The 118,729-nt window shown below is 29.1% G+C and overlaps 1 protein-coding gene across 1 annotated transcript; it reads left to right on the top strand.

Moving 5' to 3' along the window:
• The first annotated feature begins 11,408 nt into the window (after nucleotides 1-11,408).
• LOC111612447 lies at nucleotides 11,409-114,681 on the top strand. Its single transcript, XM_023353662.1, has 29 exons — nucleotides 11,409-11,717; nucleotides 15,581-15,891; nucleotides 17,122-17,216; nucleotides 20,081-20,254; nucleotides 21,120-21,293; nucleotides 24,418-24,497; nucleotides 26,093-26,196; nucleotides 26,303-26,418; nucleotides 29,490-29,593; nucleotides 33,239-33,358; nucleotides 37,164-37,224; nucleotides 39,040-39,168; nucleotides 39,277-39,402; nucleotides 44,362-44,462; nucleotides 46,633-46,650; nucleotides 49,099-49,183; nucleotides 49,423-49,580; nucleotides 56,968-57,108; nucleotides 57,190-57,312; nucleotides 66,379-66,565; nucleotides 67,829-68,044; nucleotides 68,421-68,667; nucleotides 74,719-74,853; nucleotides 76,741-76,813; nucleotides 77,703-77,919; nucleotides 85,182-85,263; nucleotides 86,998-87,136; nucleotides 98,191-98,362; nucleotides 114,508-114,681. The coding sequence occupies exons 2-29, from the start codon at nucleotides 15,651-15,653 to the stop codon at nucleotides 114,646-114,648; spliced, it is 3,759 nt and encodes a 1,252-aa protein (XP_023209430.1). The 5' UTR covers nucleotides 11,409-11,717; nucleotides 15,581-15,650; the 3' UTR covers nucleotides 114,649-114,681.
• Nucleotides 114,682-118,729: the final 4,048 nt, after the last annotated feature.

The following is a 118,729-nucleotide window of genomic DNA, read 5'->3' as shown; positions in this document are numbered from 1 at the left end:
TAGGATTACTTACCGAGCGTGCACCAAATGTCCCTCGTAATCAACTGCTCCAGCGTCAGTATGATCAAATATTTTTCTGCTGGCCGGTGACATTTTTTTCACGAACTGGCATCGGTCTATGAATCTGCGGTTGAAAAACACTGCTCTAAAGGGACCTGCTGTAAAGACCTTCTATTACTCTTTCAGGCGGATTTCTGTTGCACGTGACACAGAAAAACTATAAGAGCACGATACGAATATGCACGACGATTTACACAACTAAACAAAGTAAACGTATTTCTCAATGAAATGGAGATACAAAGATGCAACGAGAATATGAACGTGCCTCGTGCAGAACAACTCTAAGAAGAAACTGTGATAACAATTGGATCATTGAATACATTCCGTTTCGGCTGCGGTTATGAGAAACTATCAAAAACAGTCTTTATGGTGCTTGTTTACATTTTCCAAAGTAGTTGTACAAAAATTTTCTAGAAACTCGAGGAAAAAAGTTCCAATATGCCACGATTATTATGGATAATGTTCTATTCTATATCCATTCCATTCTATCCATTCATTATTGAGATACATAGTAAGTGTTCATTTCCATGTTCATTGCAATATAGAATTTTTATTGCCATATAGTCTAACTATACTCAATCCGATTGAAGAAATGTTTTCTGCATCTTTTTAGCGCTCCAGAAGTTGTAATAATAAAATAGAACATAGATGCATTAACTGTAGACAATTTAGAAATAACGTTTGACATGACTGAAACTATGTTTTTTAACCATATAAAGCTTTATAAAAAGCTTCATTATTAAGTGCAGTTTCCAGAATGCACTTTCCAGAATGTTCATGAGACTGTATTTCACTAAATTAATAAAATTTAAGAAGGACCATAAATTTTGCTTATATTCAAAACAGAAAATTTGTAATAATCTAATACCGTACTTAATTTTTTTGTAAAAAATTTTGCCTCCACTATTATTAACCTATTTGAAATTTATATTTACAGTCAGAAATGTCTATTTTTTTATATGAGAAGATATTCGCACAGGAAAATGTGTACATATTTTCTCATTACAAGTGTGAATAACTGTATTAATATTAATATTAACTATCAGATTTAACTATTTCATCAAATAATTCAAATATTTTTTGTTGTTATTGTTACGAAGAAATCAGTTCCCACTGTACTCAGCTGGAGACTGGGTCGGTTAAGCTTTTAAGTAATGTTCCAACTTTTTCGGCAGGGTTTTATTTTGTCCCTAATTCCCTAATCTCTTAATTATTTAACTACTTCTTAAGTAGAAATAAATCGAATCGGTTACTTTGTACTTGAATATTTGTAGCCTTGGGAAAAAGTGGAAAAAGAAATTTTTATGACAACGGATACATAAATCGTAAATTTAAGGAAAATAAATTCTCGAGGTTTTTCTGTACCCCGTGTATCTCTCTCATTCATTAAATTTAGTTGTAAATGATGCTACCAAAGTAACAGTTAATTTTTTAACATTGTACAAGAATGATACACGTTTTTTCTACATCCCCTTATAGATGGGACATCCGAAATCGTAATATCACTGGTTTAACATTGAAATCCGTAAGTAATATAAGATGGGAGAGCAGAATAAAAGCCAAAATAAATATATCAAATATTTTAATGGATTTTTTTAACTTTTGTCAACTATACAAAACTACCATAAAAACATACCAGTAAATTCTTATCGGTTGGGTTAAGTTATAAATCTACTCATGATTTACATAATCGGGCAAGGGCGGCCAAATATCTAGCAGGCAGGCGGCTAACAGCCCAGAACCGGTCCTGGATAGAATTGGAAGCGTTATGCGTGTGTAGCTTCCACCCAAGATCCTAGGCTTCTATCAGCTAAACCGGGTGAGGTTGGTGCTCTGTAAAGCGCATGCGCGAATCTGGCTGTTTGGAAGCTGACAATACAGCGGTTCCTCTCTGCTACTAATATTCGAATATACAATAACAATCTTTTCTTTTTTTTCACATGTAGTATAGAAATTTGTAATAAGTTACATAATGCGGTTATAATAAAATATTGTGCGATTATTTTCATATAATTAAAATTAATATGTATTTATTTTTTAGAAAATACAAGGGAAGCGGCGCTTCCACCGCTTCCAATGATGGCACGCCGCTGAAAATATATAAAACAAGATATATATAATAATTAAATTATTCATTTTTACATTAAGAATGTTAAGAACGTAAGAAAAGGAGAAATATACAGTCAAAATCACTATATGCCTATCAGTGACTGCATAGTTAATACCACTGAACACTGGTAGTTGATTAATTAAGAATTCATGCCACACCGAGGGGATAGCCACCTGGAATTTTCCGAGTATTATTCACGTATCTAACACCTAAATAGGAGACAGTTTTCCTTAAAAGTTCTCCCGGGAGGAACCTAATGTTTGGCAGAACACTCGTGTGTTGAGTTATCTTAAACCACGAATTCAATTCAACATCACCATATAGCGTCCTCATATAAAGCACCCATCAATAATGATGAACAGCTTTTCCCTGTAAATATTTAAAAAAGAATCCTTCAGTAGCTCTGAAATCCAGTATTAAATATAGGCCTATACGATTTTCACTGAATCGACAAATATCATCTGAATTTCAAACCTTCAAACTGAAACTAATGTGTAGACTCCATTAATACATTCAGTACATTTCTATTGTTTAAGGTTTTTATGTTTAGAACCATACTCGGTTTAGTGGCAATTTTCAGATGCAAGCAAATGGAAAAGCTGAATGGCTGTTTGACTATGTTTAAGGCAAATTATCTAATAAAGTCGGCTGTAATTAATTTGGATCGCACGTATCAATTCAATAATTCTAATAAAACACACAGAATTTAAACATATATTAAAATCTTTTACCAATCATAAAAAATTAATTTGCAAGTGATTAAGAATAAATTAGCGTAGAGACAATTTATTACAGTATATTACAAATGATTCTTAAAATTTGTTTGCAATATATTAACAGAAGAGAATTAATTGCTGTTAAATGATATTTTTATATCAGAATGTAAACATTTATAAACGAAATTGTTAAAAATTGCAAATCCCATAATGATTCCTACTAATTTTATTCGAGATGTTTGAATTCGGGGTTAAAAATTACACAGAATGCAATTTTAAATGTAATTAACAAACATATTTACACACGTTACGTTTGTAAATATTACGACAACTAGCTACAAGTACCCGCTTCGCTGGGTTTTTATTTGTTCGTACTGTACATTTATATGTAATATAGTTATATATATATATATAAGACTCTTTTTCTTCCTCTACATAATCTTTGTCTGATTCGATGTGTTTCCCGAGATACAAAGATGCAACGAGAATATGAACGTGCCTCGTGCAGAACAACTCCAAGAAGAAACTGTGATAACAATTGGATCATTGAATACATTCCGTTTCGGCTGCGGTTATGAGAAACTATCAAAAACAGTCTTTATGGTGCTTGTTTACATTTTCCAAAGTAGTTNTGTTTTTTTTATTTTTACTTTTCACACTTCATTATTCACTTTTCACTTTCTACTTTTTTCTGTTATTCGTACACTTTTACTTATGAAAAATCAACTGAAGCATGTTCGTCACATGTCTCTAAAAGCCATTCCCACTACTCACACATAACGGTCCTCGACTATTCCAAAACATTTTCGACTATTCGAAAATATTTAAGATTAAGATTAAAATTACATTATAGCCAATTTTACCCGTTTTCACAGAATGCAAGAATTAGGCCCCCCGTTTCCAGACTAATTAAAGAATTTTTACATAGGTCTAAAAATATGTTCGATTTCCCGCAAAACACAAAAAATGCATCTGCGCCTGTAAATCTTGCACGTCGCTTTCTCTCAACACTTTAATTGTTACTTAACCCCACTTCCATTGTTAACACGTCACCCGCGTAGGGAAGTATTAGCAACCTCTCCCCGCGGGGAGAATTTCGAAAAATCCCTTCTTAGTGTACGTTCTCATGACGCACCCTAATTATGTACCAAATTTTAACCTTCAACTCCTAACCGTTTGGCCTAGCGACCGGATGGCCGAGCGGTCAAGATCAAGCCTACCGCTCTGGGGTACCCGGGCTCGAATCCGAACAGGCCGAAAAATCCCCAGGAATTTTTCGGGGGTGGTCCGTTCGGATATGTCGGGTCCCGTCCCTCACCACCCGGCAGCCCTATTGTGGGCCTGGCCGAACTCATAATGTGCTTGCAAAAAGAGGCCCTCTTAGTGCCCACAGGGCGGAAAGAGTTTAAAAAATCCATTTGGGCTCTGCGCTTCTTATTGTTATTAGGAGTGGCTATTTCAAAGGGCAATTTTGGCAACTAAAAATAATATTGTCGACGATATCAACTTTAATATTGAAAAGAAAATTCCCGGTAATATCCAAAAAAAAATTCAGAACTGGCAAGAGCTCCTCCTCTTTTAAGTTTGGGCATTGTATAAAATATAAATCATATCAACTTTTTATTAACAAATACACTAAGTACACTTTACACTGTTTTTACACTTTATTTTCGATTTATACTCAGTCACTGTATCACTTTGACTACTCACACTTTACTGTTTGTTTTTATTCACTCACTGCACTACTTTGGAATTTTCACTTCTTTTTCGGTTCTTCCCTTCGTCACTGGTAAGAAACTGACGTTCGAACAAACGACGGATCTTGCTTTATATACCCCCACCAATGGATAGTCAGTCCCACCCATACAAAAAAGGCTTCGAATGGTCCACAACATTCGAGAATGTTCTGAAATGTTCCACAATGATCTGGGATGTTCCGGGATGTTCCCGAACGTTCCAGAACATCCCGGAACATTTTGGAATGTTGCGGAATACTCTCGAATTTTCTGGACTGTTCTAGAAATTTGTAAAGGGCGAAACTTCCAGCCCTTATATCTTCAACAGCACCCCCTTCAGGTAAAAGCGGGAACCTTCTTCATGGATGGGGGATAGAGGGCTACCACACCATATAACTCCCTTGATCGTACCGGGACTCGTTTTTGAGTTTTAGCGGCACGCACATTGTACACTTACCTTTATTATATATATTGATTACGTGTGTAAATAGCCCGAAAATTATTTTAAAATGAAAAGTATANTTATTACAATCTTACATATAATCGTATTTTATTAAAATTCTAATATTCTTAGTATATTCTTAGTACCCGATTCCGCATCAAAACAACTAGCTGAGCATGCCCGGCGTTGCTCAGGTTTTTGAGAGAGTGGGGGATTGGTGATATTCAGTTGAGAGAGAGTGATAAAAACATTGGTCTTAGTAAATAAAATGTATATTTATTGATCTGAGTAGGCCTATTTACAATAATGAAACTGCAAAACATAAAAAAATTTCTCGGGCTAAAAGTATTGGGGTGGAACCCGACATGTTTATTCCATAGACTTAACATTGTATCTTTGCCACATCGCCAAGCTTGAACCATTGCATCTTTCTCAAACCTCTCTTCAGCGGCATCATATACAGGATAAGAGCTTTAATTTGATACCTGAACCGCATTTTTAGTCCCAACCGTTTACTCAAACTAAGTCTGACAAACTGAAATCCTCTTTCAATTAATATATAGTTGCTATATGATCTTTTACCTGCCCATACCAGCGAAAGATTACCCATAGCTACGTAGGCTGTACAAACCTCTCTCTCACTGAGTTACTATTCAACAAATATGACTCATTTTTAATAAATATAAATACATTAGCAAATCCGCTAATATATTTTTTAATTAAATTAATTGGCGGTATTTTTAGAATAAATCATATTGTATTGTCTGCCATTGTCTAGTGCTAGAGATAGGCCCTATTATTCTTATTATAACTTTCAGCATGCCCAAAAATTTTGGTCAGGATTTGCCCCTGGTTTTTCTACTTAGATCATACCAATATAATCACGATTATTAAAATTGTACAGTACTGTACATGACCTAAAAAAATCTTAAATATTAAAATTGTACTGAAATATACTAAAACATGAATTCATTTTAGGAATTAGACATGTAAACGATACAATAGTTTCTGCTATAATATATGTTGCCATTGCTGATTATCATTTATTTTTAATTTATAAAGGTTTACTTAAACTTTCTATAGATTACAGAGAAAAATACTTTTATTTAATTTCTTTTTATATCATGTTTATGCCTAATTTACTAAACGTACTATTAAGTTTTCATTATTAAATTTATAAACTGGAGTTATTATATAAAGAAACTAAAGATGGTACAGTAATGTCATAAAAATTGAAGTGATACGAACAGTAATTATAATTATTGATCTAAATTACGAGAAATGATACGGGATTTACGAGAAATTACGAGAAGTGGAGTGTCCGTTTTATATTTTATTTAACAAATCTATTTTTACTTTTCCGACTATTATATATAACAGAGGAAAAGTGTGGCGATCGGTCAAAAAATGTTCTCCCAAAATTTTTACATTTTTGGAATCGGGAACCCTGAAACGTCAGTGTACAGTACAGTACATATATATGATGACACGATTTTGTTCACCCACTTTGAAGCCTAATAACTCCCGTGTTTTTTGTCAAAAATTTCTGGAATTTTGCAGGGAGATTTTTGTATTAACAGCATTTTTTTTCACCTACTTTCGTCCGGTGGGCACTAAGAGGACCTCTTTTAGCAAGTTCATTATGGGTTCGGCCAGACCCACAATGGGGTGTCTGGGTGGTAAGTCTCACATATCTGGAGAAATCACCCCCTGAAGATTTTTCGACCCGTCCGGATTCGATCCTGGGTCTCCCAGAACAGTAGGCTGCCATCTTGACCGCTCGGGAATTCGGTCGTCTTAAGCAGCGTTGATGCTATTAACTTTCGGTGGCTAAAGATCAAAGGATAGGGAGGCAGATGGGGTCATGTGTCATATCTCGAGTGGAGTCAGACTTAATGAAGATTTTACTCGTTGCATTAGCATTTCATTGAAAAAATAAAATAAAACTCATCTATTCCCTGAAAATTAAGCGCTTTATCATTTTATAATAATCAAAAATTTAAAAGGTTCAAAAATAAATAAATAAAATCTCTTAACAAAAAGCGCCATACAAAATTTTAACTCTTGTCCGAAATGCTACGCAACTCGTTGATTGTGCTTCATAAGCGAGACTTTTTCAAATTTTATGTTTAGAATTTTTTTAAACTCGTTTCTCAAAATAAAATAAAATATTATTTAAATTTACGGGTAGTACAATAAATCAGTAAAAAAGAATGGTGATTTTGATAAAGAAAATGATCAAAAAAAGTTTATTTTGTCGCCTAGGTGTCCGGCGCCCACTTGACCGTATCCTCTTTCAGTAGCAATACCAAGAGGAATCAGTTACTGAAGGAATACACTAAATGACGTGAAAGTAATTAACAAATGTTACAAATTGAATTATTAAACTACGAAGAAAGACCCATGGGCAATCCGCAGTCTTTCTTCTTGATTTTTTCTATGGCTCGAATACTGCAAAGTGTGTTATCAATGTATTTACTTCATAGGCAATTTATAGAAAGTTCAGGTATTCAGTAAACAAAATTCATATGGCTCTAAACGATAAATCTGATTAGTTATCCATAGTATTCCAATTTCCTTTACGCTTTTGTAGACTTGAAGATGTGTGTGAATTCTAATTAATGAGTTTAATTAATCGAGTTACATCAAAATTCCCACTAAAATTAAATAAGTACAAATATATATACAGTCGACCCCCTATAACACGGTAGATACGTTCCGGTTTTTATGAATCAATTTTCTACGAGTCCAGCCAATCACAGCCCGGTACGTACGCAGTTTACGGACTAAGCTGTTTGAAAGGTTTCTTCCATAAAATTAATCGATTCTAGACTAATTCGACTCAACATTTCCAAAATACGTATAATTTTTTTGGGAATAATCCATATAAACTATGCTATAAACAAAAAATTGTAGGATTACTTACCGAGCGTGCACCGTTCGACTACGCCATTGCTTAAGCTTGTTTTCGTCGTGGAGCTTGTCATCGAATGGCGTTCGCGTGCTTCCTGATAAATTATTATTATTATTTTTTTTTTGCAAAAAATTCGCTGAACTTTGGAGACATCATTAATATAAATACAATTTTTATGGACGTTAAATAATAAATGATTTTTAGTAGGTTCGCTGCTCGTTTAAACTCAACGGTTTGTACAATATCCGCTATTGGTCTAGATTCGACCAATCCTGTCGCGACACGAGTCGGCGATGACGTTTTACCGAATTATACGAGGTTTTTTAGCATGTTTGTACGAATACTGTCGCAATTTTTTCGCCGTGATATAGGAATACGAACTATAGGAACCCGTGTTATAGGGGGTCGACTGTATATATATTCATTTTTTCATCGGCTATTATAAATGATTGAAAATTATATTATATTATTTTATTACTTTTATTACAATCTTACATATAATCGTATTTTATTAAAATTCTAATATTCTTAGTATATTCTTAGTACCCGATTCCGCATCAAAACAACTAGCTGAGCATGCCCGGCGTTGCTCAGGTTTTTGAGAGAGTGGGGGATTGGTGATATTCAGTTGAGAGAGAGTGATAAAAACATTGGTCTTAGTAAATAAAATGTATATTTATTGATCTGAGTAGGCCTATTTACAATAATGAAACTGCAAAACATAAAAAAATTTCTCGGGCTAAAAGTATTGGGGTGGAACCCGACATGTTTATTCCATAGACTTAACATTGTATCTTTGCCACATCGCCAAGCTTGAACCATTGCATCTTTCTCAAACCTCTCTTCAGCGGCATCATATACAGGATAAGAGCTTTAATTTGATACCTGAACCGCATTTTTAGTCCCAACCGTTTACTCAAACTAAGTCTGACAAACTGAAATCCTCTTTCAATTAATATATAGTTGCTATATGATCTTTTACCTGCCCATACCAGCGAAAGATTACCCATAGCTACGTAGGCTGTACAAACCTCTCTCTCACTGAGTTACTATTCAACAAATATGACTCATTTTTAATAAATATAAATACATTAGCAAATCCGCTAATATATTTTTTAATTAAATTAATTGGCGGTATTTTTAGAATAAATCATATTGTATTGTCTGCCATTGTCTAGTGCTAGAGATAGGCCCTATTATTCTTATTATAACTTTCAGCATGCCCAAAAATTTTGGTCAGGATTTGCCCCTGGTTTTTCTACTTAGATCATACCAATATAATCACGATTATTAAAATTGTACAGTACTGTACATGACCTAAAAAAATCTTAAATATTAAAATTGTACTGAAATATACTAAAACATGAATTCATTTTAGGAATTAGACATGTAAACGATACAATAGTTTCTGCTATAATATATGTTGCCATTGCTGATTATCATTTATTTTTAATTTATAAAGGTTTACTTAAACTTTCTATAGATTACAGAGAAAAATACTTTTATTTAATTTCTTTTTATATCATGTTTATGCCTAATTTACTAAACGTACTATTAAGTTTTCATTATTAAATTTATAAACTGGAGTTATTATATAAAGAAACTAAAGATGGCACAGTAATGTCATAAAAATTGAAGTGATACGAACAGTAATTATAATTATTGATCTAAATTACGAGAAATGATACGGGATTTACGAGAAATTACGAGAAGTGGAGTGTCCGTTTTATATTTTATTTAACAAATCTATTTTTACTTTTCCGACTATTATATATAACAGAGGAAAAGTGTGGCGATCGGTCAAAAAATGTTCTCCCAAAATTTTTACATTTTTGGAATCGGGAACCCTGAAACGTCAGTGTACAGTACAGTACATATATATGATGACACGATTTTGTTCACCCACTTTGAAGCCTAATAACTCCCGTGTTTTTTGTCAAAAATTTCTGGAATTTTGCAGGGAGATTTTTGTATTAACAGCATTTTTTTTCACCTACTTTCGTCCGGTGGGCACTAAGAGGACCTCTTTTAGCAAGTTCATTATGGGTTCGGCCAGACCCACAATGGGGTGTCTGGGTGGTAAGTCTCACATATCTGGAGAAATCACCCCCTGAAGATTTTTCGACCCGTCCGGATTCGATCCTGGGTCTCCCAGAACAGTAGGCTGCCATCTTGACCGCTCGGGAATTCGGTCGTCTTAAGCAGCGTTGATGCTATTAACTTTCGGTGGCTAAAGATCAAAGGATAGGGAGGCAGATGGGGTCATGTGTCATATCTCGAGTGGAGTCAGACTTAATGAAGATTTTACTCGTTGCATTAGCATTTCATTGAAAAAATAAAATAAAACTCATCTATTCCCTGAAAATTAAGCGCTTTATCATTTTATAATAATCAAAAATTTAAAAGGTTCAAAAATAAATAAATAAAATCTCTTAACAAAAAGCGCCATACAAAATTTTAACTCTTGTCCGAAATGCTACGCAACTCGTTGATGGATTTTTGATTTTAATACGTCAATTTCAATAAACTTACTTTCCAGCAATGCTTATAGTAAATTTAAGGATTGTGTTTAAAAATATTAAAAAATTAGATATTTTAAAAAATGCCAAACTCTTCATCGTCTATTTTGAATAATATTTAATCTGTATAAACGGATGTGATAACATTATTTTAAATACAGTATGTTAGTTTCCTACAGTATTTCACTAAAACTTTCAAAAATTTCGACTAATGCTTCTGTTTGAAAAAATAATGCGTTTTTTGGATTCCATTATTCATATCGTTGTCTTGAAGTCACTAATCTTCGAATCTACTCTTTTGCTTTCGAAACACCGGAACTTAATTAAATCATGTGACAAACGAAACTGAATGTACTTCGCCACCTATTGAATCTTTACGAATTCGAAATAATTCGTTCACATAGTTGCGAAAATATTTTTATTATAACAAAATTTTTAACTTATATAAATAATATNTTGCGTGCAGCGTGCACATTGAGTTCGAACCACCATTCGCCTTTTTCTTTGCTTTTTCTCTCAAACGCTCCTTATGAGTTGCAGCAATGCAGTCCTGGGTTCGCGTGTCCACTCGCCTGTTCTTTTTTTTTTCCTGTTTAAAATATCATTCATCTCGGCAGTTACGTCCACACACAGCTAATTTAGATAATTTCGAACATCGCATTCTAAAATAACTATTGGGTTTCTGTAAATCAATTGATTTATATTCAAACCGTAATGCCCGTTTTAATGTAGCGCCATCTATTGGCAGGAAATTTAACGAACCGATAAAAATAAATATAATTTTTAGAAATTTTACACGGTACCAGAGTCGGTAGATTAACCGACTCTGACGGTACTAAAATCCTAAAACTTGTCTGGAGCGACTAGTGATTTTCAACGCCATCTGGTGAAGAAGTTTCACGCTAAAACTGCTTTAGCTCATCTTTGAGATTTTTTAAAATCAGCTGGATGTTTATCTTCAAATTTCTTGAATTTTGATTTTATAATTATTGTAGACATTAAATGATATTTTATTTTGAAATCAAAATTAATATTCCGAAACGAAATGATACGATAAATACTAGTAGGTGGCAGATAGTGCCGTAACCATAGTGACAGATATGTTATTGTTATTTCGTAATTTGTAAATATGTGTGTAAATATACCAAAATTTTACCAAAAATAATTGTTAATAAAAATAAATAATATGTTTTTAACCATTAAAATTAATGAATTATTTGGTATGTATATGTATACATTTATCCATATAATTTTTTTTCATAAATTTATAATATTTTAGTACACTTTTAACTTAATTATGTAATTGAGATGGTTTAATCTTTTCAAGTCCAAGAGAGAAAACAAAAAGGGAAAACAAATCTTTTTCAAAATTTTAAAACAAAATATCTTGCCAAGTATCAATGTAATAAATGGAATGAGTTCTATAGTTTTTTAGGATGTAGGGAAGGAGAAAACAGCAAGTAGGGTCTAGAAAATCAGTTAACAAGAAAAAGCTTAGCTGTTTTCCATTGTTTTGTTGCAATGAAATCATACCTACCCATATTTATTAGTGTATGATGTAGGAAGGTTTGCAAGTAGAAGTTACTTTTATTCTTTACTTTACCACTGGGTGCATAGGTAGACACTGAGCATCTTTAACTTCACTCTTTATTCAAGAATATCTTACACACTGATACACATTTCGGGCATATGTCCATTTTCTGTCACATGCCCAAAATGTGTATTGGTTTGCAAGATATTCCTGAATAAAGAGTGAAGTTAAATATGCTCAGTGTCTACCTATGCACCCAGTTGTGAAGTAAAGAATAATTAAAAAAAGACATGGTTTTGGAATAAGTCAAAAGTTACTTTTAGTTAATTTGTATATCTTGCATATATACAAATGAACTAAAAGTAACTTCTACCTTCCTATATAAAAAATTTTTGACTAATTTAAAGTGCATGTGTACTATGACTACTACTACTGGTGCTAATATATACTGTACATGTTTAATGTGTACACACACACACACACACACACAAAGTACTTAAATAACTCCTACCATTATGCATATACATATTAGTACTGGTGGTAGTAAACGTGCTTTAAAATTAGTAAAAAATTTTTTTTATACAACGCACTGTGTTTATACTAACTTTACTAAAGCTCTTTGTGTACTTTTATTACAAAATAAATTGTTTTTATTTTAAAGATTAAAAAATTAAATGAAAAAGACAGTTAATTTAAAAATTTAATCAAATATTTATTAAATAATGATTTTAAAAAATAATGTTACATAGAAATTAATATCATTAATTTTGTGAAAATAAATTGCAAACATTAATNTTTATTAACTTTTTTATATTGTTTTAATATATAATTTATTATATTATACATCATAAAATGATCTTTATGAATCATAACGTTCGTTATGAGGAACTTTATGAAGCTGTAAAAATTTAGTATTATTTCTTAGAAAATATTTTTCAAGTTATTTATCAGATTTTTTCTAGTGTTCTGTTGAACACAAACTAATCAGTGTTTTGTAACTAGCTTTTCATCTGTTCTGTGCATGGTTTTATTTTTGGACTCCTTAATTGTTTTTGAGGAGAATTAATAATAATAATAATAATATAATAAAACAATTGTTCATAAATAATTTTTGTGTACATAAGAAATATACAAGATCATTCACATGTTAAAATGAAAATATTATAATATATTTGACAATTTTATTTGAGTTTCATTTCAAGGGTTCTTAATTCCAACCCTGTCCACTTGTACCTGTTGCACCTGCCTAGTTATGGCACTGAACTTAATGTTTTTTGAATCTATCTTAAATGTTCTGTATTGAGTTCTGGAAATATGTGGTATTAACATATATATCAAAATTTTAATTATAAGTTTATGTGAAATTTAATATAAAGAAATGAAGTTTTAAACTTTCTTATATGAATTTTATTGCATTTTAATATGATTTTGTGTCAAAAATATTATTTATCAGTTTATCTCTATTTTTCATATTAACTGTTGGAATTAGAGTAGCCCTCTCCAAATTTCCAAAAAGATAGTCATTGCAACATATATCCACATATACAGTAATACAAGCATATTTCATTAATATGGTGAATTAGATTCCAGACCAATTGTCACTGTATTGCCTTAAAGTGAAACATTCTTTTTTTATTTGTCAGTACATATAAAGGCCTAAAAAAGCATTTATACTATCATTTATTAAGTGTACAATATCACTAAATCTAAAAACTTGTAAAAATCATAAATAAAAAACTTTGAAAACATTTTAAGACAAGGAAGTACCAAAAATAATAAACATGAATTGCAATTGAAAAGCACAATATTAGCAAAGTACATTAAAGTGAGGTTTGCCTATATCAAGAGTCATCAAACTATGGCCCACAAGGTCAGTTCATCTGGTCCACTGTTGCACTGTGCCACATAATAAGCTAAAATATAATTATTTATATGGAAATATCATAGATTGTAGATAAACTTACTATGTAGAAAAAGTTAAAATAATTGTAAGTAAAAATGCCAAAATTGGTCCATTCTGATTTTTGCATCTGATAGTAATATAATATTTAGGAAAATCGGTGAAATAAAAAATTCTGTGACTTTTTGCAAGTTGGATATCAGAGCTCTTTTTGTGTAAGTATCTGCAATGAAGTTTCTAAGAAAAGTTTGCTGCAGTGATCCTGTTTGTGTATTGGTAAATAAATATATTGGTTGTCTTTATTTTTTGTGTATTTAGTATACTGTATTGAACAAAATAGTTATGTGGCCCACACTCATCATTTTCTCAGTTATGTGGTCTGCTGTGAGAAAGTTTGGTGACCCCTGGCCTACATAAACAGTCCATATAAAATTTTTTAAAAATCTCTCTTATTCATCAGATTGAGATGTTGAGAATTTAGGCATGAATTGTCAATCACTGTTATAAATATAAAAACTTTTCCATTACTAAACACAATATTCTCCCAATAATTTTTGACATAAATGCCAAGATGTAAAAGCTTGGTACTATGTCAAGTAATGCCTTAATTATGTTTCTCATGTGGATGAATACAAAGCAGATATTTTGGCAGGAGATCTTGCCCTAAAACCATTGTTCTTAAGAGTTCTTGAAAAACTCAAATTCAATTATAATTTTTATTAATTTTATAAGACTACTAAAATTTTTTTTTTGTTTTGAGATACTGTAAAATGATTTTAGGCAGACCTAAAAAGGAGGGCAAGTTAACATCCAGCTCAGTTTGCCACAGACAAAAGACAATGCTGAAAAGCTGAACTCTCCAATTTGCATCGAAATTCCAAAGCTGATCATTTTGTCTTTATTAATAAAAAATAGATGAAACTGTCTTAGAATTGTTAGATTTGTGACTTTTTACAAATTGATGAATTTATTTTTTATTTTGATATCAGAAATTTCTCTCCATTAACAAATTATTTTTAAATTACATACTTATTTTAATAAGAATTTAAAAACTGTGAAATAGATCTAAAACAAAAACAAAATGCTTTGCTGGTTCATCTTTATATACAAATTACTCTATAGCAGTTTTCAACAACCAAGTTCTTCATCAGAAGATGTAGAAATGAATTAGTCTAGTAGCTGTCCCCAAAAGTGCTAGAGAGTAATTTTTAAATAAGAATGAACTCCAGCAAAGCAGTTTATTGTTTGTTATTTTTTTAAAGAACTTAGAGTTGTTTTCATATTAACCAAATAGATCTATTTATAAAAGATAAACTTGTCATTTCTATTTAAAAATTTTGTTGAAAAATATTCTAAAGTATTGTAAAATTCTATTGGAAAATATTCTTAAAATTGATTTAAGAAACTAAGATGTTTGAAATGAAAAAAATTAAATTATTTTTAATATTTCCTAAAAACAAATGAATGTATGGATTTACTCTAAATAAAAATTTAATACTTTACACATTATGTAATTACAATTAAATCTTTTTGGAATTATAAAATATTTGAAAACTATTTCAGTTCAGATTATAAAAATAGATAAAAAATATATATAATGTATAATTTAAAGAATAAGAATTATTAAAATTACATTAATATTTCTTTTGCAGATATATTTAAAATTTGTCAAATGAATTCTTTTAAAGTAGTTTCAATAATGAGATACTAAAATTGAATGAAATGTCACAAAAATTATCTGATAATGCTGAAGATAATCAATATTCACCTTTTAAAATGAAAAGAGAAGGAACATTTGTTGTCCCATCATTGAATAAAAACAGTGATACTTATAAAACATCAACTCGCTTATTAGTTGCTTCTAACCGAGCAAAATATTCTGCACAGATTGAAAAAATTAAAAAACCAGATGTGGAAATAGTAGTATATCAGTATGAAGGTAGTACTCTTGATCTCATAAAAGGTAAAATAAATTTTGATATATAAATGTATTTTTTTAAAAATATGTTTATCATTAATTTATACATGTTCTTAATGATAATCTTAATTATAATTGTTTTTTAAACTTTGTGACTGTGATAACATTTAATTAATAAAATAAATAAATAAGAATTATTCTTATACAGTAAAACTTGTCTAAAACAGAACTTGAATGAAATAGAAACCTGAACCATGTTCAGTATCACAGAATTCTTGCTAAATCTAGTTATACAGTGATGCTGAACTTGTTTCTAACCACTACTTGACTCCTCCCACTTCTAGAATTCTAACTAGTTCAGCTTGTTTTATCTATACTAACTTCTACTTGTGATATCATTGCTTTTGTCTTGTCATAGGATTTATAAGATGGCTACTTGTCATAGGATTTATAAGATGGATTAAATATAATTCAAGTTACTTAACATAGTCATAATTACAGAGATTGAAGTAAATGATTAATTATAGTATTAAAATATTTTGACAAGCCAGATCAAAGAATAACTTGGTCTCTGTATTACTGTAAGGCATTTAGAGTTTCAAATAGCAGTGTGAAATCTAGTTCTTGATACTCAAAATGGCTTATTTCAGCTCATAAGGATTGCACCCAAGATGTATTCAAATACCTAGCACAAGATCATTGGAAAAATTTTTTTTACAATTTATTCGATTGTAAGAATTTGTAATAGTTTTCAATTCTTGCAATTTAATATGCCCATCTTTAGTTGGAATAACTTTGGATTAAGCCTAGTAATAAAATTTTTTACATATGTAAAATTGATTTTACTATGAAAAAAATTGAAGGCCAATGACTGAATGATGTCAACCTTCACTCTGAGAACCAGGAAATGAATTCAGACAGATCAAAAACCCCAGGAATTTTTCAGAGATTTATATGTCAGACCCATCTCTTGTCATCTAGTTGCTATATTATAGACCTAGTTGAATCCATGATGGGCTTGATAAGAAAGTTCTCTTAGTTCCCACAGGATGGAAAGAGTAAAAAAAAAACTATTAAAAAACAAACATAACTATGTAATATTTATCTGATATAGTTTAAAGATTAAAAAAGTACTAAAATTGTTCAGAATAGAAACCTGCCAAAATGGAAAAAATAATTTCATTTGATTCTGGTTTATACTTATTTTACTGTATAATAAATTATTTGTGAAGTTAGATTACTTCATTTAATGTTTATAAATCTTTATTTATAAAGATGAAATTTCAACACTTCTTAAAGAAAATAAAGCTGAATGCATTGGATTTCTTTTTCATGGGACAGAGAAAGAATTATTTGTTGCTAATGGAAAGGTAAAAACAAATATGATATATTGAAATATATTTAAATTGATCTTAGTAATAATTTCTTTATAATTTTTGACTCAGCAAAATTTATTTCTAAACAAAGAAAAATTATCATTAGGCTATATTATTATCTTCTTAATAATAAGATTTTTATTTTGAGACTAAAGAAATCTTAACTTCTCATGTCAAAACATTTCAAAATTTTTCTTAGAACTATTTATTGGAACAAAAATATAAGCAAGCATAATATCCTAATTATTTCAAGTACATATGTTCATTTTTAGGAGTATAAATGTCAAATAAATAAATAAATAGTTTTGGCATAAGTACTTTAAATAAACTAAAATAAATACAACCAACCTGATAATTATTTCAAATATCAAATGAACAGCAGATTCCTCTACTGAGCTCTGTTTATTTATAATTATTAAATTTAACAACAGATGTTGAACAAACTGCTTTCCTTTGTCAAATTACTTAGTAATTATTTAGCCTTAGTTGCCCAATAAAGGAATCTGGCTGTTTGTTTGATAATCAACTACAAATAGTTCGTTACTTACTCTTGTTTTAACCGATTTGATTCCTATAGGTTTTCAATTAAACTTTTTAAAAATTTTATTGAAAGCATTTCATTTTTTCCTTCAATAAAATGGTTTTACAAAAGATTTTAAATGGTTTATTTATAGATGTTATTGTAATCACTACCATTATATGTGAATTAGTGATTTAATTTTAGTAGTAATTTCAATTAAATAGTATTTAGTATTTTCTCTAAAATGTTTTTTTTTTAGATATTTGTATTTCTTTATGCATTTACATTGCTTTACAATATTTTTATTAGAATCAATCTCATTCTCAAGTTGGAAGGATTTCTCAAATGGAATTCTCATATTGGAAGGAATCAATGAGATTGATATCTATCAGAATTTATTCTGTATTATGAAGACAATTTTTTGTATAATAGTATTGAAAAGTAAATTGAAATGTAAATGAAATGCAGTATGTTTATTAGAGATGATGTGTTTTCAATATCTCTGTAATGATTTATCTAAAATGTTGAGTAACAAACATGAATGATAATTGTTTTTATGGATAATAGAATGATTACCAATGAAATAGCAGAATATGAAGAATAACTTAGGAGGTAATCTGCTGATAACAGTGAGAAATTTAAGATAATATATAATATAATCCATTTTTAAGTGTAAATTTTAATTTAACATCTAGGAAATGAATTATATTTTATGTTGTTAATAATACATGTTATACATAGAATTACTCATCATTTTGATGGAATATATGACAGTTTTGAGTACATGAAAAGGGAAAGTGATATATCCACTTTTGAGTACATGAAAAGGGAAAGTGATAAGAACTGTGAGGAAATTTATTTAACATTCAAAAATCTTATTCCTACATATTTTAGACATTTCTCATTCATATTCCTTAGTAACACAATATTAGTCGTAACTTCTTTTTCTACTTTGTTCTCTCCACAATTGTTACTTCATAAAAGCATCTTCTTTCACAATTGTTACTTCATAAAAGCATCTTTAAATAGCATCTTCTGCTATTTAAAGCTTTTAATAGTTGTTTTTAGCAGTTTTTTATTATGCTTAATTGCTATTATGATATTTTTAGTTATACTCTTTAATTAGTTTTTTGTCTTCATAATACATTTTCTAGTGTCTAATTCTCTACACTCTTTTGATATTTAAAACATTTTTGTTTAATGTAATACTATTATTGAACATAAATCTTAGTGGTATTGGGTTTTTTTCCTCAAAAAAATTGCAACTAATATGAAGATTGGCTTTTTTCATCAAACTTAATCTGATTATCTTAGTTACACTATTGATTAATTTTTGAAATTTCTGCTATGTTCTAGGCTCAATATTGCTTGTAAATAGAAATTTGCTGTAAAATCTAAATGAATTACGAGTAGTTATTTTATTGTGACATTGTCACAATGCCAACCTGCAATTTTTAATCATATTTTTTAATTAATTTAATTTAAAATATATGCTCTCCACCTTCAAATTACCAGTGTTTTGCCTCTGTACATCATACTTTCCCTTTAACAATAGAGTTGTGCTGGTTATCTATCCAACACCTTTCAGGGAAAAATTTTTGAATTGAAATAACATGACTTCCAATTTGCATTGGAAGTTTGTATATAGTTAATCAGGGCCTCCTGCCCCTAAGGTTTCCATATCTTTCATCTATCTAACTCTGTTCTCATGATTAAGGAACAACAGTGGGAATTTATAGGTCTACAATTTTTTCAAATTGCAGCCCAATTACTTTTTTGGCTTTCTTTCCTCATTGTTTTAGTGCTATATGTGTATAATAGGTATTTTATAAACATAATATTTAAATTAAATTAAAATAACGTTTATATACAAAGAAAAACTGCTTCATATAGATTATCATTTACAATTTGTGAATTCCTTCACAAATCAAGTTAACTTATTTCACTGCTTTAGTTTTTACTTACAAATATAAAATATTCAATATCTATATACATGCCAATATTTAAAAACTATGTCTGATTGGTGTAAAATCAATGGAATAAATTATTACAAATAAGAGAATAAATTAATATATATGAGGTGATTAGATGGCACATGATTTATAATGATTAAAGTTGGATACTTCAAAATAAATTTCAGATTTAGAAAAGTGATATTAAAATATATAAATTATCCACTTGGCACAATAGATACAAATTATAATTACTAATTGGCAGTTAATGCAGTAAATTTTAATAATCATTATATTGTTATTACATTATAATTCAGTTTGAAAAGTTTATTGAAGTAAATTTTTAAATAACTATAAAGTATGTTTAATTATTTTTTTGTTAATAGGTATTATCTGTAAAATCTATAACAGAAGATGAAAGTATACAACTATTTTTTCATAGTATTATTAAAAAGCATCTAGATAAGGAAAGTTTAAATTATCATGTTGATATTCTTGGCTGTACATTAGCAAATGAAAAAATAGATGCTATTTCAGAAGAAATGAAAAAATTATTAGAGGTAAGGCTTTAATACTAATTTTATATTTTTTTATATATTTTTGAAAAGAATACCAAAATTTTTCAATATTATGTTTCACTAATAACTTCTAAAACAGCAGTCGCTAACTGGTGGTCTGTGGTCATTGATGGTCTGCTAGAAAATTTAGACCTTAATCAACTCAAGATTATGCAAAGTATTATAAAAGGAATATGAAATGACTGATTACTTCTTTTCACTTTATTTGAGGTTTATTATTTGAATTTAAAACCAAACATGAAATGGCTGTTATAAATCAATAAAGAATCAACAATAAATAATGTGAGTGCAATTGTTGTCCTTGATAGAAAAGTGCCAAGAATCCATAAACTTATTTTAAACAAGCACATCAAAACTTTACACTAATTTGTTATAATTAAAGAAGTGAATTACATATTAATGAAGTAAAATGGAATTTTTATGATCATTATTCTATAGATGTTTGTATCCTTTAAAAAAATTTACGATAGTGATCCATGGAATTCAAAATTATCTGAGTTTATTTTATTATGGAATTAATATAAAAATATAAACACTATTTATTGGAACAAAAATATAAGCAAGCATAANATAAATTAATATATATGAGGTGATTAGATGGCACATGATTTATAATGATTAAAGTTGGATACTTCAAAATAAATTTCAGATTTAGAAAAGTGATATTAAAATATATAAATTATCCACTTGGCACAATAGATACAAATTATAATTACTAATTGGCAGTTAATGCAGTAAATTTTAATAATCATTATATTGTTATTACATTATAATTCAGTTTGAAAAGTTTATTGAAGTAAATTTTTAAATAACTATAAAGTATGTTTAATTATTTTTTTGTTAATAGGTATTATCTGTAAAATCTATAACAGAAGATGAAAGTATACAACTATTTTTTCATAGTATTATTAAAAAGCATCTAGATAAGGAAAGTTTAAATTATCATGTTGATATTCTTGGCTGTACATTAGCAAATGAAAAAATAGATGCTATTTCAGAAGAAATGAAAAAATTATTAGAGGTAAGGCTTTAATACTAATTTTATATTTTTTTATATATTTTTGAAAAGAATACCAAAATTTTTCAATATTATGTTTCACTAATAACTTCTAAAACAGCAGTCGCTAACTGGTGGTCTGTGGTCATTGATGGTCTGCTAGAAAATTTAGACCTTAATCAACTCAAGATTATGCAAAGTATTATAAAAGGAATATGAAATGACTGATTACTTCTTTTCACTTTATTTGAGGTTTATTATTTGAATTTAAAACCAAACATGAAATGGCTGTTATAAATCAATAAAGAATCAACAATAAATAATGTGAGTGCAATTGTTGTCCTTGATAGAAAAGTGCCAAGAATCCATAAACTTATTTTAAACAAGCACATCAAAACTTTACACTAATTTGTTATAATTAAAGAAGTGAATTACATATTAATGAAGTAAAATGGAATTTTTATGATCATTATTCTATAGATGTTTGTATCCTTTAAAAAAATTTACGATAGTGATCCATGGAATTCAAAATTATCTGAGTTTATTTTATTATGGAATTAATATAAAAATATAAACATTGAACATATAAATTTTAGATAAACAATTTTGAATGTAAATCCTTGCAATGTAGATTTATCTGTTGAAAATTTTAAGTGTTTTATGCAGGAAAGGAATTTTAATGAGATAAGTTACAATTTAATTTAAACAGATACAGTGAATTATGTTTCAAACTAATTTTTAATGTGAAAAATATAAGATATATTTAATCAAACACATTTTTATACTATAATCCTGTATAATTTTATATTTCTGATGGTCTGATATATGGCATATAGATGATATTATCTCAAAGAATAGAAAAATTTGAGATTAGTTATTTAAATCTTATATTTACTCACATTAAAAATCAGTTTGAATATAGAAGTTTCCTTTTAAAATATTTATTTATGTAAGACACTATTATAATATGCAAATAATCAAATATACTAAAAATAGAATAGTAGAATAATAATAGAAATCAAAATCTTAAAAAATTGCAAATAGTTAAATCAATTTTTAGATCAGTTTCTAACATGAAAATTATCCTACAGATTTTAAAGGAATTGAACGAATTAAAAGCTATATTAACTAAAACTAAGGAAATTTAGACACATACTTAAATAAATATATTAAAATACAGGTTGATTCAAAAAGGACTTCACAAACTTGAAAGCATATAGGATTTTAATCAGAAGATTTACAGAATTGATGTTGGTTTTAATTTTTAGCAAAACACATAAAGTTTTTACCTCAGACACTCATTTTGGTTAATGTGAATGCTATTAGTGATTGAACAGACATCTCACTTGAATTCAATTTCTTGCTAAACTCAAAGCAGTAAACTCAAAGTGTCTGTTGTCACTTCAGTAATTTTAATGATGATGGAGATTTGAGTTTTGAGCTCAATGAAATTTGCAGGAAAAAATTGAGTAAATACTAGATCTTATTGAAACCCCAAAAGAAAATATTGAGAGGTATCAAATCATTGGAATGAAGTGGTCATGAAATAGCTCTGCTTAATCAGTTCACCAACCTGGAAAATATTTATTGAGGAAATCCTAGACATCTATATGATACTGAGAGTGATGCATCATCTTGTTGAAAATGTATGTCTTTCTGTATTACAGTCATTTAACTGTGAAATGAGAAAATTTTTTAGCATATTCAGATACACAATACTGTTGATGGTTCCTCATGGAAAAAGAAGAAGCCATACACTTTGTCTTTGCTAAGAGTACAAAATATATTCATATTCATATATTTGGACTGTCATAAACATATTCCACAATTGTTTGTGTATTTTTGAAGCCCTAAATTCTGCAGTTGTAAGAGTTCACTTTACCACTAAGATGAAATGTCAGCTCATCACTGAAGATAATGTTGTCCAGAAATGTTTCATCTGTGTTAATTTGATGCAACATTTGTACACAATATGGACAAATTTGATGTGTTTTGCTATAAATTAATACCTGAACTGATTTTGTAAGGTTTTTGCTTTCAAAGTTGTAAAGTTCTTTTTGAATCCTATGTATTGAATTTAGTGTAAATTATTTCATTTAATGAATTTAAATGACTGATTTTTTAAAAGTTCTATAAAAAAATAAGTAAGATTAAAACTTCTTTTTAATAACAAATGTTTTTAACATATTTGTTTGGAATACAGGTAACCCCCGTATAATATGGTAGTTACGTTCCAAAAAAATGCCGTGTTATGCGAATCCGTGTTATACGAAACAAAGAACTAATACGAAAAGGAGGGTTAGGTTCCAAAAATTAAAAAACATGCTAGTATATTTTCATAATTAAGATAAATATCTTCATTAAAATTTTTTTAAGTGATACATATTAATATAAATTAAACAATGTTTTCTTCGTCATCACTAAAAACACTATTAATTAACCGAGAGCGTTTTCTTTTTGGCAAGTTATCCTTATCCTCTGAGCATTTTTCTGCATTATCTTCAGATCCATGCTTTACCTTTTGCAAAATGTATGTAATTTTAGATTGCTTGCTTCTAGTTAAAAGGTCTTTATAAATTTCCTTATATGGTGCTAAGCACTTATGAAGAATAAAGCAAGTATGGAATAAGGGAAAAACATTCGGCAACATCAGAAGCAGAAGCGTCGCGATCTGGCAACATTGAAACAAGTTTCGAGAAGGACCACGTGTATCGACAGAAGGCGAGAAGAGAAAATTTACATACTTAAGTACTAATAGTTCACGAAAATAATAATTTTCGTGAACTATTATTAGTTAAGTATGTAAAAATTTATTACATTTCCTGTTGTACGAGGGTTTTACCCAATTCTCGAACCGTGTCAGAGTGAATCCGTGCTATAAAAGTACCATGTTATACGGGGGATGGTACCAATTCTCGAACCGTGTTAGAGCGAATCCGTGCTATAGAAGTGCTGTGTTATACGGGGGTTACCTGTATTTATATTTAATCATCATTGAAAGCTATATCTGTTGGTAAAGTCAAATATTAGGGCTTATTATAAAGATTCCTAACATTTATTTATTGTATTATAATAGTTTGAATTTTTAAAATAAATGTTTATTATTTTTATTATCTGGAAATTAAAAATTATTGTTTTAATTATGTAGTGTCCTGTTTTAATATCAAGAGATCTCCATGGAAGTGATACAAGTGTTTCTTTATTAAAAGATAATGAAATTAAAGATGTGTAAGAAAATTTAAAAATTTAAAACATTTTATGTATTAAATATTATTTTAATCATGCCTCAATAGGTTATAAATACAGAGTTTTTGTATTGATAATTGAAACACAATTTATATAACATTGTCTATTTATACAGTTCAAACATTTTTGATATGTTAGTCATATTATCATCAGGAACAAATTCAAATTAGAACAATATATGTAAAAGAATACTTTTCAAATTATTTATAAAAAATTGTTTAAAAATAATTTGAAAAGTAAATATTCTGTTCTAATTTGAATTTATTTCTGATGATGATATGACTAACATTTCAAAAATGTTTGAACTTTATAAATATAATTGTTATATAAATTATGTTTTGTTTGTGTACTAACACTAAACAAACTGAATTTAGTGTATGCTACAAGAATTCTTGAATGAATTTCTATTATAGTCAAATATAAATAATGTAATAAAAACCAAAAGACCTCTGTTTATTTTAATATTTTTAGCATGCATTTTAAACAATTTTAGACAACTATAAAATAGAAATTTCTGTAGAGCATCATTAACTATGAAAAAAATTCATAAAAAACACTTAAAATATTATATATAGTATTCACATAAATATAAATACCACATATAGTGCATGATTGGTTAACGAACATAATCTGTTCCAAGACCATGCTTGCTATCCAAATTGTTTGTTAACTGATTATTGATTTACCATATATATTTGTGGGAATTTGATTAATTCATTCTGGAGACCCCACAAAATAAATAAAAAATTATATACTTCCTTATTATGTTTATTTACATGTAATAACAAACTAAAAGCAGTCTCTCCATTTTTTTTAATGGATGGCACATCTTTGTTTCTCAGATGCGATTTTTGTTACTCCTTTATCTGCTTGAGTCTTTTTGATTATATTTTTCTTAGCTAAGATTATATCTACTGTAGACCTGTTGAAGTCATCTGCCTACAATATCAGATATCTTCTGCCCACTCTCTACCTTGGCTATTATCTCTTGCTTAGTTTCTATAGTGAACACAGTTCTTGACACTCCACTCTTTTTAAGTCCCATAATATTATTAATTTTTAAATAAAAAGTTCAGAAAAGCACTTACAAAAATTCAGAGAATAGAAATTAACTAGTGCAAAAACTGTTATGTATACAACTGTGAAAGTCTCATTCTATAATCATATATATGCCATCAAAATTTAGTTTTACAAATCTTAAACGCAGCATCGCTTCTTGTGTTTGTTCTATCAGTTGTTCATTATTTGAACATGTGTTTGTTGTCTGAACATAAAAATCTTTCGTGAAAGTGTTCATTGACCAATTTGTTCACAGTCCAAACTGTTCGTTAACTGATCACCCACTGTAAATTAAAAATAAAAATAAAGATTTTTAAATACTTAATCATACACAATAAAATAATTTGTAGTTAATAGTTTCTCTCATAAAAATAACTTTAAAACATTAATTTAATAATTATAATTAAACTAATATAGTTTTCATTTAAATTTTATGTTTTTTTATAAATTTGTTTTATTTAAAGTTATTTGATTTTTGTTTTATTTCATCAATTTATTAGTATGACTATTATTTATAGATCTATTGGTGAAATATATTTTGATATAATTAAGTTAAAAGATATGTTGATAAATTCATCACAGAATTTGACTGGTTATGAAAAAATTCGAACAGTTGGAAAAGGTTAGATATTTTAAATAATTAGTTTAAAAACAAATAAACCGTTTAATGTTCATTAGTCATTGATTATCAACTTTACTTATATACAGATATTATAAATTTATTATAGGTGCTTTTGGAACAGCTGTACTATATAAAAAGAAGGATGATGACTCTTTAGTTATTTTGAAAGAAATTAACATGCATGATCTCACAGCAGCAGAAAGACAGTTGGCAATAAATGAGGTAATATAATATGAATATGTTATGAGATACTGATTATATAGTTCTATTTTCTGTTGTTTTAATTTTAATATTTGACATTTAAAAACAAATGAAAATAAATGGTTTTTTACTAAAATTACAAGCATTTTCTTTTGTTAAATATATATCTAGGTCAGCCATGTTCAAATTTCCAAAAAGGATGATATTGCATGTGTCAATAGGCATGTTGATTATGATTGTATATAGCTCCAAAAATAAAAATATTTTCATATGGGACTGTATGTATAGAGCTCCTTATGAAAATTTATTTCTAATTTTTCTTCTTTGTCAGGTTGAAGTAATTGGGATTTGGATGTTAATTGTCATATTACTTGTAAATAGTTGATATATCAAAATTTTGAGTTGTCTAGTGTCTGATGAGACTTGAAAGTTTTTGCAACATGAATTGTCAGCATCTTCAGTGTCTCACTTTTAAATTGTTTAAGTTGCTAGTCTCTTAAATTGTAATTTTGGTTATATTTTCAAAATGAGGTAATTAATTTGTGAGGGTTCTGGATCCTCACAAAACTGTTAACAATTTTATCTTTAATCTTTTCATGAGCAAAGTAAAGTTAATCTTATTGAAAGTCAATATTAATGTAAGCTTTAGACCTAGCATTGAATATTATCATTGGAAATTCTACTGGTTCATTAAAATTTATTTATTTTTTCTTACAACAAGTTAATGTCTCTTGGACAATAAATGCCTCCCACATGGAACAGTAAAATATAAAAAGCAAAGACTTATCAAAATAAATATTTTCAAAAAATAAAGTAAACTTTCTTCATTACTGTGGGATGCTCAATGGACCTTTTAAGTAGAGGTGTGTTTGGCCTCATCTGTACAATAAACAATAAACTTTAAATCCATCAAACTCAAATAAAAATTTTTTGTCAAATTCATATTTCCGATAAATATATATACAAGGTGTGATAATTAAATTCTAGGACTGGGGTAATAAAAGGACACAAAGAACATGTAATGAAAAACCCTTTTAATATGTTTCAAAGTAATCCCCCCTGGAGGGCAATGCACTTCTCACAACGCTTGTACAAGTTCTTGAAACACTTGGCAAAGTCACCTTCGTTGACAGCTCTCAATTCCTTGGTCACATTGCTCTGTATGTCCTCCAGGTCGTTGAATCTTCATCCCTTCAATGTGATTTTGATTTTCGGAAACAAAAAATAGTCACAAGGTGACAAATCTGGTGAGTATGGAGGGTGGTTCAACTCCACAATTCCACGTTTTGGCCAAAAACTCCTTGACAACAGTCGCAGTGTGCGGGCGGGCATTGTTGTGCGGCAGTACCCAGCTTCCTCTCACTGCAAACTGAGGTCTAATCCGACGAGTTGTCTCCAGATTGATACCAGTTGTCTCTGCTATTATCCGAATAGACATTTGACGGTCATATCGCAGCAAGTCTCTGATTTTTTTTATATCTTGTGGTGTTGGAACTGATTGAGGTCATCCAGGGCAAGCATCATCCTCAAGGTCTTCCTGACCATCCCTGAAACGCGCAAACCACTTGAAAATATGAGAGCAGGATGGAGCATCATTCCCATAAACTTGCTTGATGAAGGCATACGTCTCTGTTGCACTTTTACCCAACTTGTAACAAAACTTAATGTTTGCTTTTTGTTCCATGACAAAAACGTGACAGCACTTTCTCACAGCAATATGTGAATGGAGTACAGAAAGAATGAGTTACAAGAGACAAACAAATCTTTGCAGACAAGTAGCCAGATGGTTGAACTGTTATGACAAGCTTAGACAAGTTTCTGCACGCTGACACTGCAGCGCTACACGACCAGTCCTGGAATTAAATTGTCATACCTTGTATTATACTTTTAAGACAAACAAAGTAGATATAAAATTTTTATATATTCTTCATTTATCTATCATTTAAACTTTACTTAATATATCATAATATAACATATTCTCTAATACAGCAATTGCTAACCAGTGATCTGTGAGAACATTTTGGTGGTCTGCACAGAAATTTGGATATTGATCAACTGAAGGTAACATGAAAGTATTATGAAAGAAATGCAAAATGCTTGATGCTTTTTCTCACTCATTGAGGTTTATTATTTGCATTTTAAACCAAACACAAAATGACTGTTATCAATAAATAATAATGTCAATAAATCAATAAAGAATCAACAATAAATAATGTTGTGAGTGTAATTGTTGTCCTTCATAGAAAAGAGCTAAGAATCCATAAACTTATTTCAAACAAACACCAACAAATTTTACACTAATTTGTTATAATTAAAGAAGTGAATTTCATATTAATGAAGTAAAATGGAACTTTTATGATCATTATTCTATAGATGTTTGTATCATTTTAAAAAATTCCTTATTCCTGATTGATCCTGTCTGTGAGATTCAAAATTGTGTGTAGTCTGTGAGGTCAGAAAGGTTGGAAACTGCTGCTCTAATAATTATATCAATTTATTCTGATTGTATTCAATTTACTAATTAATGTACTACTATTAAAGAATGAATGGAAGTTGCTTACAATACAACTAGAAATTGTGTAATAAGATTCAATAAAATTCAAAATTATCATTTACTAGATTGTAAAATTCAAAATTATCATTTACTAGATTGTGTATTTTAATAAAAATTTGGGCTTCTTTGCATAATTATTTTGTTATGTTGTTTTATTTATTATTCTATTTTATATTTATGTTTAATTTTTGAAATTATGCTTTCTGTTTCAGTTTTAATTCTGAATTTCTGAAGACATTTTTAATCAGTAAAAGTTAAAGTACTTCAATTTTTTTATTTATGTTAATATACCTTGTTGAATTATGATATATATTATTACTTCTGATAACAACAGAAAATATAAGAATAAAATTATTTTATTTGATCGAAAATGTCTTTAATTGAAAATTTTATTTTAGTTTTTAATATTAACTTTACTTTGAAATGAGATTGCTATTTTAAGTAAATAAAATTTAAAATTAAATATGAGAAACTAATTTTAATCTTTCTTTACATAAAAATGAATCTGAATTATGATTTTATTCATATTTCTTTTTAGATAAATGTGTTATCTATGTTAGATCATCCTAATATTGTATGTTATTATGACAATTTTGAACAAGATGGCATCTTAATGATTGAACTAGAATATGCTGATGGAGGGTATGTTTAAATATAATAATTGTGAAATTATGTAATACAATAAAGCATTTTTTAAAATATGTATTTACTGATATTACAAAATTAAAGTTTCATATTTATTTTTATTTTTAAAAAAATCTTATTTTGTGAAGACCAGTTAAATTTCATATATATTAATACAAACCATTTGAAAACCATTTGAAGATACCATTTGAAAAATCATTTGAAAATACACAGAAAATTGATTTGCAATTGGTTCTTTTATTTCAAAGATTTTATATTTATAATACAGTAGAGCCTCGATTATCCGACCCCCGATTAATCGACACCTTGGTTAACCGACCGTCCTAGTCGGCAAATTTCAAATGTCCGCTAGTGATGTGGCGCTACAACGTTTGCCTATGTCTTGGCTACTTTAATATTATTTTTACTTGTTTTAGCTGGCAACACTCATTGGACCATGAAATGGAGCCAGTATTTAAAGGAGGCTTAATTTTCTAATTTTTAACATTACAATAGCGACGATTATTATTTTAAAAAATTTTTGTTAGGCTTAACATCGATGAAAATTCAACGCAAAGTGGGTTAATAGCGGTATACTAATATACTAATTACATGGGATATAATAATATACTACATTAATAATGGATTTTTTCATACTTTTCGGTTATCCGACTTTTCAATTATCCGACCAACCCCAGTCTCCAATTGGGTCGGAAAATCGAGGCTCTACTGTACATTCACTGACAAAAAAAATTATGCACTCCAATAAAATTGTCCAATTACTGCAAAATTTGACATACAGCTATGACTCAGACAACTTTGTAAATTATTGCAGTCATAGTCTGATTGCACACCAGGTAATTGTTGGATTGGTTATTTTTTGTACTTGTGAAAACCTAATGACCAGGCATCCAAACATGGTTTACCTAAAGATGGTTGTGAGATTCAAGAATGTTTTTGTTTCAGGGTCAGTCAAATGAGCAGAATGTGACTGGAGTCCAGTCTGGACCGGTTATAACCACCCAACTTCTATTTTATTGTAATAGATTAATGAGAATTACTCAATTAAAGATCTAAACACCTCCAAAGATCCTAACAGTAATGTTACTAAAGTGCCTTCAAATCACTACACATTATTTTCAAGGTTTTCAAATGACAGACATATCATCATGACACACTCAAAAACTGTTTGATATTGGCTTTAGGTTATAGGAAAATCAGAATGGTCTTAGCATATTATAATTGTGTTAATAATATAAATGTGATACTTGGTTGATATTGATGTGTTATGACAGACCAAAGTCAAGCATTATTATTACATGTTTACTTTCAAATCTAGCTGTTCTAAGGATTGATTTATAAAACTCTAAAGATATTTAACCTAAATTAACAAAAAAATAGAATATCATATTTAGTAAATGGAATGTGTGAATATTTAGATATTTACTGTATTTAATTGAGTTTGGAAAACACACAAATTAATTTAACTGTATTTAATTATTTAAATATTATATAAATAAATTATTGAATTTTATGTATTATTTAAATTTCACTGTACCTAAATAATATTGGGTTGTTTGGAAAGTAATTTTGTTTTTTCCAGTGGAAAAAAACGCAATATTTTTATAATAAATAAATATTTTGTTGAATTATTTATCAACCATTTTGTTGAAATATTTGTTGTCATCGTTTCTGGTAATAGCACGATTTCACATTCATAAAAGTTTTGATCGTTGCTTACAAAAAACTGATCCAAGTGATTTTTGACATTGTCATTTCAAGTAAATGTCTTACAGTTAAAAAAAATTTGTATAGACCGGAACAAGTAATAATCTGAGTGTGCTCAGTCTGGCGAATATAGTCAGTGTGATAGCAGGTCCCATCTAACAAGTAAGTTATAACAGTTTCTGACAAGTTACCAAACTTGTCTGAAATTTGACATTATTGTGGTAAAACACTACAGCTGTTTTTTTTATCAATTCCAGCCGGCTTTTTCTGCTTGATGATATTACGCAATTTGTTTACTCAAATGCAGTACACTTTCGAATCAATTGTTAAATTGTCTGGTAAAAGCTCCAAAAAAAAAATTTCCTTAATATCCCACCAAATAGAGCATTTCTCTTTAAGAACTCGTGGAATTCATATATCGAGCTTTGAAACGAAACCAATTTGTTTCAAGTAATCATAAACAGTTCAATTTGACAAATTTAATCTCTTAGTGATTTCACGTGTTGTTATTTGGCAGTTTGCTTCAATCGGTACCTTTTATTTTGTTTTCATTGGCTTCAATTGGCCATCCAATTGAAGCCAATGAAAACAATACTGAAATGCGAGAACAAAATTTTGTAAACCAGTTTTGGCACTGTCGTTCTGTCAACAGATCTCTACCATACATATCACATGATTTTTTCTCGCTTGAATGGTATTTTTATTTTTTTGGTAATAAAAAAGCAAAATATGTCGAAAATGCTGCTTTCGATCTTCCATATTTGATGAGACACAAAAATTGAACAGTTGCACAAAATCAAACAAAATTTTTTACAAATAAGCCTTAAAATGCTAGCTGTCAAAATATATAATGATAATACGGTTTATAATGAAAATGGCAGAAAAAATACGACTAATTCGTAAGTGGTAAAAAAAACGATATTACTTTCCGAACAACCCAATAGATATAANAAAAAACTGATCCAAGTGATTTTTGACATTGTCATTTCAAGTAAATGTCTTACAGTTAAAAAAAATTTGTATAGACCGGAACAAGTAATAATCTGAGTGTGCTCAGTCTGGCGAATATAGTCAGTGTGATAGCAGGTCCCATCTAACAAGTAAGTTATAACAGTTTCTGACAAGTTACCAAACTTGTCTGAAATTTGACATTATTGTGGTAAAACACTACAGCTGTTTTTTTTATCAATTCCAGCCGGCTTTTTCTGCTTGATGATATTACGCAATTTGTTTACTCAAATGCAGTACACTTTCGAATCAATTGTTAAATTGTCTGGTAAAAGCTCCAAAAAAAAAATTTCCTTAATATCCCACCAAATAGAGCATTTCTCTTTAAGAACTCGTGGAATTCATATATCGAGCTTTGAAACGAAACCAATTTGTTTCAAGTAATCATAAACAGTTCAATTTGACAAATTTAATCTCTTAGTGATTTCACGTGTTGTTATTTGGCAGTTTGCTTCAATCGGTACCTTTTATTTTGTTTTCATTGGCTTCAATTGGCCATCCAATTGAAGCCAATGAAAACAATACTGAAATGCGAGAACAAAATTTTGTAAACCAGTTTTGGCACTGTCGTTCTGTCAACAGATCTCTACCATACATATCACATGATTTTTTCTCGCTTGAATGGTATTTTTATTTTTTTGGTAATAAAAAAGCAAAATATGTCGAAAATGCTGCTTTCGATCTTCCATATTTGATGAGACACAAAAATTGAACAGTTGCACAAAATCAAACAAAATTTTTTACAAATAAGCCTTAAAATGCTAGCTGTCAAAATATATAATGATAATACGGTTTATAATGAAAATGGCAGAAAAAATACGACTAATTCGTAAGTGGTAAAAAAAACGATATTACTTTCCGAACAACCCAATAGATATAAATATTATATGTAGATATAAATTATTAACCTTATATTATATTTTTTAGAACACTTGCTCAATATTTAGGACAGTTAAAAAGGCCTTTGGGAGAACATGAAATTTTAATATTGTTTCAACAGATTGTTTCAGCCATTTGCCATATGCATGAACATAATATTTTACATAGGTATGATGTATATAAAAGAAAATAATATTTCCAAATAGAATTAATAATATATTATTGGAAACTGAAGTTTTCTGTCTTATGAAATCCTTTTAATTATACATATATTTAACAGATAAGTAATAATATATACATTTTTATAAATTTGAAATATCATATATCTTTTCCTATAACAACCTATAAATTTGAAATATCATATGTCTTTTCCTATAAAATACCATGGAATGTTTTTCAGTCATTATATTTATTTTATTAAAAATGTTAAGTATGCCAAGCATATTTTTGAGTTTTAGATTAAACTGACTAACATCTTCAAGAAAAACTGTATGTAAAAATTGTGACTTGAAATAGACATCATTATCAGTACAATTATTATTAATTGCAGATTTTAATTTAGAAAACTCTTCTTTTCCTGATTCTTCTAACTTGTTTAATCACTTAAATTATAAACAAGTGGTAACATCATCTGTTAATAATTAAATTATCATAATCTGTTGATAATTAAATAATTCACTAACCAGTGTATAACTAAATATAGTTTAGAAATCATTAAAGTAGGCTGTTAATACAAAAATTTTCAGCACATATCCAAATAAAATCATAATGTGAAAGAAATAACATATACAAACAATATATCATTTTTTATAAATTATTTTTAACTATGATTTTATTTGTAGTCAACAATTAAAATTTTATTTCAAAATTTACATTTATTTGCATTTTTTCTTTTGTTATGATATAAGTATTTTGAAAGAAATTTAATGAAAATTGTTGTTCTTTATTTTGACATATTTCTGATTTCTTTAGATAATCAATAAGAAGATGGATTAAAAAGTTTAGCTTTTATGAAAAAAAATAAATGTTTACAATGCTACTTCTTTCCAAGGTGTTCAGTTTGATAAAAATTTGATGCTAGAAATAGGTTCAGAAATTTTTAAATTTTATTTTNACATATTATCGTAATAATGACTTGGTAGTAAAGATTCTAATCATTTAGTTTTCTGAAATCATTTCAGAAAATTGTCATAAGTTATATAAACTTGCAACATTGTTTTTGCACTCCTGGCAGAAAATATAACTACTATGTCTGGTGGTATTTGTCTGTAATGGCATAGTACAAAAATTCAATATTAATCTGATTTGAGTTGTTCAATCTTTAAACATCCATAAATGAAGTAATTAAAATTATTATAATCTAGTTATTATATATGCCTTATCTCTACTAATGTAGCATCAGAAAGATTTCTTCTAAAACTTGCATCATTGTATCAACAAGAAGTTATTTCAAAAAAATAAAAGCTATAAACTTATTTTGTTATCAAGTGTTAACAGAGAATTTTGGAACTGATCTTTAAACAAAACATTTTGTTATTATACACTATTAAATTGTAATTATTGGTAAATCATTAAAATTGAAGAGAAAGATCAGTCAAGTATTGTTTTTAGTCACACTATTATATGAAGAAGAATCAAAAAGTTAGTTGCACTTACACAAAAAATAAAAGTACATACATGAAGTGAACACATGGGGCAAATTCTAATATTTGATGAGACTATGTCTCGCCTCTAAAATTGCACTGCTGTCAAAGCTGCACATCTTTCATATCTTAGAGATATGAATGTACAGTACATGTTAGGAGTTGCAATTTGGCACAGAGTATTTGGTGCCTAAATCATGCACACATACAATAAACCAGACTTGTAGGTAGTCAGGGGACCGAGAACTGGGTCAAAATAAAATACAAAATGCTGAGACTGTTTCTACAAACAGGCATGAGTGTGAGATTTATGCATGCATTACTTGCACTCTCCGAGACAGTCTCATCCCAAGAATGGCTTCATCATTTTACTTGTTTGAGTATAAAATGTGAGAGCTACTTTTCAACATAATCACCAAATTTAAACACTTAGCACAGTGTGGTATGAGTTTTGCTATTCCTTTTTTGAAAATTATTGCCCAATGTATGATAATGTGTAAACTTGGGTTAGTGCAAATTATTTAATTAGTAAAAACCTGATTTAATTTTATAATTTTTGTTTTGTCAAAAACCCATAAAGAAGAAAAGTTCCATGTCATAGATACAATTAAGGAACTTTATAAACTTTTCCCACAGATAGTACTTCCTCCATGAATAACACAGCTACTGAATAACTACTCATCGACAGAAATAGAGACAAAATCGCGATTGAAGTAATCAGCAACTTCACCAAAAATGGGCATTAGAATGGCCGGGGAGGACCCTGAATAAAAGGAAAGAAACAGATGATGACCAAGAGTTCGTCTGTCAAAGTTTGTGTGTGCTTATCCCCGCCATGCTTCACCACAGATCTTCTTGACCTCCAGCTGTTGACTGGACCTTAGCCACTCTGAACTAATGAACACTCGAATGAAACCCATTGTGAATATTACTATTATGATCTGTTGGATTCAAGACACACAATAACAAGTGGGATTTTCCCACTTGTTATTGTGTGTCTTGAATCCAACAGATCATAATAGTAATATTCACAATGGGTTTCATTCGAGTGTTCATTAGTTCAGAGTGGCTAAGGTCCAGTCAACAGCTGGAGGTCAAGAAGATCTGTGGTGAAGCATGGCGGGGATAAGCACACACAAACTTTGACAGACGAACTCTTGGTCATCATCTGTTTCTTTCCTTTTATTCAGGGTCCTCCCCGGCCATTCTAATGCCCATTTTTGGTGAAGTTGCTGATTACTTCAATCGCGATTTTGTCTCTATTTCTGTCGATGAGTAGTTATTCAGTAGCTGTGTTATTCATGGAGGAAGTACTATCTGTGGGAAAAGTTTATAAAGTTCCTTAATTGTATCTATGACATGGAACTTTTCTTCTTTATGGGTTTTTGACAAAACAAAAATTATAAAATTAAATCAGGTTTTTACTAATTAAATAATTTGCACTAACCCAAGTTTACACATTATCATACATTGGGCAATAATTTTCAAAAAAGGAATAGCAAAACTCATACCACACTGTGCTAAGTGTTTAAATTTGGTGATTATGTTGAAAAGTAGCTCTCACATTTTATACTCAAACAAGTAAAATGATGAAGCCATTCTTGGGATGAGACTGTCTCGGAGAGTGCAAGTAATGCATGCATAAATCTCACACTCATGCCTGTTTGTAGAAACAGTCTCAGCATTTTGTATTTTATTTTGACCCAGTTCTCGGTCCCCTGACTACCTACAAGTCTGGTTTATTGTATGTGTGCATGATTTAGGCACCAAATACTCTGTGCCAAATTGCAACTCCTAACATGTACTGTACATTCATATCTCTAAGATATGAAAGATGTGCAGCTTTGACAGCAGTGCAATTTTAGAGGCGAGACATAGTCTCATCAAATATTAGAATTTGCCCCATGTGTTCACTTCATGTATGTACTTTTATTTTTTGTGTAAGTGCAACTAACTTTTTGATTCTTCTTCATATAATAGTGTGACTAAAAACAATACTTGACTGATCTTTCTCTTCAATTTTAATGATTTACCAATAATTACAATTTAATAGTGTATAATAACAAAATGTTTTGTTTAAAGATCAGTTCCAAAATTCTCTGTTAACACTTGATAACAAAATAAGTTTATAGCTTTTATTTTTTTGAAATAACTTCTTGTTGATACAATGATGCAAGTTTTAGAAGAAATCTTTCTGATGCTACATTAGTAGAGATAAGGCATATATAATAACTAGATTATAATAATTTTAATTACTTCATTTATGGATGTTTAAAGATTGAACAACTCAAATCAGATTAATATTGAATTTTTGTACTATGCCATTACAGACAAATACCACCAGACATAGTAGTTATATTTTCTGCCAGGAGTGCAAAAACAATGTTGCAAGTTTATATAACTTATGACAATTTTCTGAAATGATTTCAGAAAACTAAATGATTAGAATCTTTACTACCAAGTCATTATTACGATAATATGTAAATTTAGGTTTATAATTATATATGCATAACAAATGGCTATTGCAACAGTTAACATGTTGTTAAATTGTCATGCACTCTTTATAGCTCAGTATGTAAAGAATTGGAAGCTATATTTAACATCTTATTTAAGTGAGTTTTGTTTTGCGTTTAGAAATACTCATTAACTCTACTAATTGCAACTGAATTTGCAGAAAAATTAGCAAAATTTTTAATCATGGGATCAGAACTTACTATTCTGATCCTATGTTTAAAAATTTAGTTTAAAAATAGTAAGTTTAGACTATATTGTATTTCCATGCATATTTTTTTGCAATTTTTTGTCATTTTTTACTAATCAAAAATTGAGATGCAAAAAATATGCAAATTATTTTTGAAGGTAAACTATATCAGTATTTATTCTTACAAGAAATCTTGATTAATTAACAGAAGTCAAAAATTTATAAGATAATTTTAATATTTTAAAAACTTTGCATATATATTCTGAATATTTTGAATTCTCACATTAAACAGTATGCAACCATGTTTGACAGGTGTGTAAAGATCAGTCCTCTTCATAAATTTGCTGACCCATCCTCAACTAGCCTTAAACTCAAGGGAAGAAATATTTTGTGTCTGAGCAATATTACAAACCTATGATTGTAACATATCACATGTTACAGCACTGTTGTTGTTGTGCATTTCTTGAACATACCATAACAGTTCTTCCTCAAGTTGGGGATACTTTCCAGTCTTAGGACTATGAAGTGCCCTCACATTCGACTTTGCATTGCTTAGAGCTTCTTTTTGTTTATGCCAGTAGTGAACACTGACAAGTGCCTCCTCACTGACAGCAAATTTTCATTTGGTCTCTCAATTTCCATTCTGTTCTGCAAAGCAGATGACTTTAATTTTATACTGTACAGTAAAACTGTTATTGTTTCTTGCCATTGCACAAAGTTGCAGTTAACTCCATTGAAATGACACTAAGGAGCTACTAAAGTGCTATAAAGCATCATAATTAACAACTGCCCTTATTCCTCACCCTCATAGCCTCCAGCAAGTACAAAGATACTATATTGTTAAACCTTTACAAAAAAATGAGGGTAAACAAAGTTTACCCTTCTTCCCTTTTATAGGTTTTATATACTATATACTGTAAAAATTTTTGTAGGCTGATGCATGTTCTATCTCATATAGTAAACAGTTCAGTATGAAAAGTCTTGCATTTTTCACATGAAAAATACTTGAATATTTTGTTTTCATGGAAAACATTTCTTAGAAATATGAGTGTGAAAAATATGAGGTGGCTAAAAATATGTGTGGAAATACAGTAAATGATACTTTTTGATGTTCTTAAAATAATGTTCAATATTTGAAAGCATCTGCATTTTGAATTTTTTCTAGCATTTGACTCATAACTGTTCTTAAGCAATTAACATATGATAAAAATTTTATTGTTAACTACATAAATTTCAACTGATACTCTTTGTTTGTAATATTTTAATAATTATCTTGTACATTTGGTTTGAATGTTGTAATAATTTGTTAAATTCAATCTAAGTAGTATTTTTTACCTGATAAAAATTTTATCTCAAAAGTAAATTAGTTTCCTATAAAAGATTTTAAATTATTTTTTATTTGGATTATTACAGAAGGAATATGAAGACAATATCTTTAATTTTTAACATTAGTTTAATTGGTATGATTTTTACAAGTATTTGATGTGTTTTTTTTTTTATTCTAGTGTGAAGGAAAACCCTATAATGAGAAATCTGATATATGGGCTCTTGGATGCATATTATATGAAATGGCTTGTTTACAGAAAACTTTTGAAGGATCTAATCTTCCTGCTTTAGTTAACAAAATTGTCAAGGTAACTCATTAAGATAATTTTCTTTTAAAAATATGAAATTTTTTGGATTCTTTGTGGTGTTCAAATTTAACTGCAAAATATAACTCATATGTATATATTTTTATATAGGGTCAGTTTGCTCCAGTTCGTGGAAATTATTCACTTGGATTTAAAAAATTAATTCAAGAGCTTCTACAAAGAGATCCTGAATATAGACCTACAGCTAAAGAACTACTAAATGCTAGAATACCAGAGGTATTTATCAGATTTACTGTTTTAAATATTGATTTATATAAATAATTTGTTTATATTTAATAAATTAATTTTTTATAAAGATATTTTGAAAAAAAAGGAAATTAGTGAATATTTATCAAATTATGTTTATGAAAAGCAAACTTCTTTTTTATTATTTTATATTTAATCATGCAATGTTTGTAATAATATTTTTCTTTTGAATAATGCTTAGAATGGTTTTGCATACAAAATTACCCTAACTAATAGAAATCTTAGAAGAGTCTGCACATTACCTTTATAATAGAAAGTATAATTATCATTTGTAATACTAAGTGAAATTTGTTTTAATAAAAGAACAAAACCAAAAATATACTAAAAAAAATACTTTTGTATAATTAAATATTGGCTTTTTCAGTTAGAATAATTGAACAAGAACTGTTTATAGAACAAAGTTTAAATTTACAAATTTCAACTTGTTCCAGATTATAACAACAAATTAATTTTATGCTGTTACTAATTCATTCTTTTTCATTTCATTCATTTTATTTGGGACAAAAATTTCACCTGGTTCTGCATAGCATTACTGGCCAATGGCTGATCCATTGAGGATGAGAGGTTACACAGGTTGTGTATGAACATATTATACATGCATTTCACATATATACAGAGATTATATTGGCAAACAACAGAGTTATTACAATTATCAAAGGATACTAGTGTCTAAATTAATATTATATCTTACAGAGCATGAAAGTTTTGCAGATGCATAATGGTGTAAACACAAAAACTAATCAATACAAAATTATTACAGCATTGTAGCCAATCTATAATATAATCGAGACGGGTTGATAATAATAATAATAATATGGAAGTTTGTAACAATGGAAGTTTTAAGTAACAATGGAAGTTTTATGTAACAATGGAAGTTTTAAGTAACAATGGAATTGTTAAGAGAAAGCGACGTGCAAGATTTACAGGCGCAGATGCAGTTTTTTCGTTTTTGCGGGAAATCGAACATATTTTTAGAACCATCTAAAAATTCTCTAATTAGTCTGGAAACAAGGGGACCCAATTCTTGCATTCTGTGAAAACGGGTAAGGTTGACTGTAACGTAATAATCTTTATCTTAGTTATCGTTACTTTTGCCCAAGCAACGCCAGGCCCACCTGCTAGTTTACAGATAAGGGAATGGGTTAATAATGTATAATAAAAGTGCATATTGTATAGTACAGAAAACAAAATACAATAAAATCAGTCATATGGATATAATATAAAGTAAGATGAGATGAAGTAATATAAATATATAAGATAACAAGTGTGTATACAGAAAATGTAATATACCAAACCGATGTATATTCACAATCAAGGAGTAGCTATTAATAATTCAATGATTTTATACTTTACATAATAAATACTTTATCCTGCAATAATTTTAAAAAATATTTCACTTTATAGAAATATTTAGATGGTGACCAAATTTATTTTAAAGTTTTTAGGAAAGTAATTAATACATTATTAAGGTTGAGAGTTGGCTGGTTGATAGTAATTGAATTTAATATAATTATAGTTTTAGTTTAGTTAAGGAAACAGCTTTACTGGATTCTTTATAACCTGTAGGAGTTCCACTGAATCCCAAGAAAATGTTATGAACTTTGGTCAGATAAAAGGCCATCAATTTGTTATAGATTTTCTGTGAAGTGCATCTGTTTTATGTTTCAAAATTCTCAACTTTAATGCTCTAGTTATGGCACAAGTGTAACAAAAAACTCTGTTGTTGCATATTAATGGAATCTTATATGATCCTTATACATCTGTTTTGTTCCAAGACCCTCTATCTATGATTCTTCTTAGAGATGGCAAGTTGGTTATTGTCAGATAAATTATGAGAAATATTGTTTTTAAGAATAATAGAGGGCAAGTTTTAGCTCTTACATATGTATATCGAAAGTTGGATCTAGAAAATATCTGTTTTTGATGGACTTAAGTGTGATATAGAAAAAAGCAAACTATGCACTTGGTTATATGTTTTGTAGAATATTCTCATCATATTCAGCTGCTAACACATTGTGTTTGATGTTATTCAACTCCAGTTGTAGAAAATGGTTAATAGAAGAGAAATGTTTTGATGTGCAGTCATATGGTTACTAACAGATAAGGCTTATGTCCTTTTTCCTGTAGATGGAACATAGTATTATTGGTCAGGTTTGAGTAGTCACAACTATTAGTAAAATCTCAGTGTTGTATAAATTTGGAATGGAGAGTGACAAATCTCATTTGCATTATACATATCAAACATAGATATCCCCGTATAACATAGATTCTGAAAAAGTGCTGTGTTATGCGAATCCATGCTATATGAAACAAAGGACTAGTACAAATCATAAGATTAGGTTTCAAATTAAAATTATTGCACATTAATATTAATTTTTTCTTCACTGCTAAACACTTAAATGAGGACATTTTCTTTTTGTCAAAATATTGTCTTTTGAGCTCTCCTATTGGTCTTAATCTGAAGTATCAGCAACATTTTGATTTTTCTCTACTTTTTCAAACAATTTGATATCTTCATTTGCTTGCATTTGCCTAAGAGATCGTTAAAAATTTAATCTTTTAATGTAGTAACTTTTAATTTAATGTATAAAAACAAAACACAGAAACAGCCTTTTGGGTTCATTTAAAGTGTTATCACCAATGACAGCAACATCTAGTTTATAGGAAAGCTAGAATAGGAAGCTAGAAGAAAGAAGAAAAATTGTACAATCAGTTTTCATTAAATAAAATTGGGCAACTCTTTTTCATTAAATAAAATTGTGTCACTCTTCTCCCCCTCTCCTTCTTGGGCTGCAATTTTTTCAAAACATGAATTTAAAATTTTTTCAAGACATGAAACAACATTGAAAATTTCAGTATTGTAAAATCCATGGGCAAATGTGAGATGACACACATACTTGCTTGAATAAAAAAATATGTAATCACAGTGTCTGCATTTAAAAATTGTGACTTTTGTACAGGGATGTCTCCAATTCTTGAACCATGTTAGAACAAAACCATGTTATAGGAATGCTGTGTTGTACAAAGGATAACTGTAGTTTATTAGAAACTAGATAAATTTTAACAAATATTATAAGTATAAATATATATAAACATATAAATGGTTATAAATGGTATAAATGGCTATGCCAATTAGTTCTAGATTAACATCTTGTAGTAGAAATCTCTTAGTGTCCAACATTGCATGTGTGCATATAAATGTTATCTCTTACCTGATTCAATAGTTATAGATCCAATGCTAAATAAGTGTAGTGATTTATTCAACTGTTTATCACTAAAAATGAGATGTGATGAAAACTACAGAAACATTTTTGATTTGATGACTAACTACCAAAAATTTTTCGGATTTTTTTCTTTTTTCTTGAATTCCCTTCTTATACCCATTTCCTCATTCAGTAAGGGAGGATTCTAATCCATCTTTCCAATTAAATTTTTACTCTTTATTTTCTTTGGAGGAAGAAGATAGCTGAAAAGTTGTTTTCTTGCAGGAACATCTTTCACTTAGGAATGGATATATAACAGTTGGATTTGGTTATTTTATTGTGCCTTAATGAACAAAATTGTTTGATAAATATTTTATTTTAAAAGGCATTAAAAAATTTTTGGATTTTTACACTTATATTGAAATTATGCTACTGCTAGAAAGATGAGTGGAACTGTAGGCAGTGATAAACACTAAAAAATAATCTTGGATGTCCTCTACTTATATATTGGTTTAGAAAATTTATGCTGTAAATCTTTTTCTGTACTAAAATTAATGTAGTATATTACTTTCCTAGCATAAATCAATAAGAATTTAGCTACTAAGAAAGCAGTAAATTACATTGTAATTTTCAAATGATATTTAAACTTTGAATCTTACTGCTAAATAGAATTTTTCCTGATTAAAATTTGTCGTCTTCATTTCACAGAAGCAGAAATCTGAGAGAAAAATCAAAATTTCCTAAAAGGAAATAACAAACAATTATTTATTGTTACATCGTCACAATTCCAGGCTGCAATTTTTAATTATATTTTTAAAATTTTTTAAATTTAAAATATGTGCTCTCTGCCTCAAATTAGTAATGTCTTGCCTCTGTACATTATACTTTTCCTGTTAGCAATTGAGTCGTGCTGGTCATCCATCTAACAGCTTTCAGGGGAAAATTTTTGAACTGAAATAACCTGACTTATGGTTTGTATTGGAAGGTTGTATATAGTTAATCAGGGCCTCCTGCCTCTAGTCTTTCCATATCTGGTCTTGGCTTTCATCTATCTAATTTTGTTCTTGAGATTAAGGAAGGACAGATGGACAACAGTGGAAATTTAAAGAATTTCATTTTGAAAAAATTGCAGCCCAAGAAGGAGAGGGGGAAAAAGAGTGACACAATGATAATCAGCATTTTACCTTTGTAATGTCCATTTATCAGACTGAAGGACTGTCTCTTAAGATTGTAGCATTACCCTAAATACACTTTGTTTTCCCACAGCTTTTTACATGGTATGGTATGTTAAAGACTGGGAAATGGAAATAGTTTGAATATCTTTTCACCTTTAGTTTCAAAACTAAAAATTTAATCTAAACTGTGTAGGTATCTGTTTAAAAATAAATTTTTTTATCATATAATAAAATATTTAAACAAAAATTTTGTCAGGAATATAACATCAAACTTTCTGGGCAATGCTGGGTATCTCTGCTAATTGTCTAATAAATGATAAATAAAAAATAATAAAATTATTAAGTGAATAGTTAAATTGTCAGTTTATGATTTTAGGCAAATTATTAAACAGCTGTTATTCATTAATTAAAATTTTAAAACTGTTAAAATAATTTTATTGTCTATTTATATATTTAATAATAAATAATGTAACAAGAATATAATATAGTTAAGATTAAATATGATGATTGATAATAAATAAAATAATTGTTTTTGTTCATTTTATATTTAGTTACTGAAACAGTTTGAAAAATTTTCACACAAATATGATGATGAGAATGAAGAATTATCAATAAGATCCAAATTTCCAATTAAATCCAGCAGCAATAAAAAGTATGAACAATTTTATTTCTTAATGAATTGTTTATAATTAAAATATTTAAAGATTAATTTAAACATTATGTAATTTAAGATTTTGAGACATACAGTATTTTCAAATTTGTTGATATTGCCAATGAAGATAATGTAATCTCTTAAACACTTATAGATCATTTATCTATGAAAATTACATTAATACATTAATTTTATATATTTTCATTTTAAAATTACATATTATAAAATATTTTATTTATATAAAAGAAAATTAGTTTATCAGCAAAATACATTATTTGAAAATGACTCAATTCTATAAATTTGGAAAGGCTTATTAATTAAAATACTGAAATATATTATTTAAATTAATAAACATCATGTGTACAGTTGAATTTAATTCCTTTTATGAAGTTTTATATACAGGTAATCCTTGTTTAACATGGTAGTTAGGTTCTATAAAATATTGTAATTCAAGAATGGGACTAATGGGACTAGTATGAAAAGGAAAATTATATTCAAAAGCAATAAAAATACATCATTTTATTTTTTATACCTATTGGAAAATTAACTTATATTAAAAATAATAATAATTGAACACATGTCTTACAAACTGTGATAATATATGTTCATTTAATTTTCTTTCTCTTTATTGCTGCTAAGCACAATTAAACAAGAATGATTTTTTATTGCAAAGTATTTTTATCTTCTGAACTTCATTTTACAGTATTTAGTGCATCTTCTGCTCTCTTTAAAAAAATCAGTAATTTAGATTTGTGTAGTTTTTCTTCATACATCTTTGTAAATATGGAATAAGTATATTTGGATTTTATTTTAAATTTTCCTTTCCTTTTCCTTTAAATCCTTTAAATTCCTTAAATCAAAAGATCTGCATTCAAAAAATAAGACACTAATTGCTTGATCAGATTCATGCCTTCTTGTATGCTTTTAGTATAAAATTTGGAACTTTGGAATTTTCATTTGCTGAATTGATTTGGTTTACCTCTGTTGTCATTTCCATCAAATTCACTTCATTATCTCCTTTTTCTATTAGTAATTTTTGAATGTTTTTAATAGTCACATCATCAAACCCTACTCCTCCTACAAACTTAGCAAATAGAATTTGCTAAGTTTGTAGGAGGAGAAGGGTTTTGCTATTATAACGCTGATTCTGGCCATATACTTTTTGTGACAAGTTTTTAATGTTAAATGCTTTTTTCTTTGAGAATAAACCTATGGTTTCAATTCAGTTCACAGTTGAAAAATATTTCATGCTCCATCACTTTAATAGATCCAGAATTAATTTTTTTTTAAATCTCTTATGACAGTTTCCTGATGTAATTATGAGGTCCATTCTCTTTTCTTATGCAGTAATTTCCAGTCCTAAGCAGTCAGCCTATGTGAACCGCATTTAATTATTTTAATATCTTTTTTGAAAGGGTGAACATTATATAAGTTCCAACAGAGTGGTTACACACACAATTTAGTCAATAATATATTTGTTTTCTTGGGCTTTTATCAGCAATTTCTGTTTGGTGCTTAGTCCAAATTTAGGAAGAGGTTTTGTTTTTCCCCAAAGAGATTCAAAATACTGAATAATCTATGTAATCAGAGTTGGGATGAGTTTATTGAAAATTTTAATGGAAATATATCAGTGTATGTTCTTGGTACCTTTCCTTTGGAATGGTTCTGGAATAATAAAAATCCAAACAAATTATTATTTTTTTTGATTTCTATTATTCAAATTTTATTTTATATAAAAAAAATTAATAAAGTTTGAATTTAAAGTCTACAATTTTATGATTTAGTGAATATTTTTGACTTCACATAATGAGGTAAAGATTTTAAAGGTAGATATAATGCCGTGATTAAAAAAAAAGCAAAAATATTGAAAAAAAATTACATTAAACAAAAAATATCAGTGAACTATCTACACAAAAATTCAAAAATAGTGTTATGTGAAGTTGCCTTAATTTTCTAAACATGTTTTATATAAGTATTGTCTTGTGTGAAAGTTGCCACATTTCTGTAATCATGATACAGTGAAAATGTTTTGTAGCAGTACCATGTTATATAAAGGTTATCTTTATTTTTATTTAAGTGTGGTTATATAATATAGATTCAATTATAGCTTATTTAAATTTAAATTTTTGTGGAATAACTAAAAAGTTTTATTAATATGTTTTGCTTACAGTATCTTGAAGCAGCCCCGGTAAGTTTTAAATTTAAAATATTTAAATTTATTCTNATTGGGGACTGGGGTTGGTCGGATAATTGAAAAGTCAGATAACCAAAAAGTATGAAAAAATCCATTATTAGTGTAGTATATTATTATATCCCATGTAAGTAGTATATTAATATATCGCTATTAACCTACTTCGCGTAACTTTTCTTAATTATAGACAGTAGACTGTAATGATTGGTTTAAAACTATGTGTGGAGAGCTAAAAATGTAATTTTTTTATAGTTAAATTATAAATATAAATATAAGTATGAGAAAGTATTTTTTGGACAGATCGATTTTTTTCACTTACTATGGAAAGTTATTTATTATATGTATACAGTAAAGTTCTACAAACTTGATTTAATATGGACTGAGAAATTGATGAATTATTGAAAGTAATGAGTTTTACGTTATAGTGATGATGCTACTCTAAATAATAGAATTTTCATAAACATATATGTGCAAATTCATATACATATTAACAATGTACCATTAGTGAGTATTTCTATTTGTAGTTAAATTTTAACTTAAAAAAAATAATGGTTATTTAGTAACTACCTTTAAGTTAATGACACTCACTTTGTGGCCTTTTGCTTTGACATCTTGGAAAAAGGGTTATATTCTTTGGGTACGTTCGTAAAGTCGAACGAGTTAAACGAGAATGACGTCATTGTTATTCTTATTTCGTTAGACTTTTTGAATGATTCGTTTAGAACTAAATGGCTATTTCTAAAATCGAAGATACAAATGCTGCTAGTACAGCCTTATCCGAAATATTTTTCTTAGATTGCTTCGGGTGGACAGTTACTCCAATCATTTCATCTTTTAATTCACAATTTAAACACTCGAGTAGATTTAGAAACATTGATATCGTTGGGCACCATTTTCTTAACGAAGTAAACTAACTCTTTCCTTCGTGAACTTTGTTAGAGTTTCGTTCGAAACGTCATCACCGCAGAGCATGCGCACTGAGCGAGACTACTAGTATTCGAACGATTCGTTATTAACGCATTTAACTCGTTTGACTTTACGAACGTACCCTTTGTTGACACAGAATTAATGCTAATATCAAGTGTTGCCAGAGAAGAATGACAGATCCTAGTGTTAAGTTAGAGGTAAAAATTAGATTGCATGTATTTTTTTGAATGACATGACAAGTTTTATGGAATGTCAAATTATTGAGAGTTGAGTTTCTGGGATTCCACTGTATATAAATAATTAACATTAAATAATAATTTATTTAAATTATTATATACAATTTATTGTAGGTGTATGTATGTATGTATGTATGTATGTAAAGGGTGATTCAAAAAGAACATAAACTTTGAAAGCATGTAAAATTTTAATTTGGACTTACAAAATCAGTTTCGATGTTAATTTGTAGCAAAACACATGAAGTTTGTCTTAGGTAGTGCAGAAATGTATGAGAAATCTTCAGTTATGAGTCAATATTTCATCTCAGTGGTAAAGCAGACACTCACAACTGCAGGATTTGGAACTTTCAATTCAAAAAACATTTGTGGAACATGTTTGTGACTGTCTAAAAGTGAATATGTTTTCTACTATTAGCAGAGGTAAAGTGTATGGTCCTTTATCCATGAGAGAACCATCAACAATATTGTTATATCTGAATATGCTAGAAATTTTTTATTTCACAGTTAAGTGACTATGAAAAAGAAGGAAGCATGCACTTTTAGCAAGACAGGTGCATCACTCCACTACCATACAGATGTCCAAAATTTCTTTAATAAATACTTCCTTGCTTGGCCAAGACGGCCATATTATTGGCCTGCTTGGCCAATAATATGGCCGTCTTGTTTCTGAGATTTGACACATTTCAATTTTTTTTTCTGGCGTTTCACTAAAGATTTAGTGTTTATTCCATCCTTGCCTGCAAATCTAGCTGATCACAATACTCAAATCACCATCACCATTGAAGTTACTGAAATGATAATAAATGTGCTGCTTTGAGTTTAGCAAGAAATTGAATTCAGGTGAGATGTCTATTGAATTAATGGTATTCACATAAAACAAAATGATTGTTTAAGGTAATATTTCATTTGTTTTGTTATAAATTAACACATCAACTGATTATGTAAATATTCTCATCAAAATCTTATATGCTTAATGAAAGTTTTTGTTTTTGAGCTTTCCACTTTGTGGGCACTAAGAGGTCCTGTTTAATCAATCCCATTATGGATTTGGCCAGGCCCACAATAGAGAGGCTGGGTGGTGTAGGACAGACCTGACAAATACACCATTCCCAAAAAATTCTACAAATTTTTTGATTTGTCCAGATTCAATCCTGGGTCACCCAGAGCAGTAGACTGTCACCCTAACCACTCACTCATCTGTCTGTCTATACTTTTAAAATTGTAAAGTCTATTTTGAATCATGCTGTAAATGTAAAAATTAACATATTTTAAATTTATTTAGAACAGTACTTTATCAAGTTAAAATGCATGAAATGGATATTTCTTTAACACCTATTTTATTACCTCCACAAAGCAGAATTAAAGAGGTCTGTATTCATTTGTATCTGTTATACTTAATTTTCATATATATTTAAAAAATATAAATTCATAATTTAGTAGACATAAAACATTATCTTAAATTAAAATCATTATTAAATCAATGGCAGTTATTTCAGTAATTAATGAGTTGCAAATAAAAATAAGCATTTAATGAATAAATATCATAATTTATTGATTTTTGCATGTAATGAAATTTGAAATTAATAAGTTTTAATTTTTCTTCCAGGTAGCTTTGAGTACTACCCATACAATAGCTTTAACATATGATCTTTTGGCTTATACATGGGGTGATGGTAGGAAAGGTCAACTTGGACATGGTATGCTAGAAATTTGGAGACATAAACCACAATGTGTTGATGCTCTTAAAGGAAAAAATATCATCAAGTAATTTTGTATATGCAATCATTCATAATTTTATTATTTAATGTAAAACTATTCAAACTATTCTGCTCCATCTTCTAAATACAAAAAACAGACTGCTTTATTCAGAAAATGTTTATATGCAGATTCAGAACCAAGTGCTTTTGCTGAATGTTCTCTGAATGAAAATTTTCTGAATACGCAGTCCATTTTTTGTACTTACAACTGTTCCATATTAAATTAATTGAACGAAATCAGTTAATGTAGTTTAACATATATATAATTTATAACTTAGCTGTAGCAATCTTGCCTCTCAATTAATAAAAATATAGCTATGTATTTGGCTGTTAGTTTAGGACTTATCACACCATGTATTTTAGGAAACTTGATGTGGACTATTTTTTATTAAATTCTAACTCCAATATGTACATTCAGGTTTTCCTCCTCTTCAGTTGAAGTACAGTAGAGCATCGATTATTCGACTCAATTGGGGACTGGGGTTGGTCGGATAATTGAAAAGTCAGATAACCAAAAAGTATGAAAAAATCCATTATTAGTGTAGTATATTATTATATCCCATGTAAGTAGTATATTAATATATCGCTATTAACCTACTTCACGTTGAATTTTCATTGATGTTAAGCCTAACAAAAATTTTTTAAAAATAATAATCGTTGCTATTGTATCATTAAAAATTAGAAAATTAAGCCTCCTTTAAATACTGGCTCCCTTTCATGGTCGATCCAGTGTTGCCAGCTAAAACACGTAAAAATAATATTAAAGTAGCCAAGACATAGCCAAATATTGTAGCGCCACATCACTAGCAGACATTTGAATTTGCCGACTAGAACACGGTCAGTTAACCGAGGTGACGGTTAATCGGGGGGGGGGTTGGATAATCGATGCTCTACTGTAATAAATTTAAAACAATACTGTAAAAGATTGTAAAAGAAATTTAATAAAATGTATTGTTCAAGTAAAATTTCCTAAAAACATAGTATGATAAATCCTAAACTAATAGCTAAATATGTAGTTATATAGGAAAAGATAAAATAGGAAAAAAGGACAAGAAGCTATTATAATAAATAAAAATATAGATATATTTTTTAATAAAAATTCTTTATGGTATTAAATCTATAGTATGTCAAAGGATATCCTTTCAGACTTAAGGACCTAAGTTTTCAGTCAGTTTTTGAGGTTTATAATTGCTTTTAAAAGCTTAAAACTTTTATTATATCTTTTCAGAATAACAAAAACTCTTTCTTTAGTTAAGAATATAGGAAATCATATAAACGATATCTCTCAATATGGATATTAAATAGAACTAACAAATATTTTCATTTTTCATTGTTAAAATCAGCAACTATATCTAATGCATTAAATTTCTTTTTCAACTCAATCTTATTATTTACATTCATCATATTTAAATTTGAGCCACTTCTGACCATAATTGTTGACTTCTTTTCAATAAATATTTCTTCATAAAAATATCATTCACTAAAGAAGACTTTAGAGATTTCTTTAATGAACGGTATTTTTATAAAATGAATTTACTTATAATAATCTATATCAGTGATTCTCAAACTTTTTTGATCTACCGCCCCCTTTGTTCCATAAAGTTATACCCAACGCCCCCTAACCCATTTTCTCTTGTGTGAGAAAAGGATTGGAAATATTCTTAGGAAAACTTTTCTATGAATCTCACACTTTGTGCTCTTACTGTACATTGTTCTCATCATCTGGAAACCATTAAACGCAATGTTTCCTCTTATCAGACCCAGGTGTATGTATGTATGTATGTATGTATGTAAAGGGTGATTCAAAAAGAACATAAACTTTGAAAGCATGTAAAATTTTAATTTGGACTTACAAAATCAGNTAAAATGTTGACATTTTATATATATTCCGTCGAATTTTTATATATAGAATTTGTCTGCCGTCGCCCCTCTATATTTCCTTAACGCCCCCCAATTCTCTTTGAGCCTTCTACTGCCCCCCTGAAAGCCTCCAGCGCCCACAAGGGGGCGTTATCGCCCACTTTGAGAAACGCTGATCTATATTAATTTTTAATACAATTTTATATATTTGTATTGGAAAAAATCTTTATTAAATTAAATGCAACTTGTAAAGCATATAAGCAACCACTTCACTTTTCTACAAATTATCTATCAAATAATCAAACTCATGATTTTTAGTTCTTTCATAAGATTCTATTTATGCTCTGTTACTTGTACATTCTACTACAAAGCAGATTATTTCCAAGAAGATCTATAAACTATTAAATTCTATTTTGAATATGGAATTTATTTTGTATACATAAGATAAAATTGTACATGACTTATGATAACCATTCCCTAAGAAAAACAATACAAAACAACCCATTAAAACACGAAAAACAAACAACAAAAAAATAAAAAACATAAAAAGTGTAATGATGATATATAATGATAAAATATATTTACAAAATTTTTTAAAATGTATTAAAATAAACAGTAATTGGTTAACATTGCCAAACAATATACCACATTTTATCAGACTATATTCTAAGGCTACTTAATAGTCAAAATCAAAACAGTTTGTCTATAGGTAGGTGGTTGGATGATCTCTTGATTAATTTAATAATTAGAAATATATTAATTTTAAAATTTAATTTTTACTCTTCTAGAATAAAAGAATTGACCTACAGCAGGACTTGAATTGGTAATTCCTGTTTGCTTTGCTGTTTCATTGCCAGTTATACTACTCAGACTCCCATTTGTTCCTCTCTTCCAGGGCTACTAATTAATTAATTCAGATATAATCATATTGGTCATTCATAGCTCAATAATATCTAGCAGATTGTCTGGCAATGTTAAAGTATCAGATTGTTGTAATTTATAGTGGTGCCTCATACTTCAAATTTAATTCATTTCAGGAGGCTGAATTGTTCAAAGTCTGAATAAATTTTTTCCATTAGAAATAATGGAAAGTGAATGAATCTGTTTCCAGACCATAAAAAAATCCCATTATGATAAATAATGGGTATTATTTGCAGCAAATACATGTAATTTAAGATAAAAATAACACAATTAAATGCCCTTAATAATAAATTAAAACATGAAAACAATAAATAAAATATATAAATACTATCTAATAAGATGAAAATTTCATTTGTTGGTTGGACACTGTTGACTTTGGTTTCTTAAACGTAGCTGCCAGATCTATCACACATATCAACAACTTTCATGCTTGACAATAAATTCCTTTTTACCTCAATTGTCAATACCGTAACCTTCCTATTAGATTTTGTTGCTTTCACACAATTATTGGATGCCCTAGTTCAGTGTTTTTCAACCTGTGGGTTGCGATCCCCAGGGGGGTCGCAAAGCCTTACACGGGGTCGTGAGTGAAAGAAAAAGATAAGTGTTTGAGATCCTACACTACAATAAAAAAAACTAAAATTTCAGTGAGAAGGCTGTGCCTGTTTATTTTACAGTACAATTTGTTTTTCAATCGATATTTAAAGAAAGAAAATTAAATACATAGTTTTTAAAATCACTGATATAGTTTTAATATGGCCCTGGGAGGTCGCCAGAATTTTTAACTTGTAAAGGGGTCGCATATTCAAGAAGGTTGAAAAACACTGCCCTAGTTAATAGGTATAATCTTTCATAGCGAGATTACTTGGGTGCACAACAGATAGTGTTTATACAGTGAGCACAATTCAAACGTAATTCAATTAAAACATCATTCAAACTCTGGAAAAAATTTCTCTAGAATTTAGCATTTCAAACTCTGGAATTTTCAAAGTTAGAATCATTTGAAGTATGAGGTACTGTACCACTATATATATGTACAGTTGTTTTAGAGGTTTGTGGGCACTAAAGTTGTCCTCTAGTCAGCGCTAGGTTCTAATTTTATATCTAAATTTAATTAATTAATAGCTCTAGAAGAGGGGATCAGATGGGTCTGAGTAATGTAACTGACAATGCAACTGCACAGCAAGCAGGAGCTGCAGGTTTGAATCTCACCCCATGTTGATTCTTTTCTTCCAGAATACTCTAAATTAAATTTAAAAATTATTATATTTCTTATTATTAAATTTATCAAGAAATGTGAGCCTAACTGCCTACCTCTAGACAAATTTCTTTGATTCTGATTATTAAGTAATAGTAAAATATAGCCTGATAAAATGCAGCAATGTTAAAGTATCAGGTTGTAATTTATATATAATTAGTTGATATTATGGCATAAATAAAGCATAATTTTTTACTAAAACTTACCTCTTGATATAAATAAAAATTTATATTAAGTATCTCACTATAAAAACAGATCCAATCAGAACAAAATTTATGTCAGAGAAGATTCTTGAAATAATTCAAATCAGGATTTTTTTCTGCAACTAAGCAGATTTTGCATGTATAGTATTAATTAATGTAGACAATTTTAAATGAAAATTTTAACTGTAAATAGCTTTCTTTGAATTTCCCTTTTCCATGATATATAAAAGTATACATTTTAATTTTACTGTTTTTAACTTGAATATAGTAAAAAACATTTTGGGCTGAGTGTCAAAGGCACAGAATAGTTTAATACACTAAATATTTTTTCCCAATTATTCTATGTTGAAATTAGGGTGCATTTTATATGCCTATGTATCTTATATTTTACATGCTATAAAATATGTAATTATATTCATATAAATAGATAACCATACAATGTTTTTTTTTGTTTACACACAACGGCATTAAGCCAATTTTTTGACATTTTGTTAATAAATTGAAGTCAAAGATGCTAACATCACAAGTTTGCTTTATTTATTTTATTTTTTAAACTGTAAGTTGTAGAAATTTATTTTGTAATGTATTAATTAAAGGAACATTTGCATACAATTTAAAATATTATATAGTATTTTCAAATTTAGTGAATCCTGGCACCATATTGTCAACTATTGAGAAATGATATTGCCTTTTGTGGAAGCCAGTATATTAGTATACAAGTAACATTGTTGACCTGTCTTTGGTTAACATCATCTTATATATATGAATGTTCAAAAATGGAACATTTGTTACAAACTTATTAAAATCAACTAACGACATTTAAATTATAAATCAATAGTATTTACACTTGAAATAAAAGTAACAATAAAAATTGTTTAAATATAAACTAATGTCAAAACATTTTAAATTAATTTTGAAAATAATTTTTGTTTACGCACAACGGCATTAAGCCAATTTTTTGACATTTTGTTAATAAATTGAAACCAAAGATGCTATCATCATCACAAGTGCTAGTTAATAACAAGTAGGGATGAAAACATAGTTAATAAGAATAAAGTGTTAAGAGGAGTTTTTAATAACAGGAAAGGGTTAAATATTTCAAATTATTTAAATTTAGAAATAAAATATGTCTTGAGATTGACTAAAAGTTAGAAGACACTAGTAAAATAAACTTTTGTGTAATGTTTTCTAAACAGTAATTGGATGAACAAAACAGAATTTTACCACCTTAATGAATGTCTTTACTATTAAAATCCATCAAGCTTTTTGGAAGCTCGTCTTTTGTTTGAGTGAGATGGCTGCAGAGGAACATATTTTTATCATATTGCTTCATTTCTATGTTATTTATTAAATAATAAAATATATAATAATCGTTAATTTATATAGAGAGTGAATAACTGGTGGAAAATGGTATGAATATTGCATGAGCAGTGTTCTTTCCAATGATTTTTCTGTGTTTTACAAGTATATATAAATAGACAAAGTGTACATTAAAAGTGATTTGCTATTATCTACCATCATCATATTTCAACAACAAAGATTTGTATGATTGCTTATTTCACAGTTCTTGTTATGCAAAACCACTGGAAATCAAAATTGGATATATGAATATAAACTGTTTTTCACATTATTCTTTCACTTTTGATAGCAAAAATGAATTTGGACTAAATTTAGAGTTTTCTATGATGAGAATAAGTTTATTTTAATATTCATTAAAATTATTCTCATGTGTAAAGTACTATATTATTTTTCTGACTTTCTACAACAATTATCGATACGACTGTATGCTGGAAATAGCCGTTCCCTAATGGGTACTTTACGCGGATTCGCGTTAGTGTGCCAGGCCTGGACTTTAAGCATGCACTGAATTAAATAATGACAAAATTTGTCAATAACAATCCAATATTTAATAAAATTCTAATAATAACTATATACAAAATTTAGTAAAAATCAAGTAACAATTTATTCAGTGAAAATCAATAAGAATCAACCCGACAAAACTCAAATCAATGTATTTTCTAACTTAACTCTATTCCCCTTTGGAATAGAGTTAAGTTAGTTCTTATGAATTATTGTACATAAGTACAATAATTCTTATTAATTAAAGATCCTAATTGTCACCTCAATATACTAGGAACATTTTTCCTCAACTCTCAAGACTTTCTCTAATCTTTGATCCACAGATCGAATAACTTCAAAATTGCCTTGGAACTACTTTATCCTATTGGACACCCCTCTCTCGTTTACTGCTACAAAGCTCACCATGCTCGTTGCTAACTGAAGCTGACCTCGTCCATCTTCACTTGAGGTTCTGTCTTTATACTGTGAGGTGACGTCATAATTCTGAGTGCGATCACTCCCCTCATTTACATACTTATTTGCTAACAATAAACTTTTTGTTTGTCTGGCAGCTTACTTTCCGACAATACTCACTAACCTTTTACATTATTCTTTTTGACAATTTTCGGGATGTTTTTATTCTTTAAGATTTAGCGAGGTCCTAAGTTATGCTTGTGAGGTCTCCCCCCTTTTTTTCGGTGCGGACTTACTTTTCTCCACTCGGGAGCGCAAGTGTGCGCAATTTTTAACTACAGCGCTTTTCTTTCGTCGGTGAGTTGGTTTCTCTTCTATTTTTAAGTTTCTAAGGTGAATGGTGAGGAAACCTTTGTCCTAACAAAACATAAGCCCCAAACAAAAATAGAATAATAAGCAAAATAAAAGTAACTAAAAATAACGCTCAGACTTGGTTCCTTACACATGTACTTTATTAATGTTATTTTATAAATCAAACAAATGAAGTAATATGAAAAAAAAAAATTGTATCATAGATACTTGTATCTTGGACACAAGAAGTTTAGAAGATTTTCACTTATTTTATAATTACATTTACAATGAAGCGAAATATAACAACCATGTTTTAATGTTTGAAATGAAACTTTTTAAAATGCATACCAGTAAGTAACATGCTCTCCTTTGCTGCTGCAGAGGTGTAGGATATATAGTAGGGCAGGTTATGTAAAGGTTTTGTTTTCATCTAGCACTGTTCTTTATGGATATATTTCATTGCAGGTTATATGCTTTACAGGTTATACACATGAAATTATGGTAATAATTTTTCTTATATGTTGATTTTTACAATTCTTTAATTGAAGGGTTTGTGCAGGAGAAGGTTTCAGTGTATTTACTTGTGATAATGGTATAGTTATGACATGTGGTGATGGTAGTCTTGGCTGTCTTGGTCATGGTGACTTAAGTAATTGTTTGAAACCAAAACTGATAGAAAAGTTATTAAGGTTTGTATTGAATTTGAAGTTACAGAATGAAATATGTTTTGTTCAGAAAAAGTAATAAATTAATTTTGCTGTCTATTTTAGTGTTGATGTATCAACTGTGTGTTGTGGTCCACATCATGTTGTTGTTGTGGGAGGTGATGGTGAAGCTTTTGCATGGGGTTGTGGAAATGGTGGTCGTCTTGGAATTGGAAAAGAAGATGACTGGTATGATTTGAGTTTTCTTTTTGAATTATTTGTAAAATTTTTGTTTTATTTTATAAATAAGATATTTAGAAATAATACAGTTAAATTACTGTTTGTATATTTGATTTTATTTCAGAAATATCACAACATAAATAACATAAAATCATTTTCTGAAAGTAAAGACTTAGTTTATTTTCTTTTTAATTTAAAAACTAATGATTTACATGATGCTAATTCTATATAATGGCTTTTTTATTATATATCACGCTTTTATTTCAACAGATTATTTCATAAGATGTTTTATTTTATGTTTTAAAATGCAAGTTTAAGTGATGAGCTACACTTTGAACGTTCAAATAGCATTGTTAGAACGTTTTTGAAAAACTGTTCTTTACACACAGTAAAAATTTATTTTTTATATATTTTGATTTTTGTTAAGTATCATATGATATTAGATGCAATACATAAAAATAACAAATGTAAATTTTTAAAATTTGTATTATTCCAAAATAGAATGTTGTAAAAACCATTTTTAGAATAAAATATTTTACTGCATAATTAATGGTTCTGTGTTTGTTGTTTTCATAGTGCAGTTACAGAAAAGATGGCTATGCCGGCCAAAAAGTATTCTTATTTTCTATTTAAACATCCCAATCTAATATATAATCGAGACGGGTTGATAATAATAATAATAATGATAATAATAATAATAAGCGCAGGTTAGGAGTTGAAAGTTGAAATCTGATACACAGTTAGAGTACGTCACGAAAACGCACACTAAGAAGGGATTTTTCGAAATTCCCCCGGGGGAGAGAGACAGGATTAAGGCTTAACACTTCCATCAACAATGGAAGTGTTAAGTAACAATGGAAGTATTAAGTAACAATGGAAGTTTTAAGTAACAATGGAAGTATTAAGTAACAATGGAAGTTTTAAGTAACAATGGAAGTTTTAAGTAACAATGGAAGTTTTAAGTAACAATGAAATTGTTAAGAGAAAGCGACGTGCAAGATTTACAGGCGCAGATGCAGTTTTTTCGTTTTTGCGGAAAATCAAACATATTTTTAGAACCATCTAAGAATTCTCTAATTAGTCTGGAAACAAGGGGACCCAATTCTTGCATTCTGTGAAAATGGGTAAGGTTGACTGTAACGTAATAATCTTTATCTTAGTTATCGTTACTTTTGCCCAAGCAACGCCGGGCCCACCTGCTAGTGTATTAATAATCAACCAACCATCAGCCAAGTTAATCGGGCATAAATTATGGTACAAATATTAATTTAGAAAATACACGATAAGAACAACTAGAGTGGACATTAGGTGCCATCTCTTAACTAAAGTAGTAACTATAATTTAATTTTAAATTTTAGAATAGTCTGGAAGAAAAGAATTGTCTCAGAGTGAGAGTCAAACTTGCAACCTCCACTTAACATGCGGTGTGCTAACCCCTTCATGTATTTTCTAAATTAATATTTGTAGCATAATTTCTGACTGATTAATTTGGCTGATGGTTGGTTGATTCTTGTTTCATTTTGATAAAATAAAATAAGAAATTGCAGTATTTAAATTTTTATTGCTTTGGAAAGATAAACCAATTGTTTGTTTTTATACAGTTGTTTTATACAGTTTGTTTTATACAGTTTATAATGTTGCTTACTTTATATCTTTATTTATAAGTTGTTATATCAGTTGGCTGTCAATAAATGGCATCTGCACTGGAAGAGGGAGAGGGATTATGATGAGTTGGATAAGGGGAGGGAAGAGTTGAGCTTTAGTGGGCATCTGTTTATTTCATTAAATTTTATACAGTTTATGCATTTTATTACATTTATTTCAGAATTTCTTTTATCTTTCATTTCTACTTACACTATCTATTATTCATAATGTGATAAAGATTTTAAGGGGGTCAAGTTTTGTTGGATGTCTGAAGAGAGGAAAGAGGATTATGGAAACTTGGACAAACTGGGACAAGAGGAGGAAGAGGAGTAAAAATTTTAAGAAAAATGGGACGTAATTGATGGACAGGTCCTTATGCTATAAAAAAAATAGCTTACATGTTATTCTCCAAAAAATTAATAGATTTTTCTAAAATATATACAAGGTTTAAATAGTTTGAGAAAAAATAAAATAGGAGCAGTGTTAGGAATCAACACACAACTTTACCAATAATTATTTTTATAATGCATTGAATAATAACAATTGAATAATATATTTATTTTTATCTTCAAATTTTGTTAAAACAACATTAGGTAATAAATAAATAAATAAAATAAAAATCAAATTTCAGTCCTATATTTACACAGTGAAGAAAATGGTTGTGATATATATAAATATCAATAGAACATTAAAATATTACATAAAGAAATGGACAATTATAAAAGTAAATTTATAGAACATTTTGAAATTATAAAACAAAAGAATAATATAAATTGAAATAATTATTTGTTAATTAATACAAATTAGGGTGATGAAATACTTTGAATTGGCTAATTATAATAGTAAAATATGGTAGAAGGGGAGCTTTGTAACCATTAGTTATGTCTGTTGTCAATTAATGGTAAAGAATTATCTGGTGTACTTTAATATGTTTAAATAATTTTTTAAACAAGATTAATGTTTACTTATGTTCATATCAGTTACAAAAAATTTTATATAAAAAATTTTACTGTCTATCTTAAGTAAAGGTGTATAGAAGTTTGGATGTTTGCTTTTTTTTATGTAATTGTTGATTTAAGTTTATTATATTATTGCAACATGTACTGAAGAGGGGCTAAAGCTTGAAATGCATATATGTTAAGATTGGTAATAAAATATGTTAGATCAGGGATGGGCAATCTGCGACTCTCAGTAATATTTTTTGCGGTCTGTATTGCATAAAATATGAATAAATATATCAATTTCCCAGCTTAATTCAAATGTTATTTTCTAAAACTTATTGTGAGGATGTAGGTTCTTTTGTGAGTTTTAAACTCAAAACAAAATTTTTATTATTTATCATTATTTCCCTTTTTCCTCCAGTTTCGTTTTTTTTTTTAGGAGGTCAAAATTAGACCTTTTGACCCATCAGTGTACTGCATCACTTCGAAAGGTGACCTTCTAGGCTTTCAAAGACGTTTAGGATGACAGATAAAGTTCTCCCCTCACACCCGGGGATTATTCATTTCCACCTTCATTATGATTTACAAATAACCAACCAATTAACAATAACCTCAACTTGTTACGTGATAGAGGATAACAGAAAGGTCACCAACAAGGTTGACCGAACCGAACAAAATCCCACCTCTATTCTATTCGACGTGAATAATGAGAAAACAGATCAAGATGACCATATAAGGCAACAATCAACACTCAGGTGCACCACTGATACCCTGACCTTAGCTACCTGTGACAATTAATTTAGCGAGTTTGACAGCTGTTGTCAAATTTATGATGAGAAAGTGTCACGATAATATAAACCATCCCTGATGTAAATCGAACTTACATGGGATTGCATCAGAATTTCCCCTGATAGTTCCCCTCCGGGACATGTATAAAAAGGGCTTGGACACAGTTCTCCAGGCGGACATCAACTGTAGACATCAACAGGAGTCAACAGACCCATACTGCCACTCTGTCCGTCACCATCTCACTATACTAGCCGTCTCTATCCCACGATAACCAGAAGACCACCTCCCAGGTCCACAATAGTCCCGATGATGTCATATACCAGACTTAGAGGTATTTTTATGAAATCTGTTTGTATACTCTCTCTCCGAGAAGTTCTTCTTAGAGAGGTCTCTCTCGTCTCTTAGTTTAACTTCGAGAATAGAACTTAGTTGTTTCATTGGAAAGACAAATCATTGTTGTGACCTAGAATAGGATTTCTGATTATTTTTATTTGTGTAGCTTTTCGCTTTTGCCTTTGATATGCATAATTTTATAGTTGTTTAATAAATGTGTTATTCTTGTTCAACCTGTGTAATTATTTGGGAACCTGTCGACTTATTCATCGACCTCCCCACTCACATTTAGCCCTCCGAAACCCATCCTCTGACAGAGCTGCCAGTAAGGGGGGACAACTAACCCCCTTGGTTCTTACATTATTTATGTGAATAGTTTTTCTGCAGTGAATTTAGTAAAAATTAAAACAAGAAACCAGTTAACAGACACATCGAAACTAATTTAAAACTAGCAGTGACTAATATTTAACCAAATATTTCCAATATATTATGTGTACATCAGTTCCAGAAGCTAAATTAAGTATACCTATAATACCTATACTAATTTGTAATTATATATGAATAAATAATTGTGATTTACCAACATTTTTTTTCCTCTTTTCTCTTGCCCGTGTCAGTTAAATTTAACACAGGAGTTTAACACAGGATGGTTTAACACAGGAGTTAGTTATTAAGCATCAAAGTGATTGAACTAAATCATGTCCCAGTATACATTCTAACATCTTAAGCGAGAATGTCTTAATGAGTTTTACTGTACTATTATAAAATGGCAAAAAAAGCTTACTTTGAAGGTAGAGACGAGTTTTATTTTATTTTTTTAAATTTCGAACGCTAATAACGAGTGAAATATTCATTAAGAGATATGACACACAACTACTTTTATGTCTTCACCCTGTTGACCTTTAATTAAGAACCAAAATTTAATAGTATTAATGCCCCTTTATATGCGAGCTACAGCGCCACATTTCGTTTCTTAAACTTTACCCATTCTGAGATATGGTTTAATATCTCAGAACAGAAAATAAAGAAATTAAACAAATTAGATGCCAACACACACACGTGCATGAATTTTTTTCCCTTTATTGACTTTTTTCAGAGGTTTGGGAGATCTCCAAACATGTAGATTTGCAAAAAAAACTTGGAGGGTCAAATTTGACATGATTCCAATACTTTTCCGTTTTATATACATAACAAGTTGGTATGTAAAAAGGAGTTGGAGTCAGTGGATTTTTTGACCGGCTAAAACACCAAAACTCAATGACTCCGACTCCGACTCCACAGCCCTGTATAGGAATATAATAAATTTATTTTCTTAATTTTATTTAATTTTTTAATCAGGCTTTTAGAATATCTTGATTAGAAATTCTATTTTTATAATTAAATAATATAATATAATTTATATAAAAAACATTCATTACTAAAAGCCAATATATTTAAAATTAAAATTTATGAATTCTATTTTCAGGAAAATAGACTAAATTTAAAATTTTAGTTAGAAACTATTAGTATAAAATTATTTTAAAGTGTGTTTTTTAACATACAGTGATACCTCAGTTTCGTCAATAATCTGTCCGAAAACAATCAGCGAAATCCGAAACCGAAGAAAACTGAGGCAATTATTTCCATATGAATCAATGTACTGTACAGTACACTCAATTAATTCATTCTAGACACTCCAAAATACATACCAAAAGCACATTTTACAGAGAATAAATGTAGTGTTTAATAATAAAAACAATAAGAAATTAATATAAAGTGAATATAAAAGACTAATGTAAAGAATAAATGAACATTCAACATGGAATTTCCCAAGATGGAGCTAAAAGGAAAGGAAAGCAATGGAATTGGGCATATTCAAAATCTCAGCATCTATCCAGCGAGATGCTGCCAGAAGTGATACAACTGCTGGTGTTTTCTAGAGAACACAAATGCTGACTGCTGGGAATTTTGAGAGAGAAAACCAATAAAAATGGCAAATGATGTGGACTTCCATGTTATGTTAAATGATTTTTGAACTTATTTAATTAGAACAGCTTAATGAAAAATAAAAATTTCAAAAAGAGAAATAGAGATAAAGATTTTTTAAATTTCCATGGAATTTTAAATAATTAAATCAATCCTAAGATTACACTTTAACAACTATAAAAAAGTATGTGATCTCTTACGTAAATATACTAGCATATTAAAATATTCCATTAACGTACTAACTGAATATTAATTTATTCAGGGTTTATTCATCAACAAATAAATTAAATTCAAAATTTGCCAATGCAAAATAGAGGTCTTATGAGCCTCATGGTGGCTGCCATCTTATTTTCTGGTGTATTGAGCACCAAAAAAGACGTTTGCAGTTTGCAAGAAGCATGCTAGCAGCAACTGGAAGTCATCTGAGATTTTGAATGGAGCAGGAAAATGCTTGGTTTCGCAAAATTAGCAGTGAGGTCATGTGGGCATGCCGACGAAATCCAAAGCAACTGATGAAAACTGAGACAAATTTTTCATGAAAAAAATCAACAAAAACTGAAACCAATGATAAACAAAGTCAATGAAAACTGAAGTATCACTGTACACTGAACTCTTTATCATTCATACTAATTAATACTATCATTCATGGGTTTGCATGGAAAACTGGAAAACACAGATAATCCAAAATAGTCCTTTAAACTACAAAGAAAACTATTTGGAGATTTTAAATTAACTACAGTATACAGGATGTTTCAAAACTATGCCAGAAATGTAAAGGCAGGTAGAGGGAACCTAAATAAACAGATTTCGTATAGGAATGTGGGTGTGGAAATGCCGTGAGAGCGTGCTGTTGAGTTTGGTGGATGAAAGCACTTTGCTGGCTTGAATCATCATTCCCCGCACAGATTTTGAGCAACATGCATTGTTACACCAATGCGGAGCTTGCCGACATGCATTTCATGTATGGGGCTGTGCAAGGAAATGGAGTGGCTGCTCAAAGGATGCACATGGAGCAATTTCCGGGTATCTGCCGGATTGCCAAATATTCAAATGTCTTCATTGGGAGTTGTGCATGAGTGAATTGGTTTATGCTTCCAGGTGTGATACAGGCACTGGAACATATTGCAGATTGCCTACAGTGGAAAAAGCAGTATTACGCACAGAAGACGATAGTCCTATGACAAGCTTGAGAACTGTTGGATGTGCGTTGGGTGTGAGCCATGAAACTGTTTGGAGGACTTTACATGAAGATGGAATGTACCTGTATCATTTGCAGGGAGTGCAAGCTTTGACTCCTGCCGATTACTTCTGCGTGTCAACTTTACCCACTGGTACCTACAGCAGGTTGCAGCCAATGCCACCTTCCCTGCAGATGTTTTATTCACTGATGAGGCTACCTTTTCTTGGTCAAGTATATTTAACATCCATAATTCTCACATTTGGACTCATGATAACCCACATGGCACAAGAATACATGGCTACCAAGAAATATTTTCCATTAATGTTTGGGCAGGCATTGTGCACAATAACTTAGTAGAACAATACATTCTACCTAGTTGTTTAACCAACCACACACATATGGCATCTTCCTGCAAGAGGTCTTACCTGAATTTCTGGTCGATGTTCCTCTAGCTGTTCACACACGAATGTGGTTCCAGCACAATGGAGCCCCAGCTCACTTCAGCAGAAACGTCAGGAATCACCTGGACACTGTCTACAGCCAGCATTGGATAGTACAGGGCAGACCTGTTCCTTGGCTACTGTGCTCCCCAGATTTGATATGCTTGTATTTCTTCTTTTGGGGTCACATTAAAAGCATGGTGTGCAATAGTCCCATAACATCTGAAGAAGATCTGGTTGCCTGATTGTCTGTTGCTGCTGGAAATGTGTGTGACATGCCTGATGTTTTTACTAATGTATGCCAATCCATGTGCTGCCACTGTGAATCTTGTATCACTGTTGGTGGTTGCTCTTTCGAGCAGCTATTGTAAACCGCTTGATTAATAAATTGTTGCTTTCCTTTGTCTTTACTTGTCTTTTCGCTTACCTGTTGTTAATACTGCCTTACATGCTAGCACTTCGACGTTGCATTTCTGCACCCACATTCCTATACAAAATCTGCTTATTTAGGTCCCTTCTACCTGCCTTTACATTTCTGACATACAGTTTTGAAATACCCTGTATATACAGTTCTATTCTATTATAATATGATGTAGGTGTGAGTCCCAAGTTTCATAAGCTGAAATGTATATTTAGTCAATGAACATAAAATGTAGATTTCTTATGTTTTCAAAAATATCATGTATAAATTTAAATTTTACATATATATATATATATAANTATATATATATATATATATATATATATATAAAAATGGACGTGTGTGTCCCTATATTTTACTTTTCCGCAAACACTACACATTGCACATGAATGCTGTTTGTATGTGCTGGTAGCCCCAGTCTCCATTCGCGCACTATGAGGGTTGCGTCTCGATAGCTATAAGGATGCGGGAGATATGAGGCTGAAAGTGGTTGAAAGTGGTTTTCTATTTCGAATGTTATGTTTGAATTTGTTTGAATTCAATTCGAACAATATTTGAATTTGAATTCGAACATAAAATTTGAATATTGGTTCAATTATAGAATGATTGTAAACGTTTCAGAAACATTGAAAAGAGTTCGTTTGACTGGACGTGAACAGGAGACGTTCAGAAATAGAATTGGGACCAGGTCTCTAATTAGTCTGGAAAGGGGGGGGACCTAATTCTTGCATTCTGTGAAAACGGGTAAGATTGGCTATAATGTAAGTATCTTAATTTTCACTATCGTTACTTTTGCCCACAAATAAAAACCCAGCAAAGCGGGTCCTTGCAGCTAGTTTCTATATATAATTCTTACTTTCTTTTTCAAATTACTGTACTGGAGGATTTTAGGACTAGTAGGATATTTTTAGGACTAGTAGGATATTTTTTCAAATCTACTGTTTATAGTCTCAACTTTTCCTACTACAAAATAATATTCCAATCTAAAGGAGGATGCACTTGTGGCGTGGCAAGGAAAAGTGGCAGAATGATGTCACTTTTTTTGCCACAGAAGTCTATTTTCTGCTGCTTTTCTCAATTGCTGCTTGTGTCGTTGCGCTGCTGCATGGCGAAGATGTGTTTACAACACCATTTTTTGATGCCACACTGCATGTGTGCATCCACCTTAATGATTCACCTCATTTCCATTTCTTAGAATTGACAATTGAAGGAGGAAAGAAAAGCTGAATGTTGCTTATGATACTTTGTTATTTTACAGTAATTTTAATATTTTGATAATGCACAGATAATCCTCAAAATGGATAATTGGGAGTTCAGTGTAATTTAATTTATTATAAATATTTCAATATTAATTCTTTACAGTTGTTCTCCAACTCCAGTTCAACTCGCAGATGATATTTTTGTTAAAAGTGTATATTGTGGTATAAATGGAACAATGTTTGTAACTGAAACTGGTTCTGTACTTGCATGTGGAAGAAATGACTATAATAAATTAGGATTAAATGAACCATCAGGATTTCTTATGCAAATGAAACATTTAATGATTAAGGTAAGGTTTATATCGAATAAAGCTTAATCAAATATAAAAAACATATAAAGACTTTCATTTTCCAACTATTACATGGCAATGCAATTTAAAACTAAAAAAAGCAAGAACATAAGAATCTTTGTGACAAATATTGAGTAATAGAATCATTGTTCAAAGGATAAATATTTCTTTGTTTGTTCTTACTTTAAAATCCTAAATTTTTTCTATCTTGTATTAAAATTCTTAGACATTGATATGATTCCATGATTATCTTGGCCAAACCTGGATATTTGGTAACCCTATCCATTGACTAACACTATGTCAGTTATGTATCTGATGTGGCAGTTAATTAATATGCTATACTAATTACAGACTTTTTTTTATATAAATACAGTGGAACCTCGGTATACATCTGCTTTAGAATACGTCCAATTCGGAATACGTCCTGGGCTTGGACGAAACAAATTTTGCTCGGTATACGACTTTTGTTCGGTATACGACTTAATTCAATTATATGCGCCATGTATGAACAAGTAGCACTATCGGTGTACTACACTAGACTAGACGTTTGCAGTGCTACAGTTTATATTTGTTAAATTTTTTCTGATTTTTAATTTGTAAGTAACATTTTATTATTTTTATTAATCATGAATTGCAAAAGGGCAACAGAAAAATAAAAAAATGACTAGAATCACAACGGAACTGAAAAAAGAGATTGTTGAGAAATATGAAGGTGGCACGCGTGTTCGAGATTTAATGAGATTTAACTGTTGCATTCCGTATTCCGAGAACGATGATATTGACAATCATGAAAAATAAAGACATTATTAAATTTGCTAACGTTGCGAAAGGGGTTAAATCAATTTCTAAACAGAGATCAAAGACATTAGATCATATCAAGAAATTGCTTTTGCTTTAGATAACTGAAAAACAGTGTGCCAGCGACAGCGTATCAGAAGAAATTATTTGTGAGAAAGTTGAAAGAATACATGCTGATCTCATGAAAAATCAAGCAGAAACTAGCAAGGAAAGCGAGGTGTTTAAAGCCAGCCATTTTTTTTACATGAGAACGGATTAATCATTTTTACGTTACTTCTTATAGAAAAGGTTGGTTTGGTATACGTCCTATTCGGTATAAGTCCAAACACCAGGAACGGATTAAGGTCGTATACCGAGGTTCCACTGTATATTTTTGTAAATTTTACCAATATGTAATTTATACAGTGAGATTAGAATTAATACTTAGCTACACAATTTTTTCTACAAATATTTACTATTTTACAGACAGAAGTGGAAAAACAGTTAGTTCCAACACGTTTAAGATGGTTACATCGTCGTGTTGTTTCTATATCTATGGGAGCAACACACACTGCTATATTGGTAGAACCAGGTCACATAATTATGTTTGGTTGTAACCAGTATGGACAGTTAGGCCGAGGAAATGTTCGTAAAAATTCTTCACCATCTGTAGTTAAATCAATGCAAGATAAAGTAGTAACTGTAAGTTAATTATAATTAATATTTTCTTGTTAAAATGTAATATAATTTTAGACATCATATTTTAAGGTTTGTTAATAAAATAATATAAAAATAAAATAAACATCAAATACTAGTTAAATTTAGCCAACAATATTTACATTTTAAAAATATAAAATATGTAGAAAATATGGATTAGTGAAGACATTTTGTATCTTCTGTGTATTTTATATTTTTAAATTTAATTACTAAATTGTAACCATAACAGCAAATATTACACTTTTGCATGATAATTACCAGTAAGTTAAAATATAAAACATTATGTTGAATTGTTTTATTTTAAACTGATTATTAGTTATATACTATAATAAGATAAAAATAATCCTTTTCTTCTTTATAGATGGTACAGTGTGGAAACAGTTATACAGTTGCTTCTACCATAGAAAACACTGTTTATTTTTGGGGAGGAAGACAAGTTACTTCTACACCATCTAGAACTGAAAGCATTGATTTATCCTTAGAAAAAGATCCTGTTTCACAAAGTTTCAAAACCTATAGATCTTATTATAATGAGAAGTCTAAAAATGATTTAGAATATGAAAATTCTGTTATTAGTGACTGTTCCATTTCTGAAGTAATAAAAATTGGTAAGGAGTAAAATTTTCTACATTTAAATGTCTTTACATATTTGTCTTCTTATTATACAATATATAATAATTTAATTACATAATGCAGGGGTCTTACTGCATCAAAATTGTCTCTTGGTGATATTTTTATTAAAGTGACAATAAAAATATAATAATGGTGATAAAGACTTTAGTCCATTTATTTGGACATTCAGTGTGAAATTGAATCATAAAGCATGCTTCATCTAAAGCAAAAAATTTGGTATGACAGAACATGTAAAGTACTGTGTGAACATTGTGATCAAATGTATTATTCAGAAGTATTCATTAAAAAATTATTTTAAAATGATCCCTATTTCTAAGTGACAGTTTAATGTGTTACTTTTGCTTTCCAGACTCGAAACTGATAAGGCTACCAGCACCTGCATTAATTAGTAAGTAAAACTGGAGGTGATAAATAACTTGAAGTGGCAAAAAAAATTAAAAACTGGCAAAATAGTTGGTGATTTTAAAAAATTTTCCAGACTGATTCAATTTCACACTGATAGCGTACAGCATATAATTATTAGAAATGTATATGTATAGTGTGAACTATATAAATCACTAGTGGATTCCTGAAAATTTATTCTGATTAGTGAAAAAATTCCTGGATTTTTTTATTTATCAAGTAACACGAATAAATTATATACAGTGGAGCATCAATTATCCGAAAGTCAATCATCCGAAAGAATTCCAGTCGGCAAATTTAAATTTCTGCCAGTGCTGTGGCGCTGCAATCTTTGGCTATGTCTTGGGCTATTCAAATATTTTACGTTTTTGATACTAAATTAACTTCTGAAGTATAATTTTTTATTGTTTTTATATTTTTCAATATATTTATTTTGTTTGTACAAAATAAAAAAATAATTTTTAACGATACAATAGTCTTCGTTAGGCTTAACATCGACGAAAATTCAACGCGAAGCGACACACAACAGAGAAAAATGTCAAGATGGGATAAATTAATATATTTTTTGTACATAATCGGTTATCCGAAACATCGATCTTCCGAACAACCCCAGTCCCCAATTGATTCGGATAATCGACGCTCTACTGTAATAATAAATGCTAAAATATACTAGAAAAAATTTTAATGTGTGCAACATCCATCTACATGGATTCATAAAACTAAAATTAAAATATTTAATGACTAATCTAATGCATTTTTAGAAGCAATAACACAAAAAGAATTATTTGATGACAATGTCTATGCCATAATTAACAACAATAGTTGATTAAAATTAAAAATTTTTAGATTAGATTTTTTTAAATTAAAAAATTAAATAGTTGATTAAAATTTTTAATTTTAATTATTTATTTTATAGTTATTTTTATTAATTATTGTTGTGAAATATGGCATAGGAATCATTGCTAGAGGATGTTTTTATTCATTTTATATTTTTTGTGAAGGCACACTTCATATAAAAGTTGTATCCATAAGTGAAAATTGTTTTGGAGACAACTATATATATACATACAGTAGTACCTCAGGTTACGAATGCTCCAGCATACAAAATTTTCAGGATACGACATGAAATTCAAACATATTTTTGATGCACGGTACGAACAAAAACTCACCATACGACGTTACATTAGTTCGCAGCGCCATTTTTTATTCACTTCTGTTCATTGGTCTCAGTCTGCATGTTTGCTTTGTTGTGGAAGGATCTTGCTCGATAAAGGAAATCTTGAGGTATTATTAGAGAGTTACTGATTGTATTGAAGAGAAACATCCCAAAAAGGTTCATACTGGCTGTATTGCTGCAAAGAGTAATGACATTTGCCTAAGTCATTTTAGAAACATTTTAAAAAGTAGGCAAAGCCATACTCTTTGGATAGATATTTTACCAAGCAACCTCTATCCAGTGAAAGTGCTGGTGGAAGTGAAGGAAAGAAAGCAAAAAGCAGTGAATAAAAAATTTAAAAAAATATATAAAACAGAAAAGTTAAAAAATTAGTGTTAAGTTATTTTTAAGTTATTGTTACATTATGTTATGTAAGTTAAGTTTTAGTATCATTTCCCTTCTCCCTCTCCTCCGCCACCAGTTTACACCTCCACCATTGTCTATCCTCAAAGGTAAAGTGCAAATAAAACTACATTTTTTTTATCAATTATTATTCTATTATGGTTATTTATACATTTACAACTACAAAATGCATTTTTTCAGTGTTTTCCTTACTAAAGTTTTTTTTTTCAATGTACTACTTAGCTTTAATTTGAGTGTGTTTTTTGTGTTTGAATGGATTATTTGGTTTTACATGTAATCGTATGGAGAATCATATTGTATCATAAAAATGTCACTTCACGACATTTTTATGATACAATCTCAGTTTCAGAACAGATTAATTTCGTATCCTGAGGTACCACTGTATATGATATTATTTTTTTAATATTTTAATATGGCCAACCAATTTTTAATTTTTTGCAAAAAGAATTGACAAATAAAATTAACTAAACTATTTTAGTTAAATTAAAATTGAGTTGTTAATTATTCTGTGTGTCAATTATTTTCTAATATTACATGTTATTATATGTTTAAAATAATATTTCAAATATTATATGAAACATATAATAACAAGTAATATTTCAAATAAAATAATATACAAGGTTTGTACAAAAAGTTTTGACAACATTATTTTTGTTTCTAAGTAATGATACTGAAAAGAAAATACTACATGTAAATGTAATCTATGTACTGTACTTTTATTTATTTTTTTTATAAAATCTTTGTTTTGATCGATATATTAATATGATTAATATGATGAATATTCATTAAGAATATTTGAAAATTTTCAAATATTCTTAATGAATATGTTACAAATCTGTTTGATGATTTGATTACAACAAAGGTAGATCTCATGACTGCTTTGTAGTTTTTGTAATGCTGATCTTGCATCTTCTCTTTTATGAAACAGAACTAATGATAATCTGAAGGTGCAGATCTGTAATATATAGAAGTCAAGTTTCCATTATCTGATAGTTGTCAAGGGATCAAACAAAAACAAACTGTGATATCCTGTGAGGTTTCAGATCAGGTCCGAAATCTCAAAAAACATACATAAAAATTGAAAGAATATGAAAGTAACAGAAATTATTAATGAAAAAATGTATAGAATAAACAGCTTTGTGACCAGGAAAAATTGCCAATAGAAAAAAAGGTATATTGTAAACATGTCTAAAAAAGTTAAAATAAAGTGATGAAAGTCATGAGTGCGAGACAAGTTCCGCAATGAGAATTTACAGGTGTTCACTTGGGAAAGTGAACCCTGACAGAGGCAGTTATAAATATGACAAAACAAGAAAATAGAATAAACTTTAGATAAATAAAATTTTAGATTAATAGATGGGAGAATGTTGTAACAGAATTGTTAAAATTCTTGATTGTCATATTATCAAACCACAGTAGCTTAAACATTTCTAAAAAATATACAGTAGCTTAAAATATGAAAAAAAGGGTCAAGGATCAATAAACAATTCTCAGACGGAGAATTATTTGTTGAGAAATATTGAAATAAGATATTAAATTGTACTTGGATGATTGACCTTTCTTGCACCCTAACCTGAGTTTTTTTCACCTGGAAATAGAGGATGTGACCAATAGGGAAGAGAAGAAGGAAGATCTAATTCAATCAGAACTCTTTTAATCTACTAAAATCCTATATAAACATTGGAATCAAAGATACTATTTATTCCCCACCGATTGTTCACCTGTATTCTCTCCCATCTGCATTTCTCTCATAGCTGCTCCTAAGGTTGACACAAGTACTAAACTTATATTTTGTGCTTGTGTTTTTGCTTTGTCTTCTCAACCAAGACCACCTAGGACTTTCTCCAGCTTTCCAAATTAACTCCATATAAGCTCCACATTCTTAATCAACACTGCCCCAGGGCATCCATTTCGCTGAGGGACATATTGAAGAACAATCTTACACCTCTGGACAGAGGCAATTCTGAATTGAGTTAGGAAAACTTTTGTAAGCTCCTTTTGAATGTTTATAATAAATGGATTAAACTGTCAAAGAAGATTTGTTTTAATGCCCACACTCCTATGTACTTACCCATACCACTCATCCACTCTGACTGGGGAATAATACTCTAACCGCCCATCAACATCCCACAATCCCACTTTTTTATCATTCTTGTACTGTATAATGATGGATTCCAAAATTTGCTATAAAATCTCAAACTGTCATTTATTGATGTTTTCTTAGAAGAATATTAAGTCTGTTTTTGTTGATTTCATTAGAGGCAATCTGCAAGTGACCATTATGGGACTGATTTGTAATGCTTGTTTTCTATCTTTGTTTAATTCATTGTCGATCATTTATTGCTGTGAGCATTCATGCAAACTTCTTCATACAGGTTATATCAGTAGATTGGTTACAAACTTTCAGGAGAGATAGAGTACACCTAGACGATGGAAAATCACATAGCAATGCATGGTCAGAAATGCTTTCCTGGCACATTAGTGGCGACACAAAACACAAGAAAGGAAGGACATGAACAGCATGAGAAAACATGTTTATTATTCTTATGTGAGGACCCAAACGGGGTCCGAAAGAAGGCAATTAATGACTTTTTGAATGAGTCAAGTTTCGTAGTGTGAAAGAGCAAACTTAAAGATGGAATTTAAACAATGAACCTTTTGTCTTGTTAAAAGATTTTAAACAATAGATAGAGTAAAGTTGAGGAAAACGAAGTTGGAGAGGAGTCGTGTTCCGACGCAACGTTGACCTCTCCCGTGCCTTTCGGTGGGGTTTCGAATTGTCACCATGGGATGAGGAGAGACCAATGGATAGGCAATGGCGGTGGAAAAATTGATAAAACCGTGTTTTCGGGAATTTTACGGGGTCTTGGGTTTGGTGCATAGTGCTCACCTGCTGGGATTTGGTGTTCACGACAGAGACACAATGAAGGCTCTTTCGACGCCCTAGGAACTGGTTTCGCCAACCTGTTCCGTGCAGAATCATCAAGGTTCGATTCGTCCACTGAGGACATCTCTACATATGCTGTGCGTGCCCTGGGGCTATCGTTCTCTGTGTCCAGTGTGCCGAAAATACCCAAGGACCGATTGAACATTCAAACTTTTCTGTTTTTAATGGAACCGTTATAGTAACCCATCATTGGATAGGCTTTCACCTGACTTATTGACTTATTGTAAGAACAATTTATGTATATTATTAAACGGGTTCATATGGTAAACCTGTCTCAGTGAGTCATTCTGCGCTCACACGACAGTATTGACCACTCGGCTGTCGAAATCACCTTACCCCAATCGGTTCACACTTAGTACAGCAAAAATTAAAGAAGGTGTTTGAAATTATGACCCTGGGCCATGATGCAGGCCTCATATCTCCGGCGCATTGAAGATAATACTGGGCATGTCCTGGACTTCCCCAGCAGCTGCCATGATGCGTGCGTCAAGTTCTTCCTCAGCACTGTTAACGGGAGTTTTGTACACCATTGCTATGTGATTTCCCATCATCTGGGTGTACTCTATCTCTCCTGAAAGTTTGTAACCGCTGTACTGATACACCCTGTATACATGCTTCAATCTCGGTGAATAGTAACTGTACGAATTTCCTCCCTAACAAAGAATTTAATCACTGCATACTCTTGAAAGAATATGATGTTGCCCACTATTTTGTCATACAACATTGTTATGACACAACTGGTGCAAGAGATAATGTTTCATTTTGCAGAACGGGATGATAGTTGTTGCTATCAGACATATCACATGTTCTTTAATTACCATTGGTTTATTTGTAATTCAGTATTGACCATTGCTTTCAGTACTTTGTACTTACATGAAATAAATAAAAGTGACTAAAAAAATTAATAGTATTTTTGTTTTGAAAATTGTAATAAAATGTTTCGAACATAAAAAAACTTGAATTTAAAAATATTTCTGTTTGAAAAGTTTTGTATTTATTTTAATTTAATGATATCTAAAATTATATATTGATACTTTTAGTTTTACTTTATGATTTTAAATATAGTAAGAATTTAGTGAAAATCAAAAACTTTTATAGGTAAAAGTAATTCTCCATTGATGACAGAATTAGAAAGAATTGGCCCAGATTCTTCAATTATTCAAGTTAGGACACCAGAATCTAGACTCTCAGATTCATTATCTTCATCTCAGTTAACATCTAGAAGGCATTCTGGTTAGTTAAAACATTTGAAAAAAAATCAAATGAACAGCCAGATTCTTTTATTGACTAAATAATTACTAAGTAATTTGGCAGGAGGTAGGTGGTTAGGCTGCCATTTCTTGTTAAATTAAATAATTATAAATGAATAAATTAATTTAATTTTTAGAATATCCTGGAAGAAAAGATTGTCTGGAGCAAGATTTGAATCCACAACTCTTGCTTACTGTGCAGGCACATTGCCAGTTATGCTAACCAGATCACCAGCTGATATTTGCTTCCAGGCTAATTTAGATACAGTAGACCCCCCCTATAACACTGTAGATAATTCCGTGCTATATGAATTCCATGTTGTAAGAGTCACTTAGATTTTACAAATACGTGAGCCATTCACAGTCCAGTCACAGTAAAATCTAAGTGACTTGTATAACATGGGATTCATATAACACGGAATTATCTACAGTGTTATAAGGGGGTCTAGTGTATAATCATATTGATCACTTGTGGTGCTGACTGAGGGCAACTTGTTCCTCATGGACCTTTGTTTTCTTTCAGAATGTTCTAAAATTAAATTTAATTACTTAATTTATTTATAATTATTAATTTTAACAAGATATGGTGTCCTAATAGCCATCTCCTGCCAAATTACTTAGTAATTATTTTGCCTTAATAGCCCAACAAAAGAATCCAGCTATTCATTTGGTATTTGAAGTAATTATTGGATTGTTTGTATTTATGATTTGAAGAAAATTTAACTTTTCTTTTAAGTTTTGTTAATATTGATTTTTTCTTGTACTTTAATTGATTTTCTACTTTGAAAAAAAAAATTGTACTTAAATGAAATGAAATCAAAAAGTCTTTGCCAACTGTATTTTTTCTTGAAAAATAATTAGTTCCAAAATTTCAAATATATACATGTGAGGCAGTTCCTTCTATGTTGTCTCAGCAGTCTGCAATGTTGTATTGTGAGATTTGATAAAAATATAGAAGTTTGAAAATGGCAGGTGTTCTGTCAATTTCCACACTGGAGGAACACAGAAGTGTGATTCAACTTTTGTGAGCATCTGGCAAGAATGCGAGCAAAATTTATTGAGAAATGAGTACTTTGTATAGGGGCAATTGTATATCATGGCAAGATGTGAATTGATGGTGTGAGAGAAGTTAGAAATGAAGCAACAAGCATCCAGGACATCAGATCAGGTCTTTTTCATAATCTGCCGTATAGTATGAATTTGTTTACTTGTGATTATCATCATTTTGACCTCCTCAAGAAAGAGTTAGCAGATCACTGTTTTGAAAGTGACAATGTTGTGAAGATAACAGTTTGACTGTGGCTGCATAAGCAACCAGACATATTATGAGAGTGGTCTCCAAAAATTTATCCCATGATGGAAGAACTGTTTGGCTTATCATGGAAACTATGTAGAAAAAAGGACATAAACTAGACTTTCAAATATATATATTTTGAAATTATGAAATAAAACATTTTGAGAAAAATGCAATTGGCATTGATTTTTGATTTCTCTTCATATCATAATATAATTATAAATTAAAGAATATTAGATTCAATAAATTTTTGAAATTCTTTCATTTTACTTAGTGAAATAATAAAAGTAATTGAATTAATGATGTTTCAGAAATGTAATAGGAAAAGAAAAATATATTTATGCACTTACCTGTACAACAGAATAATTTATGATGTCATTTGAAAATAACAATAACAAACATTATCATTGCAAACATTACAATGTTTGTAATGATTTATTGAAATTAGTTTTAAAATTAATAGTTTGGAAAAATCTGTAGTTACTGAAAACATTTCAATGTGGCTATTTCTCTGCTTCCTTTAATTTTCATCATGAAAGAAAACATTATTAAATATATTTTCATATTTTTTAATAGATGCAGATTATCCTAAAGCAGAATTTACCCCTGGGAAAAAAGAAGCCGTTTTACAGCCTCAGGAAATTTTGGTGTAAGTTATTCTTACTGAGTACATATAATTATTTTTATCAAATTCTATCTTCTCTCTCTTTTTTCCTTTATTAACTTAAATATTTTATTAAAAGTTGACTTCTAAGATTTCTTGATTTAAAAACTGACTTATTTTCAGTTTTAAAATATATCAGATAGTATTGTATGTAATGCTATATTTTTAGAATTAACCAAGAAATTATTTAGTGCATTATTGCATTAATTTAAATTTAGTCTTAGTCTTATCATCAGTTTTTTCTTTTTAAACCAAAATTTTTTGCTAATTGAATAGCCTGATATCCTATTTTGAGACTTTTGAGTAAAGTTTCCTCTGCTAAGTAAGTTAAGTGCATAACTGATTTATGCTATACTTTTTACTGACAATAACATATCAGGAAGATTATTCTGTTTCTTCAATTAAAAGTTAGATCAGTTAAATTCCTGCTATTGTTTAAACACATTTTTCCTGTTTCTTCTTATATATATGTATGTATGTATGATAAGAAACAGGAAGAATGTCTTAAACAGTACTCATATTTTTTAATGATCTTTTTATATATTGAAAATTCAAATTAATGCTGAAATATTATTAAGAATTTGGATTATCAGATTTTTATCTAATTCTTGATTGCAATATTGTTGAAATTTAATTTATTCAAATTAATTAAATATGTCTGCATTTTTCAATATAATTTATTTTATTTATAAATAATTGTATGTTTTAGAAAGTAATAAAAGTATTTATTTAAATATAAATGAAAATTATAAATAAAATATTATTTTTTAATTTAAATTTATAATAAACATGAATTTTTAATGAAACTATTTATTTTAAAATATGACTTTAAGTTTAATTATTATTTAAATTAAAACAGTTTTTTCCTTTTTAGTCTTTATGCTTCTTCTGCACAAATTACTCGGGGAGAAACTGTTACACTATCCAATATTTATTGCCATGCTAATCATCTTTACTTAGCTGTAAATACCACAGCGCCAATACCTAAAAAGAAGTCCAACAGAAATAATGTTTTAAGCAATTCAAATATTTCAAAAAATGCATTTAAAATAAATAAACATAATTTGCCTGAGGAAGATAGTATAGGACCAGTAAGTTGTTATTTTTTTATGATGGTTTATTTTAAAGTATTTACAGTTTCTACATTTTATAATAAATTCTTATTAAATTCCCATTAATTAAAGTAATTAATTAATTAATCGTTCTAAAGTTGTAGTGCATGGATTTGACTTCGGTAAAGTTATTTAAAGCTGCTTTCTGATGTCAAAAACGACCTCCAATAGTTTTTAAATATTTTAAATTAATATATTTTATTTTATATAAATTTAATTAATTAGGGGGGTCGGAAATCGCAATAAAATTTTTAATTTTTTAAAAATATTTAAAAATATAGGCCTATTTATTAGTCCACCCTACTTTAAACCCTTGTCCTCCCGAGACGTCTATGAGAATGACCCGGGAAATCTGACTCCAGCTGTTCTCAAGGTCATCCAGCTGTGTACACAATGACTCATATGTGTCAAATTTCACAGAAAGGCGAGACAAAGGAAAATAAAATTTGAAGCTTTTTCTTCAAAATTAACTCATTTTTTTCGTTTTTTTTCAGTTTTAAGTATTTATGTTTAATTACATTAATATCAAAAATTGCTCGGGGCTTAAGGAGTTAAACCGTTTTCAATTTAATAAAATTTCATACTTTGTGATTACAGGTGGCCCTTGACTTTTGCACATAATTGGTTCCTGAAAGTGTGTGCGAATGTTGAATGTTCTAAAGTAGAGGAATGTAAAAAAAATATGTACCAAAAACTGTGTTTAAAATATTTATTCCTTAATTTTACTCTTATTTTTCAAAATTGCAAATATCGTAGATCTGTTTACGTTGTACGAACGCCCGATTGAAACAAAAGATTTACCGTTTTCAGAACATTTAATTATTTCCATCTTTGTCTCGATCATATGAAGTTTATGAGTCCTTAATTTCTTTTTGTTTATATCAACACTGCATTTTCTCCATTTCTCACTCATGTTTATCAATTTATAAGGATGAAATATTTAAACATAAACAAATAAATTGGCAAAACATACAACACGTTGACGCACGCCCTAATGCAAGATTGAAACTGTTTTGACCTCTTGCTCAGAACACAGTAATGATTGGGATTCCAAGAAGTCCACTATTGTAGGAATTAATGTGTGGCAGAGAACGTAGTGTACTGCACTTTGTAGTGTATGAGCATTCTGCATGGAAGGAAATTTTTTCATTATCGACAAATATTTAAAAAGTTGAATTTTTAAAATTGTGCGAAAATCGAGGGCCTACTGTAATTTATTGCATAAAAATTTTTTATCTAATAAATTTATCTCAAACTGAGTGCAATTACATATAAAAATTAATTTTGAGGGCTGTTCAACTTCTGTCTGGAATTTCAGTAGTGGCAATGAAAATATGTGTCACAATGTCCCAGTTTGTTTCTTTCTCTAGGTAATCTCCTCCACATGTTGACTTTTTCCTGTGTTTAACAATGCTATTCCTGCAAAATAGAAGTATTTTGACTAATGTCAGAACTCAACTCTGTGTATGATGGAGGTGGTCAACAAACTTGGTTAAAAAATTCTGGATCATCTGGCCTACAGTCTGGATCTATCACTGTATCATTATCAGCTGTTTGGCCTTCTGAAGGAAGCCTTGGAGCCATTTTCCTGACTTCAGAGAATTCATTATTTAGTGATTCTGACACCCACCACACTACTACTATTCTGCCAACATAGCATTGTTTCCAAAATGACAAAAATGTCATTGTGTGGATGAGAGTACCTTAGAGAACCATAAATCTGGACATACAGTTCCATTTCCATTACTAATATTTTGGACAGAAGTTAAATTGCCCTCATAGATTTTTAAACATAATATAAAAAGTATATTTCTTAAATTTTATAAATTATTTTATATCCACAGTTTATAATTATAAACATGTGAGATTTATTTAAATATATTTGATTTTCTATATGAGTATAATCAAAACTGTTTGCTTTCCGAATGTGAGAAAATTAAATAAGTAATGTTTATCAAAGAAAAAAATTTAATCACTTAGCAGATATTTTTAATTTGAATATAATTCAAATATCTTCAGTTGTAGTTGCATGTCTTTTGTGATCTAAAGAAGCCTGAAATGCAGTTATTTAAAAACATTTGTTGAGTCATTCAAAATACAGTGGGTGATCGGTTAATGAACATAATCCATTCCAAGACTTTGTTTGCTATCTGAATTGTTCGTTAACTGATTATTGATTTATCATAGGTTTTTATGGAAATTTGATTAATTTGTGGCTACACGCCTGTTTTTCTTTTATTAATATTATTATTATTATTATTAGTCCGTATAGTTTTAGTTTAATTTAAACTCTAGAACTTTCCTTCCTTCCGATTTCTTTGTTCCTTTGTCTCGGATTTCCAAGAATTCGCCTCACCCCTGACCCATCAGGGGGTAGCCTTAGACAAAAGACGAAAACGGGTCTGCGAGCGAGGAAAACAAAGGGTTTTTAGGCACTCTTAGGCCGGACTCGGAGAGAGAGAGACGTGTGGCAGAAGGCTCTGGAACAAAAGGTCGGAGGAGCGCTGCAGAAAGAGGCCGTAAGAAGCGCATTGATAGAAGAATTTAGTCGACGATTATAAGACAACGCCGAAACGGACCGAAACGGTTCTAAAAGGAAGAACAGCCGAGACGAGGAACTGTAGAGAACTACCAGGAAATTCGGGTACCCTCTGTCCTTTAATTCATCTTATTTCCCCTTTCTATCTTTTCTATCTCCTAGTTTATTTTAGTTTTAAGTTAGTTTAAGTTTCCGCGCGCAACTACTTTTGTCAAGAGATAGTTATCGGAAAAGTAACTACCAGTATATTGGTATATCCGGTCGCTCGGGATTTTGGAACGTTTGTAAGTAACAGCGGGAATCCGAACTCATTTTGTAAATATATTAATGTTAGCGCGAAATTAAACTTGTTTCATTGGAAAAACGTGTCTGTGTTTTCCTGTCTGCGCTATACATTTTCACAAATTCATTCTGGAGACCCCAAAAAATAAAAAAATATATACTTTCTTACTACATTTATTTATATGCAATAATAAAAAATAATAAAAATAAAAATAATATGCCATATATACACAGTCTTGCATTTTTATTAGTCATGTTTTTTTCTGTTGGTTAAAGAATCTTCTAATGTCGATTGCTTTTCTCTCTTCTTCAGGATTTTTCAGAAGTAATTAATAACATTGTAATTGTAGAGATGCCCAAGCCTATTAACCTCAACCTGGTTTGAATGCCATTCTAAGACTGTTGTTCTGACATCCTCCCACTTCTTCAAAAGATCTTTAATAGTAGATATTGGCATTAATCCTCTTTTTCAGAAGAAAACATATCACTGAGTTTCTTGGTATTCTTCATTCAAGAGTTCTTTGTGTTCTTCTGTCGTCAGATCCGTTTCAGGTTCCATTATGAGCTCTTCAATGTTTTTTATTTCTCAGATGTAATTTTTGTTACTCCTTTAGCTGCTTGAGTCTTCTTGATTATACTGTATCTTTCTTAGATAAGATTGAACTGCAGCCTACTGTAGACCTGTTCAAGCCATACTGCCCAGCAACATCAGACATCTTCTGCCCACTCGCTAGCTTTGCTATTATACTCTCACCTTTCGAAAATAAAAACTGACACAAAACTTAATGAGTGCCTGCCTGACAGTCTCACAAATACTATAAAAGAATTGTTTCTGTCAGAAAAATAAAAGGCTGGAATTACAAGGGAGAGTTTCAAAGTTCAGAGGAATACTGTCCAATCAGTATATACCAGGTTGAGCATCGATATCGACATCTCCCAAGCTCTGAAAAGTTTTGAATTGTTGCCTGAAGACCAATTGGTATTCATTATTTTACGTCTCTTCTTCTTGTCTTTGTTCTGTGAGGTGTTCATTGTTCGAACATAAAAATCTTTCATGAAAGTGTTTGTTATCCAATTTGTTTGTATTCTGAACTGTTTGTTAACCAATTACCCACTGTATTTTTGTTTAATATAACAGTGGTGGTTTGAATTTTTTTATAATAATTTACAATGTAAATTTTTAAATATTGGGTTGAATGGAAAATTTGTTTTATAGGAACACAATTTAAAAAAAGTAAAATAAAACATATTTATTCAGTCAACAACATAATTTTTATCATTTGCAATTACTTTTTTCCAGTATTTCACAAGTTTATTGTTTTCATTGGTATAAAGATTTTTTGATTTTGATTCAAAAAATGATTGTATAGCATATTTCACTTCCTCAAAACTTTTAAATATTTTACCATTTAAATTCTTTTGTAATGATCTGATTAAATGAAAATTGGAAGGTGCTAAGTTGGGATGAATAGGGTGGATTATCTAAAATTTCCAATTTAAGTTTTTATTTTGTATTGTTTTATCAAATTGACAGGTGTTATTGTAATAAAAGATAGTTTCTTTCTGGTTGACCAGATATGAGTGCTTTTGCTTAAGACATTTGTTTATTCGATATAGTTTCTGACAGTGTACATCAGAATTTATGGTTTTATTAGGCTCTAAAAGGTCATAATAAATTATACTATTCATATACCATCATACACAAAGCAATAATTTTTGGAATGTAGAGCTTTTTTCATTATTGGGATCAATTGAGAAAGTATAAGAATGTACAAACATCTTGAAACCCAATACATAGGACCAAACAACTACTAGATTATTTAGAAATTAGTTAAATATAATCATGGAAAAGTAGCCCAATGTAATCTGGTAGTAATTTGGCTTAAATGTAAGAATGGAGATGAACAAGAACCAATTATGGATTTATGCATTGAATACTGCAAAGATCTAAATAAGTAAGTTTACCATTAAGAAATAAAATGTTTCACAATGTTAAAGAAGAAATAAATGTCCTAGTATCAAACTTAATGTGCAGTAAATCAGTTACTCTAGAATGCTCTATTTTTTGTGTATTACTAAAAAATTCTGCTGCATTTTAGTGCATTATTAAAAGATTACAATACTAAAAAATATTTTATACTTGATAGTGAAAGTTGAAATAACAATGTGGATGGATGGGTATGCAGATATCCTAATTGTTACAATACATTACAAGGGTTACAGGTGTTTACAAAAACTTTACAACACTAGGATCTGAACTCTTATATAACAGATGATTCATTTTTGTTTTCAAAAAGTTTTATAGTGAACCTTATTGTTTATGTCACTGCTTTGTATATAATTAATTAAATTAATAAAATAATGTAATCCTGTGCTGTGTATTGTTGCTTAGTACATTAAGGGAGTAAATCTAAGATATGAATTATGTAATTTGAGTGGCATGTATGTGCAACACATCATGAAATGTTACAGAGAGTGGGAGTTGAAAAGTATAAAAATAGCTTTACATTATTTATGGACAATCTCATATCCTGATTTCTGAAGATCCTTAGAATTATTTTACTGTAACAGAAATAAAATAAATCCAAATTGAAATATAAAAGGAATTTACTATAGACTATATCATATGTATATTAGTGGTGTGAATATACAGTACCATTCACCTGCTAATTTATTTTATTTTAATATACTTATCTATCTTATAACTTGTATTAATGTTTAACACGGGCCAGCAACCCTTTTTGGCTGCNTATTTCACAAAACATACACCAAAACTGCTTAGTTCAGGGCACTAAATACTTTTTATTAGTATAAATGTTTTCAATCTCATTTCAGATCATTATCTGCTTGCATAGCTCTACATTTGAAAAAAGAATGGCAGTTGCAAATGTGTAGTAATGTTACAGATGAAACCTAAGTAAATCTAATACAGCTTCATATCTAAATTGTGAAAAACAGTTGAAATATTCTTCATTGTTTTTCTCTCCACATACTTGGCTGAAAGTGAATTTAGCAGTTGTTTCCTTAATGAAAACCAGAAATAAACTGGATTTTGCAGCAAGAGATATTTGGCCTTTCAGTGTCTAAATTGGAACCAAAGATAAGAAAACTTAAGAAAGATGATCATCAAATCTAAGGTTCACATTAAAAAATGCAGAAATAAAATATCTTTAATTTATTTTATAAACCTTATTTATCTCTAATCTGTTTGCTTTGTTGTTTGATCAGTTTATTATTATTTACTGACTAAACTTCATTAATCTTCTTATCTCATTTCTTTTGAATTTCTTGCTTTTTATTGTAAACATTTAATATTTTAACTTTATCTTTTTTTTTTTATTTACCCAATGTTTAATATTATCTTTATTTTCTCTAAATTACTCTTGTATAATTGAAAATATGTAAGCCTTGATCATTGTTTATTTTTTTCAATTTCATGTATAAATCACTAGAAAATCAGAAAATGTGTCCATATGTGATAGGTATTGATGAGAGAGAGATTTTTGGAGAATGTATATTAGTTTAAAGAAATCACAACATGGTAACAGAAAAAATGAGCTTTTCTCAGTATTCTCAGCTCCCATACAGTTGAAAAAAGGAGAACAGTATATAACATACAAATACAAGAGTACATTTTAGTTTTTATTTGGATCCCTGAATGAAGCAGTTTTGGCATTTTACTGTATTATATTTTATTTTCAGAACTCAAGTGGGTCACAGGTTGCTGAGGCCTGGTTTAACATATCAAATAAACATAATTAAAGAACTTTCATTTAATGTTTTGTAGAGAGCTATTTAGCAATTCCAATGCAACCAAATCTAGTATGGTGACATTTCTGTACATCTGAAAGACATTTCATAAAAATTTAGTGTCAAAACTCATCACTAGGCACTTTTGGTGCTTTGGATCTTAATCTGTGTGATTTTGGTTATGTGGACATGGACACTTAAAAAGTTGATTTATTGAGGATATGTTACAAATTTTGCAACCTTGAAAGGCTGTATCACGCTACATATGAGAAGAATCATAAAGAATCAATTGTGGCTAATTATTGAACACATTGCCTATAACCTTCAGAATACACTGTTCATTACCCTCAATGGGGATCACATTGTGAGGTACTATCTGCAGCACTGAAGTCTCTGTATAAGCATGAGTGTAATGTACAATTAAAATATTTGTTGTTTGCAATGCCAAAAGTGCCTTAGCAATGAGTTTTAGTATTAATTTTTTCTTTTTATAGGAATGTCTTTTGCATGTCTGCTATTGAATGCAATGTCTTCTACACACTGCATTCAATAGGCATAGTTTAATTACAGTCATCCTGTATAATGTTATGTTATTTAGTGAATAATAATAATTTAAATTTTTATGCTTTATTTTGATTTTGTAATGTTTATTAATATTTAATTTGTTTAGGTTCCAGAATGGTTGAAAGAAGAACTTGCAAATGCTATTTTACCTGGAATTACCATGGATAATATTTCAGTGCCAAGGCAAGGTAACAATGAAAAATCCTATTCTAGTGAGTTATACAAAAACAAAGAAAGCAGAAATGTAGTATTTATTTAACTGTATAACATGAAATTTTAAACTGATTACAGTAATAAAAAAATTAAAAATTAGAAAGAACACTAAATGATTGCCTAAATAATTGGACTATAATTTTGCTAATTTTAATAATTAATACTAAGTAATTATTAATTTAGTTAAGAGATGGCACCTAATGTGTACCTTTAGTAGCAAATTACTTAGTATTAATTATTAAAATTAGCAAAGTTATAGCCTGATTATTTATGTGATCGTTTGGTGGTGTTGTTTCTATATACATATCAGGCTTCACAATGGGTGTTATACTTATAATTTAAAAAATAATTATAATTAATATCTAGACATTTTAATTACAAAATTTTTTTGATCCCACATGCAAAAAGCAAAATATAAATAAGATTTGCTGAAAAGCTTATGGAATAATCATCCATTTTTTGGATTTTAACTTATCTTGACAATGTAAATCCAAAAGCCTCGAGTAAGTCTTATTTATATTTTGTATTTTCTCTAGAGAAAGCATTTTGATCAAATTATACAATTGATAAACTTTCATAACAATATATATAAAGACTGGCTCTAAGTACCAGAAAAGCATGCATTTGTTTGGTGCATCACATTTTCAAAGCAATATTTCTCAAAAACTAGTTCTATAAAAAAAAATATAAAATATTACAATTAAAACACCCACAATTTAATTTATTTTTTGAATTAGTATCATATCATCATAAATTAGAAACAAGTAAAATGGCAAAGCCATTCTTGGGATGAGACTGTCTCAGAGAGTGCAAGCAATGCATGCATAAATCTCACACTCATGCCTGTTTGTAGAAACAGTCTCAGCATTTTGTATTTTATTTTGACCCAGTTCTCGGTCCCCTGACTACCTACAAGTCTGGTTTATTTTTATGTGTGTATGATTTGGGCACCAAATACTCTGTGCCAAATTGCAACTTCTGACATGTACTCCTTCATACCTCTAAGGTGTGTAGCTGTTGACTGCAGCGTGATTTTAGAGACAAGACATAGTCTCGTCAATTACTTAATTCTCAAAATTTTGTTTCAGTTAGAGATATGAGAAGTTAAAATTTAGTAACTCTATTTAGTACAGTAATACCTCGACTTACACTACCCTGACTTATGCGAACCCAGAGTTACATGATTTTCAAATCTCGTCAATTTGTCTTTTGTTTGAGCGCCACGCAACTCTTGATTACTCACTCCCCCCACACTATTGTTCAGCTTACATGTTCGGACGTGTCACATGGAATCAACACAGCTACAATTTATTTTGTGTTATTTATTTCTGTGTTTGTTATATCTACGGAGACTTGAGAGACTCTATGTGGTGATTTCTTGTAAACGTGAATGAATCAAAAGACAAGATAAAATTTAATGAGAACATTTATTAGCTTACATATATCCGACTTGGATTTTACACAAATTGCGAAATTATACCCCGACTTACGCGGTTATTGCTCGGTTCCACCTATCGCGTAAGTTCGGGGTATTACTGTACAAGAAAAAATTTTCAATTTCTGTATACAGTACATCTATACATAATTAAGAATAAATAGTATTTAGAATAACGATGTTTGAATCTTATAGTATATAGTTTTAATATTAATAACTGAAAATATACTAAAACAGTTGTTAATATAATAATTCTTTTATTATTAAATTTCAGAAAACACTTTTGATTCATCAAATAAATTGCATAATAATCAGAATATAGATGTTGCAATGATAAAAAATAAAAGTGGTAGTACTCCAAAACATAAAACCTCTGAGCATTTTGATAATATAGATGATAGAAATAAATCATTGTAAGTATTTATTTATTATTTAATTTTTTAATGTAAATATCTAAAATAAAAATTAAATAACATTTCAAAGAGTAATAAAATTATAATATCAATTAAATAAAAATATTTTGAAAATAATAACATCTTAAATTTATTATAATATCTTTATGCATTATATATGTATTTTCACATAGCTATGCTTTTAATTGACATTAAAATAGTTAAAAGCAAAGTTGACTTTCAAAAGAATTTTTATGTTTCAAGATGGTCTGTGTTTTTTAATTTTTGATTTATTAATTTATTAACATAAATGAATTTTCTGAATATTATGAGTGCTAAATTGAATTTATGTTCATACATTGAACCTCCATTGAACATAATCTCAATTTAGCACTCAAATTCACTATATATATAGTATATTCACAATATTTTTTAACATATTCCTTCCTTAATTATTACAAAGAAGCATGTAATTTAAAAAGATATTAACTATAGCATTTTCATAATAAAGCTAGTTATTTTTAAGCTGAAGTTGATACAGTTAATATATTCTTATTTCTTTGTTAATGATAAATTGTTTAAAAAATAATGTCAAAGACTTAGTTCTATATAAGTATTATTATGTAATCTTCTAAAAGTCATCTAAAAGAAAGCCAAACATTTTTTAAGCAATGAAATTATAATTGATAATTATTGTATCAAGTATATAAAAATAAGCTCCACAACCATTATAATTTCATTCTTCTTCTGCAATTTGCTTTAAAAATATTCATTATAGTTTTTCTGGTGTAATTAATACATTATTTTTAATATTTTATATATTCTGTTAACTTGTACATTCTGGATATATTATTTTTCTTGATTTATTATAAGAAATAGTTATTGATATTATTAAGTATTATAGATCAAGAAAGTATGTAAGAAATAAAAATAGATATTTATCAAGTTTATAAGAAAAAACAAAATTTGTTTCTTATATAAAATTTAACCATTTTGCAAACAGATAAAATAAATTAGTTTATTATAATGAACAGCAATTAAATGAAAAATGTAAAATTTTAGATTTTTATGTACTAATAATAAAAGTCCCCATATTTAAAAGTTAAATCCAAAGTTAAAAACTAAACCAATTTCCCAAATAGCACTTCTCAATATACTGTATTTATCCAATAGGATGATAATATATAAGGTGCATTCAAGTTATAAAATAATGTACAAGGTGCATTCAAGTTATAACACCTCCAATTTTTTTTTCTCAGGACTGGAAACAGATAGAAACATGTGGTTTGTTTTAAAATACGCATGCACTCATTGTGAATGTGTGACAGAGATGGCAGCACTGTACAGCACACAGAACTCTAGCGGCAGCAGTGAGTGAGGACTGTTTTTGATACTTAACCCTTAACTGGTATCGTAAATTTTTCAAACGTAACTGGTATCATGGGGGCTGCGCGGCCCCCAAGCAAAATTTGCCCTTAGAAAGCAAGTTTAACAATGTGACAGTTCAAAAGTGCATAAATGCTAAATGGAACCCTTCTTTAGTATAATCAACTTTTATTTATTTACATAATTTTCTTTACTTAATTATTACAAGAGATCACAAAATTGTTACAACTTTTGGTGTATGCTTTTTTTAACAAAACAAAAATCTACCCTATTGTAAGTTTTTACCAAAGATATTTTTTTTCTTATTCTTAAGAAACTAATCTTATAAAAAAGTATCTCTTATAGCCTCTAACTATCACTTGTTAAAAAACCACAGGTAATATAATCACTTCTATTTTTAAGACTCAGGAACATTTTAACGCAATTACGTAGTTCAGTCTTGAGAGTTATCACACAGTATTTTTGTACTACTATGCACTTTGCAAATAAATTTCAAACAACTGTTGCACTTAGTAGCATATTTACCATCTTTTATTCCAGCACAAAATGACAACATACTCTTTTCAGGAGATTTCGGCTTGATCTAGCAATTTGTATAATATTATCATCTATTAGTAGTTCAAATGATTCTTTGGTAGTCATTTTGAATTTTTGATGCAAGGTTGAGATATCTTTGCAAAATAATTGTAAAAATAAAAAAAAACATAAAAACACATTTCCACAAAAAACCAACATAACTGGTATCGTGGGGGCTGCGCGGCCCCCAGAAGATACGTAGCTCCACCCTTGTAAGTGCTACAGGGCCGAACATTTGGCACTCGCTAAGAGTCGCGACATAATGAGATTACATAAAATGGCAGCTGCGCACGATATTTAGATTTTTAGAAAATCGTAAAAATATGACGCGTGGGGCCGCGAGGCCCCCAAGAAACCAGTTAAGGGTTAAAATGGTGATGTTTTCATTACAAGAACAGCGTGTAATCATTTGTTTTCTCCATTTGAGTGGTGTGACACTGATTGAAATTCATCACCAGTTGAGTGAGACATGTGGTGATAGTGTCATGGATGTGTCTAATGTGCATTCATGGGTGCAACAGTTCAAAGAAGGCAGAATGTTGTGTGACAACAAACCAAGACAATCTTGGCCTCTCACCAGCCAGTCTGACAACATGATCGAGCAAATGGAGAAAGTTGTTTTGGAAGATTGCTGAATGAGTGTGGAACACAGCACCTCCAAAGTTGGCATTTCTGTGGGATCTGTGCACACAATCCTGCATGAAGACTTGAAAAGACCAGTACATCAGGCAAATGCAATGTTGCAGTTTTTTCATGACAACAACTTTGAAGTGATTTCTCATGCTCCCTACTCACCTGACCTGACTCCTAGCAACTTTTGGCTGTTTCCAATGATGAAAGACACTCTCCGTGGTTGCACATTCACTAGCCGTGCCGCTATTGCATCAGCGATTTTCCAGTTGTCAAACTAGACTCCTAAAGAAGCATTCACAGCAGCCATAGAATTATGGTGTCGATGTTGTGAAAAATATGTATGGCTGCAGGGAAATTATGTCGAGAAGCGACACAAGTTTTACAGTTTTTGTGTGATTAGTTTGTGAGAAAAAAAATCGGAGATGTTATAACTTGAATGTACCACATATTATAATATTGTCATCATACCAAAAGACAGATAGATTATTGTCTTTTCCTGGATACTTCTTACAATTATTTACACAGCAATTAAATGTATTTTATTTTATTGTACATATTGGGTCCATTTTCTAGTAAAACCACTTTGTTAAAAGATGGTTAAGCTTTTTCTTAAAGCAGAAAAAGCTTATTAAGTTAACTTCTTTAAGTTAGCTACTGCAGCACTAGTGCAGTGAAGTTCAAAGTGCCAAAAACAGAAGTTAAGATGGCTGCCATCATAAATTATATGCATATTACATACTTCAAATGAAGATTGTGACATACAAAAATGTTTTTTGAACTGGTTATCTGAAAAATTAGAAATGCACTTTTCCATATAATCTATTCTGACATAAACATTTTCAGATTTATTAATAATGGTGAAAGTACATGTTATATTGTTGTTGTTTACCACATAAATAATTGCATTTTTACACAATATCGAATTTTTCTGATCGGCTGTCTCTGATATATCAATACATTAGCTATTTGTACCAAAAGAAAATAGAATAAATGACAGTATTCTTAAAAATTTTTTAAAAATGTAGAATAAACACACTTCTGTTTGCAAGTGCCATATTGTTTAGCATTACAGAAAGCCATCATATAGGCTTATCACCAGAAAGGACATGTTTCATATGAGATAAACAATAAAAACATTGACATCATAAATTCCCTGCATCAGTTCTTTTTCCACAAGTCCTGCCAAAAACGATAGATTGAGATTTTACTGTAAATTCCTAAACACTTTGTGAGATATGAAAGGGTTTTCATTAACCCACTAAGTCAAACACCCAACAAACTAAACATGCAGTAGATATGAAAAAAAAATCAATTTTTTTATGCATGATATAAGTATATAAAAGTTCAAACAAGGATGCTAACTCCAGGTTGGTTACACCTGTAGTAACCTCAAACTCAGTTGGTGGAACAATTACAAAATTAATAAATGACCACAACACACCAAGTTGCAATAATTCTAATCTGTACAATACACAAGAATAATTATTATAAAAATAATATCCCTATAACTAACCCTTAATACTAAACTTATGCTAATATGGAAAAATAAAGATAGGGGGCAAGTAATAGTAAAGATGATTGATTGGACAGAACAAAGATACCTAAGTCCTGCAAACATCTTTCAGTCCTCATTGTCATGAGGGACCCCAAAGAGATTCTTGCACAAATTAACACTTTCTTCTTTTCTCCTCAGTTCCCAAGGGTTTTGATAACCAATCTATCAGTCACTTATTCAAAACTCGCAACTGGTCAAGTTGATACAGAATCCAACACACTAACTTCAGTCCAGGAATTTCAAGGGTTCCCTGTTGAAGTTACAACTTTATCTGTATACTTGGGTATCAGACAATTTCATAAACCTGCCCTCAGGTAACCTCTCACTCTATATTGGTTATTCCAGGAAGTGGCCTTAACCACAAAAAGGAAGAATTAATGAGATTAGAAAGTTTTAGAAGATAGAAAGAACAAAGACATGGAAAAATGTAAGAACAAGAAGACAAAAACAGGCATATGGTGTACAGCCAGAACATCATTCAAATTCAACATACTCAGATATATTCACATTAGTTTATTATGGTGCAATTGCTAATAACATACCAGGTTATAAAGTACAAGTACAGACAGACTCAATCAAAACAGAAAAATTATAAGCCTGACTGACAAAGAAGACTAGAAATACAAATAAATAACATTAGACAATAATTAAGCAGGGTATGCTTAATTATTACACTAAATTATACACTAAGCAGGTTATACACTAAAAACAATATCACAAAGACTTAAATGATACATCAGTTAATCTGTGGAATTTTGAGATTAACACCAGAGCAATGTTGTAGATGCATAAGGAATGTTAAACAAAGCAATTTTATTTTGTTTTATGTTCTTCAATGCACAAGAATTTTGTAAGAATTCAAAACCTGTATCTATGAAAACAACAAAATAAAGTATTCAAAAACAATAAGAAACTTTTCTACAGATAAATAAATACCAAGCCAAGAACAAAACATGTGAAAACTCAATCAGTGTCTTGTGCATGTTTTATTCTTTGCCCTGTATTGAAATAAACATAGATGAAATGCAAAATAAAATATGAAAAACATACGAGTGGAAGAAACCTGGTGTAGAGAACATGGAACATTCACGTTTTCTGATATGAAAAATTTACATCTCTGCACCAGAAATTAGTCAAACATTTTACACATGCAATCAGTAATCCCCAAGATATGCCTTAAAGAGGAGAGGACATCATGTATATAAAACCCAAAAACAACAACACTAAAGATCCTAGACACTACACACTAGATCCTACAACCTTGTCAGATACTACACTACAAAACACCCAGATCTTGCATAACAAGCAAAATATACTATCATATTGAACAAGACAACATACTTGGAGTGCAAAGAACAGCTACTCAAAGATTTAGTTATTCTGTGACAAACATACAAATGTGGGATGAATGTACCATAAATATATATTTATGGTACATTCATCCCACATTCATGATTACACACACTACATATATGTAAAATATATCCAACAGTTATTAAATTTTTAGAAAATATATGCAACATTGGAGAACAACACTGCATCAAAGACTTCATAATGCATACTGTGACAATGCATGAAGCGCCCCTATGCTTCTGCACCATAGGACTGAAGGGTCAGCACCACTTTGTTGATGCCATGTCAGGATTCTGACACCACTGTGTCTTTAAGGACAGACACAGAAACCTTAATGGCCACTATTTTCATTTTGTGCGAGTGGTCGCATTTGTAGATGATTGGATTCAGGATAGAGATGATCTGAGAGACAGTGTGCCCAAAAGAAATGCACTCAACTATCAGGTTAACGTCAACAAATACCCATTTATTTACATATAAGCTTAGGAGTCTGTAAGCGAGATAGAGTTTACCCTTAGGTGCGTGAGGATAAATACCTGTAATTGTTATACACTTGATAAGCTGGTTCCTTGTTTTTTGATTATGTAGACAGTCTCTAGATTTGTCCGGATGGCAGACATTTCAATAGTTCAATGTAAGATCTTTGAACATGTCCACCTAGGTCAACATGTCTAAGATCATGTTGACCTAGGTGGCAATTGGCAGCAATGATGGGGGTTAATCCAAGACAGTAGGCAGTAGGGGGGGTTAATCCAAGACAGGAGCAAACACTTAAAGTCGACCAATTCTTGATGATGGATGAACTTCCTTTTATTCTGGGGCCCTCCCCCTTAATGTTCATGCCCTTTTCTTGGTAAATTGGTTCTACGGTCCAATGGCAATTTTTCCATTAGGTACTGGTGATGCATTCAATGTGTCACCTTGGACAAGTCTGTGGGAAAAGATATAATCATATCTCTATGGTTTTCTTTTGAAAGAATTTTATTCAAAAAATTTTTTTGAAAGAAAAAAAATTGGGCTCTCACAATACCTTAAAACAAATCAAATACATATAAGGCAAAGCATTTTCTATGCAGATTACCTATATCTGATTAGTCTATCTTGTCTTAAATTCATTTCCAATAGATTAAACAACACAAAATATGGATTCAACATTAAACGAAAAAAACATTATTCATATTATCCTATCTCATGTATATAAATTATGTAAAACTCTATGAATCCACACTTGCAAACTAAATTGCCTGTTAAAAATTACATATTCTTACTTCTTCAGCATTGGCATAAACAAATGCAAAACATTGCACATAAAAATGGAATTCTGAAGATGATCTTGCAGTTGGAAATGGAGACATTATTGAATCCTTGAAGTGAGGTCTACAAATACTTTGGATTCCAACACAGTTCTTGGATTCCACACAGAACATGCACGAATAAAACAGACTACCAAAGGCAGATTGAACTCAATATGAATTTCTGTTTTTGTTCTGTTGTTTTATTTATTTTATTTGATTAGTTTTTATTTTTTAGTTTGTTTCTCGTAACACAGTTGAATGCTAAACATACATTTAAATATGTTGTCCCAATACTGACAATATTCATATGACACAGAACTAATACAACTCCAAAAGAAAATACAAACAACATTAACAAAACACAACAAACACCATCCTAAGTTCTCCATAAAATGACCGATCCTCCTCTTAAAGATGTATGAAGCCACAAAATATAAAATATTTACTACAAATACAGACACTTCGAGAGTATTTCTACAAAATGAAGACAAATCACAGTTACGCAAAGCTGTAACTCAGGTGTCCAACCTTTTTGTTTCTCTGGGCCGCATTGGAAGAAGTCAAGGAGTTTTGGGCCACAAGTATATATAATATATACTTGTGGCCCAATATACAAGTATATTTAAAAATTAACATGTCTAGATTATTATAATAAGTATTAAAACTTTATCAAGAAAAAAGGATATTTTAAAAAATTACTTCTACAGACATCTTACTTCTACTTACATCTTGGAAATAGATAAATTCATTTATTATAAAAGAGACTAAAGAAAATTTATTTGAAAAACACAAATATTTGTTTTATTTGGGTCTTTAATTAATAAAAAGCGATGAAACACCATTTTAAAGTGCACTTTTATTCAATTAATATAATTATAAATAATATGTAGCCAAAAAAGTAGCCAAAGCGCCAAATGATAATTTTTACATCAAGCAAAACAAAAGTAGCCACATTTGGCGCAATGTAGCCAAATCTTGCAACGTTGGAAGAAATACTAAATAAAGCTGGAGTTGTGAATCAAAGGATTATAGACCCAAGTGCGGGGAAAAAGAGGCAAATGACAAAAGATAAAGAAGTGAAAAAGGTTGAAAAATTATGGGTCCATGTTTGCTTAACAGAAGATCTATTTAACGTTTCTCACTACTACATTTTTTGTCCTTTCTCATCTTTCCCTCCTTTTCCCAAATTTGGGTCTATAATCCTTTGAGTCACAAATCCAGCTTTATTTAGTAATCCTCATTTCCAAGTATTTGAAAATATTTTCTTTCCACTCAAAAATAAAATATGAATAAAGGTTTACAGCTCTGTGAAACTTTTTTTTTGAGTTTATGCTGTTGAAATAAATAAAAAATTAAAACATTTGTCGGTTTTGTTTACACGTTTATTGGGCCGCATTGGAACTTGCCTTGGGCCGCATGCAGCCCGCGGGTTGGACACCCCTGCTGTAACTCTTAGTTACACTGTTAAACCTACACAATATTGACCTGGATCTAACATAGTAAACAAAAGACACACATCATCAAGCAGTCTTGGGTTTGGAAAAATCTCCATCCGAACATTGTCAGCCAGGATAAAGAAACCTTTGATAAATCAATTACAGACTTAAATATTTTATTTTTTGTTAAATTTACTAAATTTCTTAGTGGCTGTGGCATTGTGATTAAAAAACATTTTANCAAACTTTTAAGACCTTGATCTGAATAACAATTTTAATTCCAACATTTCTTTTCTTCAAATATAAATTTATATTTATTTGTTTTTATAAACAAATTTTTAATAAAATGTTTATTTGAAAAAAATAAAATATATAAATGAATGAATTTCTTAACAATATTAAAAAATTTTATCGAAAGTTTATGAAGGGCACCACATATTTCCAAACCGATCTGGTAAATCTGTATGAGGAATGTTCCAAATCCATGGTTCGTCTAAGTTAAAAACAGAATTATTAGAGAAACTATTTTAATAATTTAGAATAAAAAATTATTATTATATAATATTAAATTACAATTCTTATAAAATTATAAAATAACAACTTATTAAGCATCACCAAAAAATATTCAAAACAATAAAAGTATTCAAGTTTCTTTCATAAAAATTTTCCATTTGATAATGAGGATTCTTTTATATGATAAACAAAAATATTTCCTGTAATATTTCTATAAAAATTTATGTAATTTAAAAAGGCATTAAAGTCAAAACCAGAAGAAAAATTGATAAAAATGTGAAAAACTCTTCACTTAAACTTTTGGTAAAAATTTCAATTAAAAAATTATTTTAAAAACTTGAGAAAGTAAGTTTTAAAAGGTACAATAGAACAGTAATAGAACCAGATGCATGGCTATTATCATTATGTGGTGTAGGAATCATTTGCATCTCAAACAACTGTAAACACAAAACTAATTTGGAAAGTATTAAATAAATACATAATTTCTAGCAAAATATATGCAAACTATGACACACTTTTAAATCAAAATGTGCTGTAAGTATTTCAAATTATCAATTAAACCTTAAAAATTAGAGACAAATAATGGTGGCACATCTGGTTTGCAGATTGTGAAGTTAGACTTTCACATTTAGCAGAATATAGATCAAATGTCATAGATGAAACTGATTTTGATTAGCTGTGTTTGGTATTTCTTAATGCTTATTCCTTTATATGGGTTGACCCAGACCACCTGTACACTCCTTTTAAAGTAAAGGGAAGTGAGTGAGCTTCATCAAAAAATCTAAAAATTTTTAAGTAAATCAGGTATGCTCTATCAAATGGTGACATTTTCAACTTCCAGAACTGGCCAAAAATGGGCTATCTGGTTTGGAAATTGAACTTTTTAATTATATTACAAAATATTTTTATTAATGTATAAGATATTTTCTTACTTTCATAGTATCATTTTTCTTTGTGTATCACACTTTCAATTTTATAGTCAATGGACATTTTCAGAAAAAATGTTTGAGACAAAAATTTTATTTTTTTGAGTTTAGTCCAAGTCTAAATTAAAAATACAATGTTTCATTTAACTCTTTAAGCATGAAATTGGCCTTATCCATTCAAAACCAAATCGGATGTTGGAAAAGTTGTGTAACTGGTTTTGCTATACAAGTTCTCCATGTAGCCTGAGGGATAAAAACAATTTAGTCCCTAGCTACATAGTAAAAAAAAGTTTTCAGAGCTTAAAGAGTTAATATAGGCAAATATACAGTTAATGATTGTTTTGGAATCTTTATTGTCACTTCATTTCTCTTCTGAATGCTTCACCCATTTGGGGTTTTATGAATTGATATTTATCCATTATGGATTACAGAATTATCTTATACACGAAGTAAAAATTTGTATTTTACATTTATGCTACTGCAAGAAATTTACAATCTGCTTTCACCATAAAGTCATTATATAATATAAATTCATTTTGAACACTAATATTCCAAATGTCTCTTTAGTCCAGCAACCAGAAGACATAAAAAATACCATTAGTTAATACTGTTTAGGGCTTAATAAAGGTATTATTATTAGATTATTTTAAAAAATTTTAAGATGTAAATATGAACAGTTTATGAAAATAAAACAGATGATTTTCTGAGTTTTAAATGTATGACTTATACTGCTATACTATAGTAGTAAACATCTGATACACTTTGAAGTATATTTTATTTTTACTGATAAATTTAGGTATGATACATTTTGGAGTATATTTAAAATTTAAATCAGAAATTGTTATTGAAGAAATATAAATGTAATAAATAAATTTATAGGTAAAATAAAATATACTCCAAGTGTATCACACTTATACTACTGACATTCACTAAACATGTGGACCTGACTTTGAGAGTTAGTGTTGGAATCTCACATTCTGAAGAACTAGTGATAGTGAAACAACTCTCTACTTGACACACCACCTGAGTGACTTCTCCAGTATTATTCTCATTCTGAGCTCTCAGATGGATATATAACCATAGTCATTGCCTTATCTCCTACCTCTCTTCAACTGGGCTACATCTTTTGTGAATGTTTCCTTACATTTTTATGCATTTTTAAACAGCAAAAGTTTTATCATTTATACTACAGTTGCATGATGTATTTGGTCAATGATTCCGTATCATAAATTTGTATATGCATTATCATCAAAAACTACAATTTAGTGATAAGACAGATTTAATGCATTGCTTAGTATTTCAATATTTTCCATAACTTTTATTCTTTCATAATATTATGAACTCTTTCATCACTTAAAGACTTTAATATATTGAATAATTTAAATTTTATTAATAATTTTAGAAATTATTCATTTAGTGTTAACTCTATTAATGAAGTTAAAGAAACTCATCTTAGAAAGGAGTTAGAACAATTAATTGAAGATAAAAAAGTAACAGAAGGGAAATTAAAGCATTTGGAAGAGGAACTTATTGAACAAAATAAAACATATGCACAAAGTGAAGAAAAATTTAAGGTATAAGTTTCAATACATACTTGATAATTTTCTAAGACTAAATAGCATAAACAAAAATATTATTGTTTTCAATAGAAAATAAAATAAAAACTTTGATTTAAATATGTATAATTTTATTTGAAATATAATGTATTTAATTCATTTTAAATTAAAATTGTTCAAAATTATTCTTTTAATCACTATATCAGTGTATTTCTATTAATAGAACTTATCATACTGGTGTACAAGATTGCAGACTCACAGTTACACAGATTAAAATTGTTTTATTTTCAATTACCTGAAATATATATATATTCTATTTATCACAGAGGTCATTCACTTTTCCAATGTAAAGAAATGTGAAACATAGGCAATTTCTAACAGAAAATAGAGTTTTATAGAATTTTTTAAGATGGGAGTTAGATGCTTTTTTTAAATTTTTATTTTGTAGCAAGATCCTATCACTCTATTGTAATTTTTCTAGAGACTGGAAAAATTACAAGAGCTATTTACAGTAATTTAAAATACTAAAAGTAATTATAGTATATTAATTTAATTTTTGTTCATTATTAATGAATTTCTTTTATTAGAAACAAATACCAACAAAGAGTTTTGGAAATTCATTTCAGTTCGGTTAGTAGTCTTAAAAAAATCTGTCTGGCATTAATGGTAAATTTTTAATTTAAATTATAAGTTGGTAATTGAAATTCTTTATAAACATTTAAAATATGAACTCTAATGTATAAGCTCCATTTCTATGCAAAAAATGAATAATGATTCATACAAAAAAATTTGGCAGGCACTAAGTAGAATCTAACATTTATTAGTAGTATACTGAATGTTGTAATTAGCTAACTACCACCAAAGCATATTTGTTTTCTAACAAAACTAAAAAACAAAGACTAATTTCATCTCAAAAACACTTATTTTTAAACATATTATAAATTTATGTAACAGTGTTTATAGAATTTAATTTAATAAATACTGTTTCTAACAACTAATTAGGTTATGAATGTTTTTAGGAAGATGCTTATACTGTATAATATAAATAGGTAATAAATAAATAATGCCTTAGGTAATAAATAAATAAATAAAATCTCTACATTTACACTTATCTTACTTAATCTTTACTCTTTATCACTTACTTAAGGACATAGATGCATATTAATTAAAATTGTTCAGTTCTAATAAAAATAAGTATATACATCTTTTTATATCTATCATGAGTGAATCAATTAATACAAAATGCAAATGCATATTTGATTAAATTATTTGTGTTCTGTTCAAAATAATTTAAAGTCATTTAAAGAAAATATAGTATAATTTTTCTTCAATGTTTTTAAATGCACTGTAATAAATTATGAGGAAATAAACAATAAGAATAGTCAAACTAGAAAAATAAATACATGCTGTAGTTGATGTTGGATTGTACAAAATATTTTCATATTTTAAATTCATAAAAAATTTCATATTGTAATAAACAAGGTCCAGATTTTTATGCGGTTAAATTTACTATTTTATGTGCACATACAGTATATAACACAAGAAATAATCAAAATATACTCTTAAATATTCTCTCAAAACTAATTACATATATGTTACATAAATAAATGTTTAATAAATGATATGTTATTTACATTATTTATTGTAGGAAAACTTAATCATTACAATATACAATGAAATATTTTGAAAAACTTTTTTAGTGAAGGAGAGTCAGTTTGGTCTAACAAGACTTTTGTACCTTGATAATAATCTCTCTACATCACAACATAGCATCTCTTATGTATGCCCCAATTATATTTTCCTTGAACTTACTATAAATCAAAAGTTTTACAGGATATTGCTTTACCCAGAATCACAGCATTTATGCTGCAGATTGTTTTCCATTCCATTCCTGTATAGCACAGTTTTTTAATTTTTCCTTCAAAGTGATTTTACACATTCAGGTGAACACCTGGATGTGTAGGTACTATTTCACATATAGTACATATTGATTTTATTAATTGCCAAGTTGACTAGAATGATTGATTCATTGCAGGGCTGGTTTGGCATTGGTTTTTTGAGCCTAAGGCCAAGGCTCTGTATTGAAAATTTGATAATAGAATTTGTTGTTTCAGAGATGTATTAATACAATAAATATTTTAATTAAATTTATATTGATTCTTTGTCCTTTTATCATTGCAAATTATATTTAATAAAATTATATGACTTTTTTGATAAAAAAATTATTTTTTTTCAAATATTTGGGGTCCCCACTAATAACTTATTCCTGAGGCACACAAAACCTCCAGCCAGCCCTGATTTGTTGAGATGAAGCCTCCCTTCCAACTTGACACCTTGCTTTGATGCTGTTACTTCAAGACACTCCAGAACTGCAGATGGCATCTTTAGGATTGAAAGCTTTGACAACTTGATGTACTGTACTGTGCATTATAAATATTGTCAGCATAATAGATGACAGCAAATGATAGCCATGCACCTGAACATCTTGGTACAGGCTCTGGTGAAATACACATATTTGGAAGCATCCTTAAAAATTCCTGTCATTCTTTTGGAGCCTTCATGATGACTTTTTGTATTTGGCAATCAATTTATTGGCACCAGGAAATGTCACACAAACATTTTCAAAAATTCTGCTAAATGCACTAATCATGTAAAATGAATCATATTGGTATAAAACACTTTCAGCACATTGGCTGCTTTGAGATGTAATTAATGGCATCAGACACAAAAATATACACTTTGTTATATATTCTATTTGGCCACAAAATTTGTAGTGCATCATTTATGTATTTCATGATGGTTGAATGATTGTTTCTGTGAATGTAGTTTGGAATAAATATATATTTTTAGTTTCTGCTTTCAAAGGCATTAATTATCAAGCATGTCAACTATTACATTAACAACATTCCTACCAAGTGGTTTCATTAAGATCTGTGCTTTCATCATTTCATCAACAAATTATCAGAAATTTTTTCCTTCACTATTTGTTCTGATTATATTGATGATTTTGTTGTACAATTCACAGGCATAATTCTTTTGAAGAGTTGATTCATCTGGTACTTTTTCATTTGTATATTTCTCAAGGAAATTTTTAAACACATTGATGAGCTTGTGAAATGGATTGTTGCTGGTAATCAATGCTTTATGTAAATTGTAACAAAACTGCTACTTATCCTGATGATGTGAATTGCTTAAGCAGACACTGTTTTTGTCTTCCATTTGCAAGTAAATGTGATTTTTAAAGTCGTGCAAAGTATCCCCACATTATAGTATTTACATATACAGAAAAAAATGCCAAATTTTTTGCATTTTTTAACATTTCAAAGCCTTGAAGCATCATTCTTTCACATGCAATGCTTTGTTGCATGACCAGTAAAGAAGAACAAGTACTATCAGTTGAAAAAAGGCTCCTCTGAACTCTTCAACATACAGTCTACATTTAGAACCATAAGATAAATTTCCTCTAGACATGATTGGACTTCTGAAAATTGTAGCCAATTAAATCAAAGATTCTTTATAAAATCAATTCAATTAGAATGTATGAAGTCAATTCAGGTTTGAAGGAAGTAACTTCTAAACAAATCCCAAGAAAGATAGAGAGCATGCACTGAGGAATGAAGTGATGTAGTAGTTGGTTTTGAAAATTCTCAAAAGCAAGAAAATATGCTTTAATAGGCAGAATATTGAAAATATGCTTTTACATTTGAAATATGCACATAAATGCATTTATAACTCTTGAATCATTTGGACTTCCGTTTTAATACTTATTTTAAGGAATATCAACCGAAATTCAAATATGCATTTGTATAAAATTTCAAGCTCTAGTATTAAACAGATATATAATAGTTCATTGTTCTTAGATCTAGTTAGTCATCAGAAGATATCATACAATACTAATTTTTTTAGTACTGATAAAACTATATATCTCAATTTTCAAATCAAACACTGAATTAATCAAGTTACAGAATCCCATACTTTGAAAGAAATTAAACTATTAAATTAATAATTTTTATAAATTTGGTAATAGAGATATATTTACCACAATCTGTTGAGAATTTTAATAATTAAATAATTTTAATTGATTCTTTGCTATAACTTTCTAGAATAACACTTAAACTTGAATCTGATGCAAACCAATCATGCCATTTAGATTCTAGAAACTTATATCTAAATTCTTAAATATTTAGATGTGATAATTATTTAACAATATAGTTAGTTGTTATGTTCAGCCCTAAATCTTCATGGCTAAAAAGTAACTGAACAGAAGTATGCTGTATCTAAACTATTATACATCTAGATGACATACAGATTCCAAAGTCTATGTAGTTTATGTCAGGCAATATGTTCATCAAGACCATTTCAGTATGTTAAATGAATGAACATTTTAATTGATTATACTTTTCTCTTTTTATTATTCAATATCTGTTGGCAAATTTTGTTTTCACTGTCTGCTGAGATTCATTAAATATGCTTATTATATAATATCTTTAGTCTGTTCTTATAAAATAGTGATAATGTTTTTCTATAATGACAGGATTGATTTCATCTAAAACAGCTTACAGTAATTAAATAGTTGGTAAGTTTACTAAATTTACTATGTAATTCAAAATCTATTTTTACAATTACAACATACAAAAGAAAAAAGATAAAAGTTCATCTAATTGTGATTTTTTTGTGAAATTTTTGATCCAAGAACAATTGTTATTTTGAAGAAATTTACACATAATTTAAAATTTATTATCTGTTATCTCTTAAATCATTATTAAAGAGAATGACATTTTTCTTCATTTACCATATATGATGCTATTTTTCAATGAATTCAGACATATTATTGTGAGAATTGAATTTTCTGATGTTTTTCATGGCTATTCTATACATTGATTACTCTGAAAAGTCAGAATCAGATTCATTGCACTTAACTAATATTTTCAGAAATTTTTTGTACTTGCTTCAGGTGAATCTCTCTAAATTAGAAGTGTCCATTGTTTGATTCAATTGTTTTTAAGTAGATATAATTTTTTTATTTATGATTTATTTTTAAAACAATAATGACATTAAACAATTTTAATGTCATTATTGTTTTAAAGTTTGGATCAAATGATGAGATGTTATAATCCTAAAAAATGTTTTATCCAGTAATTAACAAACTGCTTAAAAGTGATTAACATTGTGATGTGGATGGTAAAATTATATATATATATATATATATATAGATTTTGTTTAAAAAAAGTTGATTAAAGTTTAACCTCAAAGTTTTTAATGATGATAGAATACATAAAAATGATTAGAATTGGAATAAACATAGTTTAAACCAGTCATCATTGAAGATATAATATACTTTAACAGGATACAATATATTTTAAAAATGTAACATATGTTCAATGATGATTTTTTTCTTTTATTTAAGTTGTTCAAAAATTTCTGAAATAGAACTTAGTTCTAATCTTTCAAAAAATTATTATATATGATTCAATTGTAACATAGAGACTTAAATAAATAAGTAATTATAATCTGTTTAAAATTTCATCTTTCTCTATATTCAAGAACAATGATTATTGAAACTTTCTTGCTATGTACTGTTTGACAGCATCAATAATAATTATAAACGAATCAACAAATTTTATCATATAAAATGTTTTTCAAGACTAAGTTCAGTTCATTAACAGATTTTTAAACATTAATTGAACAAAAACAACATTTTCAAATATTTGAAGTTAACAGGATTCAAACTTACAAATGTAGTGAGCACATGACATTTAAATCTTTTAAACTGGAAAAGGCAAGGGTTTGAAATATAACATAGAACCTAAGTTAACTTAGGTTCTATGGTATTATTTCTAAGTTAACTTAGGTTCTTTAGGTTAGGGTTCTATGTTATATTTATTATAAAGAAAATTTGAAAACAGCAAAATTTTTATATAATAGGACTATCTGAAAAAATAAATTTAAAATATATAATAGCTTTTAAAGTAATTATTAAAAATTTTAGTATTCATATACAACTACATTTCAAAATAATGAAATATTGCTGTTTTTCAATTGACATCATAGCATTCATGTTAAAAATAATAATGTTACTTTATTTATTACATTGTTTCTCATTTTTATCATATTCTATACATTTCATCTCTATTTCTTCAAAAAATCAGCTCAGTATTGTGTATAGTTCTATTACAATTAAATTTTACTTTTTTACCTATTATTTCATTAGTAACCACATTTCAAAATCATGGAAATATGATTATATAATGGTATATAAAGTGAACTAAAAATTATTTTTATTTCACTTTATATACAACTTGTATATATTAATATATTGATGTCAGTTTTAATTAATATTATGTTGGACCTCCTTTGGCCTTAATTACTGCCTTTATTTGATGATGCATTGATTCAATTAGTTTCTCACACTGATCAGGGTTCCAAACAGATCACCATTTCTGTTAATTCATTTTTAGTTGATGGTTGAACTGTTTGCACCCTTTATTTGGTAACATTCCATGTTTTTTCAATTGGGTCAATGTTAGGGAATTGCATGCATGGCCAAGTCAAAACACTAATGTTTTGCTGCCAAAACTATTCTTTTACAGCAGGGGTCACCAAACTTTTTCACAGCGGACCAGATAACAGATAATGACAAGCGTGGGCTGCATAACCATTTTGTTCAATACTGAATACACAAAAAATAAAAAAATCCGACATATTTATTTACTAATACACAAACATAATCGCTGCAGCAAGCTCATAATCGCTTTTTTTAGAAACTTCATTGCAGGTACTTACACAAAAAGCACTCCAATATCCAAAAAACACAAAAAGTCAAATTTTTTATTTCATTGATTTTTCTAAAAATTATATTACTGTCAAATGCAAAAATCAGATTGGACCAATTTTGGCATTTTTACTTACACTTATTTTAATTTTTTATACATAGTAAGTTTATTTACAATCTATGATATTTCCATATAATATAAATAATTATATTTTAGCTCATTTGTGGCAGAGTGTGGCAATGGGCTGGACAAACTGACAAAGGCCATAGTTTGGTGAACCTTGCTTTACAGCATTGAAGTATGAGCTGGACAAAGTTTTGTTGAAATATGAATTCATCACCACCAAAAAGATCTTTTACTGATGATATAAGAAAATATACATCAGAATTGCCAGTTGTGTTTAAAAACAAAGGCTACTATTGCCTATGCAATGAAGCATACCCATGCCATTACAACTTTTGGATATTTAATAATATTTTAAACAGTTTGGATCATTGATTTCTCTTTCATGCCAAAATTGGGGTTCCTTGTCATCTAACATAACACAAAATTTTGATTCATCTGAAACTAATACTTTTTCCAGTCATCTACAGTCCTACGCTCTCTCCAGAATGACCTTTTCCTCCATTGTGATTTATTTAAATGAGGCTTCACCAATTGGTATGAGATTGGAATCCCATTTCTCTCAATCTTCACCATGCTGTGGATCTAGATGACTTGATTCCCTATCATTCTGTAATTTTGTTAGTTTTCCAACATTTTAAAATCAATTCTTAATGGCCCACCTTCTGTAACATTTTATCATTTTGTTGAGTTGTGATGTGTTTTAGTCCACAGTTTTATCTTTTACTTATCAAGTTATCTTCATAGCATCTCATTACTTTAGAAACAGTTTCTTGACTAATCTGAAATATTCTGGCTATTTCATTTTGGGTTTTTCTTGTCATCCCAACTTTTTGTTTAACATTATTAGACAAGTCGTGTGTCAGACATTTTGTAACAGCAAGGAATGTGCAAATTAGTGTAAATAAAGTTATTTATATTTATATATTAAAAAACATGAATTATTATTATATTGATGTTTGTTACTAATAATCCATTATTTTAAAACAAGTAAGAAAGTAAAATTTAATTGTAAAGGAACTATACATAATACTGAGCTGATTTTTGGAAGAAACAGAGATGAAACATGATAAATAGTGTAATAAATAAAGTATCACATTCTCTCATTTGTAATATTATTATTTTTAACATAAATGCTATGATATCAATTGAAAAACAGAAATTTTCCATTATTTTGGAATGTAGTTGTACTTAATTTTTTAATGTTTAATATAATATTTATTCATTAAATGGTATATTTTAATATTTCATTGTAGGAAAGAGAGATGATTTTACAAGAAGAAATAATGAATTTAAGGCAGCAATTAAATCANAGACCCCCTATAACACTGTTGATTATTCCATTTTATATGAATTCTATGTTGTACGAGTCACTTAGATTTTACAAATACGTGTGCCGGGCTGTGAATGGCTCACATATTTGTAAAATCTAAGTGACTCGTACAACATGGAATTCATATAAAATGGAATAATCAACAGTGTTATAGGGGGGTCGACTGTAATAGATTTAAATGGTATAAATGTCAATATAAAAAATTTATGAATTATATATTTTAATAATATAGACTAAATATCATTTTTACATTTTTATCTACATATAAAACACTTACAATAGGATAGAAGGTAAATTTGTGTAAGTGTAATGGTTGCCTCCTACACAGGCACATCCCAATTTTCTGCAGGCCGTAGTTCTGACCACAGGTTGCTTCATAAAAAATGCTCATCTCATTGGCCTCTAATATCCCTTAAATTTATGACATCAAAAATTAACACTCTATATAATTACTTATAAGAATATTTGTGAGATTCTATTAGGAATTTAGGAAATTCCTAATCTTGTAAATAAAATTATTTACAAGACCACATTTTCTATTTATGAACTTCAAAGAAATTATTGATAATATTAATTTATTATTATATATCCTTTTTTCAATTTAAACTGTCTTATGATATAAAATTGAGTTGTTACATTCAATTAAAGAAAAAATATTAAATAATGCCTTAAGTGTAAATATAAAGTTTGATACATATATGTTTGAGCAAACTTAGAAAAAACTAGTGCAAGTTTTTAACAGAATTTCTGAAATCATAAAAATTACAAAAAAATTTTCTATATTTTGCCAAATATATACACATTATACTCTTTTGTAATTTATGTTTTGTGTGTACAATTCACAAGAAGAATTAACTGTAGATGGAATTGCAGACATAATCAGATATTGGCTACCTTACAGAGACACCAATGTAGAGTTTTGAAGACAAGCCATATTCCTTTAAATGATTCTATTAAGAACTCAAAAACAATATTAACTTTATTGAAACTTCTTGATCATTTAACATTATAGTCAGAAATTCCAAACATTTTCTTTAAGCTGTTTGTTTGTATGAAGAATGATTTCTTCTGCAAAGTTTTATGCAAGCAGCTTAGTTAATAAAAGCTATGAAATTTACCAGGCAATAATTCTTCACTGCCAGTCATTGTTAATAATTATATAGCTATTTTAACACAGACTGCCACTTTATTCTTGAATGATAACATTTATATTTGAATCTGAAATTTTAATACAGAACACAGGAAAAAATATGAACCAATTATTAAAGAATTACATGAGAAATTTGAAAAATAACACAAAACCGAGTTTATTATTAATCCAATATGGGTATTTTCAAATCATTGGAGCTAAGAAAACCAAACAATTTTCTAAACTACAGTGGTACCTCAGGATACGAACGCCCCAGCATACAAAATTTTCAGGATACGACATAAAATTCAAACATATTTTTCCTCCATGATACGAACAAAAACTCACCATATGACGTTACATTAGTTTGCAGCGCCATTTTTTATTCACTTCTGTTCATCGGTCTCAGTCCACGTGTTTGCTTCATAATGGAAGGATCTTGCTCGATAAAGGAAATCTTGAGGTATTATCAGAGAGTTACAGATTTTATTGAAAAGAAACATCCCGAAAAAGGTTCACACTGGCCGTATTGCTGCTCGGAGTAATGACATTTGCCTAAATCATTTTAGAAACATNAAAATATTTAAAATAATATTATATTAATAGAAAAGTTAATATAAAAGACCGGCTCAGGATCTTAAGCAAATCGAATGTGAAATTGGCCAAATGTCGATTTTTCGGGCCTCACACCAAGCCACCACGCTAAGATAGGTCCTGCACATTCGAATTTCTAAGTAAACTAATTTTAAAAAATTTGGAGGCCCACTAATAATTTTTTCCGGGACCTCGCAAAACCTCCATCCTATCTGAATATAAAATAAATTAAAGTACTCAATTATATTTAATAAAATTATATGACTTTTTTGATAAAAAAATTATTTTTTTTCAAATATTTGGGGTCCCCACTAATAACTTATTCCTGAGGCACACAAAACCTCCAGCCAGCCCTGATTTGTTGAGATGAAGCCTCCCTTCCAACTTGACACCTTGCTTTGATGCTGTTACTTCAAGACACTCCAGAACTGCAGATGGCATCTTTAGGATTGAAAGCTTTGACAACTTGATGTACTGTACTGTGCATTATAAATATTGTCAGCATAATAGATGACAGCAAATGATAGCCATGCACCTGAACATCTTGGTACAGGCTCTGGTGAAATACACATATTTGGAAGCATCCTTAAAAATTCCTGTCATTCTTTTGGAGCCTTCATGATGACTTTTTGTATTTGGCAATCAATTTATTGGCACCAGGAAATGTCACACAAACATTTTCAAAAATTCTGCTAAATGCACTAATCATGTAAAATGAATCATATTGGTATAAAACACTTTCAGCACATTGGCTGCTTTGAGATGTAATTAATGGCATCAGACACAAAAATATACACTTTGTTATATATTCTATTTGGCCACAAAATTTGTAGTGCATCATTTATGTATTTCATGATGGTTGAATGATTGTTTCTGTGAATGTAGTTTGGAATAAATATATATTTTTAGTTTCTGCTTTCAAAGGCATTAATTATCAAGCATGTCAACTATTACATTAACAACATTCCTACCAAGTGGTTTCATTAAGATCTGTGCTTTCATCATTTCATCAACAAATTATCAGAAATTTTTTCCTTCACTATTTGTTCTGATTATATTGATGATTTTGTTGTACAATTCACAGGCATAATTCTTTTGAAGAGTTGATTCATCTGGTACTTTTTCATTTGTATATTTCTCAAGGAAATTTTTAAACACATTGATGAGCTTGTGAAATGGATTGTTGCTGGTAATCAATGCTTTATGTAAATTGTAACAAAACTGCTACTTATCCTGATGATGTGAATTGCTTAAGCAGACACTGTTTTTGTCTTCCATTTGCAAGTAAATGTGATTTTTAAAGTCGTGCAAAGTATCCCCACATTATAGTATTTACATATACAGAAAAAAATGCCAAATTTTTTGCATTTTTTAACATTTCAAAGCCTTGAAGCATCATTCTTTCACATGCAATGCTTTGTTGCATGACCAGTAAAGAAGAACAAGTACTATCAGTTGAAAAAAGGCTCCTCTGAACTCTTCAACATACAGTCTACATTTAGAACCATAAGATAAATTTCCTCTAGACATGATTGGACTTCTGAAAATTGTAGCCAATTAAATCAAAGATTCTTTATAAAATCAATTCAATTAGAATGTATGAAGTCAATTCAGGTTTGAAGGAAGTAACTTCTAAACAAATCCCAAGAAAGATAGAGAGCATGCACTGAGGAATGAAGTGATGTAGTAGTTGGTTTTGAAAATTCTCAAAAGCAAGAAAATATGCTTTAATAGGCAGAATATTGAAAATATGCTTTTACATTTGAAATATGCACATAAATGCATTTATAACTCTTGAATCATTTGGACTTCCGTTTTAATACTTATTTTAAGGAATATCAACCGAAATTCAAATATGCATTTGTATAAAATTTCAAGCTCTAGTATTAAACAGATATATAATAGTTCATTGTTCTTAGATCTAGTTAGTCATCAGAAGATATCATACAATACTAATTTTTTTAGTACTGATAAAACTATATATCTCAATTTTCAAATCAAACACTGAATTAATCAAGTTACAGAATCCCATACTTTGAAAGAAATTAAACTATTAAATTAATAATTTTTATAAATTTGGTAATAGAGATATATTTACCACAATCTGTTGAGAATTTTAATAATTAAATAATTTTAATTGATTCTTTGCTATAACTTTCTAGAATAACACTTAAACTTGAATCTGATGCAAACCAATCATGCCATTTAGATTCTAGAAACTTATATCTAAATTCTTAAATATTTAGATGTGATAATTATTTAACAATATAGTTAGTTGTTATGTTCAGCCCTAAATCTTCATGGCTAAAAAGTAACTGAACAGAAGTATGCTGTATCTAAACTATTATACATCTAGATGACATACAGATTCCAAAGTCTATGTAGTTTATGTCAGGCAATATGTTCATCAAGACCATTTCAGTATGTTAAATGAATGAACATTTTAATTGATTATACTTTTCTCTTTTTATTATTCAATATCTGTTGGCAAATTTTGTTTTCACTGTCTGCTGAGATTCATTAAATATGCTTATTATATAATATCTTTAGTCTGTTCTTATAAAATAGTGATAATGTTTTTCTATAATGACAGGATTGATTTCATCTAAAACAGCTTACAGTAATTAAATAGTTGGTAAGTTTACTAAATTTACTATGTAATTCAAAATCTATTTTTACAATTACAACATACAAAAGAAAAAAGATAAAAGTTCATCTAATTGTGATTTTTTTGTGAAATTTTTGATCCAAGAACAATTGTTATTTTGAAGAAATTTACACATAATTTAAAATTTATTATCTGTTATCTCTTAAATCATTATTAAAGAGAATGACATTTTTCTTCATTTACCATATATGATGCTATTTTTCAATGAATTCAGACATATTATTGTGAGAATTGAATTTTCTGATGTTTTTCATGGCTATTCTATACATTGATTACTCTGAAAAGTCAGAATCAGATTCATTGCACTTAACTAATATTTTCAGAAATTTTTTGTACTTGCTTCAGGTGAATCTCTCTAAATTAGAAGTGTCCATTGTTTGATTCAATTGTTTTTAAGTAGATATAATTTTTTTATTTATGATTTATTTTTAAAACAATAATGACATTAAACAATTTTAATGTCATTATTGTTTTAAAGTTTGGATCAAATGATGAGATGTTATAATCCTAAAAAATGTTTTATCCAGTAATTAACAAACTGCTTAAAAGTGATTAACATTGTGATGTGGATGGTAAAATTATATATATATATATATATATATAGATTTTGTTTAAAAAAAGTTGATTAAAGTTTAACCTCAAAGTTTTTAATGATGATAGAATACATAAAAATGATTAGAATTGGAATAAACATAGTTTAAACCAGTCATCATTGAAGATATAATATACTTTAACAGGATACAATATATTTTAAAAATGTAACATATGTTCAATGATGATTTTTTTCTTTTATTTAAGTTGTTCAAAAATTTCTGAAATAGAACTTAGTTCTAATCTTTCAAAAAATTATTATATATGATTCAATTGTAACATAGAGACTTAAATAAATAAGTAATTATAATCTGTTTAAAATTTCATCTTTCTCTATATTCAAGAACAATGATTATTGAAACTTTCTTGCTATGTACTGTTTGACAGCATCAATAATAATTATAAACGAATCAACAAATTTTATCATATAAAATGTTTTTCAAGACTAAGTTCAGTTCATTAACAGATTTTTAAACATTAATTGAACAAAAACAACATTTTCAAATATTTGAAGTTAACAGGATTCAAACTTACAAATGTAGTGAGCACATGACATTTAAATCTTTTAAACTGGAAAAGGCAAGGGTTTGAAATATAACATAGAACCTAAGTTAACTTAGGTTCTATGGTATTATTTCTAAGTTAACTTAGGTTCTTTAGGTTAGGGTTCTATGTTATATTTATTATAAAGAAAATTTGAAAACAGCAAAATTTTTATATAATAGGACTATCTGAAAAAATAAATTTAAAATATATAATAGCTTTTAAAGTAATTATTAAAAATTTTAGTATTCATATACAACTACATTTCAAAATAATGAAATATTGCTGTTTTTCAATTGACATCATAGCATTCATGTTAAAAATAATAATGTTACTTTATTTATTACATTGTTTCTCATTTTTATCATATTCTATACATTTCATCTCTATTTCTTCAAAAAATCAGCTCAGTATTGTGTATAGTTCTATTACAATTAAATTTTACTTTTTTACCTATTATTTCATTAGTAACCACATTTCAAAATCATGGAAATATGATTATATAATGGTATATAAAGTGAACTAAAAATTATTTTTATTTCACTTTATATACAACTTGTATATATTAATATATTGATGTCAGTTTTAATTAATATTATGTTGGACCTCCTTTGGCCTTAATTACTGCCTTTATTTGATGATGCATTGATTCAATTAGTTTCTCACACTGATCAGGGTTCCAAACAGATCACCATTTCTGTTAATTCATTTTTAGTTGATGGTTGAACTGTTTGCACCCTTTATTTGGTAACATTCCATGTTTTTTCAATTGGGTCAATGTTAGGGAATTGCATGCATGGCCAAGTCAAAACACTAATGTTTTGCTGCCAAAACTATTCTTTTACAGCAGGGGTCACCAAACTTTTTCACAGCGGACCAGATAACAGATAATGACAAGCGTGGGCTGCATAACCATTTTGTTCAATACTGAATACACAAAAAATAAAAAAATCCGACATATTTATTTACTAATACACAAACATAATCGCTGCAGCAAGCTCATAATCGCTTTTTTTAGAAACTTCATTGCAGGTACTTACACAAAAAGCACTCCAATATCCAAAAAACACAAAAAGTCAAATTTTTTATTTCATTGATTTTTCTAAAAATTATATTACTGTCAAATGCAAAAATCAGATTGGACCAATTTTGGCATTTTTACTTACACTTATTTTAATTTTTTATACATAGTAAGTTTATTTACAATCTATGATATTTCCATATAATATAAATAATTATATTTTAGCTCATTTGTGGCAGAGTGTGGCAATGGGCTGGACAAACTGACAAAGGCCATAGTTTGGTGAACCTTGCTTTACAGCATTGAAGTATGAGCTGGACAAAGTTTTGTTGAAATATGAATTCATCACCACCAAAAAGATCTTTTACTGATGATATAAGAAAATATACATCAGAATTGCCAGTTGTGTTTAAAAACAAAGGCTACTATTGCCTATGCAATGAAGCATACCCATGCCATTACAACTTTTGGATATTTAATAATATTTTAAACAGTTTGGATCATTGATTTCTCTTTCATGCCAAAATTGGGGTTCCTTGTCATCTAACATAACACAAAATTTTGATTCATCTGAAACTAATACTTTTTCCAGTCATCTACAGTCCTACGCTCTCTCCAGAATGACCTTTTCCTCCATTGTGATTTATTTAAATGAGGCTTCACCAATTGGTATGAGATTGGAATCCCATTTCTCTCAATCTTCACCATGCTGTGGATCTAGATGACTTGATTCCCTATCATTCTGTAATTTTGTTAGTTTTCCAACATTTTAAAATCAATTCTTAATGGCCCACCTTCTGTAACATTTTATCATTTTGTTGAGTTGTGATGTGTTTTAGTCCACAGTTTTATCTTTTACTTATCAAGTTATCTTCATAGCATCTCATTACTTTAGAAACAGTTTCTTGACTAATCTGAAATATTCTGGCTATTTCATTTTGGGTTTTTCTTGTCATCCCAACTTTTTGTTTAACATTATTAGACAAGTCGTGTGTCAGACATTTTGTAACAGCAAGGAATGTGCAAATTAGTGTAAATAAAGTTATTTATATTTATATATTAAAAAACATGAATTATTATTATATTGATGTTTGTTACTAATAATCCATTATTTTAAAACAAGTAAGAAAGTAAAATTTAATTGTAAAGGAACTATACATAATACTGAGCTGATTTTTGGAAGAAACAGAGATGAAACATGATAAATAGTGTAATAAATAAAGTATCACATTCTCTCATTTGTAATATTATTATTTTTAACATAAATGCTATGATATCAATTGAAAAACAGAAATTTTCCATTATTTTGGAATGTAGTTGTACTTAATTTTTTAATGTTTAATATAATATTTATTCATTAAATGGTATATTTTAATATTTCATTGTAGGAAAGAGAGATGATTTTACAAGAAGAAATAATGAATTTAAGGCAGCAATTAAATCAACAAAATAATTCATTGGAGGAATACCATTCACAAATGAAACAATTACAAGTGAGTTATTTATTTATTTATTTGATAAATATATAAGAATTCTAAAATATTTGTTTTGGAATTTATAATTATGCACTTTAATTAATTACATAATTATTGTTATCAATTTTTGAAATGTAAGATTGATTCTTCAAGTCATAATACTAGATTTTGAAATCGAAATATTATCATCATCAATTCAATTCAATTATCTTTATTATACAAACATAATGAATGAATAATATGAAATTTAGAAGATAGATTTTCTAGAATATTGGAAATTTTGCAGTTTTGCAAAAGATAACATTTCCACCAGATAAAGATTTGTATTACCATTTGCAACTGTAGATGTTTTGTAGATGCAAATGATATTAAAGATGGAACCAGCATGGTATAAAATAAGCATGCTATGTTTCTCAGACAGTAGATATTAAGAATTTCTGTATATATCTTTACTAGATAATGCTTTCTTGTTAGTTAGTCTCTCAATTTAATAGCTACACTAGCAATGCAAATGCTATTACAGTAGATCCCCCTATAAGACGGTAGATACGTTCCGTTCTTTATGAATCAATTTTGTAGGAATCATAGTTTACGGACTACGGCTGTTTGAAAGGTTTTCTTTCATAAAATTAATCGATTCTAGACTAATTCGACTCAACATTTCCAAAATACGTATATTTTTTTGAAAATAATCCGTATAAACTACGTTATAAACAAAAAATTGTAGGATTGCTTACCGAGTGTGTACCGTTCGACTACGCCCGTTGCTAAAGCTTGGTTTCGTCGCGGAACAGCGCATCAAACCGCGGCCGCGATTTCTGATATTATTTTTCTGCGAAAACTTCGTTGACCTTTGGAGACATCCTTAATATAAATAATTTTTATGGCCGTTAAATAAGAAATGTTTCTTTCACAAGAAATGTATAAAATTACAGTACTGGACAGACGATAGGTCGCCTAACTCGCCGTAGCGTGACGCTAGACGGCGAAAAATATATATTTAATTATAATAAAGTTACAATAAATTAAGTTAATATATAATTATATATACAGTACCTAATTTATATATAATTAATATATAATTATATGTACAGTACCTAATTTATATATAATTATATGAACAGACGATACTAAACTCAATTTATTCGCCTAAACGTCCGTAGCGTGGCGCTACGGACGGCGGGTAAGTAGTTCGGCTGCCCGATGACGTTTTACGTATTATAGGAGTTATTTTTACCGTTGTTTACGGATAATGCCACAATTTTTATAGGAATCATAACTATAGGAAACGGTTTTATAGGGGGATCTACTGTACTGCCACAATTTTTATAGGAATCATAACTATAGGAAACGGTTTTATAGGGGGATCTACTGTATTTAGGAATACCCACCAATACAAAAATGTTATTTTCTCCCTAAGCCCTTTTCTTATTTCACTTTAACTTGCCAACATATGCAAGGAAGATGCATCTGCATACTCCTGCCTTTTCCATTTAAATGAGAGTTTTTCAAAAATTATATTTTTTTGTCTTTTGCATCTTCTGCAGAACTAAATACTGCTATTCATATTCATTCATTATATTCTGTTCCAGATAGTATTTGATTATAATCATGTGTTTAGGCCATATATTTTTATTGAGTTGAATGTAATAATCCTATTTGAAATTTAAACAGCTAATATAAAATCTTGAGAAGTTCATTTTTATTTGTGTCAAATTCAATAGCTAAATTTACTAGTTATGTGAAATAAATTATTAAGAACATTTGATGCTACTCTAAAGTTAAAATTAAATTTATACAAAAAAATTTAACATTTGATGACAATGATTCATTACATTTAGCACATTATTCTCATAAGTAAAAATGTAGTGAAATTTATTAAAAATAAAATAGTTTAAAAATGAAAAATTGATTATGTAATCAAAAACCAAACATCATAAATTAATAAGAGATTTAAAATAAAAATAAAACAAATATACTCTAATTCTTTTTCTTCTTAGAAATGAATGAATTCTTCCAAAAATGTGCATGTATATTGTTAATACCAGGAATATTTTAAAAAATGCTTTAATGATATTTTAAGAAATTAAACAAAACTATTAAAAAGTTTCATTAAAAATACAATAAGTAAAACCTTGCTTTATGGCCACCTATAATATTCCCCTGTAAAACTGCATAAGTTTAATATAAATCAAACTCCAACTTGATGGCCACTGGCCACCTTGCTTAAGTGACCAAGATCGGAGTGTCCTAAAATGATATTTATCTCCATTATGAAAATCCCATGTTCCAAATTTCACTCTATTGTTTAAAGCACTTTACAATGCTATATTTTTTGGAATGGTTTGCCAAGATCTGCATTTAAACATTTAACAGGATTCAGTACAGTACAGTACTCTAATTACAGTTCTGTACATGAATTTTTTCACAACCTCATTTAGGTGACCACTTCACTTATCTGGACAGAAATTATATAACCCAAAGGTGGCCACAAAAGTGAAGTTTTGCCATATTTACTTTCATTTATTTGAACATTTTTAATTTAAAAATTAATCAATCAAAAACATTGTAAAGTTGTAATGTTTTCTACATTTTGTTTGGAAAACATACAAATTATATACAGTCGATCCCCNCTTAGTGAAATCCGACGAGAGCGCACTACATGACCTCACTCATAGGCCGATTGCCAACGACTGACGCTTCCTGCAGGCGGGAAAAAATTCAGGGTTGTGCATGACTGTCCCCTCCACAACTTTACCGAAGGAGGCCTGTCGCGCATCATTGGTTTACGCGGAAAAAAAAAGGTCCGATACTTTTTGAACAGACCTTGTATATTGTAGAACATATATAAGTACAACTTTTAAAGAATATGTATGTTCTACAATATGACATTGCAGTAACTGTTTTCTCAATCCATTTGTTTCCAATATTCTTCTAATTTTTTTAATGGCTGTATTTTAAAATCTTTCCAATGTTACCCATTATACACCGTGGTTTTAGAAGACAGAACCATAGTATTGCACTGAAGAGGGACTTAACATTTATATAAGTCCGAAATGCATACGTGGAAACAATAAGAGAAGTGTCTAACCTGAAAGCTGTAATGATAGTCTACCGAACTTAATGTTGGATTAAAGAGACATACATACATAGATCATAATAACAGCTACCAAAAGTGATATTTAGAAAATAAATGTGTAATAGGAAAAAAACAAAAGTATAATGTACACTATTAATGTACAGTATCTGTAGATAGTAGTGACGGTAATATCTCAATGTATTTTGTATTTTTTAAAATTCAAAACATATGCATTACAGACAGGTACAACTTTTACAGTAATTTTAAGCCTATATTTATAATTATAAATTATTACAAACAACAAATTATGTGAAACATTTAAATATTAATTATATATGTATATAGTGTATATATAATGTGTTGTCGGAGAGTTTGCAAATGATGTATGTTATATTTACAGAGATGTTATAATGATAAACACAATGTTAGATGGCATTTAAACATGGATTCTGTTGGAGATATTGATTATGTTGTCATGTTAACAATAAATATAAAATAACTAAAAGCAAGATTGCAAACATACGTACCAAAGCAAAAATAATATAGCCAACAAACACCAAGTCCATTCTTATGAGGGCATGCATACCAATGACAATGCATCAGCTTCAATAAAGGATTGAATATGACTCATTCTGCAATTTTATAAAATAAACTTCCAATGTAAAATTTTTATTGTGATTATACTGGTATGTAATGCATAAAGTTATAATGGATATATAATCATCACTAAACCCGATGTAATATAGCTAATCACCAAACATATGCCGTAAATCCATCGGGCTAGTTTTAAGGCTAATTACTAAATAAATTACATAATTAATTTGGCACTAGAGGTAAGCGTTAGGCGCCATCTCTTATTAATATTAATAATTATAAATAAATTAATTAATTTAAATAATTTAGAACCGCTGGGAGAAAAAATCGGCCCGGAGCGGGACTCGAACCCACAACTCCTGCTTACCGTGCAGATGCGTTGCCAGTTACGCTATCCGGACCTCCGATCCGATCTCCTCTTCCAGCGTATAACTATGTAACCATCGACGGTTATTACAATGC

The sequence above is a fragment of the Centruroides sculpturatus genome, unplaced genomic scaffold (assembly GCF_000671375.1).
Source record: "Centruroides sculpturatus isolate CEXI.00-Female unplaced genomic scaffold, Cexi_2.0 scaffold1653, whole genome shotgun sequence".
NCBI lineage: Eukaryota > Metazoa > Arthropoda > Arachnida > Scorpiones > Buthidae > Centruroides > Centruroides sculpturatus.
Note: the sequence above shows the minus strand (reverse complement) of the source record. Positions and strands in the feature narration are given on the sequence as shown.

Excerpts from the sequence above, each read along its gene's own strand:
- LOC111612447 (XM_023353662.1), top strand. The coding sequence starts at position 15,651 with ATGTCACAAAAATTATCTGATAATGCTGAAGATAATCAATATTCACCT. Across the intron at positions 24,498-26,092 it reads GATAATGAAATTAAAGATGT|ATCTATTGGTGAAATATATT; the intron begins GTAAGAAAATTT and ends TATTATTTATAG. Across the intron at positions 68,045-68,420 it reads TGCAAGATAAAGTAGTAACT|ATGGTACAGTGTGGAAACAG; the intron begins GTAAGTTAATTA and ends TCTTCTTTATAG.